Raw genomic sequence first — 144,179 nt, 5'->3', positions numbered from 1 at the left:
GTCAATTGACTGGTAAAATCTCCTCATGTGTTGTTGTTTTTTTTCTCCTAGTCAAGTTCACAGCAGAATATCAATGAGGCTTGTTGAAATGGAAACTTTTCACTGTGCATAATTAGAGTAAATGGAACGTGCATCCATTCTCAATGTGATTCTTTTATTTCCTGTAAAATTTAATTTTTCAAATAAAGGATGCAGGAAAAAATGGGGTAAATGTCAATTTGACAGAGAAGGAATTGGAATTCAAGACCAAGTGGTGTAATAAGAATAGGTTTGAATAACTAAGGGATGCAAACACTTCTTTTGTTCTGCCCTACTTATTTCTCAGTTGTGTTTCTGAAGGGCTCAAAGCACTAACTAGAAAGAGACCGTGCACAGCCACCAAGGACAGCATATTTCCCTTTACAGGTCTGCGAGTGTAACCTGATCTGAAAATCTTTTACTGTGCTAGGAATTTTCTAAGCACCAAGTACCATTAATACAACTACACTAGAATCTCAGATTTATGAACACCTTATGAATGGAGATGATTCATAACTCTGAATGCTCATAACGCTGAATAAAATATTGTTGTCCTTTCAAAAGCTTGTAAGTGAGCATTGACTTAACACAACTTTGAAACTTTTCACGTTGAGGAAAAAGGCAGCTTCTCTCTTTTAAAAAGTAATTTATGTTTAACACCATAATGCAGTGAGTGTGGGGTGTTGATTGGTTGGTTTGATCTCTGCTGCTTCCTGATCATACACTTCTGGTTTGAAGTAAGATTGACTCCTCAGTTAATGGCTCAGTTCATAGCGCTGCTGCTTGTAAACCTGACACTGTACTGTAGTGGCAAACTTATGTCCTCCCACGGACTTCATGAGCTGGGAAACATGTCCAGGAGGAATTAGATGGGGATGACCGAAATTCCTTCACTTGTCACCTGTATCAGACTTGAAAAGTGACCATCCTTGATCACCAGTCATGTTTTACTTGATAGTCCAGTTTTCTAAATCAGTCTAAATTATAAGTGGCAAATTTTAGTTATGGGAGCATTCTGAAGCTAACCCTGCAAACTGATGAGGAGTTGAATTAAAAAGAATGGAGATTGTTATTATTTCTGTGATAGTAAAGCCCTGTTCTGCTAGATGCTGGTTATACAGTCCCTGCCTAAGAGCCTATGATTTAAACAGGGAAACGCAAACAAAGATTGGAGGAAAGAAATACTGATGTTCCTCTTTTACAGCTGGTGAATACTGAGCAACTTGTGCAAGGATACACAAGAAATCTGTGGGAGACTTGGAGTAGTACCATGAGCCCTAGCCTACCCTTTAATAGACTCACTTGCACAAGAATTTGGAGCAGATGCAATTTTTAACATACACACACATTTTTGACACATTAAAGTATTCCCACCAGAGGTTTTTTTCCCCCTTTTAAGCAGCTCACAGTATCCCATTTGCTGTGTCTAGAAGCACTGCCCTTTTGCCACCATCCCTAAGGGTAGGTCTACACAGCAAAGTTATTTTGAAATAACAGCTATTATTCTCATTTTGAAATACTTTGAAATCATGGTTGTCTTATTTTGAAATTGGTAAACCTCATTCTTTGAGGAACCGTGCCTATTTTGACATTGATATTTCAAAACAGGTTAAGACAGAAAATAGAGCCTATTTTGAAATAAGCCATAGTGTGTCCAATGGCTCTATTTCTCAATAGGCTCTATGTTTGTAGAGGCTGTATTTCAAAAGAGCTACGTGCTATTTCGAAATGCATTTTTGTGTGTAGCAGCATTATTTCGAAATAAACAATTCCGGAATAGCTCTTCTGAACAGCTAATTTCAAAATAAGGCTGCTCTGTAGACATACCCTACAACAGGGATGTGCAATGTGGGGGGTGCACCCCCCGGAGGTGTGACATTTGGGGGGCGGACAGCATGATTGAGCCCCCCGCCCCCAGCATCCGCTGCCTCACCCAGCAGCTTCTAACACTTCCCTTGTCAAGGGAACAGCCCCTGCTGCTGGGCCAATCGGGATATTCAGAGGCCCTGAGTCAAGCGGCGAGGTCTCATGGTGTCAGCATAGCTGGGGAGGTGGTGGAGACTGCAGCAGGAGTGACTGCTGAGCATATGCAGAGCTGGCCGTTGCCCGTGCAGTGGTGCCCCCTTCCTGAGCTCCCCCACATTCTTTCCAGTGGCCCTCCCACAGTGGGGACCAGCTAATTGAAAGGCCATGAAGGGGTGGTGTGACATAAAAGGTTAGCTCACCCCTGCCCTAAGATGCCCTCAGGATCAAGAGGAGAATGAGTACAAGAGAGGTTATGAAAACCTGATGGCACCTGATTGTGACACAGTGATTCCTGCAGATAATAAACCAAAACAGAGGGCCAAGTGTCTCTCCTAGGGTGCAGGTTTTTCTAGCTGTTTGTGGCAGGATTTCTGTATTATACATGTCACACATAAAGCCATAGATCCCTATTCCAGCTTTTTTACAAGCCTAGTCAATCCACCAGATCAGTTGCGTAACTTAAAATTTGCCCACCAGCCATTGTTTAGTGGTGGTACAGTATCACCCATAGGCGACAAAGGAAGTCAGGACCCTGTTGGCCTAGGCATTGAATAAACACACAAAAAAGCTGGTTGTGAAAGGCTTACAGTCTAAAGAGACAAGACAAGCAAAGAGCAGACGCAGTGTAATACTATAGTCTCATTTTGTGCATGGAAACCTGAGGAATAGAGATGAAGTGACTCACCCAGCAGCACCCAGGAAGTCTGTCGCAGTCCTCAGACCCCAACTCAGCTGTCCGAGGCTGCCTTACCCACAAAACCAATTTCCTTTCCACTTCAGCAACGAATTTCCTTTCCACTTCAGCATCAGCACGATTCCATTTTTGTTTCAAAGCAGATGATAATTTGCTGTTTCCTTTTGCAGGGTGGTTCCCAGCAACTCTTGCCCTGCTCCCTAGCATTCCCATCTCACCTCACAATGAACAGCATTGCTTTCTAAATGAAAAACAGTCACCTTTGAAAGTGCGAAAAGCGCTACTCTTGCACTTTTCTTTTTTCCCCTCAGGGGTGGGGGAACAGGTATAAGCTGTGTCTACACGTGCACGCTACTTCGAAGTAGCGGCACTAACTTCGAAATAGCACCCGTCGCGGCTACACGCGTCGGGCGCTATTTCGAAGTTAACTTCGACATTAGGCAGCAAGACGTCGAAGTCGCTAACCTCATGAGGGGATCGGAATAGCGCCCGAAGTAGGGACCGTGTAGACGATCCGCGTCCCGCAATGTCGAAATTGTGGGGTCCTCCATGGCAGCCATCAGCTGGGGGGTTGAGAGACGCTGTCTCTCCAGCCCGTGCAGGGCTCTATGGTCACCGTGTGCAGCAGCCCTTAGCCCAGGGCTTCTGGCTGCTGCTGCTGCAGCAGGGGATTCATGCTGCATGCACAGGGTCTGCAACTCGTTGTCGGCTCTGTGTATCTTGTGCTGTTTAGTGCAAGTGTGTCTGGGAGGGGCCCTTTAAGGGAGCGGCTGGCTGTTGAGTCCGCCCTGTGACCCTGTCTGCAGCTGTGCCTGGCACCCTTATTTCGATGTGTGCTACTGTGGCGTGTAGACGTTCCCTCGCAGCGCCTATTTCGATGTGGTGCTGCGCAACGTCGATGTTGAACATCGACGTTGCCAGCCCTGGAGGACGTGTAGACGTTATTCATCGAAATAGCCTATTTCGATGTCGCCACATCGAAATAGGCTACTTCGATGTAGGCTTCACGTGTAGACGTAGCCATAGTGTGAAGAGCTACATATGACAGTCAGAACTGTAAATGTAAAATGCATCTTCTTATTAATTTGTGTCCACATTAACCTTCGTTTATCACAGAAAACAGATCAACAATTTTTAGATTACATTCACTCTGTTCTTTGGTCTTCCAAGCATTTCCAATCTTAACCTCATAGGAAAAGCAATCTGTTATGCTCAGACTTCTGCATGATGAAAGCAATGGACAGATCCCATAGCAAACAAGTGGGCTTTCTCTATTTTATTTTCATATGCCTCCAGAACATCTTTTGTTCACCTTCCTTACCCTGAACACTTCATGTGATGGCTATATCATAGACAAAAACGTAAGTGCATAGCTGACTTGTCTGTGCTTAAGGGTAAGTCGTTGTGCATTAATTTCGTTATCATTCCTCTGTCAGCCTTTTTTGCCCTGCTGCCCCTGAGCAGATTCATGAGAGCAAGATGGTCATCTAGTTTTACAGGTTAGGATTGTGTAGTAAACATAAGACTAAAAAGTGAAAGCAAACACTGAAGTAAAAATAGCAAAATATCAGGAGCAAAATTTAACTGGAGGAAGAATATTCACCGCTAGTGCAAACTGAGACACATGATTGCCATTTAAGTTCACACTGTCAAGGTGCTCATCTATGACTGATGCACTGGAATTCATGTCAGCTACCCACATTGAACCATTGCCTGTCTGTCTGTGTTTTATTTTTCACAAAATTAGAATATGAATGACCAGTTGGATTACGAGAAAGAGAGGGATAAAATACAATTGCATTTATACCCCCAAAACACCTGTTCAAGGAAGGTTTCTACAACAGCATAAGCAAGTGCGGGATGTGTTAGGGCACCTTATACAGAAGTGCAGTTGTGTAAGTTTATCCATTTGGTCATGGGCAAGACATCCAAAAAATTAGGCTAAATAGTTCTGGCACTTAAAACTGTGAAGGAAAAGATACCTTTAGATGGAAATAAATTATTCTCAGCGGCACGCTGACACTGCTCGGCATGTCGGTCAACGCTGATGCATTTGATCACAAGGTGTTAAGGCTCTGTCCACGTGTTCTGATAGGAGTTGACATAAATGTGGAAAAACAGCTAACTTCATTCCTTCCTATCCATTCCAATTAGTGATGATAGGCAGCAGATTCTTTTTTCCAAGAAGGCTGAGGAGCAGGGGCCCTGACCTCCCATCACTCTCATTTAACGTCTTGGGACAACCATTCAGGGGGAATCTTGGGTCCTACTTGTCTACACGTCCAGGTTCTATATCCGTTGGAATTGCTGAGATAAAAGACCTGGCTGTTATTGGCATAGAGACCTCAGTGAGTCAGAAAAGCAACCCAAATACTAGGTTGCATAGTGAATGGGATAGAAAATAAAAATAGTATCAATTAATAGCTTCCCTGGGAACAATACATTCAGGTCTTATCACAGAAGAGCTAGGAGAAATGGAGGGGATCTAAAAATGGATGTGGAACACCTTCCACGGGGGCAGGAATGAAGCAAGGCCATGCACCTGCCTCCAAGTGCCAGCAGCAGAGTGAGTGGGGGAGTGTCCTGCCTCCCCTGAGGATGAGATGCAGCACTGAGTATTTTCTTTTTGCAAACTGGAGAGAGCTAGGAAGAATAGTTTGCTTCTTTGGGCAAGAATTCTTCCAGGAGCTCTCCCTGAGGCGGTTGGAGCTCTGCGTTGTTTCTAATCAGAATCTGCATTTAGCTGGCACAAGAAAGCCCTAACAGAGGGAAAACAACCTTCCTTGATGGATATTTCTATTTCAGCCACAACATTAGAAATGCTGCCTGGCATGCTACAGTATATTTTTATTCGAATCATAAAAGTATATGACTGTAATCAGAGAGTTTTGCCAGCTAGGTGCTTTGCTGAGAAAACAAGTGTTCTGGGCAGTTGGAGTGTGGATATCTTCATTTGCCATTGTTAGGACAATGCAACCTCATTACATTTGTTAGCCCTTAGACAAGGGGTCAGCCACCTGCAGCAAGGGTGCCAAGAGTGGTATGCAAGCCAATTTTCATTAGCACGCGAGGAGGGAGCTCAGAGCTCAGCCCTGCCCCTCCTCCGTCATGCAGCCAGGAGCTTGCCCAAAGCCATGCCACTTGTGGATTAACGAAAGCCCAGCTAATGCTACCAGCCACCACCGAATTGGTAAAGCTCTGCATCTTCATTTATTTATTAATGAAGCTGTTGTAAGTAGGACTGTTAGTGACTTTAAAAAGTATCACCGGCACTCGGACTATACATAGAAGTCAAATTTTGGCACTATGCCTCAGAAGGGTTGCTGACCCTGCTGTAGAACATTGTAATCTGTCTGAGGAACTGTAGCAAGCAGGAGATTCGTGGAACATTGTCAGCTGGACAGTTTTTGGAGATGTTCTTTTGGTCTGTGTATAAATACAGAAACTGTTTATTAAAGCAACCCTGGGTAACAATGTCAAGAACATGGCATTAGGAGGAGCTGAAGTAAGTGTCATATAAAAAGAAAGAGTACATGAGGTTCATGGATGATTTGTTTGCTCATATGCTGTACACAGCTGCATCCTCCTGAAGGCTTTGACTTATATCCACTACCCAAAAGCATACTGGAGGAATATGAATCCTAACCCTATTGTCTCTTCTCTTTTAATCTCAGTTGTCTTCTTCCCCTGATGCACAAGGGCATAAATCAACCTCAGACTGACAGAGATGGCACATGCTATTGGGTGGTTATACCACAGCAGGCCATTACAGGACTTTCTTGCATCTTCAGCTGAAACATTTAGTCCCGGTTTCTGTGAAAAACAGGTTACTGGAAAAAATAGATCAGAGCTCTGATAAGGTATGGCAAGTCATGTGACTCTGCTCTGTCTTCTGTTATGTTTGTCCCTGTCTTGTCTCTTCTCATGTTTTCCTCTCCATTGCTTAAGTTCTTGTGTCACTCTTCTCAAATTTGTTTCTTTCCTTTTCCTTCTCATATGTCCCATCTTCAATCTAAGCACCGTTACATGTTTGTTCTTACTGTTACCAAGAGCCTATGGTCATTCATTTGGCTCCATCAACCTCTCTAGAGGCAGCTCCCTCTGTACAATGGCAACCAGTGGTCTACTCTTAAGAATCGTGAATGCAAGAAGATGATTTTTCTAAAGTGTTGTACATCACTGAACAAGCACTGGTTCATGGTATTCAAAGAGCAAATGAAGGTAGTGAGATACCAAACACTTCACTTTATTTGCTGGATAAATCTACAGCTTGAAGCAATCAGCAAGCTTCAGGGAACTTGCCATGTTTTCCTCTTTCCTTATGTACTGTCACATCAGTATGTTTTGTTATCAAAGGGTTGTTGACTCAAGAGACCAGCTTCTGTATTGGTTTGAGAAAGCCCATGTTTGTTAACTTTCAATGCCTGGTGCATAGCACAGTCCCTCACATTTAACTGAGTGAAGATGGTGCATATTTTTATTTAAAGGACTAACAGCTTATCTTTAGTGAATTTACTTTTATTTGGTTACCATTAGGTAAATGCTAATGGCATTCTTATTTTTTGAGTCACCTACATATCTCGTGGCTGTCTCCTAATACTATCACCACTTCGTTAAGTGTTTGGGTATTTGGTATGTCTTCTGGTGGAAAATTAATAGGCCTCTAATACTGTTTCCTAACAGTGTAAAGTAGAGACAAACAACTGAGAATTCCAACGAATGAACTCATTGCAACTAACGATTTGTTGGACACCAACGAGTTAACAACTACTTAGCTTTTAATAAGTAAAGGTAGAAATTTGCATCAATGTAAAATGGATACTTGCAAAGGCACAAGTATTGTTTCTTTCAGCCAAAGGCTGGTGCTAACTCACAACACAGGAAGAGCTAGGGATCTGGTTGTCCCATTGTGCAAAACAGTTTTAACAGTGCACCAAAATTATGCCAAAAGTAAGTTACACTACCTGCACGTTCTTGTGCCCTGGGGTCCATAGTCAATGGCTAGTGCACAGAGGCAGGTGAATAGGGTCCATCTGATGCAAGAATAAGGCCAACAGACCCAGGTTGTTGGCAAGAGGAAATGAACCTGTGGCCTTAGTAGCTAAAGCTCTGAGCTCCGCCACACGAGCTAAGAGCCAGCTGCCCCTCAGCTAAGGCTGCAGAGCAGAATCTGCACTCTCCCTTGTCAGTGGTCCAGGGCCTTTGGAGTTACATAAGGAATATTGCTACTCAGCCGTGGCCAATCTCAGTGAACCTCAACAGAGTTGTAACAGTCAGCACAGAGACAGCCTCCAGAGGAATTTGCATAAGGGGAAAAGATGTTGGCGTAGAAGAGACAATGTCACTGGAAATGTTCATTGCATCAGGTGACTGAAGAGATAAGAAGGAGCCATGTCACAGGCACAGGAGCAAAATCTGCAGCCATGACATTCTGGAGAATGGTGCTTGTGTCCGGTTGTTCATGGCACAGCACATACAACACGATCAAATGAGAAGACAATCCACGTAAGGAGATAGAACAAAGGAATGATCTGTTAGGACACAGCCCATCAGCAATGGGAATGCCAGATATGAGCCACACACAGCCCCATGCATGAAGCATTGCACATGGACGCATGAGCAGTCATCTCTTTTTCTCTCACTTGGCGGTCATAATGAGTGGGACATCTTCATGTCACCCTCCTATTTGTCAATCTGTTGGTGACTGATCAGCCCAATTCTAGAGCCGCAGATCTTATCACAGAAGAGGCAGGTGTTAGTAGCTGCTGGAGGGGCATGGGGCAGTTTTTGATGCTGTTTACTTCTTCTCTGTCTCTCCTCATCTGCACTGCTGCAGGACCTCTCAAATTGTGCCACCCCCTCATAGATTACTGTTCTCCACTGGGGACGGTCCCGGTGTGTTTCATGTGTGCCTTCAGCATGTCTTTATGTCGCTTCTGCTGTCCCCCCAATGCTCCTCTGTCCTTCCTCCAATTCAGAAAACAGAATCTGTTTTGGGAGGTGCTGATCAGACATGCAAACCACGTGGCCAGTCCAACAAAGTTATTGATGACAATGGCTTCAATGCTGGTCATGACCTCCTGAGGTCCCTTCCAGCCCTATGGTTCTATGATTCCATGTTCGACTATGTTCGACTCTTCTAGGATGCTAGTGTGTGTGCCCCTATCCTCCCAAGATATATTTAGGATTCTCCTGAGGCAGCATTGATATCGTTCAAGTGCCTTCAGATGATGCTTGTATGTTGTCCAGGTTTCACATGAGTATAGTAGTGTTGGAACAACCACTGCATGGTAGACAAGGAGCTTTGTCTTGGGATAGATGTCCCAGTTCTTGAAGACCCTTTGTCTCAGGTAGGTGAAAGCTGAGCTTGCACGGCTTGGACTATTCTGGATTTCTGCATCAATGTCGACTTTAGCAGAAAGATGACTTTCAAGGCATGTGAAGCGCTCCCCATTTTCCAGCAGTTCTCCACTGACTTCAGTAGAAGGAGATTGTCCTGTTGGTGAAGGTTGGTGCAGCACCTTGGTCTTTTTGATGTTCAGTGTGAGGCCGAAATTCTTGTACGCTCCAGGGATCCCAGACACGGATGCTGACATGTCTATGAGGTGCCAGTACTTCAATCAAGGACGTTGCCACGAGGTCTTAACTTTGTTTTCTGGTGGAACAGGTGTTTGTGATGACTAGCTCATGATCCACACGTTTTGTAAGGAGGAGCACTCCTTTGGAGTTGCTGTTGCTGACTCCTTCTTTCCCCGTGGTGGTCTGCCAGACATCCACATCTGTTCAGACCCTGGGGGACCCTGCTGGAGCATGAGACTCCGTGCGGCACGACTCTTGGGTTCATTGGAACACGCAAGCCCCACCCACCACTACAAGGTGACAATCCAGAGAGTGGGATGAGCCGTCAACAGAGCTGCCAAAACCCAAACCTGCAACAGGGCCATATGACACTCCAGCAATCCATTTATCAACTACGCTTCAGTTCTGTATCCACATCATCGCCATCGATCTGACAAACAGCCATTACCTATGTTCTTTTTGCTGCATGCCATTTTAGGGAGCTGGGCCCTTTTGCTGGGCCTCTCGCCATGCTGCTTTTATTGGTGCTGCACAGCCTGGGAGCTGATGCTACATTGTGCTGCAGAAACACCAGACTGTTCTGGTACAATGAGTTGTGGAAGGGAAATATAAGTGGCAGCCTGACTTCAGCATAGTCGTTTTAAGGGTTTAACTGAGAACTCCCACACAAATTGCTTCTAGTAGAGTGGGCTCTAAACATTGAATTTGGATGGGAATATCTTTCGTTGCCAGAGAAGAGCTGTCCTTGTGTCTTTCTAATAAATATGCAAGCGAAAGAAGCTTCAGATGGTAAATGAGTAGATGTGGTTACTAAAAAAAAAGTCCAGGCTTCTGGTATCTGAACTTTCTTTAATTGGGTATACAGCAACTGTGCATAAAGACCTGGCATAGCTTTTATCAGTGGCAATGGGGAAGAAAAACCACAGTAATACAGAACAGCAGTGCCCAGAGCTGCAAACATGTTACCATGGTGCGTAACATTGGCAGGGGGCCCAAGGCTTGAGCTGCTGGAAGCAAAGCAAGCCCTGGTGCACGAGCTGGCCCAATGGCAATGGTGAGGAGTAGTGGTACTGGCTGCTTTGCCGTGTAGCACTGACACTCCTCTACCATTGAAGATGGGGTGGGGGTGAAATGTATGAGAGGCACTGCGACCTGACACACAGGGGCGGCAGCGCTAGTTTTGTGTGGACCCATGGCCTCTCCCTGAGCTGGGCTGCATTCCATGTACATCCTGTTGCAACACCAGTCACTCATCCAGTTTTGGCCCCCCTTCTCTTTCTGTCATGACAGAGACACTGCAGGGCCAAGTGGTGTGACACCGCAATCCCTGTTAGTGTGATTGCAATGCCACTCTCTGAATTTTGGCCCTGCTACCCCCTGTCAGGAGACAGAGGGCTGCGAAGTCAAACTTGAGTGGGCTGTGGGGTGCTCCCCATTTCTGCTGCCTTGGGGCCAGCTCCTCTTGCTCCAGGCTCCCATCCAGAGTCCTGCCTATCCTTGCCCTGCTTCCAGAAGCCCTGGTCCTTCTGCTCTGCTCACAGGACTTGCTTAGTGACAGCCCCCAGCCCTGCAAGAAGTCCAGGGAGCTGAGATACCTGTCCACATGGGAAGCCAGCCAGGAGAGGGAAGGCTGAAAGTAGACACAAGGACAATCAGTTGAGTGTTGCATATAGAAAATTTCTGGGTTGCCACTGATACAGAAAACTGTCATGTGGTTACCTATTCAACTGTTTCACAGCACTAGTGGGATAATTCTATGGGTTCTTTTTTGTTTTTTTTTAATACAAGGATTAAATAACACAAGGATTTCTGAGTATGTAGTTTTTCAAAAGGGCTGTCAACTCACCATATTCAGTAGCTTAGTTTACACAACATACATCTATCATTTTTTAAAGTGTAAAGCCTTACCTTGTAGCAATTTCCCTCATCAAACCTAAAAATAACTCATGTGGAGTTCTCCTGCCATGACCCTGGTAACTAAAAATAACCATTTTTTCTTCTCTCAATATTAAGTATGCACTTAATGTTTTAACTAGATGGGGATAAAGTTATAAGGCTGAAATGAGGCATCATTTTAGCTAATTATTCCTCGTGAAAGATCATTCCTTACACTTCTAGGTCATAAAGTGCATTATTACCAGTGACCGAAAAATGATAATGTTAAAATGCAGATTGATTTAGATTTTCAAAATTGATTAGCAGTTTAAGACCATGATAGCATTTTGTGTGGTTGGTGTGTTCAGTCTAGTAGGAGCTAAAACTGATTAGTGCTTTTTGAAAAGTATAGCAAATTGCTATGCTAATCAGGGTAAATTAAGTCATGAAATTACTTGATTACGAGAATATTTGCACTTGGAGGGGAATCTTTAAATAAAACTAGTTTGGGAAACATTTCCTAGCAGGAAATCTGCTACCACTATTATTAAATTGATCATTTTCCTTTCCTGCTTTTCCTCCTGTATTTTCTCATATCTTTTCCAAAGATAAACAAAGAGATATCCTGGAGTACATATTCCAATCCACATTGCTCTACCTACTTTTTTTCTTTTTATTTATCTCTTCTAGACCTAGTTCTGTTCATTCTGGCTAATAATTCTATATGTTATCACCCTCCCAGCTACCCTTCTAAGGTACAGTTGTATAATTTGTGAGCTACAGTCTGGCAATCTGATTCTGCCTCCTCCATTAGAACAGAGTTCCAGCAGAACAGATATTCTGGCAAGTGATTCTTTGAACTCCTTTCTTATAAATGGTATTTACAACTATAACATTTTCTGCCATTGGCATATTTACATAGTTTAGTGGGGGTAAGACATGTACTTTTGTTTCATCTGAGGTTGAAATCTGCATATAAACAAAATCTGCATTAACCCAAAGTTAAATGGATCTTGCATGAGGCACTCCACAGGGGTCAACAGAAATAATGGCAAATCACCTCACGCTATAAGGGAGTTTTTCAATAATGGAATCTTGGGTCCAGGATTTCCATGTAAGCACTATATCAGTGGACTCCCCCGCTCCTGCATTTCCAGCTTTTCTACACAGCTCCCTCCAAGCTCATCTACTCTGGTTTGATGCAAACACAAGGAGTACTCCAGCTGAAGGAGGAGTGACTATGTGACCCTTGGGGGTGAAATTTGCTTTCTCTTTGCTTGCATGTTCATTATCGTGTGCAGTCATGTGCAGGCCTGATTGAAGTTTGTAGTGTGGTGTGTGCTGAACGTGGAGCCTGGAGGTCTGGTAGGCAAGGCTGGAGAGCTTCCTAATGAGGCCCTCCTCTGATCCCTAATCACACTAGAATCCTTTCATGTGGGCAGGGCTAACACAGGGAGAACAAGGGTTTAAAAAGCCAGCTTCCAACGCAAGCAGGGCAGCTAGTGGACAGGAGCAGCACACAGGGGATCTTAAATAGGGAGAGCAAGAATAAGATATATCTAACAAATATTTGCTAAATTTAGCACAATAAGAACCTTCTACCTCCTCCCCTGCGCAAAAAATAAAAGTAAACAAAGAACTGTTTCCTAAGGCCCGTTATGCTTAAGGAGCAGCTCTGGGAACAACAGTAAACTCTTTCATTCTGTCATCCAGAACTGTCAAATAACCGGCCTTTTAACCATAAGTAAATCTGAGTTATGTTTCCCCTAAGTACTGTATAGTGAAAGTAAACACAAATAAATACAGCAAATACAGTATAAGTTTACAGTATACAACACTACTGTTGGTAAATGAAGTACTCTGCATACATCTTTGTTTGTTTTTTAATACCTAATCTTGGTTTTGTTTTTTTTTAGCATTATGCATTGTTAGGTATGCCTCTCTGTTATCCAGAATATTTGCATATCCAGCAATCTCCCAGTCCCGGGGCTCCTGCATATGGAAGAGCTTATTGTACAAGTGATGGATTACAAACTGTGGCATGCTGGGAGAATTTCCTGGTTCCTGCAAGGATGTCCCCACCACACTACCACCCATAGAGTCTCAGCACTGACTGAGCTGGGAGCGTGTAGGCTGCAAGCAGAGAGGAAGCTGCTGAACTGTAATCCTGGTCTATGTTCTCTACAGGCAGGACCAAAAAGGGCGCATAGAGCACCCATACGCAGGACCAGTTATATAGGCAGAACTGCTGGGTCTCTAGTTGTGGATGACACTACATTGTGAAGAGAAGGGGTTGACGTTTTGTTAGGAATTTGGGAACTTTTGGAAAAGGAGATGCTTATGCAGGAAGGATGAACTCATCTAAGCCAAAATGGGCCCAAACTGCTGGCATGTAAAATTAAAAAGATTGTGAAGGAGTTTTTAAATTAAGGCCTGGGGGAAGGTTGATAGATGTGGAGGAGCATCCTTTAGAGGAGGGTTTATTAAAGAGGTACTATATACCCTAGTGAAGAGGAGTGGACAGAAGTACAGGAAAGAATTGAATGGAAACAGTCAAATAAATAAATAAATAAATAAGACTCCCATTCAGTTATATCGCTGGAAGGCAGATAACTAAATAATAGCAAATTTTATACATGCTTGTGTACAAAAAGCATAAAGTTAAAGACAGTGAGTATGGATAAACTTGAGTACTGGCACTAAATCAAGATATCGGTATAATAGACATCACAGAAACTTGATGATATAATGGTAATCAGTGGAGCATATAACACCAGGGTGCAAAAAAAAAAGGTCATGCTAGTGAAATAGTAGCAATATGCATAAAAAGCAAAACAAAACAACAGAGACAAGTAATAATCTATGGCTAGAAATTCCATATTTGAATAATAGGAGTATAGCAGTAGGTATTTACTATCAACCACTTGACCCGGACGGTGACAGTGACTATGAAATGTTCATGTTGATTATAAAGGCTGTAAAAACTGAAAACACAATAATGGGGATTATCCCCATGTTGACTGGGTATATGTCACCTCAGGACAGGATGCAAAGCTATAATCTCTAGGATACTATTAAAGACTGCTTCTTTGAGCAGCTAGTTCTGGAACCCACAAGGGGAGCGGTAATTGTTGATTTTTCCCAAGATTTGCACAATATCTGTTCCAAGATGAACACTCAATAACAACAATGCCAATGTAAATAAATTTAACATCCTTGGAGGGAGAAATAGAAAAGAACCTACCACACTAACCTTGAAGTTCAACAATGGGAATTGCACGAAAATGAAGAGACTAGTTTAAAAGACTTTAAAGGGAATAGCCAGGCGAGTGAAATGCTTGCAAGTTTCCAAAGCAGAGGCTCAAAATAAATGAGTACCCTAAATGTGTGTATGAGGGGTGAAGGACCAAAATGCTGCCTTAGCTAAACAACAGAGTAAAAAGTGGTTAGAGACAAAAAGACACTATTTAAAATTAGAAGTCATATCCTAATGAGAAAAATATAAGGAGCATAAACTCTGGTAAGTCAAGTGTAAAAGAGTAATGAGGCAGACCAGAAAAGAATTTGAAGAACACCTAGCAAAAGACACAAAAGCTAACAATAAAATTGGCTTAAAGTACATCAGAAGCAGGAAGTCTGCCAAACAGTCAGTGGGGCCACTAGATGATCAAGGCACTAAAGGAGCACTCACAAATGACAAGGCCATTTCAGAGAAGCTAAATGAATTTTCTGCATTGGTCTTCACTGCACAGAATGTGAGGGAGATTCCCACACCTGACCTATACTTTTTAGGTGACATCTGAGGAACTGTTCCAGATTGCGGTGTCAGTCAAAGAGGTTTTGAACAAACTGATGAATTAAAGAGTAATATGTGCCTGGGACCAGATGGTATTCACCCTGCGAGGTGCATGAACTCATATATGAAATTGCAGCTCTACTAGCTGCGGTATGTAATCTATTGCTTCAATCAGCCTCTGTACCAGATGTAATGCCGATGTTTTAAAAAAGCTCCAAAGGCAATTCTGCGTTTATATGCAGTAAATCTAACTTCAGCACCTGACAAATTAATTGAAGCTATAGTACCAGAATGATCAGATAAACAGATGAACACAGTTAACATGCAATTTGTGAAGGAAAATCTTGCCTCATCAATCAATTATAATTTTGAGGGGGGGTCAACAGGCATGTGGATAAAGGTGATCCAATGGATATAATGCATTTGGGCTGCCAGAATGCCTTTCACAAGTTCCCTCAGCAAAGCTCTTAAGCAAAGTAAGCAGTCAAGAGGGAACATCTTCACATGGATCAGTAACTCATTAAACAATAGAAAACAAAGAGTAGAAATAAATAGCTACTTTTCACAATGGAGTCAGGTAAATAGCAAAGTCTCCTAAGGATCTGAAGTGAGACCTGTGCCTTTTGATATTTTCATAAGTGTTCTAGAAAACTGAGGTAAACTGAGACATGGCAAAATTTGTTGATTATACAACATTATTCAACAAAGTGAATTCCAAAGCAAACTGCAATAAATGACAGGGATCTCATAAAACTGGGAGATTGGGCAACAAAATGGGTGATGAAATTCAGTGTTGATAGACACAAAGTAATGCACATTGGAAAACATAATCCCAACAACAGATAAAAATATGATGGTATCTCAATTAACTGTTATCACTCAAGAAAGAGATCTTGGAGTTATTGTGGGTAGTTAGCTGAAAACATCTGCTTACTGTGCAGCAGCAGTCAAAAAAGCTAACAGAATTACAGGACTCATTAAGCAGGGGAGAGAAAATAAGAGTGAAAATGAGGTCTGTATAATCATGAGTGAGGTGGAGAAAGTGAATAAGGAAGTGTTATTTACCCGTGCACATAACACGAGAAGCTGGGGTCACCTAATGAACTCAAGAGGCAGTGGATGTAAAGCAAACAAAAGGAAGTATTTCTCCACACATCACTCAGCGAAGCTGTGCAACTCATTGCCATGGAATGTTGAGAAGGTCAGAAGGATAACAGGGTTAAAAATTTCAGAGATGTTCGTGGAGGATAGGTACACCAATGGCTGTTAGCCAGGATGGTCAGAGATACAACCCTATGCTCTGGGTGTCCCTAAACCTCTGGGTTGCAGAAGTTGGGGCCGGACAACAGAATAGATCGTCCATTAATTTCCAGTCTCTGTCCATTCTCTCAGAAGTATTTGGCACCAGCTACTTTCAGGAGACAGGCTTCTGGGCTACTTGGGTCATTGGCTTGGTCCAGCATGGCTGTTCTTATGGCCTTTTGACCATCTCTGAAAAGAGAACAAGCTTGGAAGCCTTCCCTGGTGTGTCAGCTCCCTGTGTGTGCATACACAAATGCACACATCATTGGTAGGTCCTTGCCTGAGTCCTTTGTGCCTGGGAGAATTTCCCCCAAAGTGACTAAAGATGTGCAGTGGTATGTCTCTACATCCCAGTGTCTGCAAATTCAAGGGTCTCCTTATATGACAGCACAAATCCCCACCTGCCATCTGCAGCACCTGAAAGGCCAAGGACAACCATGGCTCCCAAGATCCTTTTGGTGATCCTGGCAGCACTGGATCATACCTCCCGACATTGCACGTGATCCAACCAGGATGCAAGGAGTCACCCAGCAAGAGAAGAGCAGTCCCCAAGTGCTGCAGTTGCCAAGCCCAGCAGTTAGGGACCAGTGGAGATGCCAGATGTCACTGCCAACCCCTGTGGAACCATTCCCCAGGTATCTGCTGGCCTCAGTGTTTTGCCTGCCAAGTTCGTACATAAGAACATAAGAACATAAGAATGGCCATACTGGGTCAGACCAAAGGTCCATCAAGCCCAGCATCCCATCTGCTGACGGTGGCCAATGCCAGGTGCCCCAGAGAAGGAGAACAGAAGACAAGTGATTTATCTCCTGCCATCCATCTCCTGCCCTTGTTATGAAGGCTAGGGCACCATACTTTATCCCTGGCTAATAGCCATTTATGGACCTGACCTGCAAAAATTTATCAAGCTCTTTTTTAAACCCTAATAGAGTCCTGGCCTTCACAGCCTCCTCGGGCAAGGAGTTCCACAGGTTGACTGTGCGCTGTGTGAAGAAAAATTTCCTTTTATTAGTTTTGAACCTACTACCCATCAATTTCATTTGGTGTCCCCTAGTTCTTGTATTATGGGAAAAGGTAAATAATTTTTCTATATTCACTTTCTCCACACCATTCATGATTTTATATACCTCTATCATATCGCCCCTCAATCGCCTTTTTTCCAAACTGAAAAGTCCCAGTCTCTCTAGCCTCTCCCCATATGGGACCCTTTCCAAGCCCCTAATCATCTTAGTCGCCCTTTTCTGAACCTTTTCTAATGCCAATATATCTTTTTTGAGGTGAGGAGACCACATCTGCACGCAGTACTCGAGATGTGGGCGTACCATAGTTTTATATAGGGGAAGTATGATATCTTTTGTCTTATTATTGATCCCTTTTTTAATAATTCCTAACATCCTATTTGCCTTACTAACTGCCGCTGCACACTGCGTGGATGTCTTCAGAGAACTATCCACTATAACTCCAAGATCCCTTTCCTGATCTGTCGTAGCTAAATTTGACCCCATCATGTAGTACGTGTAATTTGGGTTATTTTTTCCAACATGCATTACCTTACACTTACCCACATTAAATTTCATTTGCCATTTTGCTGCCCAATCACTCAGTTTGCTGAGATCTTTTTGTAGTTCTTCACAATCCCTTTTGCTTTTGACTGTCCTGAACAACTTGGTGTCATCTGCAAACTTTGCCACCTCACTGCTTACCTCATTTTCTAGATCATTGATGAACAAGTTGAACAGGATCGGTCCCAGGACTGAGCCCTGGGGAACACCACTAGTTACCCCCCTCCATTGTGAAAATTTACCATTTATTCCAACCTTTTGTTTTCTGTCTTTTAACCAATTCCCGATCCATGAAAGGACCTTTCCTCCTATCCCATGACCACCTAATTTACATAAAAGCCTTTGGTGTGGGACCATGTCAAAGGCTTTCTGGAAATCTAGGTATATTATGTCCACTGGGTGCCCCTTGTCCGCATGTTTATTAACCCCTTCAAAGAATTCTAATAGATTAGACAGACACGACTTCCCTCTGCAGAAACCATGCTGACTTTTGCCCAACAATTCGTGCTCTTCTATGTGCCTTGCAATTTTACTCTTTACTAGTGTTTCTACTAATTTACCTGGTACTGATGTTAAACTTATCGGTCTATAATTGCCAGGATCTCCTCTAGAACCTTTTTTAAATATTGGTGTTATATTGGCCGTCTTCCAGTCATTTGGTACCAAAGTGGATTTAAAGGATAGGTTACAAACCACTGTTAATAACTCCGCAATTTCACATTTGAGTTCTTTCAGAACCCTTGGGTGAATGCCATCTGGTCCTGGAGACTTGTTACTATTCAGCTTATCAATTAATTCCAAAACCTCCTCTAATGTCACTTCAATCTGAGTGAGTTCCTCAGATTTGTCGCCTAAAAAGGCTGGCTCAGATTTAGGAACCTCTGTAACATCTTCAGCCGTGAAGACTGAAGCAAAGAAATCATTTAATCGCTCCGCAATGGCACTGTCTTCCTTGATTGCTCCTTTTATATCTTTATCATCCAAGGGCCCCACTGCTTTTTTAGCAGGCTTCCTGCTTCTAATGTATTTAAAAAACATTTTACTATTGTTTTTTGAATTTTTGGCTAGCTGTTCCTCAAACTCTTTTTTGGCTTTTCTTACTACATTATGACAGTTAATTTGGGAGTGTTTATGTTCCTTTCTATTTTCCTCACTAGGATTTGACTTCCACTTTTTAAAAGCTGCCCTTTTCTCTCTCACTGCCTTTTTAACATGGCTGTTTAGCCATGGTGGTTCTTTGTTAGGTCTCTTACTGTGTTTTTTTATTTGGGGTATACATTTAAGTTGGGCCTCTAGTATGGTGTCTTTAAACAGTTTCCATGCAGCTTCCAGGGATTTTAGTTTAATTACTCTACCTTTTAGTTTCTGTTTAACTAGCTTCCTCATTTTAGTGTAATTCCCCTTTTTGAAATTAAATGCCAGAGTGTTTGACCGCTGCGGTGTTCTTCCCAACACAGGAATATTAAAAGTTATTATATTGTGGTCACTATTTCCAAGCGGTCCAGTAACAGTTACCTCTTGGACCAGATCCTGCGTTCCAGTCAAGACTAGATCGAGAATCGACTCTCCCCTTGTGGGTTCCTGTACTAGCTGCTCCAAGAAGCAGTCATTTAAGGCATCAAGAAATTTAATCTCTGAATCCCGTCCTGAGGTGACATGCACCCAATCAATATGGGGATAATTGAAATCTCCTATTATTACTGTGTTTTTTATTTTGATAGCCTCTCTAATCTCCCTCATCATTTCAGCATCACTATCACTGTCCTGGTTAGGTGGTCGGTAATATATTCCTAATGCCATATTCATATTAGAGGAATGAATTGTTATCCATAATGATTCTATGGAACATTTTGATTCCTTTAGGATTTTTACTTCATTTACTTCATAAGTACCTTCATAAGTCCCCACTCTCCAGCCTGGGGAAGTGTCACACTCTGCCCTGAGTTCCCGCGCAGCCGCTGAGCATGCCCAAGGAGGCTGAGGATGCCCACAAGAAGCAGAAGTTGGTCCCATCCCTAGCACTGCACCAGTGAATGACACAACAGTGCATGAGACCTCTATGTCTGCAGGTGCCATGGGATATGGGAAATCTTTTGTTTCAAGTGGACAGGGTGGTGCAGTGTGCAAAGGAGGGCATGTGCCTGGGTCTGTCAGGAGATCTGCCGCTTAGCTGTATTTAAATTGAATGCTCGTTGTTAAAGAAAATGACTGGAAAGAGATGTAACTAGGAACTCATGGACAGCATCAAGTCTCTTCTAGGCAATGACCGTACACAGCTCACTAGAACAGGAGCTCCCAACTGACAGGGTCTTCCCAAAGATGGCAGGTTTTGTCTTACCCACTTGCAAGGAAAAGGTATGGAGAAATTCCCCACTCGTTGGCTACCTTTCCCAGTAGCTAGGATAACATCAAAGGCAGCCCATTGGAGATGCTGAAAGTGATGACACTGGCCTTATTCCTGACCACTTGCAACAGGCAGAGCTGCTTCCCACTCTACGTATAGGGCTGGAATGGTACAAGGCCATCCCTGAGCACTCTGAGTTCGGCAGGGCTTGGAGGGAAGAAAGTAGAGGGGAACTGCGTTCCCTTTTGGCCACAGTGCTCCCTTCTGGCCAGGCTGTTTGCTTCCATGCATGGGGGCAGGGTGTAGAAATTCCACTTCCATGAGGGTCTTTATCTTCCTTCTGCTGCTGTCCGCCCCCCCCCCCCAGAATGAGGAGGGGGACACCTTTCCCCTGTGGTGACTCTTTCCCTGGCACATAAAGGTCAGGTAAGGGCAATAATACTTCTGGGGTTTGGGAATTTGGAGTGAAATTGATTTGGGGAGAGGCAAGGGGGCTTGACTGTTTTGGGTGGGGGGACACAGGGAGAGAGGTCATACAGGAATTTCTTTTTGTAGGCAGGGTTGGGATGTGTATGCCTTTGGAGTGATATTGTGTGGATATTTAGCAGATTAAATTAGTTTCTAGGCATTGGATAAGCTCTTGGAAGGCAAGGCTGATGCCAAGCCAAGGCCAGAAGAATGAAACACTCGGGCAGAAGGAAGAGAAGAGAATGACCACGCTCTCTTGCTGTCCTCATTTCTCTAGCTGAATGTCCAGCTACGTCTCTGCAAACTCATTTCAATCTGTTCAAGTTATGCAGATGCACTGTACTCTGATGCCTTCTGTTTTAAAGGTGTTGCCGGCTATGTAGGTCCCTTCATTACAAAAGTGAAAGCGGGTATAATAACTTCACGTATTCCATAGCTGCAGATCTTTCTTTTCTCTTTCTTTCTCTCTTCCCTTGTTCATTCAAACTATTCTGAGCCCCAACATTCTACTGGGTTGGCTGGTTACCTCCAAGATAATAGTTCTTTCTATGTTCCCAAACTCGTTTCTTCTCTGGCCCCTTCCCGTCCCTGGAGGAGTCTACCAGTATAGCAAATGTGTAATATCTTCCTAGGAATATTATAGTTACGACGATAAGAATACATAGAAAATTATACTGATTAAGCAGAGATTTCAGGCTGGATACTTTGATTATGTTCATGTTGATGTTTGTTAGGAAATCTCTTTCCAATTAATTCCTTATAAATTACACAGCCTTACACATTATACCAACAGATTTTTTCTGAAATGTGCACTGGTGACCACTGGCAGAAATTAATGCAACAGTGGCAGCTGGTGCTTCATTTCTACTGAGGGCAAGACAGGGTAGACAGGGAGAATCCCACACAGTGCGTGCAGTGCATTCAGCCATTAACATAACCACATCTAACTGCTTTTTTTTTTTCCTAAGCTCAAAAGCTTGAGTAACATTTTTCAGCATTAAATTTCATTCTTTTTCACTGAAAAACGTAATTTATTATCAGGAAGTGGCTCCCCTTGCCACTTCCCCCATGTGAAATTATTATGGGTTTTTGTTTTGCTGGTTTGTGTTTTGGCTTTCTCCAAAGCCAGATATTGGCCTCTGCTGTTACAAACGTCAGAAATGATTTACGCCTTCTCTCCAAAAGAAAAAAAAAAACAACCTAGCATCTTTCTCTTACCTAATAATGGCAATAAGCAGCAGCTGTTAGTTGAAAATAGCACAGACAAGGAAAATAAAACAAAACCCAAAACCAGGGCCTGAGGCAGTATGCTAGCTCATGCCAACAGTGTTACTGACTTCAGGAAGGCGACTCACATGAGTAACAAATATTCAAGGGTTGCAAGCTAGATCCTCATTCCTCATACATTTCCATTGCACAGAGGAATTGCAGCATTAGAGCCCTAAAATTTACATTGTAAAAGCGAGCTAGGTGTAAAATCAGAGGCCAAGTTTTTCAAAACCTCCTAAATCCATAGATAGTGCTCAGCATTTTTGAAAACCAGATTGCTTATTTAGTTGCTGAAATATGCATATAGTAACCTATTTTGAACCCCTGGGCTGTAAAAGTTATTTTCACTGTGCAGCTAAAACTGTCTTACTGTCTTCTTTTCACTGCGTAAAATCAAAAATGGCACTCTTGTAAATATACAGTAAATCATACTGAATAACTCCTTCAAACAATTCATATCCCATGAAAAAGGGCAATCCTGGGTTAGAAAAATGAGAGCACTGTAATAAATTAGAGGGTTGAAATATCTGAACCTTGATTCCTATATCTGTATTTGACATGCCTCTGACAAAGTGGGACTTTGCCCACAAAAGCTTATGCTCCAAAAAATCTGTTAGTCTATAAGGTGCCACAGGACTTCTTATTGTTTTTATCTCTACTAACTCCGTAAGTTTCCAGATAAGTCTTTGTTATTCTTACATGCATCTTCCTAGTGTAGCACCCAGAGGCACTGAGACCTCATACTCAGGTGAGTGAAGTCTCTGCTCTACAGCCTTGGTTGAGCGCCAGCTGGCCTTTTGCTCATGTGGTAGAGCACTGGGCTTCAGACCCTATGATTGAAGCTTCAATCCCTGGTGCTGGTGACCTGGGTCTGTCAGTGTTACACTAGCAATAAAAACATCTAACCTGAAAGTGCAAATTCTGCAAAAAGTAGTGCTAATGCTACCATTTTCTGAACCTACTTTGTGGCGAATGGTACAGCAACCCAATTTTCCACAGAAGTATGAACAAGGCAGCATCCTTGACAAACTTGCTGTCACTGACAGCTGAAGCCCCACTTTTAAGACTGCATCAATCTTCTCACTGAGGTCACAGATGACGTTGTCAGGTGCAAATCTCACAATGTGCTTTTCCTTGCCAAATCTAAGATAATTGATTTTTCATTGACTATAGGGATGCAAAGTCCCCAGGCTCAAACTGATAGCCCCATATGGGCTTTTTATAGCTCCTGATCCCAGTGGGATAACATCTTGATATGCATCCTGATACTTCAGAATGTGGAGGGCATTGAGGTTCTAGAGTTCCCATCCATTTGGCTTTACTATGTATAACATTGCTTTCAAAAACCTGGTTTCTGATTCTGATGCTATCTCATTACCGCCTTAGCTTTCAAACATTGTACAGGACCAAGTGTACCCTACTTAGAGCCATAATGAAAACAGCAGTTTAAATTTTGGTTGTTCTTTCTTAGTTAACTGTAAAAAGCTGTAATTAATTAATTCCATCCCTGTATATCTGCTTGCTTCTGCAGTTCATAAAGAAAGCTCATAATTTGCTCAGGGTGAACAGAAGAAAAATCTCTCTCTTTTTTTTTTTTCTTTTTTTGCGCAGATCGTTGATTAGGACCTTGCTGTTTTCCCGGCATACACAATGTTCCTGTAGCATTTCTGTTCCATTGAGCTGCAGCTGTTGTGGGCTTAAATAGTGATCATTTCACAGTGTGTGTAAATTCTTATGCTTGGAGTATGGCATCACCAGTGTGGGCAGCAAGCTCAAAATGGATGGAAGATGAAGAGATGTATGTCCCCCTCCTTTCCATATGGTGGTGGTGGTTTAGTACTGGACTTAGTGCATTCTGCATCTTCAGGAGGAAAGTCTGAAAGCTTCTTCTCTCTCTGCTCACCTAGGGCCTGGGTCAAGTCCCATTAAAGTCAATGGGAGACTCATGTTAATGTTGCTTGCCTTGGGATCAGGCCACAAGCACTCAAAAGACATGGCACCCCTGCTCTTCTCATCAGCAAGCAGGATGCCTCCCAGAGCTGCCAGTTGTGTGGTACCTTCCTGCACCTTTCCTGAAACAGGTTTAGCTTTAACGGCTACAATACAGTTCAGTAGGTTTAAATTACAATGTAGAGGCCTTGAGTACTTGACAGTCTGTTTGGTTCTGCTGAGGCTGTGTAAATCACGCCTGACCTTGCCAGGTGCAAATATGCCCAAGGAACAAATAACTCCTTCACTCTCGTACATAGCTTTGCTGAAACACTGGTCACCTTACAAGCTCCAGCATTTCCCCCTCATCCTAACTGAATTAAAGATGAACAGTAAAGGCATCCAGTGCTATTCAGTCAGTGATACTAAGACAGCCCCTCAAGAAATTATGAATATTCGGTTAACAGTGCACTGTCACACACAGGCTGTCTGTGGAGTGTACACAGCAGCTACCCACAGAAGCACCTGTTCCCAATGGACAAGAAGGGACGCAGGGGTGGGATGCATGCTTATCCAAAGTTCTCTGAAAGGCGCACTACACCAGGGCTCAGCAACCTTTCTGAGGTGGAGTGCCAAAATTTGACTGACTTCTGTGTACAGTCCGAGTGCCAGTGATGCTTTTTACAGTCACTAATAGCCCTACTTACATCAGCTTCATTGATAAATGAAGATGAGGAGCTTTACCATTTAGGTGGTGGTTGGTTGCATTAACTGCTCTTGGCTACATCTACACGTGCCCCAAACTTTGAAATGGCCACGCAAATGGCCATTTCGAAGTTTACTAATGAAGCGCTGAAATGCATATTCAGCGCTTCATTAGCATGCGGGCGGCAGCGGCACTTCAAAATTGATGCACCTCGCCGACGCGCGTCTCGTCCAGACGGGGCTCCTTTTTGAAAGGACCCTGCCTACTTCGAAGTCCCCTTATTCCCATGAGCTGATGGGAATAAGGGGACTTCGAAGTAGGCGGGGTCCTTTCGAAAAGGAGCCCCGTCGGGACGAGCCGTGCAGCGGCGAGCTGCGTCAATTTTGAAGTGCCGTGGCCGCCCTCATGCTAATGAAGCGCTGAATATGCATTTCAGCGCTTCATTAGTAAACTTCGACATGGCCATTTGCGTAGCCATTTCGAAGTTTGGGGCACATGTAGACACGGCCCTTGTGTTAATTCATAGGCTTTGAGCAAGCTCCCAGTTGCATGGGGGAGGAGGGGTGGGGCTGAGCTCCCCCCTCACTTGCCAATGAATATCGGCTTACGTGCCAGTCTTAGTATGTGTGCAGAGGGCTGCTAACCGCTGCATTAAGTTGTTTCCATTGGCTCAATTAGCTTTCTTAACAAGGGAGAACAAAGGGGAATTAAAGGGGAGAACAGGGGTAGCAGAAACAACTAGTCCCACTCATCATTTCCTATAAAATGGGAGGGATCCATACATGAGTCTGTAACCCCCCTTTATCACCATGAAACTTTTGTTTCAACAGATTCTCTTGCCTGATCTGGATCTGCATATCTTCACATGCCTGAGAAATAATGTTTTTATCCGTTTGCAGTCTTTTCTGGGTACTGCTAACACATCCGTTCCAGAGATTAATTCTGGGACTCATAAAAAGACCTTCTAAAGAGCATTTCCACCCCCTTTGACTTTTATAATGGGCCATATTATACCTTGTGTCAGGTATTTCAATACTAGTTCCAAAGGAAGACACTTCTACAGCTTCCTCTTGTTGCAGTTACACAAAAAGAAAGCTGCTTTTAATGCTAGTTTATCTACGACTCTCTCTCTCCAAGACAGACATCCTTAAAAAGAACATTATTAAGACTGCAGAGTCAAGCACTCACAAGTTAGAAAATGGCAGAACTAACTCTCCCACTTGTCCAGCCAGCCCTAGTCCTCCCTTCTCCCACTCTCCTTGTTCAGCTGTTTCAAGTTCTTCCCAGCTAGTCCCATTTGCATCACTCACAGCTCCTCATCTGATCTACTTCCCACCCTGAAATTCTAATCTCTAGTTGCCCCTCCTTCTACCCTTTCCCCACTGACCACCAGTTACAATCTCCCTGCCCGGACTCCTCATCCAATTGCAGTGTCTCCTCACAACCTAACTCCAGTTCCTTGTGCCAGTCTGTACCCGTCCAGTTCCAAGTTCATCCCCTATACACCAGGCCTGAACAGATCTGTCCCACTTACCCACCGTCACCCCCTTCCGCATTCAGGGTCTGACAAAAGGAAGGACTGGACAATGATAATAATAAGCAATATATCCAGCTCCAATAATGACATTCAGAGTGTGAGCAATTCAGGGCAGGGGCTTTGTCTTTAGCCTTGTCTGCCAGGCACCACAAGTGTATCTACAAGGCGTTTACTAGCCAAGCAGTTCTGTCTCCCACCTCGGCTGTGGCAAGGAGAAAGTGTTTTTGTTTATTAAAACAAGTTGTTTTGTTTTGATCCTTCTTCCATTGACGTCAACAGCAAAACTTCTCTTGATTTCAGTGGGACAATATCAGGCCACTAGTGAACAACTTTCTACGTCTCTCACTCATCTTTGCATCACACGCCACCCTGCCCAAGGAGTTTCTCACAGGCTAAGGAAGAGAATGCTTGTAGGAGCTCCTTGTTAAAACCCTGGCAGCAAATTTGTGCTGCCAGGCAGAGTCAGGCAGTGGAGACTTCTCTGCTGAGGTCCAGCAGAAAAAGTTTATCTCTGGAAGCTCCTCCAGTCATTCTGCTGGGCTGTCTTGGCTACGCCTGCTTGGTCCAAAGAAGCTGCTTGTGTAAATGGGCCTGACAAGGAAATTTTCTTATTTTGTCACATGAGGCCAATTCATCAAACCTGAAATTTCTTGCAGAAGTGAGGTGAGTTTGGTAAATTGTCACTAAATCACAGAAAGGAGCCCTGCTGCAACCCCGCAAGATCTCCAGCAGAAGCCTAGCTAGTTCTTTACCAGTTCACCTGGTTGGTCATCTGATGAGGTGCCATTCCATGAGTACCACCCCTCTGCCATGGACTTGGGCTTCCAGGATCTCTGGCTCTGGGGCAGCCCCACCATGCAGACTACCACTGGACTAGGGATACAGGGCTTTTAAGCTCCAGGGCTAGCTGATTCCATGGGTTACTCCACTCCTGAACAGGGAACTCTGGGCAGCCACAAACTGAAAGTGACATTCTTGTCAGTGTCATACGACTACAAAGTAACAGCAGCTGCGAAACTGACAAAAATGCCACTTCCAGGCCACGCCTGCTGGTCTGCCACTGAAGTCAGTAGCAAAACTTCCATTAATTTCAGTGCATTTCCACAGGATCAGGCCCCTAGTGAACAGCTGCCTATGGCTGTATCTACACTATCAAGGTCATTTGAAAAAAAAACAAACCTGGCCTTTTTCAAAAGAATCCATGGAGCGTCTGCACACAAGATGCACTCTTTTGATCTGAAATCGAAAGAATGCAGCACTTTTTCCGGCAGCCCTATTCCTCTCCCAGATGTGTGTGTGTGTGTAGATGCCACAGGGGTCCTGTTTTTGGAAGAGTTGTCTTCCTAGCGCTGGATTTTTCTATCCCTGGCCTGCTCTTTCAAAAGACTGGGGTCTGTGTGTCCGCTCTCTAGCAAAAGAGCAGAAAGATTTTTTGATCCGCTTTTTGGTGTGTGGACACGCTCTTTCAAAATATTTTTTTTCAGAAGAGATCTTCTGGAAGAACTTTTTTTGAAAGATCACTGTAGCCTATGTCTTCCACTCCTTAAATCAAAGACCATATACTGATGTTTCCAAAAGGAAGGGTTTTTGTCTTCATGGTTTGTGAAAAATTGCAAGGTATCAAAAATTGTTGCAAAAGCAGAAAACCTAAATTTCATCCTGCTTTAATTCCCCCCCCCCCCAACACACACACACTTTTCAGGTCTTGGAGTGTGGTGTGTTAATCTGTAGTCCTATATATATTCCATCCCTGGAGGTTTTTAAATCCCAGCTTGACAAGGTCCTGGCTGTGATGACTTATTTGGGATTGATCCTGCTTGAAGCAGGGGCTGGACTTGATGACCTCCTGAGGTCCCTTCCAGGCCTAGGATTCTATAATTCTATGATAATGAAACAAAAATGAGAAGCATGAAGTATTAGTTGTTGTGTTAATAGCCATTGTTATTTGTCCTGTAAATATGAAAGATGGGAGTTGTTATCATAGTAGTATTTTTCTTGTGAAATCATTGTTAAAAATCACAGCTGCTTCTAACTGTGCAGGATACTGGGGTTGGTGGACCATTGATTATGCTCACATGGCACCACTTATTCCACTAGTGTATTTAAAATATTTGTATGGTAATATTTAAGATAGGGTGGAAGGAATGGTACATTTTGGATGCAAATATGTCATTTTTCGTGCCAAGTGATTGCTATGTTAAAGCCAAAGGGACTATGAGAAAATAAAAATTTCACTGGTACCAGAAGAAATTGAGGCCCCCATAAGCTGTTGTTGTTCTATACCATTTTTTTTTTTGGTTTAACTGGAAATAATGAGCTAATGATGATTTTCACCCCTCTATGCCCACTCTTTAATGAATCTCCCACTCCTCCACGTAACTGCAAAGACCTAGTTTGGGTTGATAATCCAGATAGGAGATTATTGATTCCACAGACCTTAAATAAGAGAGACAATAAATGCAGCTTAATTATTTAAATCACTGTACTCAACAACAACAACAAAAATCTGTATTATGTGACACATGTATCTCCTTATGCCAGCAGTTACTCTCTTACTATGTCAGGCCCAAATGCCTTTAATAGCAGTAGATCTGAAAGGAAAGGACTCCTGTAAATAGTGTTTTGATTTAGTCTGACTTTAGTGGAATGAAAACTTAGGACAAAGTAACTGAAGATGTGATTGCCCTTAAATGCGTCCTTGGAGCATTGCTCAGACTTCAGAAGATGGCTTGTGCAGTTCTGTGAGCTGGAGCCATTTACGCTGATATGCTTTTCTTGCATTGAAAAAATGGCAGCACTGGAATCAGACGCCGGTGTTCTGAGTTTGCGTGAGAATTGCTGTGGGATGCAACTGACAATGGGTACTTACAGAGATAGCTTCATGGGGTTCTTACGAGGAAACTCTTAAACCCAACACACTGACACCGAACATCCCCAACTTTGGGTAAGATCAGCTCCGGACTACAATTTGGCAATTCTGTCTCATCTCTATTAGCCAACATACAAATCACACACATGTGGTTGAGATGTAAAGGCCTTTACTCAGAAGAATACATTTATCTGGGTAGGAGAGTCACTTGTTAGGAAAAAGTAATGCCCCCAGTAGCTCAGTCCTCTGTAGCCTATGCCATGAATGGAGCTACTGGGGGCATAAGGAAATCTTAAGTGTAGCTTATCTGACTCATGCTTGTGGGACACAGATTTTCTAACACATAAATAGGCAATCCTTATCTGCAAGCACCGACATTCCAAAAATTGTACCGGTAGTAAAAGACTGATGACTTTTTAAAAAGTCAGTCCAGCATGAAATAGAACTGAGGTGCTATGGGCAACAATTAAATGAACGGGTAAGTCCCACACCCCCACTGTTCCCAGCAGCAGATCTCAGTTTTATAGAGTTCCAACCCTTACACAATGGAATCAAATCTCAGGAAAACATATGATTCTCCTTATTTTTGTCTTTGAGTTTGCTTTCATTACAAACCACCTCAGGGAATGTCAGACTTAAAAGGTGGCAGTTAGTTGAAGGAGAAGAGCGCTGTGGTCCTGCATCAGAAATGTACAACAGCAGGCTATTCAACTTGAAAAAATGTGCCCAACAGGATCGCAAGGAGCTCTGTAATGAGAGTGAGGCTGTAATTCACATCTGTGGCACTGTCTGGAGTTGCCTTAGAAGTGTAATACAATGGGGCTTTCCAGTGAACAAAGCAGAGTGTGAATGCTTGTCTGCCTTGCATGCTGTTCTCATACAGAAATCAGTTTTTCATTTTTAAATGTAAAATTGGACCCCTTTGCAAATTCTCAGGCTCAGCACTGTTGTTTGGTGACATGAGGAACAGATTCTGTAAACTTTACATCAGAAACTGCAGGCACTGGCTACAGGGAATGCGGTTAATAAGTTCTCCCTTCATTGCTGAGAAATTTAATCACTAAATAACTATATCATTCTCTAAAGGTGGCTAACTGTATTCTGTCAATTTTTTTGGAGGGAAAAGGAGGGCCACTTGAATCTGAAGGCCCTGACAATAGAGAAGCAACCAGTATAACTATTTCCCTGGAGATCTGTCAGAGGGTTTGTGGGCAACCATAGGCATACGGCTCTGTCTGCAAGTGCATAATCTGTACAAAGATTGAAGAGCAGCAAGCAAAGCATTTGCGCTCTGTGACGGAGTGGATAGACATATCTGCTCCACCTTTGACTTCTGACTCACATCTGCTTAGTTAACTGTCAAAAACAAGGTTTTACTATTGTCACTTCTGCAGCGCAAATACAACTGTAGATCTGTATTCCTCAGGCGCCAGCAGCACAATTGTGGCATACATTTCCAGATACTCTGATTCCAGAATTGCTATTATTGTTCTTTACTTGTGTGTGTGTGTGTGTGCATGTGTGTGAGAGAGAGAGCGAGAGAGCATTTTATTACTTGTAAAAGGTGACAAATAAATAGATATGGGGACTGAATCTGTCTCTGACCACTGAACGGCTAGAGCATGAACAATAACACCGGTCACACATATGTTCCTTGGCTCAGAGCCAGGAAGAGCCACTTCTGAGGTTATTTGGCATAATTCAGTCCTTGACTGAGCCAGCCTCCAAGGACGTCCATAACTGCTATATTATCATAGGTGCGCCACCCCACTCTCCACCCCAGGACCCACCTCCATTCCTCAGCTTTCCACAGCTCTTCCTCTTCCTGCCCTGCTCCGCTCCTTCCCCCAAATCTCACCCTGGAGCCCCCACAGAGTAGGCAACTATGCTTGTTATTTCTATTATCGTAGCACCTGCAGGTGTCTCAACCAAGATCAGAGCTGGACTAGGTTAGGTAATAAGCATGCATATAGGAAATAATCTCTCTCCAGAAGAGTTGGCAGTATAAAAAGCCAACACAGATCAGGGTGGGACGAGAGAAATACTACCTCTGTTGTGCAGATGGGGGATAGTATTATGTTTTTTTTGTTTTTAAATGTTGTGAACACTAGGATCTGCACCTGCAGGGTCAGACTCCAATAAAAGGAATTGTTTCCCAGTGTTTTACATTTGCAAGCAATATTTTAAGAGACTCACAAAAAAGATGGTAATGGCTTTCCTCGGTATCAGCTCCCTAAGTTCTATGGCACTGCATTAAAACATATTGCAGCTGACTGTTTGTCAAGTATGATATGAAAGTGGATAATGCTACACTCAAATGCATTTTTCCAAGGCAACAGCAGATTTCTTATTACATTTACCAAATATATCTACATGGAATGATATTTTGTAAGACATGAATCAACACAGCATATGCTACCATGCTTTCACTTTTTTTCATAATTGAAGGAAGCTGCTTTACAAGCAGCTGGTCTAGTCTGGGAGATGTATTTTGCCAGAGTTTCTCCCTGAAAATTCCAACTGGAGTCACTTAGATTTTTCTGGATTAAAAAAGGATTGCCAAGGCTTTTGGAGCTGGCTATGCTCACTGAAACTGAATCATGCATCTTATTCCTCTTCTAATTTATCTTGAAGTAAGTGAGCTGTGTAAAGCTGTGAATTCAATGCTTTGGAGACCCAGGGTGTTTTTTTCTGGTGTAGGTCTCATTTTGTGGTTCTATATTTTTGAGCAAGGGTGTCTTGTTGTCTGGGATAATGAGTGTACCCCTCTACCCCCAATGCCATGTCTGTGGTCAAAAATGTCCCCCATGTATCTTCTCTGTGCTTTATTTGTACCAAACAAGGTTCCAGGGCTCAACAGATTTTTGCTTAGCGACTGATGCAGATAGCGCAAAGGAGACTGACCTATGAACTGCCAAGCCTAGAGGTGCCAGGGCTCAACTCTGGCAAACCCTGGCATAGATTACGTACTGAGTACACACTCTTTGCAGAACATGTCAAGTGAAAATATGTAGGAAGTAAAACCCTGAAAACTGTTTCTAATCCAATATAGCCTGTGCACTTATGATACATCCATCAGGGTGGACACAACACACAAAAGTTACTCTACACCACGAATACCTTTTGAAACCATATGCTTGTCATGGAATCATAGCATTCAAGATCAGAAAGGAACACCATATTATCTCACCTGGCTCCCTCTAAATCACAGGCCATTAACACCTGCCAGCCACCACTAACTAAACCCAACAACTGGAATTAGACAGCGGTTTTACAATCCTCAGGGAGCCAAAATCTTATGTGCCACATGCAGAGAACAGGAGAAATGAGATGCAAAAATGCCTGAGGCTCCTGCAAAGGGAGGGAGTTAATTAAGTGCCCAGATAATCCCAGCAAGTGACCCACACCTCCTGCTACAGAGAAAAGTGAAAACCTTACACTCCAAATAAAATAAAATAAATAAATAATTTTGTTAGTCTTTAAAGTGCTACATGACTGCTTTTTTGTTTTGGTACCGTAAACTCCAGGAAGTCCTTCCTGACACCATACATGGCAATCAGTTAACATGCAAGCAAGACAAGTTTGTGGAGGGGGCAGCATAATGAAGTTGTCCACAATGGCATATTGCCAACCTGCACAGCTAGTAGCAAATATCTCTAACAGACAAATATGGGACACTAGATGGGGAAGGCCCTGAGTTACTACAGAGAACTCTTACCTAGGGTGGGTCTCACACATATTCTCCAGCCTCAATGACCAGTGTACCTGAGGTTGGGAGGAAAGTTTCACCCATGTCAGATTGACAGAGACTCATGGGTGGGGTGGGTTTCCACCTTCCTCTGCCTCATAGGGCATTGTGACAGGATTCCTGGGGTACAACCTGAACATGGAGTTCCAATCCCCCCTCAAATCCCTAGCCTAGGTTGTCTCTCAGAATGCTTTGCTAGTAACAACCAGCAAACCCCTCCAGGTGCTGTTATCACTTAGTACAATCACATGTGGAGCCCCAAACACATGGATGTTCCCTGAGCCACTCACAAATCACAGGCTATGACTAAACTGCATTGGGAGACCAAAGGTCTTTCAGCAGAAGTCCGCCGTTTTGGGAGCGTTCTGCTGACATCTGTGTCTTCCTGATTCCACGAAGAAGAAGGGATGTCTCAGCAGAGGGGGTTTTCCTGATATTTGGCCCCGTGTGGATGGGCCAAATGTCGGGAAAGCTTCTCCTGACACTACTGCCTGCAAGAGATATGTAAATGAGTTGCACAATTTGCCTGTCTTTTGCCCACAGTTCTCGGCAATCTAGACACAGCCACAGAGAAAGGCATCAATAAATCTCCAAACCCCTATCCCTGTACCCCTAGTATGGACAGTCTTGCCCTTGTCAGAAGCCTGACTAATGTATATTTATTACTTACTCTGCCCCTCCCTTCTTGCAGAGATGACACACACTGGCCTTTAAAATTGAATTGAGATTTCCCAAGCACTTACACACACACACGGCAAATATTAAAGAAATTTATTAACTCCAGTAAAATAGATTTTAAGTGATTACAAATGGTAAGCACAAAAGGTCAGACAGAGTTACCAAAGAAAATAAAAGTCCAGCACAAAGTCTAAACCTTAAACCTTTTTAGGATTGGCAGTATGTGAGTATGTGGTCAAGCAAATTTTCTCACCCCATCAGATGCTGAAGCTAAGTTATAGTTCTTATAACATGGGTTTCCCCTTTATGCCCTGTGCTAGTCTCAGTTCAAGACTTTGTCATGGGGAAGGAGAAAAGCAAAAAGCAGGACATTCCCTATTTTATATCTCAGTCCAGATGCCAAGAAAGCACTAGCCCACATGACTGGATAAGTTTTGCTAAAACACAGAGTTGAGCAACCACCCATTGTATGATGCTTTTGCAGCCCTCTTACAGCATGGTAAATCCCTTGTTTACATCTGCCCACTGATTAATAGTCACTTAACATGATCCTGGGAGTGGTTCACCTCCTTAGTTGTCACTGGGGAACGGTCGAGACTTGCAAATATACAACATATTTTAGTAACTACCATACAATAAAATCTTATAACTTTATGTCATGTGATGTTATTGGATTGTGCTATGAACATACAAATCATTGTTGGAACCAATGTTACATGTTTGCACCAAATCTTCTGCAAACTGTGCAAATGAGATATCTATAGAAAGCTTATGATTAGCTGATTCTCTTTATACTATTTATACGTGGGTATTATTTTTGTATTTGAAGTTATAAGTATTGTCTATGTACTTGTATTTCAAATGTTTGCTTCTGGGAAACATCAATAAGAGGCTTGACCGTCCTGTTGTGAAAGGACTACTAGTTCTGTGATCAGTTGTACTTGACTAACAATGGATCTTGGATCTTTTCTGTGATTGTTCAGACCAGCATGAGAACAATGGCTTCAACCTCAGATAAGTGAGTCATGCGTGCGCAGATGACAAACTTCATTTTGTGGCTGTACTTTTCCATGGGAGAATAATGAAATTCCCTCCATAAGGCTGAGGATAGAACAAGGACCCTGGAGGTTCCTGCATTTGATCTTCAACTCAACTTCTCACCTCTAGAGCATCTTTGCTATGGACTGAAGCTTGATGACCCATCCTAACAGCAGATGTATTCCAGAGATTTGATTTAAAGCAGCAGATTATTCCATCTCTGCTACAAGCCTGCACCAAGAACTTTGCAACTGGCATATATATTTAATTCCTTTAACAATTTTAACTTTCTTTCTTTCTTTCTTTTTCTTTCTTTAGTATTTTAGATTAAAGGACTGACTAGCAGCAGTGTTCCCTTTAAGATGAGAGCTTGGTGGCCACCCAGGAGACAGTCAGGTGCGGCTCTGCTGATTAGCAGAGCATTCACAGTGGACAGCATGTGTTTCTATTTGGGGTAAACCTCTACACCCATGGATGACAAAAATTAGCAGGAACACTGACTGGCAGTCTGTTTTTTGAAGTAAGATATGAGTTATCAATTAACTTGAGAACGTGTCTGGTCTTTTGTGATCAGAACCTTTTTTCATTTTCAATCCCTGGCCCATTCTTTTGCAAGAGCAGGGGCTGTGTGGATGCTCTCTTTCAAAAGAGAACCTCGTTCTTTTGCTCCACTTTTGTGTGTGTGGACATACCCTTTCAAAAGAAGTACTTTCAGAAGAGATCTTCCAGAAGGGCCTCTTTCACAAGATCTCTATAGTGTAGATGTAGCCTGGGTGAGATTGGTTTTCTGTATACGGTGTGATACTGGTGGCGGCACAAAGGAACTGCAGCATCTAAGGAAATTGCTTGTATGACTTTTTACTAGCCAGTGTGGCGAATAAAAGTGCTCTTGGTGACTGGTTTGGGGAGCCTCACAGTGGAGGACCCCCAGTCTTGGGCAGGAAGTAGCCCTGTCTCTAAGCAATTTGCCCTGAATCAGTGCCCTCAGAACTCTCCTGTGTTACAACACACTAAACAATATACACGTTTGGACAATGGGTTTGGAAACAATGGGTTTCAGCAAATCAAGGTCTTTCCTCTAGTATTTTACCTGGCTTGCTTTGTATGAACTATATCATCATGACATGACAGGGTGAATATGGGGTTCCAGTGTGCTGATTCAGGTTACAGAGGGGTCCATAGACATGGGTCACTTTCTGATGTGAACTAGAGTAAAAGTTGGGATCTCTGTAGCGTGAAGTCTTTACATCAAGATTTTGAGGACTTAAGTAACTCAGACAGACCAACTTATAGAATTATTGCAGGAGTGAGTAGGTAAGGTTCTGTGGCCTGCCATGTGCAGGCGGTCAGACAATAGGATCATGGTGGTCTTAAAGTCTGCAAGAAAATGCCCACCTCAGAGCACTGGTTGTCTCCATCCATTGTCCCATCTCAAATGATGGCCATCTCTGCTGCTTCAGAAGAGCAAATCAGCAGTCATGTAGCACCGTTTTGTTAGTCTTTAAAGTGCTACATGACTGCTGGTTTGTTTGGTTACAATACAGACTAAAATGGAGACCTCTCCGTTACTATTCAACGTACTTCAGAAAAGGGAAGAAAAAAGAAAACCAAAAAACAAACAGTCCCCCCCAAGAAAGCCATGGGGAAAACATGCCCTTTCTGATGCCTGCAGGTGATCGCTGAAGCCCTGCGGCATGTGATTGTAGCCATGAGCTGGAGGGGACCCTACAGGGCAAGTGAGCAATGCCTCCTCCCCACGTGCCACCCCACTGTACATCCCATTCATAAATTTGTCAAGCTCTGGCTAAAAACTAATTAAGTTGTCCACTCCGTGTAGTGATGAGCGCCCTTCTCACAGCTCAGGGATGGGTACCAAAATGCTTTGATAGATTCAATCTATAAGAACAGAGAGGAGTAATGAAAATCTGTCATATAAATGTGTGAAAAACTAGAAACAATTTAGAGGAGTCTTTTCTGCTAGTGCTTGTGCATCTGGCATTTTCTGCTTCACGAATTGTAATCTTTGATGTGGATGAGAGGGAGGAGGAGCACTGCAAGTTGAAGAAGCAGAGGAAATGGGTGATGAAAACCTGGGTCGGCTTGAAGGCATGTTTAGCTCTCGGTGGCTACATTTTATGCTGGCTGTGTCTGAAGATTTTGTATAGCATTAAACTTTATAGAACAAACGCCCATATTAGAAACCTAGGTGGTACTCGGCCTTCAGAGTGACCCAGGTCTGAACTCCTGTAAGCCACAAGCAATGCAACATCCCCAAAATAATTCCTAGCATGGATCTTTTTAGGAAAAAAAAAAATCCCATCGTGAACATTAGTAGGGAATAACATTGTTCTAGGGTCAGTGGATGGAATTCCCTAGGATGGAATTCATGTTTACTTTGTGTTAGGACAAAGTTTTTGATAACTTCACCACAAAACTTGATTTTTGACTGAACCCACAAATGCTTTAGAGGTGGTTGACCATCTCTTATCATAGCTTTTCTCATTCTGGGGTCCACAGGCCTCTGGAGGTCCATGGGGTGTACTCCAAGGGTCCCTGAGCCATATCTACCTTCAGGCAGTCCGTAAGTTATGTCAGGGGCCCCGGGCCTTGCAGATCAATTCTTCCCCCATCCTGCCAGCACTTCCTGCTTGCTGCAGAACAGCTGTTCTGTGGTGTGCAGGAGGCACTGGGAGGGAGCGGCAGGAGCAGGGATGGGACACGTTTGGGGGATGGGGTGGGAAGGAGTGAAGTTTTCTAGCTGTTTGCATTTAATGCTGAAAACAAAAGAACAGTCGTTTACCCAGATGTATATATGTATCTCCATCAAATAGTAAATAATAATGAAATAAATAATAGAGCTAGTGGTACAATACCATCCAAATAAAAGTAATAATAGAACTCTTCATGAGCATGGCATTTTTTTCTTCAAATGTAAACAAACAGCCACAGGCTGGCAGGGGGCATGGAAAAATGAAAATCCAAATGGGGGTCCTCTGGTTGCTGAAGTTTGCAAATCTCTTCCTTGTATCATTCAGGCAAAATGTGAGAACAGACACAGCCCTGCATTAGAGGCGGTGTGTGTGTGATCCGTCCCTTCCCTAAGTTACCTCTAGACAGGTGGGTGGGTACAGAGGCTGTACCAAACTCCAGGATGGCTAAACCAGTTTTAGCCCACGCACCAGTCCACTGCATGGAAACACATGATACCATAACTCCACTTCCTGGCTGACTCTTCCCACTCGCTTTTGAGCAATGTAAAATACTAAGTTACATAGTGGGAGCATCACTTGTACAGAGCTGGAGCTCAGCTAAGTCTCCCTGAGCACTTCTGCAAGGGTGAACCACTATGTAGCCTGAAAAGACGCATTCCAATGAGAAATAGGGAACTTCTGTATCATCCAATGTCCATTTCTACTATCCTTACCAGTACAGAATCCACTGAAAGCACTGGAAACTGCAGAGTCTGAGGCTGCTCATCTGACATAAAGATATTCAAATCTGGCCCTAGCAAATGAAAAGGTATTTTTTCCCCACAAGCCTGTTTTCTATTAGGTTAATCTGAGATTTGTGCTCATTGCTACATGGCAAAAGGATAAGAGCAAAATCACCTGGTTAACAGGAACAAGCTTAAGTATGAATTCAATACTCAGGACCAGATGTACCAATAGTTAGGGTTCCCTGGATCTCTACTATTCCTAATTCCCTTTGTGCTGAAATTGTTTATCATTACAGTAATTTTACTCTTATAGATGTAGATAAAGGTGGCCCACAAAAGATAAAAAAAAACCTTACAAAACACACTGCATAATTGTATTCAGCAATAATAGAAGTTAGACATAAATGCGAGAAGAAATGTACTCTGCTTCCAGTTTTTTTATCCTATCTGTTGCTCCCCATAATATCTTTAATGCACTAAATGTCCTAGGCAATGATGCAATTTTAGCAACAATTTAGTTTGCTATTGACAGAGTAATGCTGGATCTCAAAGCCTGGAACACATGGCACATAAGTATTCCTATTTATAAATTCTATAGCGACTAGTTATACAAGCTCACTTATCAATTCCGCAGCTCAATCTGTCAGCGTGTACCCTTCACAATGATTCCACTATCAATCTCATGTGAAATTACTGAGCTTCAGGAAGCAGCACTTATTTTGTACTTTGCCAGTGAGCTGAAATATGTACTTATAGTAGCTTATAAAAGTTGCTCCTTAAACACTACAGATAAAGTCAACTGGAAAGAAAAATCAATATGGTCCCTTTTCCTTGGACAGCGAAAGTAAATATACTCTCAGTGACTTGAAAGTAACCATTGGAGACCAAAACCTAATCCTTAGATCTATGGTGTTTGTTCAGGGACAGAGAAAGTGATGACTAGGTCAATGAAACAGGAATCTAAAATTATCACTGTATATTTTCTAGCTATAAGGAACAATCCTCCTGACAGTTATAAATACAGCTGTGTCATCTATATGATCCAATGCACAGCTGTACCCCACAGAGGTCTGGACAGGAGTGACAATAACTAATGAGTCCACAGAACTGTGTCCTGACACTGAAGCATTTGGATTGGATTTATTTGTAAGGGAAGTCGATGTGGATTCAGGTGGGGCCAATCATTTTGTTATTTCCTGTATTTAACCAACAACCTCTAGCTCATCACCTGTGCATCTTCTTAATATCTTTGGAATCAAGATGTTCAAGGCTTGAACTTACAGGAAACCTGTAACACTTGCACAATTCAAATCCACCATTCAAATTAGCCTTGTTCTGCGAAGGCAGGAGAGCTACAACCTGACCTCCCGGCTAGGTGCTATCAGTTCTTGAGTCTAACGAACTGGATGCATGGTGACAAGGTAAATAAACATGCATGTCTGTGAGGGTGTGTGTTAATATATATGGAGTGAACTTTTGGACACCACTGCTTATCAGCCAGATGACTAATAAAACATGTGACAAGTATAATTAACAAACATACACATCAGTATCTTGAGCAGTAGAGGCGCATTCCTTAGTTCTCTAGACTTCTCTTGAGCATAGTTACGTCTGCATGGTAAACAACAGAAACAGGTAAAATCACGTGCATGCAAATACCACCTACCACCACCACCTCCCGTTTCTCTTCTATCTCATTAGCTGTGGTGCCTGTTGTGTTAAAAGTTCTGCACTTCCAAGGCCAGCCATCAACAAGACAGCTACTTGTGTTATTCTGAGCTTTCCAACACGTCCAGTATAATACACAGAAAAAAGTGAAGGGTAAAAGAATCATCTTGCAAGTCTAAGAAGCATTACCAGCCTCATCTCTAGTAATTCTTTCAGCTCTGTTTTAAGCACTCCTGAATTTATTTAACGTTGTTCTTGTGCACAGAAAACATTCCACACAGTTTTCTGTACCTCAACCATACAGAAAAGATCTAACTCATTAAAAAAAAATCTTTGAACTCTAATTTATCTCATGCCGCACACAAGCTCTGCCCCCACCCTTTTCCTCTGCTGAGTTAATCTGCTGCTCTGACAGCATAGGACACTTACCAGGGGATTTTCACAGGAAGAATGCAGTTAGGCTCTCTTACAGAGTGGAATTGTTGCTACCCAGTAATGAACCTGGCGCTGAGATGTCTCACTCTTTCAATAGCTATTCAGGTAGTGAAGCCAGCTTTCTCTAGCCCTCCGCATATACACACACAGGCGCAGAGAGAGAGAGAGAAAGAGGGAGAGAGAGAGATGCAATAAACTGAGCATAATTAAGAGAGCGCCTTTCTACAAATTACAGAAGCAAGCGTTCCCTATAGCAGGATGGTATCTTTAAAAAGCAGTCTCTTCCCAGAAAGCCTGCACTGTTTTAACATTTTTGTTTGTTTTGTAAAAATACATCTTTCTTGGAAACAAAGTCACTGATGTGTTACAGTGAGATTATTTTTCTTTTGTTCATGATGAAAGTTTCATTGTGAAATTCAGTCTAGTTTGCAGTCAAATGAGAACCATGGAAGCAGCCTCTTAGCAAAGGAGCTTAGATCAATGGTCTCATGCATTTAATGAGAGTATTTATGCAAGAAAGCATCTGGTCTAATAAATTCACCAGTTAGGGAGGTAGATAGAATGCCGTTTTCAACATATGGACCATGGAGAAAAAAACCATATGACCTGTAAAACACCAATACAACATGTAAATTAACATGAAGATTTATAATAGATCTGGTGCACTTAAAATAATTTGGAAGAAGGAATAAATAATGTGCAGGTAGGTTTAATAACCTCTAATATGTCTGATATGGGTGCTGGTTACTTGTCCCTCATATATGTTAAGTAAAATGTGTCAAGTGATTTTAGAATGTTATTGTATTTGACAGGGAGTTTTGAGAGATTAAAGAAAGTTAAATCTCCTACATAGATCCCTTTTTTTTAATTCAATAATTCACTTTCTTTGGAGCTTTAAAAACTAGTCTTTGTTATTTGTTGTGTCATCTTAGATAGAAAGAGGATAAAACTGTCCTGTCCATAAGTAAAATAAGAAAGCAGCTACCTGTCACACACATGAAAATCATCAACTTCCTTTAATTTAGCAATATCCATTCTTTAGTAATTCCTTTTGGTACCTTTAGCACCTGTAAGATAATGTCATTGTTGGGATAGGTGCCACCTCGTGATTAAAAAAAAAAATCAAATAGGACACATTAATGCAGCTTTCCTCCTTTGAGTTCCCAAAGCAGGCAACACTAGATTTCGGGACCCTTGAGTGAGGCTGCCTTCAAGGACTGGTGCTTGGCATAAATGGATGATGCTATTGTTAGAAGAAACTTTATATTAAAGATGGACATAGGAAGAAAGGGAGAAAGAAAATAATTAACAAAAACCTGTTGAAATAAGTCACTACAGAGAGACTCTGATATTGATACTTCTATCTAAAGCGGTTTTAAGTCTTATTTCTGAGAATCTCACTTTTATTCAGCTAGCTAATCATGTCAGAGTGGATTCTTTTCCCCACACAGAACTGTACAGCTCATGTTAATCTCTAAAGCATTAATTTGGTATTTAATTACTTACACAAAGGACAAGTACTTCAGCAGCTTCACTGGCTTTCCTGGGAGGTCGTTAAAGGTAACTCAGGCAGCAAGACGATATATCAGTGTTTTAACCCTACTTCATATTTTCAAAAGGGCCGGTAATAAGGGGCTGGTTAGAGTAGACACCCAAAATTAGGTGATAAGGTTGAAAGTATAGACTTTCACTTCCATGCCTCAGTTTCTCTCCAACTACAAAATGGAGATAACAACACCAAGGCTGTGTCTACACTTGCTCCCAACTTCGAAGGGGGCATGGTAATCAGGGCCACAGGAGATTACTAATGAAATGCCGTGGTGAATACACAGCACTTCATTAGGCTAATTTTCCCCCCCCAGCAACTTCGAAGTGCCGGCACATGTTTAGCCACAGGCACTTCAAAGTGCCCGCACTACATCACAGTGCCTTTACCCCTCAACATTTTGATGCTTCGAAGTTGCCGTGGAGGAAAATTAGCCTAATGAAGTGCTGTGTATTCACTGTGGCACTTCATTAGTAATCTCCCAGGGTCCTGATTACCAAGCCCCCTTCGAAGCTGGGAGCAAGTGTAGACACAGCCCTAGAGCACTTAAATCTGACAGAGCTCTCTTTATATGATTTGCAGCATGGAAACTGAGTCATACCCCACATTCCATCAGGCTCAGTGCTTAGTCTCATAGGCCAGCCCAAAGGCTGAGGGTTTGAAGGGTCAGCAGCACTGCCCATGTCAAAGATCTTCAAGGAAAGTTCCCAGCAACTTCTACGCATCCGTGGCCCCCGCAACAAGCATGCAGACTGAATGGTACTAGGTGGTACACCTCACAATGCTCAGACAGAATGCCTGGATCCTGAACACATTATCACACTGGAGGGGCCTGGTGGGCCACAGCTAGGCAAAGAACAGTGGATGGCTGTCTCAGTAAGATTCACTCTGCATGGAACTTGCAAGCAGCATCATGAGGAAGAAAGCCAATGCCAGGTACCCAAATTACTTATTTCTAGGGCTGTCAAGTGATTTAAAAAAAATCACAATTAATCGTGCAATTAAAAAAATTAATCATGATTAATCATTTGATTAATCACACTGTTAAACAATAATAGGATATGCTTGCCTCTATTTCCTGATACAGGTTGAAACTCCCTCATCTGTCACCCTCTCGTCTAGCAACATCTCTCCTCTGGCAGGACAAAGGATGTTGCTGGACCACAGAACACCTGGACCACAGAGCTCCTGTTGTGTGGAGCAGAGCGGAGCCTGGCTGTGTGGCAGGGAGCCCCACTGGCAGCCCACTCTGGGGAGCCCCAAGAGCAGCCCTGGCACAGGGAGTCAGATCAGGGAGCCCTACTACAGGGAGTTGGCTGGGGTTGGGAAGCTCCACTGTGGGGATCCCAGCCTCAGTCAGAGCTCTGCTGGTGGGGTTGTTTGTGGTAGCTGGACCATGACACCCAGCCCAGCCTGAAGTAAAGCAGCCTCCTGTGGAGTATTTTTTTAACACATTAATTTTTTAGTGCATTAATTCTGCCCTACGTTAATTTCAGGTGTTAACATGGATTGGCAGCCCCATTTGTTTCTAAAATTAAATTAGACCAGGATGAACAGTCAACACAACATCTTTTTGTGTTTGAAAGTAAACTTCCCAACCCTCCAGCTACTTCTCCATCTTGAGGTATGGATGCAGTGCCTCATGGGAGGAAAAGAAAACAAACAGGAAGAAGAAACTTCCATTGTCTAGCTAGAAAGAGCATAGGGCTTTGGTTCTTTTGGGACTGTATGAACTCACTCATCAGTGGGATAGCACACGAGAAAATGCAGCTAACACTGAAACAGCTGCATGTGGTATAAGTGAAGAGGCTGCAGAGAGCTCGCTCCTAAATTCTGGCTCAACACTGAGAGAACAAAAAAAAAAATCTTCTGTGAGCCGTGAATCTAATTTTACTGTGCAAAATCTTTATAGAGCTGTTTTCCTGATCTGTGTATTCAATTGACCTTACTTCTCTGATATCAAATGTCTTTTGCTTTCCTGTTAATATCTAAAATTTATAATACAGGTTAAACCTCTCTTGTTTGGAACTCACTCATCTGGTAAACTCCGTAATCTGGCATGATTTTCGTTAGCTGGATGACCACTTATCATGGGTGTGGCCAAGTTTCGCATGGTCCCATACATTTTGTTTCTGGTCACCAGCCCTGGCTCTCAGAGTTCTGTACTGTTATTTAGCTGTAATTTACCCCTAAATGTGTTCTAAGAGCCCAGTAAGCAGTGGAAGTGTTGGTAATGTTGATAAACAATACGACCTCCTGTGATCTGGCAAATTCTGTCTTCCGGCAGTGGTCAGGTGTTATTGGTGCTGGATTAGAGAGGTTCAACCTTTATTAATATGTATTATTAAAGCCACTGATATCCTGTATATGCAGGCTCTTGAAGATGATTACCACTTTATCCAGGATATGCAAAGAAGTGTTTACAGAACTTACTAAAATTAGAAGCATATTTAATATAGTACAGGATGTCATTGCTAGATCATTTTTTCCCTAGTGAAGCTGCAGAGAGGTTGTATGTAGTGCATTATTTAGCTATCTTTCGAAGTTAAGCAAATAAAAATGCCTCACAATTATGAATGGTGAATTTCATAGCATATGATGTTGTCAAATGAATATTCACGGCCTGGAAATGAAAAGAGGTAGCAAGTCTTAAAGCTTTTATAACTGGTATGAAAGGCATATGGAGATATTTACAGTGTTGTGGTACCTCCAAACAAGAAAGCCTCCAATTGTTTGTGTTGAGAGCAGATGACTATCAACCCCAGTGGAACCTGTGTCTTGCAATTTTCATACTTATTAGTACCAGCACTCACTAATTCTCTTTATCTCTATCCCTGTGCATGCTTCTCCTCAAACCCAAACACTGTGCAGGTGATTAATTAGCAGGAGAGGTTATCCCAAGAAATAAATTATTTATTGCTACTTCAATATTATTTCTTTAAAAAAAAACCCACCAACGATCATTAACATGGAGTTAAGGTTGAGAGTACATTTTGATAATGTTACACCTCAGAGGGACGTTGTAATTATCTCAACACCAAAAATTCAGAGTTAAGGTTACAAGGAAAAATACCAAAATATGTTAAGATATGGAAAGGCAGAGTCAAGGTACACAACCTTAATTCTGCCCTGCAGTGATAGTATACAATACAGTTACAGCATGTAGTCCCACATTAGCCTAAGTCGATTTTTAAAGACATAATGTAAGAAACTACAGCCCCAGAACCCATTCCTATAGACGTGCCAGCATCTCCAGGATCCCGCACAGCAGCAACTGTCACTAGCTAGCTGTCTGTGGCTCCAAATGGGCTGTGGGCATGGACCATAGGAAGTTCCACCTCAAGGGATTTGACAGGTAGCAGTTTCATGGTTCCTGGGTTGGCTCCCCAACCTATATAAATCCGAGGGGCGTTTGGGAAGCATTCAGGCAGCAATCTGGATCATCTATATCTGTCATGACCCTTTCTGCTCCCAAACTCTTGGTTTTGATCTTGCCTTTGCCTACTGACCTGTACCCTGAAACCTGACTGGAACTCAACCTTTGGCATCAACCTGGGTTTGGAATCTGGCTATGAACTCATCACTACCTTCAGTAGCAGGTTTCCCCTGGCTCTGACTCCTGGTCTTGACTGCCCTTGTTATGATCCTGACACACGTTTTCCCCCAGACTCTCTCCAACCTTGCACAGCTTGGAAAGGGTCTGGACACAGCCTGGTCTTTAATGTTTTTTCATTGCTATGCATATAAAAAAAAGCAAGTGGCTTTGAACATTAAACATGGAAAGTTTTATATAACTGATTTACGGCAAAGTACTCTTCTTTGCACTACATTTAAAAGGACCATAGTCAGACTGTGTTCTCATTTACACATATACTCCTGAGAGCAGAGTGTTTCCAGTAATACACCTATGGCAATAAGAACAGAATCCCGCCCACAGTGCAAAACTAATTATGCTAGAGTTGTCAAACGTACAGCAGCATGCTAAAGAATACCTCTGACACACAGAGTCCTCTGTCTGTACACGTGGATTTGTGGCTTTTTTGTAACGTCAAGACTGAGCATGCCATGCTGTCAGGCTTTGAAAATATCAGAGCTTTTGTGCCCCCAAGGCCAATCTGTATCATTCTCCAGGTTTTCAAGGTCACATTTCAGTGCATTGGCATTTTGCAGCTGGTGTCCAACAAGACTGTTTCCCACAGCACCAGTGGAGTCTCTGGTAATTGAGAGTTTTTGAGTTATGTCAGCACTCAAGCACGGCTAGTGACAAAACAGCATAGCGGAACCTGAGCCTGCCCTCTTCTCTGAGTTCCGGCACAGGGGCCCTACAACCAGCTGCTATGGTCTTCACTGTCCCACTCCTTCCTGTTCTTTCCTATACTGTATCTATCAGAGTCCTTCTCCACTCTCCTCAGGCACACCCCTTTCCGAGGGGGCCAGATCTCCTTTCCTCTCAAGCGTAAATAGTATGACTGCACATCTCCTCTCTGAAGCCTTTCTGTCTCAGCTACCTTCAGCTAGCTATCATTATAAAACCCCTGCCTGGTCCTTTTCAGTACAGCTTCTATCTTTAATCAGTCCTCATTGTTCCCTGGCTCCTTCTCAGCACAGCCTAGGCAGGTTAATTGACCCGCCTAGCACCCTAACCCCTTCAGAGGCTGGTATGGTGCAAACATCCCATCACAAGGATGGTGTACTGTTTCTGAGATTGGTTTAGAAAGAGGTAATTGAAGACATTGGTGAGAACAGTATCAGTAGAGAGCATGGGGCAGAAGCTGGACTGGAGAGGTCCTAGGATGGAATTTGAGGAGAAGAATTCCAGACATTGAGTGTGTTCAATTGTCTTAGGCTACATCTTCAGTACATCAGAAAGTTGGCTTAAGCGACAAAACTCCGGCTACGTGAATAACACACCTGGAGTTAAGGTTTCTTAAGTTGAGTTACAATGGGCTGTACACTGTGGGGGGAGGTGGAGGGGGCCAAATGGGGGTTGTGGACAGGAGAGTTTCTCTTGTCTTGCCTTCCTCTTCTCATCCAGCATAAATTAGCAGGGTCACTGTGAGAGCAATCTGTGGTCGATTTACTGGGTCTGTGCTCTCCACTAGACCTACTAAATCAATCTTCAGTGGACTGATCTCAGAGCATTGATGTAGGCTGTAGTGTAGATTTAGTCTCAGTGGTGAAAGTGAGAAGGTATGAGGGAGAAGTTGGGGAGGTAAGCATGACATAGGGTGGAGGTTTTGAAGATGGAAGAGACTATCACATGCTTTTATTGTAAAGGGGAAGAACTAGAAGAGAGTAAGAGACTAGGGAGAAGAATAAGAGGTATGTCCATATTTACTGGGGGATCGACTCAGTTAGGGTAGATCTTCTGGGGTTCAATTTTGCATGCCTAGTGGAGACGCACACAATCAAACTATCAGGGCTCAACAGTCAATCCCTGTATTCTTCATTATTGTGAGTATTAAGGGAGGTTGATGGGAAAGTTTCTCCCATCGTCTGCCCTCTGTGAGCATGGCCAGGCAAGTCGATCCTAGATAAATCGATTCCAGCTACGCAATTGCTGTAGCTGGACTGCATATCTAGGATCTACTTTCAGGCCTAGTGTAGAGCTGGCTTAAGGAAGTCTTTCTCTTGCCTCATAAAGCATGCACTTTGCCATGGTTTATAAATGAAGGATTGTTGTTGTTGTTGGATGAGACTACGTAAACATAGAAGGGGAAGCTAAAGAAATGAGGTTTACAATTTAAGCTGAAGGTATTGAAGTACATAGTTATTGTAGTTTCTTTGAGACATGAGCTGTATACTTGTATGCCCCTTGCTGAGAAGGCTTGGGTGGGCCTGAGACAAAGCTGTGTAACATAGTGAATTGCAGATGTCAGAATTTGTTGGTGCTTAAGCCTTCAAGCCATGCTTTACTTAAAAACATGTGTCTATATAAAGTTTTACAAACAGTGAACAATATGCGAGCCCACCAGGAAATTGGACACCTTTGAAACAAACAAGTCACAGTCAATCCAAGGGGCTGTTAATTTAAAATACTGGAAAAGCTTTTTTCCTAAACTATTTTCATGGGGTAAGCCTTAGTGTTACTTTGTTTCAGAAAGGGTGGAACGAAAAAGATTTCTCCATTTTCATATCCCCGAATTTTTATAATGTATGGCAGGGTCTAGCCAAAGGGGCAAGGAGATCAGAGACATGCTACATCTGAGCCTTTCTTGGTCTTAAGCTTGTGCTCGTGTGTACAGTTGCACAAGAAAATTGGTTTGGTTTAGTAGTCCTGACCACCATCACCACCACACACAATTGGAAGCAAGCTCTGCCAGTGCTCCAAGTGTTAGCATCACACGGGGATCTAACTTAATTCAATGGGTTCATGTAGGAAGGAGACCCACATGCTCCGATCACAAAATAAAGGAGAAGCTTTACTGCCAGCCTGGAAGATATGAAGTCAGATCTGGGTCAGAGCAGGGCTTAAACTCAGCTGGAGGCAATTGGAGTGGAGTTCCAGTAAATATTTTCAGACTCATGGAAGCCCCGGAGCATCCTGTAAGGCTGAAGCCTTGAGCCCTCAGACTCAGGGAAATACTCGGTGAGAATTTAAGCCATGGGTCAGAGGAAATGCAGGGTAATCCAGTTAGAGGAACCACACTGAAAATCTCAGACACTCTCCACATGCAGGCTGGAGTTCTGCACTGGTACCTATTACAGGTCTGAGTCTGAGTGGTTCCACCTGAGGCCCACTGTGTCTTGCTGAGCCCTAGCTTAGCCCCCTGTCTATCTTCTGGCCATTAACTGGGTGACCAGAGGCTTTCTTGCAATACTGTACAACTCCTTTTTCAGACTGTTTTTCCCAACTCTTCCCTTTCTGGCTTTTTACTATATCCTAGTTTACTCCTTGCGCTATCCTGTTCCCCAGGTTGGATCCTGGAGCTTCCTCACCTCCCATTCAGCTAGAAGTTGACTCTCATATGAGAAGTTTCTTACTCTAACTACACCCTGAAGCTTTCCCTGCTCCCTTCAGCATCAGAGATGCTGGCTCAGCATCTTCCAAGCTGTTTCCCATCTCTAGTTCCACCTTCATCATGAGCTAATTGACTATAGGGAAGGGATTTAGCTATCCATCAAAACATCAGTTTCTGACTAGTCCCCAAGCTAAGCAGCTCTGCCTGCTTCTGGAGAGGACAGCTGCATTTCTTTCAAAGCCCATTACAATATCCTTCCTTCCATGTTTATCGTACTGTATCGAATACATCTGAAAAGTCAATACCTTGCAGAATAGGGAGAGACAAAACATCTGTGTTGTATGTTACCTGTTCTTGCCTCCATAACCTTAATAACTTCTTTTCTTCCTGCTTCACTCTCTATGGTGAATTGCAAGAGAGACCTGAGATGAAAGAACAGGGGAAGAAGTCAAAGTAACAGCTGCTGTATGATGCATGTTTCTCTTCCTGTCCTTCAGAAACCACTTCAAAGTGTTATGATGCTGAAAAGTAACTCCAGTAACTCCAGTTTCATGAGCTCCCATGTTTATCACCTGATGATTTTTTTCTGTTTCTGCCACTTCCACCTCCTCCCCATCCCACTCAATCTTCCTTTGAATAGAACTGCCTCAGACTCATCTCTCTTTTCCCACTCCATGTTGCTGGCATCTACTATCTACCTAATCCCCCCCTTGCTTCAACAGCTTTTCTCTTTGATTGTTCACCCTGGCACGTGGTCTCTCCCTGCCTCCCTTTCCTTACAGTCTCCCACACATCTTTGCTGACTTCAAATTTGATCACTTATCCAACCCCTTAGCTGCACATTTCCTAACTTCCTTCCTTTTCAGTCAACCTGCATGTTGGGTAGAAATCTCCCATTTGAGAAAAGGGCCATTCACTTGAGTTGTCCTTCACCAAGCACTGTTCTCTCTCTCTCTGTCACACACACACACTGAGTTTTCCCTCACATCATCACCTGTCTCTTTTGACATTGTCCATGGGCTGCCCTTCCCCATGGCCTGTCACTCAGCCATTTCATGATATGCTGATGACTTCTCCCACTTTCTGCCTTCTTCTCCTTGACCTCTTGTCTTTCTTCCACTGATATGGTTGTTTATACTTTATGTTTCTCACTTCTCTGCCTTGGACTCTTTCCCTTGTCTCTCTTGCAAGGTTTGTCCTGCCAGCACCCAGCTCTGGGTCATTCCCCACCATTTGATTTCTCCATTCCTGCTTTCACACTGTGAAGAGTCTTGGGTAAAAGTCCCATGAATGGGCCAACTTCCTTTAGTACAGATTTGTCCTCTCCTCCTTCAGTTTGCCCATCTTCCTAACTCGATAGTTTTACCTCTCAAAATACTGAAATTCCATGATGTTCCTAGCAACCTTTTCCACACCTTTGTCCCTGTCTTTAAACCCTTCCATTCTCCCTCTTCTACTGTCTCTGAGAAGGATCTTGCCAATTTCTATCAAGAAAAAAGAAACGATAAAAACGATGTGACTTTCCCCCTCCCTTCAGTTCAGTTCTTTCCCCTGCCACAACTGTTTTCTCCTTCTCTTCTGTCACAGTTGCAGAAGTGTCTTGTCTGCTCTCCACTAATCCCATGACTTGCCCCAGTGACCCCATTCCATTCCATCTCCTGAATATGCCTGTTCCCATTCTCATCTGCTTCCTTACTCTTGTCCTTGTTGTATCACTTGCCTCTGTCTCTTCCACTGACAATGCAAGTATGCTTTAGTCCAGGGGTCAATGACCCCTGGCATGAGTGCCAAGAGTGGTATGAGAGCCAAATTTCATGGGCACAAGAGGCAGGAGCTCAGCCCCATCCCTCATTTCCTATACAGCCAGGAGCTTGCTCAAAGCCATGCCACCTGTGGATTAACAAAAGACCAGCCAATGTTACCAACCACCATCTAAACAGTAAAGCTCTGCATCTTCATGTATTTATTAATAAAGCAGTAATAAGTAGGACTATTAGTGACTGTAAAAAAGTACCACTGGCATTCACACCGTACATAGAGATCAAAAGGTCAAATTTCAGCACTCTGCTTCAGAAAGGTTGCTGACCCCTGCTTCAGTCTTTCACATCTTAAAAATAACAGTCCACTAGCTTTAAACTCTATTTTTCTCCAGCAGCCACCCCAAATCCCTTTCATCTCCAAACTCACTGAACATGCCCTTAAGAATCAATGTCTGAAGTTAGTCTTCTAATTCATCCCACACCTCTCCAACCCAAAACAAAAAAGCAGTCAAGTGGCACTTTAAAGCCCCAAAAAATAATTTATTTGGTAACGAGCTTTTGTGGGGCAGATCCACTTCTTCAGAGCTGAAGGTATGTAGAGGGAGTAGACAAGCATATCAAGGATAAAGCCCTGCGGAACGCTTCTTCAGATCTGAAGAAGTGGATCTGTCCCACTAAAGCTCATCACTTAATAAATTATTTTGTTAGTCTTTAAAGTGCTACTTGACTGCTTTTTTGTTTAGAATACAGACTAACACGCCTACCTCTCCATCACACTCCAACCCAGTTTCCTTCCCTTGTACTCAACCGAAACCATTCTTGCCAAAGTCTTTGCCTAGCTATACCTCAAAACCAGTGCTCCAGCCTCATTCTCCTTGCCCAGTCAGCCATCTTTGATACTGTAGGTCATGCCCTTTATCTCCATTGGCTTCCATGAGTCTGTCCTCTCTTGGTTATCGTAGTACCACTGTAATTTCCCCATCCAAGCATCCGTCAGAGGAACCTCTTCCTCACCCTTCCAGCTGAATGTGATGGTTCCACAGGGTAATCTCATTCATAAACAACAATTAAGCTATTGATGACACACAGATCTACCTCTCTATGACAGACTCGTCTCCTTCTGTTGAAATTAAAATCTCTGCCTGTTTTACTGTAAGCTCATGGATGTCCACCTCTCAGCTTTGTCTCAGCATAGCTAAATCAGAACTCTGATCTTCCACCCTCCTGTTTATTCACCACCAGTACTTCCTTTCATGGTCACTGTGGAAGCCAGCACAGTCCTTCCAGCCACTCAGGACCAGAACCTGAGCATCCTCTCCTATGGGCTCTGTCTAGATCTTATGGATTTTTTTCTGCATAATCTCTAAAATGCAACTTTTCTGATCCATCCATCCAGCTAAAACTTTTGCCCATGCTCTCAGCTCATTTACTGCACACCTTTCCCTCTGGCCTTGATAAATGCAGTCGTACCCTGCTTGTGTCCATGCAGGTCTCTCGTTGACCTCCTTTACTGCTTGTGCGATTGAGGAGTCCAGGGGTTGACTGTCAACTCCTACAGTTTGATTTCATTCGTCCCCACTAGGCGTGTGAAATAGAACCCCAGAAGATCAATGCCAAGTGAGCAATTCCGTAAAGCTAGAATTAGGGCCATGGGAAGCATGCCACACAGAAGGTCTGGCCTCCATCGATACTGGCTTTGCAAACTGACTGACTACCTACCTCAGCAGTCAGCACCACACTTTTGGACATTCTGCCTTCTGGATTTTTCCATCTGTGGAAAGTAGGATTGTTCAGAAAAAAAAAAAGAGACAATTCCCCGGAAACAGAAAGAGAGGAAGACCTTTTGGACAGAAAAAGATTTCCACTTTAGAAAGTAGATGGAGCCTTGAAGAAAACAAGCTAACAATAAGAAATAGAGCCTAGGGACACAACTCTCAGAAATCTACTTATTATTTGCTGTTTTTATTTATTAAATAGCAACCAAAGGACCCATTTGGGGGACTGAGGCCCCATTGTGCTAGGTAGTATGAAAATCAGAGTAAGATGTGATCTTTGCCTGAGGAGCTTAAAGTTCAATGCTCCCACTCATTCTTGAAGTTTAGCAGATGTGTTTGCGTTTGCAGGATCAGAGCCTACAGCTGCAAAATAGGAACTGATTCTTTCAGGACACAGGGAACCACATTCATGGAGCCCACTGAAGGCTTGCAATCTAATTTAAGACAAGGTGCATGTTCATTACCACAAACAATCAGGGGAGGGAGTATATCTGGTGTAGTAAACAACTGGGGGTGGGCATTAAGCAGGATTGGAAAGTTGAAGGTCAAATGATAAAATAAGGGAGCAGCATAAACTAGCTAGTGCACAACTTGACTTCAATGTCTGACTATTTAAATTACATTTTTCCTAAACATATAAAAATGTCTCCTGCTGCATTTTTCTGTAGAACTTCCTGTTTCTTTCAAAACAAAACAGTTCATCATCTACCTATTTCCATAGTTGCAATTTATAATAATATATTTTTTAATTCAGGAACTCAAAACAGAACTGTATTTACATTGAATACAATTTTCCAGAGCATGTAAGTGACTTCATGGAACAACTGATGTGCCCAATCTCTTTTAGACTACTGAGTGACTGGTGACTAACTGTGTCACCTTCCCTCTAATCTGGGGGACCATTTACACAGCTTTACTATTGTTGCCACTGCTCTAGGACTGCTCACAATCAGCCTCAGGCATGTAAGTTGCTCCCAGCTATGAATGTGTGTACTTGCATGCTGTCATTCACACCTCAGCTTTTATCAGCCAGAACTGTATAGCACATCCCCCATTCCCAGAAATATATGTCTTGTACAGCCCATCCCTCCCATATAATGTCCGTTATTTATTAAATGAAGATGATAGGCACGAATCTTGTTAGTCCAAAGGGAGTTTCCCAAAACTTCAAATCAAGCACAATGGTTTAGCTAAAATAATAAAACAAGTTTATTAAGTATAAAGAAATTTGAAGGGAATATAAGTAGTGAGGTATGAAAGTCAGAAATGGTTAAAAGAGAAGCAAAGTTAAGTGCAGCTACTGCCTAACTTAAACCGTGTTACAGTCAAAGCAAAGTTTCTCTCATGACATGTTCTCAGAGGTCTCACAGGTCAAACTTACAGGCCCACATCCCTTCCTCTGTGTAATGGCTACTTCCTTTGTTCCTTCTGGTGCAGAAAATTGATGGACAGAGCATGAGAGAGGAAGAGGGGAGGTTCCCTGCAGTATATATCCCCCCATTATAATGTCAGTCTCTCCATGGGAAAATATTTCCAGCTGAGATTCAGGAGACAGCAAATTTGTAGGAGATTATTCCTGATATTTTTTCCTCACCTGTTTCAGATTTCTTTGTCTACCTTTCTTACTTGATGATTCTGTTTACTGCGTGAACGCAAATCAAGTAGATCCCACATTCTATTGTGTAACACAGACCTGTTTACCAACTTCTGTTTGGACAGGAGCCAGGCTGTGGTTTTGAATATATATCACTAACACCATTCAGTGGAATCTTCTGTCTTTATGTACAATATTGCCACACAAATTTTATCAGGACAATATTGACCAGCAAATTGTGAGTTTTTAAATGGAACCTCACAAGGCATACAGTGTAAAAATATTGTTACATGTCAGGTGTGAAGTCTGTCACACACAATCCAACTAACTTGCAAGGTTTTGAAAATCCCTTACTTTAATTTTTATGCCATCAAATGTAAATCAAGCTGTTTATTTAAATGGGCTTAAATGTTTTCTGGTTAAATGAAGTTCTGAAGATATTTTACTTACTATGTAAAACATTTTCACAAAAGTTCTCAAGAGCTGTGTCTACACGTGCACGCTACTTCGAAGTAGCGGCACTAACTTCGAAATAGCGCCCGTCGCGGCTACACGTGTCAGGCGCTATTTCGAAGTTAAGTTCGACGTTAGGCGGCGAGACGTCGAAGTCGCTAACCTCATGAGGGGATCGGAATAGCGCCCTACTTCGACGTTCAACGTCGAAGTAGGGACCGTGTAGACGATCCGCATACCGCAACGTCGAAATTGCCGGGTCCTCCATGGCGGCCATCAGCTGGGGGGTTGAGAGATGCTCTCTCTCCAGCCCCTGCGGGGCTCTATGGTCACCGTGGGCAGCAGCCCTTAGCCCAGGGCTTCTGGCTGCTGCTGCGGCAGCTGGGGATCCATGCTGCAGGCACAGGGTCTGCAACCAGTTGTCGGCTCTGTGTATCTTGTGTTGTTTAGTGCAACTGTGTCTGGGAGGGGCCCTTTAAGGGAGCGGCTTGCTGTTGAGTCTGCCCTGTGACCCTGTCTGCAGCTGTGCCTGGCACCCTTATTTCGATGTGTGCTACTTTGGCGTGTAGACGTACCCTCGCAGCACCTATTTTGATGTGGTGCCGCACAACGTCAAAGTTGAACATCGACGTTGCCAGCCCTGGAGGATGTGCAGACATTATTCATCAAAATAGCCTATTTCGATGTTGCTACATTGAAATAAGCTATTTCGATGTTGGGTTCACGTGTAGACGTAGCCAAGCTGTCATAAAACTTCAAACTTCTCCAAACTACACTAACAGAAGATCCTAGGAAAAGTAACTCTTTATTTATTATTTGATAACAGTTCAAACACTCTCTTACATGGTTCAATCACCTTCTCCTGGGTGCTCAGAACAGGGCTGGATTTAGGAACAGGCAACCCAGCTGACTGCCTGAGATGTCTTGTTTAGGGTGTCCTTTTTGCTGGTAGTGACAAAAGGAAAAATAGAATCTTTGAATTAAAATGTAATATTCCAGGACTGTCGCCTGCCACAACACCATTTAATATTGGTGCAAAGTTGGTGCACAGTTCTATTTCTTAATACCATGTTTCAGTTGTTGTTAAATTTTAAAAGTTTCTATATTCTTACGGGAAACAAAGTATTTTTACTTCCTTAAACAAGGTGTGAATAAACACAAATTTACATGTTCTAGCACACAAATTTCTTCTCATGTGACAGAGATAAATCAATCATCAAACGTATGAAATGGGTTACAAGTGCAAGGCATTCAAAAGTTTTAAAAATGGAAGGTGGGGTCCCTGATGCTTCTTCTGTGGGGTACCATTTAGTCTAGGTCTAGCCTTAGCTCTAAAGGTTAGTTCTTCCCAGGTTCAATGATCCTGTCCATCATTTTTTTTGTTACTACGGGGCCTCTCATTCTGTGGGACTCAGAATGTCCACTCTTCAGGGCTTGGTATTCCGTTAGTGTGGTTTGGCATGTTTGCCAGGTCTCTACATGTGTTTCCTCTTCTCAGGCTATCAAAAACTCTCTAGAAAGATAAACAGTGCAATCGTCTTTCCAGACTGTCCTCTAATTCAGGTTTATGCAACTTTCTTCAATGGTGGGCAGGGGAATATGGATCCCTCATCACTTGGGGCGATCCAGCACAGGAAATCTCTACGCAGCAGCCATGGCCTGCTTACCCTTTCAGGTGAGGTGTGGGCTGGGATGCTGAAACAATTTGTGTGATGGGTGTGCCAAGAGCCACTGAATCAAACTGTGAAACCCTACACATGAAGGAAACCATTCTAAGTCACTACACCCCACCACCTCTAGTTCCATTACCTATGGCTGTGGAGTGAACACCAATCAAACACTGATGGGGGAAAATAAGGGAAAAAAATCAGCCAGAATATTTGGGCCACCTCCTCAGCTGGTGGAAATCCACCTTATGGCAGGAGCTAATATAATTTATCCCAACAGCCCACACCTCGCCTGAAAGGGTAAGCAGGCCGTGGCTGTTGCATAGAGATTTCTTGTGCTGGATCGCCCCAAGTAATGAGGGAAAGAGGCCAACGTTGCCTGCCTCCTGGCCCCCCTGGCAGCTCCACCCACTGAGCCCTTCCCCTATGCCCCTGCCAAGCCTGCCCCCCCGCCCCCACTGAGCCTGCACCCACTGGGCCCACTCTCTGGCCATACCTGCTGGTGCACCCCGCACCCTCTCCTCCCCACCGGGGACCCCACATCCAGGAAGGCAGGGGCTCCAGGAGCCGACAGGGCTCACGGCCCACCACCTCTGCCTCAGAATGAGTGCCCCACCCCCCTTCCAAGTTAGATTCCCCTCAACCCCTTCCAAGTTAGGGTCCCCACCCCCGTACATAGTTACCGACAATGGTCTTGATAAATGTTTATTTTAATGTTCATCACTCCGTGTTGTGCTCCTTGGGGCATGGTGGGTGGTGGATGTGTGGGTGTGGTGCTGGTGGGGGTGGGAGTGGTGGGGACGGGTGGGTGGCAGATGTGTGGGGGACATGGGTGTGCATGCGGGACAGAGGTGGCCATCAGCGACGGCCTGCCTGATGGCCTTCTTTATGTGGTGGCCATCCCAGTGGGCCTGGTGGATGGGGGCGGTGCCCAGTTGCCCATAGCCAGCGTAGGTCAGAGGGCCCCCCCCCCCCCCGGGGACATAGGCATACCTCTTTCCCTCCACAGCATTGTGGAGGATGCAACAGGCGCCCACCACTGGGAGCATGTTCAGGACCCCCATCTCCAGCCTCCACCACCCCTGTAGGTGCCCGAAGGCCTGCTTCACGACATTGCGGGCATGGTTAAGGCATTGACTGAATGCCTCCCAGATGGGGTCGAGGTGTCCCATGTATAGCCTCATGAGCCATGGCTGCAGGGGGTATGCTGCATCTGCCACCATGCAGAGCGGCATGGCGATGTCCTCCACGACGGGGATCTCCTGCTGGGGGACGAAGGTGCCGGCCCCCATGCGCCGTCAGAGGCTGGAGTTCCGGAAGACCTGGGCATCGTGAGTGCGTCCAGCCCAGCCCACATAGATGTCAGTGAACAGGCCCCTCCTGTCCACCAGGGCCTGGAGCACCACTGAATGGTAGCCCTTCCTGTTGACGTACTGGCCAGTGCTGTGTGGTGGGGTGCGGATGGGGATGTGCGTGCCATCCAAAGCACCGATGCAGTTTGGAAAGCCCAGGTCCAAGAGGCTGGCAACAGTGTTGTCCAGATCCCCCAGGCAGATGACCCTATGGAGCAGCATCGCGTTGATGACTCTGACAACCTGCATGGTGGGGGAGGGGGACGTGCTCTAGTGCAGGTCTGGAGGCTGTCTCCCCCGCCTCAGGCCCATTCTGCCCCCCTCCCATCCGACCCCTGCCCCATGCAGCCCCCACCCTCCTCCCATCCAGCCCCAGCCCCATCCAGCCCCCGGCCCCCCCTCCCATCCAGCCCCAGCCCCAGCCCCATCCCGGCCCCTGCTCCCTCCCATCCGGCCCCTTGCAGCAGTGGGTTCCCCTCGCCCCAGCCCCCCACCCACCCATGGGAGATGTGTGACCCAGCTCTACCTTACCTCCATAAGTACAGCCCCAATGGTGGCCTTGCCCACCCTGAACTGCTGTCCCACGGAGCGATAGGAGTCCAGGGTGGCCAGCTTCCAGATGGCGATCACGACCCATTTCTCCAGGGTGAGGGCTGGCCGCATGCAGGTGTCCTGGTGCTGGAGTGCAGGGGCGAGCCAGTGGCAGATCTCGTCAAAGGTCTGCCTCAAAATGCGGAAGTTCCACAACCACCTTTCCTCGCCCCACTCCCCAGCACCACGCGCTCCCACTAGTCACTGCTGCTGGGGTGGGTCCACAGGTGTAGAGGCACCCAGGGCCCGGCAGTGCCCTGGGTAGGGGAGCCCCACAGCCTCAGGGGGACCAACCAGCCACCTCATAAGATTGGGTGCAGCTGCAGCGATGGTGCACAGCATTGCCAGCAGGGTGTCCATAATGAGAGTGTCCTCCTGCAGGAGCTGTTGCTGTACCTCCATGGTGGGCACGAGTGGGCTCTGCCGAGCTGGGAAAGGCTGGGCAGCACTCAGCTCACGCACAGTGAAGGGAGGGGCCCTTTAAAGAGAGCAGCTGGCTGAGGCCCCAGAAGGGCTTGTCAGCCATGGGATCCCGTCCACGGCGTTTCCTGCCTCCCATCTTTCGAAGGAGGACTTGGAGCTGTGTGGACGTTCTCTTTTGAAAGACCGCGGCAGCACTTCAAAAGAGCAGATCGAAATGCCGATCCGCTCATGGTGCTCCCTTTTGACAGCCGCTATTTTGACTGCTGAATGTAGATTTTCGCCCTTTCGAAAGGGTGCTCACGTGTAGACCCTGCTACTATCACTTGTACTTGGCTTCACTTAGAAGCCTGGTTTCTTGTGTTAATAAACTGTCCATGCTCCAGACATTGTTTGTAAGAAGTTGGGTTTAAATTTACTGCGTTGCTATGCACTTAGCCGGGGTACTTATATCCATTCAAAGAACTCGTGTTCCATTGTTGTTTTTAGCAGATGCTGAGTCTGCTGAGAAATGAAAGGCATGGAAAGGTCAGGTAATACGACCGTCTAGAAAACAATGGCAAATACCAGCTACATAACTGAAAATGTGACAAACTTGACAAATATATAAGTAATTTAGAGCTGATTCTTTCCTCCCTCCCTCCCCATAACAGGACACAGCAGTAAAGGATTTGTAACGCCATGAACTGTAAAAATGATACTTACGACATGAATGTGATTAAATCTCTTGGATTTCCAGCACCTTCAGTAGTGTAGTAAAAATAATGCGAGCCATCAGCTAGAATGCAGCAGAGCCAGGTTGAAGTGGCAGAACTGGGCTGGGACTCAGAGGAGAAGGTAAGTCTGGGTTTTCCTACCATCCTCAGAAACAGCAGTAGGAAATTCTCCCTGAGGAAGAGGGAGCGAGGGGAACACAGCTGAGAAAAATGAGTTTATGAGAATCAGTCAATGCATTGTGCTTCTGCATCTGCCATCCCACGATGACACACAGCAGTGGGCTGGCAGCTATCGGGGCAATGAAGCAAAGGATGGCATCCACAGGGATCTTCTATGTGGATAGCAGCCAAAAGGGACCTTCAGCGTGTGTGTGCATTTGTTGGCTAACACTTGGTTGGTACACAATGCAGCTAGACTATCAGCAGCAAACTCGAGCCACCATTCATGGAGCTCCTGTCTGTGTGCAGTTTCAAAATAGGCCTTATTTCTCCTGCATGAAGGGTTACCAATTTTGGAATAACACACCCACTATCGTGCGTTTTTTTTGACGCTGCCAAACAAAAGTTATTTCAAAATAACTGCAGTTATTTTAAAATAAATTTGCAGTGTAGACAAAGCCAACAGAGTGTGTCTGCATGAGCTTTCTATTTTGAAATCGATTTGAAAAGGGGGCCTAATTACAAAAGAGGCCACAGAGTGTCAACACGCATAACAGCTTCTTTTGAAATTATTTTCAATGCAAAGGGGTGCACATTTCGAAATTGCTTTTCCCACCTGATTTCAGGAAGAGCGGCCCTTTTCAAAACTGAATTTTGAAAGAGGGCATGTGTAGATGCTCCAGGCCTGCTCTTTCAAAAGAGCGGGTCTGCCATGGTGGCAGCCGCAGGGAGCGCAGAGATGCTCTTGCCAGCCCCAGAAGGCCTCTATGGTGTCTGGGTCCAGCCATTCTTAAAGCTGCAAGGACATAGAAAGACCATGCAGGAAGCTGAGAGTGTGTTGGTAGCCTCAGGAGCACAAGCCCCAGCAGCCACACCCTCCAGCTGCTCCCACACACCAGCTACTCAGCCCACCAGCCCGATGGCAAGCAGCCAGGACCCCTGCGACCCCCAGGAACCCCTCTCTTCCCAGCCAGAGGAGTAGCCAGAGGCCAGACAGGGCCAGAAGAGGACGGACGCCTCACAGACAGAGGCCGAGGGGAAAGAACTCCTCCGCCTCTGGGGGGGTGAGGGCGTGCTGCAGCTCAGCACTGGCCAGCCCAGGAACACTGCAGCCTTCGATCACCTATCCCAGGGGTTCTGGGAACATGGCTACCCCCTCCGCACAGCCCATCAGGTACAATCAAAGGTCAAAGAACTGAAGCAGGCCTACAGTTGGGCCAGGAATTCAGCCAGGTACTCGGGGGCAGGGGCCACCATGAGGTGCCCATACTATAAGGAGCTACACCAACTCCTGGGCCCAAAGGACACTCTCGAACTGGTGGCCATCATTGACACTGCCGGCCCTGAGACCAACTCCGAGCCGGAGATGCAGGACAAGCTGGGGCCATCAGGCCGGACCAGAGCAGAAGAGCCAGAGAATACCTTAGAGGAGGAGGGTCCCCTGGTCATTGCCATCACCTCCAGCTTCTCCAGCCAAGCCCCCTCAGCCCACATCTCCCTGGATCTGTTCTCTGAAGTCCCAGGTAGGTAACTGGTGCTTCGGGAACCCCATGCTGGCAGGGAACTGCCCTTCCCTGCATCTCTCGGCCATGTCCCAGGCCCAGGCGTGGCGGCACGCAGAACCCACGCTCATGGACAGCACCACAACCCTGCCAACTGGGAAGGGAAGTGGGGAAGTGGACTGCATCCAGCGGGTGTCACAAAGATGGGGCCATTGGAATCCCTAGGGGGATCAGGCGAGTGGATGACGTGTTGGGAGATGGCTGGGGGGGGCAAGGTGGGGCCCCTGGGGTCAGGTGGCAGCACTGATGGGTTGTCTCTCTCTCCCCTTGTGTCTCCTCAGCGTCATCTTCTGGGGGCCGGGGCAGTCCCATCCCAGAAACCAGGAGTTCTGCCCTGCCCTCTAAGGAAGCCAGGGAACCCCATCCCTGCCACCCAGGCTGGCACTCGCCCAGCCCCAGAGGGCCTGCTGCCAACACCACCACGAACAGGACGAGGCCACAGCAGCCCACACTGCCGCCATCCAGGAGCAAACAGCTGTCTTCCGGCAGTAGCTGCAGAGGGAGCAGGAGGACAGGGCCTGTGGCGGGAGGGCTGGAGCGAGGCAGCTGTGGCACTCCAGCGCCCTGCCCACCCAGAGCCAGAGCATCCTGTCGGTGAAGCAGCCTTTCGCATCCACAAGGGCCTACAGCACCACTGAGCGGTACTCCTGGCAGTTTACATACTATCCCATGCTGTGGTCTGGGACACGGCTTGCTGTATGGGTTCCACTGAGGGCGCTGAAGCCACTGGGGAACCTGATGGCTGTGAATTCTGCCATGGAAGTGTCAAGATCCCTGACCCAGACAGCCCTCTGCAGGGCAACATGGTTGATGACGTGAACCTCCTGTGTGAGGGAGGGCATCGACAATTGGGCCCGCACGGTAGGGTTCCCATGGCCCTCCGTGCCCCAGCCCCTCTCCTGCAGGGTCCCCCAGCCCAAGAGCCCACTCTTCGCTTCCAGGGGTGGGCATCAACCCCAGCCTGACCTGCCTCCAGGAGCAGAGCCCTGACAGTGGCCTTGCCATCCCTGAATTGGTGTCTAACTGAACAGTGGCTGTCTGGGGTGGCCAGCTTCAACAATGTGACTCCCCACTCTTCTCTTGACTGGGAGTATGGGGCGCATGCGGGTGTCCTCGTGCTGCAGGGTGGGTGCAAGCCACTGGCACAGCTCAGTGAATATCTGCCTCGACATCCTACAGTTCTGGAGCCACCTTTTTTCATCCCACTGGCCCATCACCAGCCTCTCCCACCAGTCTCCACTGCTGGGGTACCTCCAGAGGCACCAGAAGGGACGGGGAACAGTGTGTTGTGAGTGCCCTGTGGTAAGAGCCTGCACGACCCCAGTGGGAGGGATCGTGGACTGGAGGGGCTTCCACCAGGGAGACGATGACCATGGCCAGCTGAGCCTTGGGGTCAGGGGAGGTATCGCCCTCAGGCAGCTGCTGGGGCTCCATGAGGTGCAGCCTTTACTTGGAGCACGGTGTCTGTAGTGCAGTCTGCACCTCAGCAGCCCTCTGTGTGTGCAGGGTGGGTGTGTTTGGGAAGGGCCCATTAAGGGGCCAGCTGGCTGCCATGTGACCCCCGTGCACGGCGTTCCCTGCCTTGTTCTTTCGAAAGGACTCGCGTTGCTGTGTGGACGCTCCCTTTTGAAAGAATGGGAAACTCTTTCAAAAGAGCAGATTGGTATTACGATCCGCTTTGTGTACGCAGACACATTCTTTCGAAATCTTTTCTTTTGATTTGCTCTCACCTCAAACTCAGCCACAAAGGAGCTGCCGAGCCTCGCCACAGCCCTGCTGCCTGAGGGGAAGTGCTGGGGGCTCTGCGCCCCAGCCGGCTGGGGGCTCTTCTCCCTCGCGGGCTGTCTGTGGTCCGAGAGCTGCAGGTCAGCGCCTCCAGCCATGGGGCTCTAGGACGGGCTTCCAGACGTGGGCAACTGTCGCAGGTCTGGGCCAGGAAATAATGAAAATGTCTGCCACGGCTCTTGATCAGAGAACTGGAATTTGAGTAGAAGTTGCTAGTCCAGTCTGTACAAAGCAATGCGTGTTTATCTCAATTCACATGTAAATAGTAAACAGGGTCCTCTAGACAGCAGGGGAAGGAGATGACAGGAGACGAAGCAAATGCATCTCAAAACACAGGGAAAGAGAGCAGGCACAGCCCTTCCTGCATCACCAGACTCCAAGTCACTTTCCTCACTGCTTGAAAAAGCTTTACTATAAAGGCTAACCTTCAGAAGAATCTACTTCAAAGGTACACTGGACTATAAAAAACAGGAGAAGACAGCACCAAGTCTCAGTCTTTCACCCAAGACAAAGGCCCCAGAATCTTTGGGCCTCTGGGAGAGATCCTGACCAAGGGAAGGATCAGTCACCATCTTGCTGGAAGTTTGTTGGTGAGAAAAGCCATCTTAAACAAAGCCATGAGCCAAATATCACTAGATTTCATTTTTGACTCTTAAATGTTTTTACTTTGATTTGCTTCTAACCCAGGGATGGGGAACCTCCAGCCTGCAGACCACATACAGTTTGTCAGGATTAGCTGCTTCCCAGAACTCCCATTGGCCAGGAATGGAGATTTGTGCCTGTGGACACTCAGGTAAATAAAGCATCTGGGAACTCACTAGTGGCTGACCCTGACAGGCCACATGCAACCAGTTCACTTGAGGTTCCACACCCCTGTTCTAGCCATTTTTAATTTTGTCTCTTATACTTGTCTCCACTTAGAAGCCTGGTTTCTTGTGTTAATAAAGTGGTTTACTATTTTGACCTAAATCTATCCAATGTGTGTTTAAACAGAACATTTTGTTAGCTCCAGTTAAAGTAGCAAAATACTGACCCCAAACAGGACGATGGCTCTTAAAAGTTGTACTATCTAAGTGAGGGCTGGACAGTACAGAACACACATGTCCTGTGGAAAATTAGGTCTGAATAACAGGTTGGGGCCAACCTGCAAGTGGTAGCCGAGGCTGGTGGATGTTAGCGTGTAATTGGTCTACTGCTGTCAAGCAGTTGGGGGTCAGAACAGCTGGACTAGGGAGAGATAGCTCAATGGTTTCAGCCTTGGCCTGCTAAACCCATGGTTCTGAGCTCAGTCCCTCAGGAGCTCATTTAGGCAGCTGGTGTAAATAGATTAGAACAGGGATGGTGCTTGGCCCTGACAAAAGGGCAGGGGACTGGACTCAATGACCTCCTGAGGTCCCTTCCAGCTCTATGAGATGTGCATATCTGAATGCTCTTTGTGGTCAGTGTAGGTTGGGGCAAATCACTGAGACTCACATAGGGTTGTGGGGCAGGCACTGACTGGTCCGAATTGCACTCCAGCAGGTGGCTCCTCACCTCTAGGTCTTGCAAACCCCACAGTTACTCTTCTGGTTAGTGATAGGCATACTCCAACCCTCACCCCTTCCAAGCCTGTCTTTGGAGTATCAGCCTCCACTCCCTTGGAGCTTCTCAGTATTTACTGACGCACTGCTTCCAAAGAGCAGGTAACCCCAGCTTACCTGTTTTTCTCTCAGATCATTGCTCCACTTAACATCCGGTGCTTATAGGCTTATTAAGTTTGCAGATGACATCAAGCTGGGAGGGGTTGCAACTGCTTTGGAGGAGAGCGTCAGAATTCAAAATTTTATGAACAAACTGGAGAATGGTCTGAGGTAAACGGGATGAAGTTTAATAAGGAAAAATGCAAAGTACTCCACTTAGTAAGGAAAAATCAGCTTCATACATATAAAAAGAGAAGCAACTACCTAGGAAGGAGTACTGCAGAAAGGGATTTAGGGGTCACAGTGGACCCTCAAGCTAAATATGAGTCAACAGTGTGATGCTCTTGCAAAAAAACCAATCATGATTCTGGGATGCATTTCCAAGAGAGTTGAGAGCAAGACCCGGGAAGTCATTCTTCCACTCTATTCAGTGCTCAGTAGGCCTTAATTGGAGTATTGTGTCCAGTTCTGGGCACCATATTTCAAGAAAGGTGTGAAGAAATTGGAGACGGTCCAGAGAAGAGCAACAAAAATGATTAAAGGTCGAGAGAACATGAGCTATGAAGGAAAACTGAAAGGACAGAGCTTGTTTGGTTTAGAAAAGAGGAGACTTAGAGGGGACATGATCATGGTTTTTAAGTACCTAAAAGAGGGTGACAAGGAGGAGGGAGAAAAATTGTTCTCTTTGGCCTCTGAAGATAGGACAAGGAGCAATGGACTAAACGTACAGCAAGGGAGGTTTAGGTTGGACATTAAGAAAATCTTTCTAACCATCAGGGTGGCTATACACTGGAATAAATTGCCTAGGGAGGCTGTGGAATCTCCAACACTGGAGATATTTAAGAGCAGATTGGACAGACACCTATCAGGGATGGTCTAGATGGTGCTTGGTCCTGCTGTGAGAGCAGCGGACTGTACTCGATGAATTCTCAAAGTCCCTTCCAGTTCTTGTGTTCTATGATTCTAAGATTCTATACTGAACTCAAACTATTCAGCAAAGCATAGAGATTCCAAGCAGTATCACATAGAAGTATATACATAGGTACTAATATTTACATGTAAATTGATAATACTCATTCTATAGCCTAAACTTAATTAACAAGATGTTCTTTTTTCTAATAAATTATTGCTCACCCAAAATCCCTTCAGCAGTGTACAGGCAGCCTGGCTGTGATCTGTGTCTCATGAAATAAACACACTGTCTGTTTGAGTCCAAGGTGCAGGACTTAGAGTGCCTCTTTGCACTCCAAGATATACCAGAACCATCCTTTATTCAAACACAGGACACCCACCTGCTCTTTGTTTCATCCTGTAGATTTCTTGTCTTGCAGATTTTGTGATTTCTCAGATTGCACCTGTTTCGGTATCCAATGGGCATACATTGTGAGACATACAGTATATAACTGGCCAGATAAGAAGGTAGCTTTCAGTTACCTCCTGTGTGTGAAGCACATTTCCAAGTTATGTCACCTCTCAGTAACTTTCCCTAACTCCAAGACTTTATTAGCAGAATTTTCAGAATAGATACATAACTCTCTTGCATATATACTTGCAAGTACATACCAAAATGATTGTGATGACTAGTGGGTTACTGGCTCTCAGTAAAGATTTCATGTCACCCTTCAATGAACTATTTTGTAGCTCTGCAACCCAGTAGATCCTTTATAACCCTGTACAACCATTGTTTTCTCTTGCCTTGCCATGGTAGGATGGCGTGTCTACTCGCTACCTGTGAGTTTCCACAAGAGATTTGCCATTATCTTTACTGCAGTGAATTTTCACACACATCCTGCATTTGGCTCCCAGTGAATGGGGAGAAGCTCTGTGTCAGGTACCAACAGTGATTCTAAAACCTTCTTATAATTCATCTGCTTTATGCCTAGAGTAGGGGTGGGGAGTGGGGGATGTCTCTAGTTTATGACGCAGATCACAGTGGGTCAAAACACTAACTCAGAAGAGATCAAGTAGGATTTATCAGATGATCTGATGTGTCTGCTTCTAATCTCAAGTGTTCAAAGAAATCAAAACCCAGAGCTGTATCATGGCCTCATCTTGCATCCAGTAAATCTGACTGCAATTATAAGAGGAATTTTCACAATACAGATTGCTTGAAATTCACTGTTTCCCCTCATTATTTATTGCCTAATAGAATAGTCAGACATGACTCATATGAAAGTAGACAGACAGAGTCCTTAATAAAGGCAAAATGGAAGATAAAATGTAAATATTACTAATTAGTGCTTCTTTAGATATATAACTATAGTAGTTTTAGATGCATTTACCTGTAAAACTGGTATAAGGCATCGAAGAGAACACCAAACCAATATCAATCTCATTAGCCTTAGGGCTTGTCTACACTAGCTCCCTACTTCGAAGGGAGGATGGTAAGTAGGGTGTTGGGAGTTTATTAATGAAGTGCTACAGTGCACATGCAGCATTTCATTAAGCAAAGTCCCCCTCCCTGCCTGCGGCAACTTCAAAGTGTTAAACTTCAAAGTGCCAGCTCGCGTCTAGCCACAGCTCACCTTCCAGTACTTCGAAGTGCCCAGGTTACTTTGAAGTCCCTTTACTTGAGGAGTAAGGGAGGTCCAAGGGAAAAACTCTCCCATCAATCTTCCCCTGTATAGGCATACAAGTTAGCTGAACGCAGATATGACAATTTTAGCTACGCAATTTGCATAGCTAGTATTGCATATCTGCAGTCAACTTCCTTAGTCTAGTATAGACATAGCCTTAGACTCAGGGCTGCTGAGAGACTTTGCTAGGTCCTGGACAATGGGGTGGGAAGCTCAGCTCCCAGCCCTGCAGGAGGGGCAGGGCCTCAGAAGGAAAGGGCAGTTCTAGGGGCAGCCAGTCCTCAGCACTATCTGGACTGCATCCCACAGGTCTTCAGTGGCCCAGGGTTCCAGTTGCCACGGCTGCTGCTGTAGCTATGGCAGTGGCCAAGAGCCCTGGGCCTACTACCCTTTTCCCCAGCCCCTCCTGCCACCCCCTCAGTGGTTTTGCTAAGACTCACTTCAGCAGCCAAGAGGTCTAGATGTAACTCCTTCATGGGAAACCAGGATGTGACTCTCTCTCTCTCTGTCTCGCTCTCTCTCTCTTTGATACCTTTTTGCTAACAATTATTGTATCTATTGTGCCAACAATGAGGCAGACACTTAGCTTATAGTCTAAACAGGGAATTCATAGCTCAGGAAAGACTACAACAGAAAGCCAGGAGCTGCATGGGAATGTTTGCATTTAATCTGGTTGTTCATTGATTGTGTGATGCAAAAATGGAAAGAAAGAAAGCAAGAAAGGAAGCCCCAGTATGGTGATTAGAAAACAGATTGAATAAAGTTCCTTTTGTACTCCATGATTAAGTGTGTGTTTCGCTTGGCTTACATCAGTAAAGTAATAGTTGAACACATTGATTTCCTCCATTGTGCCAGTTGACTTTGGACTCTCTGACTTTTAACTGTCTACTGTTTGTCTACTTAGCTTGTTTATAATTGTGTATCACACTCATGAACCTCATTTAGACCAAGAAACGCAAACTGAATTCTGGGATCCACAAGCACAAACATTGGGCTTTGCACCAGGCAAACCTACCAGTAAGAAAATGTCCACCCACTGCTCTGTTACTCCCAAAAATTCCCTCCGAGGGAGAACTGTGCTACTGTGCTACTACAGAACATTTTCTCCATGGAAGCTAGCCAAAAGCTCTGACAACTCACACAGGAATTCTGTGATGCGCTGGAGAAGTATAACAGAGGGCACACATGGATAGGTCTACACAAAGTTATTTCGCAAAAAACACCGTTATTTCAAAATATATTTGCAAGTGTCTACACAACACAGCCACAAGTTTGAAATAATTTTGAAATAATGGACAGCTTATTTTGAATTTGGTAAACCTCATGATTTGAGGAATACCACCTATTTCAAAAGAGCTACTTCAGAATGGGGCGGTGCAGACAAGAAACAGGAGCTATTTTGAAATGAGTTTATTCCAGAATAATTCTGCAGTGTAAACATAGTATTTTGGATTAGAGCCCCTGGAAGCACAGCTTCCAGGGGCTCTAATCTGAAATAGGCTTTATTATGTGTGGACACACTATTTCAGAAGAAGTTTTGCTTCTTCTGGAGCTTCCATGTACTGTAGCACAGTATTCTGGAATAATTTATTTTGGAATAACAACTCCAGAATGAACTATTCCAAAATAACTTTGCTGTGCAGACATATCCCCTCTGTTTAATCAGCGAGAGCCTGTTCCTTATGGCAGCGGTTTTCCCTGCTGTGAGAACTGTCCAAGAGTGCTGTGAAATTTCGTCTATTTCCCCTCAGTGTGGCTCTTTGCAGAGCCGCTGTGAGGGGAAATGCCAACTCCTCAGGACTCTGTTTGCATTGGGAGGCATCTGTAATGCTGTTTCCCAGCCTGAATGAGATGGTGGGAGGGTGGGAGCCTGTTGGAGCTGGGACATGGTTTAAATGCCACATCCTGGCTCCAGCTGGCTGGTGGGGGGCGGGAGCCTGCTTTTAGTGGTTACTCGTTTGCCCAACATCCCTAGCATGGCATTGAGCAGATATTGAAAATGTGTCTGTGCTCCCTGTCTAAGATGGTGCATTCTGTGGTGGATCTGAAACATTAGTGCATCTGATCCTTGTTTAGCTTGTTGTATGCACTACTATGTTGCAAACCTCTCTGGTAAGTGACCACAGCAAATGTAAGTAAATGCGACTTTCATGAACAGTCGATTCAGCTGAAAAAACTGGGTGTGCCATGGAATTTTTGGTCTCATTGAAGTGAGCTCTGTTACTGAAACGGTTGGGAACCACTGCCTTAGGGGCCCTGGCTGCTTCCCGGGGCTGCTTCTGGTTCTTACTACTGCCTAGCCACAGGTGCTTTTCCCAGGACTCCATCTTCCTATTGTCGCAAGGCCTGTAAGTCTGATTCTTTCGCTGTGTCTAGACTAGCCCCCAACTTCAAATCAGGCATGGTAATTAGGGTGTTGGGAGATTACTAATGAAGTGCTGCCGTGCATATATAGCACTTTATTAGGCTAATTCTCTGCTGTGGCAAAAGGAAGGAGTAAAGGGACTTTGAAGGAGCGCAGGCCCTTTGAAGTACCCGCGGCTGCACACAAGCCAGCACTTTAAAGCTTCACACTTCGAAGTTGCTGCGGGGGAGATTTAGCCTATTGAGGTGCTGCATACACACCACAGCACTTCATTAGTAATCTCCCAACACCCTAATTACCATTCCCCCTTCAAAGCTGGGGGCTAGTCTAGATGCAGCCTTTGTGTAGTTTTTTGCTCATCTGTTGCTGAGGAGCCTCTTCTGGGCAGTTTCTGGCTTCTCTGGCAGCTCTTGGGAAACAATTCTTGCCTGTCACCCTTTCCCCTCAATACTATGCCCTGGGTATAAGATCCTACTGCAGCTCAATCCTCCCTTATTGGCCCTGCAGTCCTCACTTTATAGGAGCCATTTGGGCCAGTTGTCCTCAGCCAAGTCTATCCCTTAAGGTATGTCAGCCCTGCAGCTGGAAGTCTGCCTCCCACGCCCAGTCCTGCTGCACAGACACATGCAAGCTCTGCTCCAGCTAAAAAGACTGCTGTGGACATTGCAGCATAGGCCTGGGTATGAACTAGCCACCTGAGTATGGACTCTGGACTTGCACATGGGCAACTATCCCGTGCTGTGCAACAGGCACAGTGATAGTTGTAACGAGCTAGCACAAGCCCGCTATCCAGGCTGGGAGGCATGCTCTGCATACAGTCGGCATAGGTGCAGGGCACCTTCCTGCTTGCTGCCAATGGGAGCTGTGGGGGCAGTGCCTGCAGGCAGCAGCATGTGGAGGACCCTTCCTCCTGCCCTGTTGCCTAGAAGCTGCTACCAGAGGGGTGTGCCAGTCGCTTTTGGGAGCTGCGTGATGAGAACGCTGCGCCTGACCCTTTTCCACACCCCAACCCTCTTCCCCAGCCCAGAGTCTGCACCCAGACTTCCTCCCAGAGGCTGCATCCCACACTCCATCCCGCACCCAAACTTCCTTCAGCTCCCACACACTGCTGCTCAATGACTGCCCCAGCCCAGCCCAGCCCAGTCCAGAGCCAGCACTCAAGCTCACTTCCTGCACCCCCTTCCACACCCCAGCCCTTCCCCCCAGCCCAGAGCCAGCACCCAAAGTCCCTCCTAGAGCCCTCATCCTCCCCACATTGACACCCCCCCTGTGGTGAAAGTGAGTCGAGGGGGAGAGTGAGGAACAGAGGTAGAGGAGGTGGAGTGAGTGGGACGAGGGGCTTCATAGATGTGGTGGGGTGGGGCTTGGGCTTGGGAAATGAACAGGGCAAGGGTAGTTGGTATTGCACAATTAGAGAGTTGGCAACCCTACAGGGTGAGCATGTAGAAGCCCTGAATATGCTGGAAGAGGGCACCACGCAATGCAGCCAGCTGTTCACTGGGCACCGGCCAGTGCAGACACAGCACTGCAGACCGCATCTGCATGGAAACAACTTGTGTGTGCATTGACTGTTCTTCGCTGGGTCCCAGGATTCTTGTCAGCAGGCCTGGATGCAAACAAAGTTTCCTTCTTCCTCTGTATCATGATGGTGGCATATTTGCAACTCAAACATTGCCTAGGAACATTTCCATCTAAGCAAGAAGCTGTTTTCTTGATATTTGTTTTAAATTCCAGTAGAAAGATTTTAATGGATGGTAGGTTTTCTCTTTGGAAAACCTAATTTTGGGGTTTATGTCAGTCTGACATTTTCTTATTAAGCCAGAGAAAATCCATCTTTTTGACTACAGTAGCACTGATTGAATTCATGTTCACAGATGGGTATTTTTTATGGACTCTTATTCTTTGACGTTTCAGAAGCTATTGGTTGGTTGTATTCCCACTGCTCAAATAAACTGGTGGCAACCCGAGAGAACTGTGACATTTACTATAACACCAGACACAAATTACCATTCCTTTTGCTATCTTATTTCTTTTTCCTCTTCCAAAAAAGTGTTAGCTTTCTAAAGACAGCCATCTCAGGAGAAGTGAACACCACTTCTTACAGAGAAAAATGACAGAACAAAGGCTGAGCCAAGTGTGTGGCTATTTCTGGTGATTGTGAAACTTTTTATTCCCCCACAGTGAAAGATTGTTGACAAGTATCCAAAGTCCATGAGGACTGAATATTACGTAAGGGCTAGTCATGCAAGCCCTCACTCAACTGAGGAATTCTTACTCAGATTAGCAGTCTGTGGAGGCCGGTAGGATGTGAGTATGGACTACTTAGCTTGAGGAATGACTTGCAGGATCAGGACTTGAAATACCAAGTGCTCCCTTGACTTCACTGGCATGCGTAAGGATCCAACCAAGTGGGGCAATATGAAGGATCAGGGCCTTGGTTATTTTGCAGGTGCCATGTGTTGTGTATTTGAAATGCTGTATAATGCCAACAACTTGGGTAACATAATTATCTTCTGTTGGGCCGGTTTCTGTTGGTGAAAGAGAGACTACCTTTCAAGCTACACAGAGCTCTTCTTCAGGTCTAGACTCTGTGTAGTTTAACGTTTTTCTCTCTCATCAAAAAACTTAGTTCAGTAAAAGATATGACTTTCACCCACCTTGCCGCTTTAATATACTTGGCCCAGCCTGGCTACAACCCTGCCAAGTTATAATGCAGCACATGCTTTGGAATGTGCTTATTTTAGTAAGTAACATAGAATAAGAAGATTGAATTATATATAAGCAGATCAAATACAGTGTTTGGCTAATTTCAACATCCTCCATTTTGGAAAAATATCCTTATCCTTTCTTCTTTGAAGGTAAATTGCTCTGCAATTACCTATGCCTCTGACTATCTTGGGGGCTTTTCTGAGGAAAGAAAAAGGAACCAAACTGCAGGAAAAGAAGAATATATTGTACCGTTAAAGGTTTGGTTAAACCTCATTGAAACCAGTGAATATAGCAGCCACCCTTCATCTTGTTAAAAGTAAATAAAAATAGCAGCCTTCAAATCCAAGCACAGGCACACATTTCTTCCCAGAATCCAAGCACATCCCAGGCCACACAAGAATTTGAACTCTGAGAAAGGGCAGGGTGGGGTAAAAGTGCATGGGCTGGGGAAGAGGGGTTGAATCAAGAGAGTCAGGACAGCAGTGGAAGTGAAGATTCTGGCTGTGTCTACACTTACATTCCTCTTTTGAAAGAGGTATGCGAGTGAGGGAAACTGAAAATGCAAATGAGGTACACCTTTGCATATCTGACACCTCATTTGCATATTCTTATTTCAAAATAGCTTATTTCGAAAGAAGAAAACCAGTATAGACACTGCTCTTTCAAAAGTAAACCCCATCTTTGAAAGACTCCTTCCCATAAAAAAGGGAAGAAGCCTTCTTTCGAAGGTGGGGTTTACTTTTGAAAGAGCAGTGTCTACACTGGTTTTCTTCTTTTGAAAGATGCTATTTTGAAATAAGAATATGCAAACGAGGTGTCAGACATGCAAATGTGTGCCTCAATTGCATTTTCAATTTGACTAATTTGCATGCCTCTTTCAAAAGAGGAATGCAAGTGTAGACACAGCCGCTGAGTGTTCTTGACAAGCACTGACATCAGATGGAGATGCAGGTATTCAGTGTCTTACAGGACTGGGCTGAAACAGAATAAGGGCTCATTCCTGTTCTGATCCACACTAGTGGCAAAATCCTTGGTCACAGGGTACAGCCCTCAGTGTCAGACTGGTTGCCTCCTCCTGGTTGCTCTGGGGATCAGCTCAAGGGAGATGCCTCCATCCATGGATTGCTCAAGGCCGACTCCCACATTTGCATGCAGTCACTCCACCAACACTTTTGCCTATGTCCCTGTCTCAGCGTCTAGAACTGCAGCAGCCTTTCCACAACTCAACCCTCTGGCTAGCTCACCATCCATGTTTCCCCTTTCCAGAGGTGTGTTTCATGGTTCTATTGTCCAACCACTTTGCTAGTGGACCTGCCCACTATTGTGCGTTACAACTCAGAGACCCATAAATAGTACCTTGTGCCGTGTCTCTTTAACTTCTGTCAATTCTGCTATGTTTGCTTGGGGCCCTTCCCTGTGGTCCCTTCACCTTCCTTGCGCTTAACTCAGGGCACTCAGCTGCTCAGTCCCACAGCCAACCAGGAGCTCCTCTTGCTCCTCTGGTCCCTGTCAGAAGTTTCTCTATTGAAGGTTTTCCCAGCCTTCTGGTATCACAGTCCTCCTTCCCTGGGCTCCCAGCAGCAACTGGTTCTACTCTGACCTGCAACTCCCTTTTATCAGTGTGCTGGACTCGGATTGGGTGTTCCCTGCAATTCCTCCCTGATTAGCTGTGCTTCACACAGCTTTTCTGGGTCACTCAGAGTGCTCACTTCCATTTCTCCTTACAGGACAGGGCATGGCTACCTCCCTTCTCTGCCTCTGTGGGTTAGGTACCCCATCACGTCTTACAGATGGTAGTAGTAGTAAGAGCCAATCCAGTGCACAGACAAGTATTACAAATGCACAATTACTCCTTCAGAGACCAGACTTTAGGTACTTTTAACACCACAGTATAATATCATGAACAGCCAGCAAAATGTAAGGCCAGCAGTTCCCGTGTCTATTTTAGAGTATTAGTCATGTCAACAAGAGTTGGGATGAAAACACAACAACCCAAACTCAGGTCTTGAGTGATATAAAGTCTTGTGCTATAAAGCTCAGAACCAGATTCAGAGATTTCCGAGACTGTTCAGAATATTTTCAGTGTTGCTCAGAGCTGTGGCTATGGTTCAGCCCCCATCTTCAGTCTTGACAAATTAAGTGCTTGTTGGCTCATTTCTGTTAAAGTTCACAAAGCAAAAATGCATAAAGCTATGACAGTTTATTGTGAACAAAGTTAAAATAGATCGAGGTTCACTGTTTCGTTGGGTGGGTTATAATGCAGTTGGACAGGGGGAGGGAGAAAAGACTAATGTTAATGTAGTAATAATACAGCTGTAGCATAATTGGTTATTCCAGGTAAAGGTATATTCTTTTCTTGTGTGTAACACCTGCCCTCAATTTTTAAAACTACTGGACCGGCATATTATTTTGACAAACTCATCAGCAGGTGTCAGATACCCAGCAGTGCATATGAGCAATGAGACATGTGCAAAGGGAACATGGATTAATATGAGTAATAACACAACAGCATTTCCCAGAATGGTCAGGCCATCAGATCCAAAAGCAAGGGGAAAAAAGATTTGGTCCTGACTGTATTTGCATACATAACAGTGGCAAACAGCTTTTGGTTCTTTTCCGTATTGTTGATGTAATGTGAATCTCCTCAAATCCTGGAGATAGGGTTTAAGACTCCCATGCAAAAGTACTCAGAGGGTTCAAATTAAAGCAAAGTTAGGGTTGAGGGGATACATCTGGGGGATGTCAATATCAGTGAAATAATTCTTACTAGGCAGTGGACTGCATGACAATGGTAACTCCCAAGAAGCCTACAGGCCTCCTCACTCACCCACCTGGCTGGAGTTAAAATGGGTGTGCTGGCTTCCTTTGCTGTTTAAACCATAATGGAGAAAATGTGGGACATCAATTACCAAGGTAAAAAGCTCTCCTTACAAAGGAGTGACATGAATTTGAAAAACTTTGTAGCACATTTCAGGTGGAAATGAAGAATTTGATCTTGGTCTGTAGCTCTGAGGTGCAATGAAATATTATACCTGGTTAGGAGAGCTGCTGTTCTCAGTTCAAGTGGTGCTTTCTTCCAGTGGGAATGTCTCTTGCTTGTTCACATCATCAGGTCCTGTCCAGCAGGCTTTCCCACTTCTTTCTCTTTTCTCCTCCCCTGGAATGCTGTAACATTCTGGTGGGAAGTAATTATTCCTTCTTATTGTGGGCTACATAGTTTCATGCCATGTTATCCAGCTTTATATTTAGTATTCAATATAGTATAAGACCTAAAATTTGATGTCTGATGAATCCAGAAAAAATGCAGTCACCTCAACCTTATAATTAGGGTAAAATCAGATGAATTGAAAACCCCGACCAGCTCTATAAGTGATCAGAAGCCTCAAAAGTCGATTCCCTCAGTCCTCAGTCCACAGCTACCCTCGTTGCCCCAACTTGTCTGACTCCCCTCTCCCTCCCCCTCCCCAAGGGTATACAGCTGATAATGTTCTAGCGCCAAAGGGGCTCTACCCATGAAATTGTGATGGGAGAGATGACCAGCCCACTAATTATTTGAGATGCACCACTTAAACCAATAATAAGCACAGGAAGCTCTTTGATTATCTGGGTGACTCTGGCTGGCTGCTGCTACGGCCCCTGTCTACTCCTAGCCTGTTCCTGCCTCTTGCTCCCAACCCTCATATATTCCCGGATTCTGCTTTCTTGTCATGCTCTAAGTTCCTGCTCATTACTTGACTGGTATTTCTGCTTATCACCTTTGGTTTAGTGTAACTGCACACAGGCAGGCTCAAACCTGGGACCTCTGTGCAGGTGCCTCAACCACTTGAGCTAAAGACCAGCTGACTCTTAGCTTAGGCTGTAGAGGACACTTATTCTGTCTCTGTGAAGTGGTGTAGGCACCACTACCTCGGACAGTGAACTACACATAGGTGTATGGGTTACATTAGCACCTGACTCTAACACTGATTCTGGTTCCAGGCCCCTGACTCTAACCATTATACCTAACTTTCCTCACCTTGGGGTGATGCTTTCTTTTTCTCTCACTTCTTCCATATCATTCTTTTACTCTCTAATTATCCCATTCCATGGTTTCATTTCTATTTCTTGTATCTTCAATACGTATCCATCTTTCTCTCTCTCCCCTTCCTTTTAAGATTTCTCTTTGACTTTTGCTTGTTCTTTCCTTCCCTCTGTCTCCTTTTCTGTTCCAGTACACTTCCCAAATACTCGTATCTTTTTCTATACAGTCTTTTCTGACTCCTTGTTCCCAGTCTCTCTTCCACAACCACTTAGCTAAGTTCCTTTCTCCTTCCTCTGGCTTTGCCTTGCCAGCAGCGTACTAAAATGCAGACAGGCATTTGCTGTCTGCCTTATTCACACTCCTGGACCTCACCAAATCCAAGATCTGCAAGCCTCCTTCATTAGTGTTGGCCATGCTGTAACACATTTCTTACCTACCCAGCATGCATGCTGGGGAACCACAGCTTGAGAACTTTGGTGCTGGTGCTTTACTGGCATTAAGAGACAATTGCCTTTATTTCTTGTACAAAATGTTCTGATCTATTTTCATTGAACATCTTGCTTCCAGTGTTTCCTTCACAGAATCATGTTGGTGTATAGAGAAAATAGGTCAACAGCTGGGCTATTTGAACTGCTCTCTTGCCATCATCATAAAAAAATATTGTATTAAGCTCTTTTCCAATTGATTTCTTTCTACAATATGTTAATTTCTTTCCCTGGGTTTTAAGATGCCATTGACTTTAACAAGCAAACAGATGCTTCTAATTTATTAGCCCGGGCATAATTAGCATACTTTTTGCTTTTCCTTGCTGAGTCAAGATATCTCAATGACTGATAGCACTTACCATACCTTTGTTTTAGTTGATAACTAAAACACTTCCTTAGGGCTGATGCCCTGAGATGTCATGTGTCTTGTCCCACTTAAACAGAAGAATGCATTTTAATGCATTGCATAACTGGAGAAACCCATTGTGACTGTTTGACTAAAGATTCATAACTAAGTAGGACATTTCCTGGATGAATTTAGTTTGATTACAATTGAACTGAATCTCTTAATTGGACATTATTTGTTAAACATTTATGAATACAATTGTCTGATAACAATATCCCTTCTTCCAGCTCCCCACCCCCTTCTTAATTGTGTACCAGTTTGTCTGTACATATAAAGATTAAGAGCTTGCCACTAAACATATTGATTTATTTTGAGGTATTGTAGTGTTACCACTGTAATCTAAGTTTCCTTACACAGATCCGCTGATGACCTCAACCCTGTTTTCTAGGTCTGAGATGTAATTTAGTTTCTCTGCCAGATAAAAGCTTCAGGCTTTTCACCAGACTACTGTAGGTGCTGTTTGTAGTGGGATTGTTGTATTATTTTCTACTGTAGCTTGGACTGTAACAGCAAATCTTTGTAACCTTCGTCTCTGATAAAATGCAATATAGGTCTAGATGTGAAAGTCCACTGACTTGTACCTCCCCAAAACCTCAGATTACAATTTTAACAGCCACAGCTTTGCTCTGTTGCGGCAAAGAGGGTGGTTAACATGTTAGCAGCTGGCGTTCTGAAATAAGCTCATCAGGAGAGTGTGGAACAGGGAGAGAGAGGAGAGAGAGACCAGCAAGCACAATTCATTATTTATAATACACTCCTTAGAAAATGGATTTCAGTGAAAAAAATGTTTTACATTAGGGTTGTTTTGGTACTTTATAGCGACACATCTCTGTCAGGTGAAAGCTCTGAAAACTGAAGCTTGCATGTCCCAGTAGGACAACACAGGCCTAGTGAAAATAAATATGCAGCAGAACACGGTCCCTAAAGGAGAGGTGCTTTCAGCAAACAAAGATCTGCTGTTGGCTCCACCGTAACTGGATGTTTATTTTTAGTGAATTTCACATCTACCTTGAGATGTTCCCTCTTCTTTTTTTTTGCTGTGTTTTTGTGGCATTTTTGTTCCCACTTGCCCCAATTTGGGAAGATTCCAGGATCCCATATTGAATCTTCAATGTCTATTATTTAGTTAGTTGCTGCTAATGGAGTAATGTTTCAGCTGTCAAGAAAACCTGATCTTTAGTTTTTCTCCAACTTCCTTTTAATTTACATGAGAACTATGTTGTACCTAATGGATATTTTAAATAAATAAAAGTTAAACCATGACTTGTTGAACAGCTTTGCAGATCTATCAGAGGAAGACCCAGGCTTCAGTGTCCGAACAATCTAATTTCTACAGTGTGAAGAGCAGTGTCTTATAGACATTGTAATTTCCTCCCTTTAAGCCTTTTTAGTTGGAAACATAAGAGGACTTAGTGGCCGGAATGTAGCCAAGAATGGGCCAAAGCGGTCCACAGCCCACCCACCTAGCACTGAGGCCTACTCAAATCAGAGCCTGTGTAAACCTGCACTGGGGCCACTCTCATGACCACTGATTCCTTCCAGAAGTCACTGCCTCCACTGCTGCTTCCGCTTAGGCTCTGGAAGAAAACCTGTGGCCCACTCATCCCTACTGTTTCACAGCTTTAAAGGGAGAAAGGGACCCGAGGATGGAGCTGCCACAGGGCATCAACTCTGGAGCAGCCTCACCTTTGCTGAATGTTGAGCTGCTATGTGTTGAGCACTGCAAGGGCCTGGCTGGGAAAATACCTGTGCAGATACACCAAGTCTGGTCAGTTTACTTCCTGTGAAGCCGAGTCACATGCTGCCACTCAGGCTAAGGTTGCTAACCTTCCCAGTTTTGCCAGAAGTCTCCCAGCATGATCTCCCACAGGGACTAAGGGAGATCACTGGTCCTGCCTGCACCCAAACTTCTCCCAGAGGTGGCCATCACATCCCTGCAGCCCCTAGGCAGAGGTGGGGGCAGGAGTGTCTGGATGCTGCCCCTGCCATGAGCACCATCTCTACAGATTCCATTGGCTAGAAACTAGGAACTGTGGAAAATGGGAGCCACGGGGGCAGTGCCTGCATCCAGGAACAGTGCACAGAGCCACGTGCTTCCTCCCCTTCTCCAGGAGCTTCAGGGATGTGCTGGCCACTTCCAGGTGTGGTCTGTGGCTAGGGCAGTCAGGGAGCCTATCTTAGCCCTCCTGTACTGATAACTGGGAGCAGCCCAAGGTAAGAGCTGCCTCACCACCTCCTGTACCCTAGCCTCAAAAATGAAGGAGGGTGGGGGAGAAAAAGTTGGAGGGGGTGGAGTGAGTGGGGCAGGACAGGGGAGCAGGGAAGTAGGGCCTTGGGGCAGGGGCATGGCAGGAGACTCGATGTTCCCTCTAATCTTTTCCAACCAGGTGTGGAACAGATATTTTTATGTGCACCAAGGGCAGCAGGCAGGGTGGGAATATCCAGCAAACTGTTTTGGCTTGGGCTGAAAAACCAAAAGCACCCTGGAGAAGGAACCAGGGGAGCGGATGAGATTTGGGCACTGCATCTATTAGTCCTTGCCATGAGAGGTCCTCGTTTTCTGTGCCTTCCTTTGCAGACCTTCTGTGCCTACAAAGAGCAGGCAGCTGCATGGATAGGTGCATTGATCATTGCATGGATCCTCCATGATGGACAGGGCTGGTGTGATCCTACCTCTGTGGGCATGCACGCCATCAGGCGTCTGTAGGGGCCCTCATTCGCCTGTGATACCTCAGACAATAACTCCAGACAATGTGACTGCGATGTATCCACCATCTATTGGGGCCTATTCAGATTTTCTCTCCTAGCTAGACTACTGCAGGGTATTAGTGATATGTTGGTAGCACTAATTTAGGTGTTCCATAAACAGAAAAGCTCCTGCTGTCCAAACCCTGCAAATGGGCTCTCTGTCTTTTAAAGTCATGAACTAGAAGGCTCTTATCCTGCTCTGTTTGATGTCAATGACAAAACTCTCACTGAACAACAAGAAGTCTTGTGGCACCTTATAAACTAACAGATCTTTTGGAGCATAAGCTTTCGTGGGCAAAGACCCGCTTCACCAGAAACATCTTTGCCCACGAAAGCTTATGCTCCAAAATATCTGTTAGTTTATAAGATGCCACAAGACTTCTTGTTGTTCTCAAAGCTACAGACTAACATGGCTCCCTGTCTGATACCTGAAAACTCTCATGGATTTCCAGAGGGCAGATTCAGATCCCAAGTTATAATTGAAATGGTCAGTGAACAATGAGGACATCAGATTCTTTTTTACACGACAATTGTTTGACCTAGTAAAGCTGATACCTCTCCCCTGCTCCTCCTAGTCCCAAGTGTACTCCAGTTCCAGCCCAGTCCATTGTTCAGCCAGTGATTACCCTTGGGAGGGTGCAATGAAAAAATTGAACTAGTGCAGTGGCTCATACTGCTTTTCAAATAGCCCGGTCCTGATTCTTGAGTGTGTCAGTATATGACAGTCTGTGGACAGTTCACTGTTCTTCGAGACAGTCAAAGGAAGTTGACCTCTCCACTGTGTCACTCTTCAGGATTTAGCCATTTGGGGACAAAACTTCTTCTGTCACTTCACTATCTGAAGGAATATCACTACTAAATAGGTCACGATAGCCTTTTTATTGACCAAATTAGAGCATTCTGCAAACTTTTTTAGTGTGATACCATATAGCAGATTATGTATTCAACAGGCCCCTGGGGTTCTCAGGCAAACTTTTCCTCCCCAGCTTTAAGTATCATCTGTCTGGGTGCTGGAATGCTTTCTCTGTGTGGAAAAGTGGGAGAACTTCAAGAAAGGCAAGATACCTAGCTGACACATTCAAAGATGAGACATTTATCCACAGAATATACAATGGCTGGGCCTAATTAAAATGGCTCTGATTTTTACAGTTTTCTCAACAGTCATTCCCATACGCCCTCTTTATACCAGTGAAGGTTAGTGACCTAATGAACACGGCTCCCTTTGTCTATATATCACTGATTTGTTACTTTATTCATAGTGGATGGTTTCAAGATGACCACTTCATGAAGGGTTAAATGATAGGCACAGTTTTTGTAATTAGTTAAATATCAGTACATATCTTAGGTTAACATTCCCAAATGCCCCTTATTATTTATTAGGGTTTTATTAGAGTTGAGAGATTCATTTGCAGTTAATAATTTCTTTGAATGTTGCCTCTTTTTCTGTGTGCAGTAGCTGCCTTGAACATACTTATTATTCATGCATTTTCTGGGGCATGAGAGGATCATGAAATTTGCCAGCAAATCCATGGATTTGCAGGTCCACTGGCCTATTGCTTTGTACAGGCATTCGCGAGCTAGTTGAGGTCCCAGATACTGGGTTACGGAAGCTGGAGCAGCAGGTGCAGAAAAGTCCACCAAGGATCTGTATGCTGGAAGAGTATTTCTGTTCTGCATTCCCATAACTCATTGCTTCTGGCTGTGCTTCAGGATCAGGATTTGACTTACAGGGTCTGGGGTGGGGGGGAAGTAATATAATTTATATGCACAATTCATCAATTTATTTACTTTCATTTTCAAGGACAATATTTTCCAATAATCCCCAATCCCCCCAACAAAACATTTTCACCTGGGAGAGGGTACATCTGCATTCCATTTTCTCCTCCCTCTGCTGCCTTAGATGTACATCTCTTTGGAAGGTATGAAAGGCCACGCTTCCTGTCTGGATTTTTCCCGCTTCTGTAGATTTACCACCTTTTCTGCAGAAATGTTTGAAGTTGCCTTAAAAGCAATAACATAACCCACTGCCTACTGATTAGCGCTAGAAAGTCTCATACTTGAAAGAATGCCTGACTAGCTGCTGTTCTTATGGGACCTAATTAAGAAAATGTAAATTTCATTCTTATTCAAACCCAGGTTTTAAAGCAGTGGTAAATAATACTATTGCAGCAAATGCAAGCTGGCTGTAAGAACAGGAACTGTGTTATAGATAGACCTGTACATGTTGAACGTACTTTTTCATGCTCACACAATTGTATTTATTATTCAATTTGGAATCAACAGGTTTATAAATAATTTTCCTAGGTAACGCGGAGAAAGCCAGCCCCAGTCAATCTTATTGGCCTAATGCTTAAGCATTAAAAGAGACAATGTATTTCTGTTATATTTTCCTGGGACTGCACTATGCAAATTCCAGCTATACATTTAAAAATAGTTTTCCAAGTGGTTGCTAGAATAGAGTTTGGAATAAATGAAGCCATAAATTCATATGTAATAGAATCAGAGGCCTCTCCTGCATTTCTTTGTCATCATCCTCCTCAAACTAAACCAACAAATTGCCAGCTTGAGAGGCAATGTAGGACAATCCACTCTGAACATTACATTACTGATGCTGTCAAAGTGTGACCCTACAGAAGCGCTATCTTTTTTTCAATCTGAAGCACAGTCTTGAGGGTACGTGGCCACAATATTTACCTCTTAGCTTCAGAAATTAACGATTTCCCGTCTTCTATCTTGCTGTGAGTTGGGATTCATCAGGAATGTGAAAGGCTGCTCAACTGACTCTTAAGCCCACTTTGCTGGGATTTGTGATGTATTTCTTATCTGGAGGGATTGATGACAAAGGTACAGAAATATTTTACAACATTTCCCTTCTGGTCCTCAAGAACCCTCCAACTGAAAATTCCTTCCCACATGTAATTTATCTGCTATTCTCAAACTTATCCACAGGTCTATTCTAATATCTAACTCCCCTCCCCATCTTTATCTTCCAAATCCACCATGAAATGACTTCTTTGAAGAGGCCAGTGAAGATGGACACAGAATTAGACTGAACCAGGTAGTCCCAAATATATGATAATATCACAGACCAAAGCAAAACAGCACCAAAGACAGCCATCCAGACAAAAATGAGAAAGGAGGCAACAGCTCCTTTTACCTAGCCTCATTATGTCCCCACTCTCAGTGATCAAACCCACTGCAGCATGATTAGCCTACTTTCAACAAACACCCTGATGGACTCAAGGAATTCTTAGGTCTAACTCAGCTCTGCAAATTGTAGCTATTGGAAAAGGGAGAAGGTGTTTCTTGATGGCAATCACTCGTTGCTGAGTTGGATCACCTTCCATGGGAGTTGTGGATCTTCAGGTGACTGATAAATCCTCTCCTTGAAGCACAAAGTTTTTCCTATTGCCCAACTGAACATCCTAATCACTGGGTTATAGATTGGTCCTCTCTGTTGCTTTCCCTTTGTCCCAGAGCACATTTCACATGAAGTGGGAGAACTTCAACAGGACAGATTGAGCACCTCTGACCACAGACTATCCATAGCGCAGTGTTTCAAGCACCTTTTTTCTGGTATGGCTATGATCCGAAGAAGTGGGTCTGTGCCACGAAAGCTCATCACCTAATAAATTATTTTGTTAGTCTTTAAAGTGCTACTGGACTGCTTTTTTGTCCTTGAGTGAACTACCCAACTTCAAATTTCTCCCCCATCTCAGACAGTGGGGGAGATTGAACCTGGGTCACCCTCATCCTCACTGAGTGCTCTAACCACTGGGATACAAAGTCATGTAGGGGCACCACTGCTTCTTATGGCAGTTTTGTACAAGGATAGGAATGTTTGGCAAAGGCCCACTTTATTGGGTCCCCACAGGAAAGCAAAGCAGTGGAAAGCCTAGTTTAAGGATTCCACAGAAACTCAGGTGCAAGGTAAGTTCTTGGGTACTGAGACTGAGGATTTGTGCTTGCCAGCTGACAGGAAAACGAGAACCTCAGTGACTTTAGTGGTTGAGATTTAGGCACTCATGGGACTGGGCAGTAGGTGAGCACGGCTTGTGGGATCTTAGTGGTGCCACCATGTTTCTCCTTGAGTACTTCAACTGGTCGTTTAGATGCCCAAATCCTTTGATCTAACACCTATGTTTATTGGGTGCATCTGTACTGGGATCCTTTGAAAATTCAGCCAGTACTTTATAAAGGCAGACATTTCTCAAAAAAACTCAAAGAGCCACTCAAGCATATCAGGATTAACCTCATCAGGGGAGAAGAAAAGGGGAATTGATATGGCAGATTCCCTTGCTATTGCTAACTGCTAATATTTAACTCTAGTCTTTCTCTTTTTTCTTTCTTTCTTTCTTTCTTTTTTTTTAATGTAGCTGACCAAATTGTTGAAATAAAGTTGGATGACTTTGAGTTCCATTCAGCAAACAATCTCGTTGTTTTGTTCTGAGTCAAGACTAGGAAGGCACAAAATATGTGAAGAACTATTGACCCTCTTGATGTATGAGCTATTTCTTTTCTTCATTGTGAATGTTGTGCAGCCAGGGGGGGCAGAGGGCAGAAAAGTGAAACCTATATTTCTGATCTCACTGGAACAGTACAGTCACAGCACCTCGGATATTTGCCTGCAGAGAAAATATACCGCTGTTCCTCATGAAAGAAATGAAGATTTATACGTTGTGTCTTCGTACTGTGCACATTAATTCCAGCTCCTGGCTTCAATGAGCTACACGAGTTAGAACACTTTGAAATGGTCATCTGGAGGCAACAGATGATTCCTGAATTCAATCAAAAAAGAGCCAATCAGAAGCACTCCAAAGTCAGTGTGGTTTCTCAGCTCAGTGCTGTCCTGTTAAGGCAATTCATTTGTCAGCTGGAGATAGGTGATCCTCTCTGCTTCCAAACTACGTCTGGCTTTCTTCAGTCCAGCAATCAGGAAACTCACATCTAACCACTCAGATAATTTGCAAATGGACACAGAGTCTCAAGTGCAGTGTCAGTGCGGCCAGCTAATTCTGATCAAACTGTGTTTTTTTGAAAGGCAAGAAGTAACAATTTATTTAGCTGAAAGCAAATTCTTAGCTGGAGACTTCATCATCTCCATTCAGGTTTTTATGTCACTGGTTTGATAATCAGGCCTTTTTGTTCTAAGCGGCTTTCTCATGTTAAAATGGTCAATCAGTCATTTTTCTTCTTTTTTTCCAACTGACATTTATTGATACTTTGCATATGTGGTTTTTATGAACAGCCCTATGCCCAGACAAAGAATAGCTGAATTGAGTTTCTGGGTCACCAACTACTCACAGATTAGTGCTGTCAGCACCTGATGGATGAAGAGGGAGACTTACCAGAATGGATGTGAGTGGTTTTGCTTATGCTTTGTAAATCAGGCAGGAAATCCCAGTGTAAACTAAGCTCCTGCCTGATACAACGGGTAAAATATCCCATGAAGAGCAGCACTCTGAAGCCACATTGACCTTTTCTTGTTGATGATCAGATTTCACATGATCTTTCTACTTGTTTGTCTGACATTATACCCGCGATGGGAGATCCCAGCGTTCACTCATTAAAAACCCCAAACCCTAGAAGCCCAGGGAATACAGTTGCAAGAAAGGCTGAATTGCTGTTTCCATGTGAAATGCTTAGTAATCACACAACTCTCATGGAAGTCATTTAGAGTTGGAGGTGTTCAGTGCCTGTCCAGTTCAGGCCTTCTCCTTGGTAACTTGCCACCCACAGACTGAAAAGTCATACAACCCTCTGTGGAGATTTTCCACAGCAAAAAGTGGCATCCATGAATTTGAAATGAGCTGTGAGAATTTCACTATTCCCCTTTCTCCAGTCAGGCCCCACCTGCCTCCCTAAAAAAAAGCTGCCGTTTTATATTTTGACACAGTGACAATAATTCTGACCAAAGCTGACGGGTGTGGAGATTCCAGGGAGGGCATTGGACACATGCCCCTAACGCACCCATCTCCCTCCCGGTCCCAGCCTCAGTTCACCCATATCCCACTCCTTCTCCAGCCATGCCCCTCCCACTCCTGCCTCTGCTCTACCCATGTCCCACCACTTACGTGTGAGTGTGGGGTAGTCCCCCCTCTCCTGGAATGGTACAGCCTGAGAGTAGCATGAACTAGGAAGCTCACGCTGCTTTCAGGCTGCTCCAGGGGAGGGGCAAGAATGCCTCTGCACTCAGAAGCGATGGGGCACAGGGGTTATATGTGACCCCCCATACGCGTCCCACAACACACGTCACCTATGATTCTGATATTGAATGATATAGTGTCAGTGCCTCCTACGTAAAACTGGACTTATGTCGAGAAAGCGTCCGGGTAGCCCGGCTGCTCTCTGTCCACAGAGTGGATTACTCTTTCCATCTGCTTGGCAGTCTGAGTGCGATCTGTCGACGGAAGCTTTGCCAGAAGATATATTTTGAGAAAAACTTCTGCCAACAGATCGCTCTAGTGCAGACATAGCCTGAGATGACAAGGAGATTTACTGGATTCATTCAAGCATTTTTGGTCTCTCCCTGCTCCAGTCACAGGCTCAGAAAAAAGCCCGCAGACTGCAGTTCTCAGTTTAAAAGAATCTCTCTTCGTCCCATTGGCTTACCTGACTGTCCCGCAAAGAGAGGGCCCTCTAAGGGTTAACCGAAGCGGGTCTTTGCCCACGAAAGCTTATGCTCCATAATATCTGTTAGTCTATAAGGTGCCACAGGACTTGTTGTTGTGCTCAAAGATACACGCCAACATGGCTACCTCTCTGGTACTTTTCCCTGCATTCACTCATGACACTGCTGCTGCAGCTGCCTGCCCCCTACCTCAAGTAATCTCCAGACAGGCTGGCTGGGAAAGGGATCGGGGCCAGGGTGGGGCACAGCAGGAAAGGGGCAGGCATGTGGTGGCAGGGGTGTGTTCCTGGAGACTCAGCAGGTTGCCCCAGGCCTTGCTCCACCCTCAGGACAGCCATGGTGTTAGCAGCAGAAGAGTAGCCCAGGTGGGGTGAGTTGTGGTTCAGCCTAGACATTGAGGTATGTATCTAGCTCCTCAGACAGGTTTAGTTTCAGTAGTCTCACCCAGGCTTCTGTGGCCATGCTGCTATTTGGGGCATGCTAGCTCCATCAAGGTTAACATGTGTACATCTGCCTGAGCTGGAAATTACGCTTCCAGCAGCCGTGTAGTCAGACTGTAAATCACAGTGTCACTTTTGCCAGGCTTTTTTGTTTATGAATAACCTAAGAGGTATTTCTGTTTACTTGGCTCTCTCAAGTTTTTCAATTGTTATGATTCTCCATCTCCATCAGTAGCTACCAATATATATTGTCCATTTAGGCACAATGTTCCAATTACTCTCTGTGGAACAAATGTGACTACCTAAAGGGCAGAGGATGGGAGAGAGATAGAGCGAGAGAGAGACAGAGCTCTATGCTGCATATTGACCCTGCAGTATAATTAGTTTGGGATTTGGAACATATATTTGTGGTAATGTATGAGAGTTTTGCCTTTTACATTCTTCCGAACTCTCTATGGATTGTACTCTGGAGCTAACAAAGAAAAATAAAAATTGATTAACTAACTCAAGTGTCTGTTAAAAAAAATAGCAGTCTTACAGCAAATGTTTATAACTGAAGCTTTGAAAGTTAGATCATCTGTAATTCTACTTTTGATCGTACAGTATCCAACAACAATGAAAACCTTTCTCTGGTTTTTAAGCCTAATTCTTCACAGACGGAAAAGGGATCCAAAAGTCTGGTGCACAAAGATATTTGATGAATAGTGACAGGTGCTGGGGGAAAAGATCAGATTCAGAGTATGGAGGGTTTTATAAATGGTATGTAGCGTGTGAAGTTAAGACTTAAATCATTGTTCTGTCAAATCAGTTCCCAACCATTATGGAACTCTCCTGGCGTATTTTAGCTGTTGTTAAATTGCTCCTTCTATGATTGGTAGCAAACTATATAGACTATAGAAATGCAGGACTAGAAGGGAACTTGAGATGACATCTATTTCAGCCATTTTTGCAGAAGAGGAAGAAAGTAAATCTAGGGCTTGTCTATACCAAGCAGAAGATCGACCCTGTCAGGGTCAATATTCCGGAGATCGATTTTGCATGTCTGCTGATGGTTCAGTAAAACCAATCTCTCTGGGGTCAGCAGTCAATCTCTGTACTTCACGCTATCGTGTGGAGTAAGGGAGGTCAACATGAGAGTATAGATACTAGGTATTCACTAGGGAAATAAGTCAATTCTGATACATCGATTCTAGCCATGAAAATGCCGTAGGTACAATTGCTTATCTGAAATCAACTTATTTCCCAAAGCTATACTTACCCCCAGGCTATCCCCCACTAGTGTTTGTCCAACTTGTTCTTAAAAACCTCCAATGATGGGGATTCCACAACCTTACTTGGAAGCCTATTCTAGTGTGTTTAAGTATCCTTTAAATTAGAAAGTTAGCTGCAGATTAAGCTGATTACTTTTAGTTCAAATTCACACGCTGGCTATTTATTTTATTTCACACTGGCCAAGCATTTTATTTATTTATCTTGAGTGAGTCTTGCAAGTTTTTCAGGATCGGTTTGAATAATATCTCCAAACCTGGTTGCTTGGTAAAACTGAGATATGAATGGGATAAACATGCTGTAAATAAATTCTGTACATTTATATTACCATAACTTGCTATTTCCTGTAATTGTTTCCAGGTTTTTTAAAAAACACCTTATCATTTCTATGCCCCACTACAACACAATGTATGATAGTTTTTGGTATCTCAAGCTGTTTTACTCCAGCCAAGCATATAATACATATCACCATGGTAACTGTAAGGCTAAGTAGCGAGGATTTATTGTTTGGGTTTTTTTTTTGTGAGCATTACATTTCTCCCTTTTTCTTCTTTTTAGAACTGATTATGATCTTTCATGGGTTTTACAACATGGTAACGTCACTGACTTTTATTATTATTATTAGTAGTAGTAGTAGTAGTAGTAGTATTACAATACTGTGAGAGGAAAATAGGGCATTAACTGTCTGCACTGTGTTACCTTGGCTGTGTCTACACTTGGGCAAAACTTCAGAATGGCCATGCTAATGGCCAAATCGGAGAATACTAATGAAGCGCTGAAATGAATATTCAGTGCCTCATTAGCATGCTGCCGGCCATGGCACTTCGAAAGTGCCGTGTTTCACTCAAGCGCAGCTCATCTACATGAGGGTAGGATAAAAATAAGGGGATTTCAATGTTTGCAGGGTCCTTTCGAAAAGGACCCCCATGTAGACGAGCCGTGCGTGAGCGAAATGCAGCCAGCAGCATGGTACTGAGGCACTGAATATTCATTTCAGCACCTCATTAGTATTCTTCGATTTGGCCATTAGCATGGCCATTTCGAAGTTTTGCCTAAGTGTATACACGGGCCCTGCCTGGGGAGGAAATATTTAAAATATACTGATGGACAAACCTCAAAAGTTTTGAAGTTCCCAGTTGCATTCAGACAAAGATCCAGACTTCTGGATGTTTAACCAAACCATCTGTACCTCTCAGGTTAGCAGAAGTGGACTCAAAAAAAAAAATTCTTCCAAGAGCATTCTTGTTCATAAGATTTCCACTATTTTTACTTCTCTTGTTTTGATTTACTTACTGCCAGGTAATCCTAATGAACCCTCCTGGGTTGCCAAGGTGTAACCAAGGGGTGAATTTCAGCCATAGGTTTTGGTCTGAAAATGGAAGTTAAATCAAATTCTATTTTAAAATATCAGAAACTTGCAAAGGATTTGGTTTGAGTTTAGTTCAAGAAATGGCAAGATAGGCCCAATTCTCTTCTCACAAGCTACATCTACACTACAGAGATATTTAAAAAAAAAAACCCCTTCTGGAAGATCTCTTCTGAGATAACTTCTTTAGAAAGAGTACATCTGCACACAAAGAAGGATCAAAAGAGTGATCAGCTCTTTTTGAAAGACAGCATCCACACAGCCCCTGCTCTTTCAAAAGGATGGGCCAGATATTAAAAAAGCAGGTGCCATGAAGACTTCTCTTTCAAAAGAAGGGCCCTGAGGAGTGTCCACATGTGTTTTCTTTGAAAAGAAGCTTTTGATAGAAGGAGTTCTTCCTGATATGGGAGTGAAAAAGTGCTTTCGAAAGGAGTGCCACATTCATTCAATTTACTTTTGAAAGAACGTTTTTTGTGCGTAGACCATGCGGGATCTTTCAGAAGAGCCCCCTTCTTTTGAAAAATCTTTCAAAAGAACTTGCTAGTGTAGATGCAGCCACAGTGTAATTCTGTTGACGTTCAGATAGCACTGTGGTGAGTTGATGGGAAAACCTACCCAGTTAAACACGTGGCTATATAATAAGATGTCAGTAGCATTATTCCTGTTTTGCACAAGAGTAAGAGGAGAATCCAGGGAAGAGAGAGGAGATCATGTGTTTGTAAACTGTTTCACCTTCCTTAGAAATGCCATATTGAGAGTCTGTGTACATTTCCAGTTCCTGCCCATGTTTCTATTGAAAGGAACATTAACCAGCGTTCACGCTTCTCCCAGATTACTTCCTGGAGCTCTAGGTTTCATGCTTTGGGAGGCCTCAACCCTTTCTGACAATGATGGCAGCCAATCAAATGCTGCCAATATGTTTCTCATCTATCAGACCTTCTTGGTTCTAGTGTCAAGATAATGCAGTATTATATTTCTCCCCACTCTCTCACAAGCAATGTCTTTGAAAAGATAATCCATTTTGTAGTCTTCATATGATGCCAATGAATTATGTTCTGTTTTTAATGCATTCGGATTGAAATGCTTGAGATGATTGAATTAAAGATGCAAGTCATGCCAATTGCACAGAATTTTCTTTAGGAAACTGGACCACAGCCAAAATAATGTAGAGACATGTCTGTGATATCGTTTCCCTTGCCGGGGGTTGGGGGGGAACCACAACAGGACATGTGTAGAACATTAGAGGCCACCCAGGAATACAAAGTCTTAAGTAATGAAATAGTACTTTAAAAAGAGACCTGTGCAGGGCACATCCACTGTCTCATTAGTTAAGCAAGGGTTTCAGGGCCACATTATTTGCTTCTTCATTGCAAGACTTAGCCACTAGTCAATACTTGTTTATACCACAGGAGCTGTGTCTACACATGCACGCTACTTCGAAGTAGCGGCACTAACTTCGAAATAGCGCCCGTCGCGGCTACACGCGTTGGGCGCTATTTCGAAGTTAACTTCGACGTTAGGCGGCGAGACGTCGAAGTCGCTAACCCCATGAGGAGATAGGAATAGCGCCCTACTTTGACGTTCAATGTCGAAGTAGGGACAGTGTAGACGATCCGCGTCCCGCAATGTCGAAATTGCCGGGTCCTCCATGGTGGCCATCAGCTGGGGGGTTGAGAGACGCTCTCTCCAGGCCCTCAGCTCACTGGTGGCCGCGTGGAGCGGCCCCTTAAAGGTCCCCTCCCCCGCCCTGCCTCTGCAGGAAGCTGAGGCAACGTGCAGGCTGCAGCCTGCACACGCGGGCAGCTTGCAGCACCCTCAGCTCCTGAGAGCGGTGATGGCGAGCCAGCAGCCCCCCCAGTACCCCCAGGGGACCCCCCCCAAGGGGAGCCAGGGCAGCCAGGCCAGCCAGAAGACCTGCCAGTCTGGAAAGCGGCAGCGGGGCCCCTCCTGGACGGAGGCCGAGCTGCGGGACCTGCTGGGGCTCTGGAGCGAGGAGGAGGTGCTCCAGGTAATGGGGAGCAAAAGGCGGAACGCGGATGCGTTCGCTCGGCTGGCCGACGACCTGGCTGCCCGGGGTCACCATGCACGCACTCCGGACCATGTCCGGAGTAAGGTGAAGGAGCTGCGGCAGGGTTATGCCCGGGCCCGGGATGCAGCCGGCTGATCTGGGGCCGCCCCTGTCACTTGCCCCTTTTACAGGGAGCTCAGGGACATCCTGGGCTCCCGGCACACCTCCTCCTCTCCGGCCACCCTTGACACCTCGGCTGACGAGCCCCAGCAGGCCCTGCAGCCGGAGTCCGACCCGGAGGCAAGCCCCGCACCCCAGGGGCCCCCCCCGGAGGCCATCCCCGGGACATCGTGGCAGGAGGAGGAGGAGGGGGGGGAGGGCTCCTCCTCTGCAGAATCCAGCCTGCAGATCCTCCTCCTGCCATCCCAGAGCAGCAGCAGGGCCTCCGACCCCCGGGGATCTCCGGACCATGGGAGCGGACCCACAGGTAGGTACCCCTCTCTGGTGGACACCCCGGGGCTTGAGGGGCGGGGGTAACAGAGTTGTGTCCAGGGCCCCCCACACGCTCACATGGCCATGGCCCCAAGGACACCAGGGCCATGGCCCTCACAGCACTGCAGCCGTCAGCCCGTGCCCCCCCCACCCTGCATGACAGTGCCATGCCCCATCCCCGGGCCAGGGGGGAGCGGAACCTCGAGGGGCCCCCCGGGCGGAGGGGGTGGGACACCCCGCAGCAGCAGCATGTGATGGAGTCGGGGGAGTGCCAAAGGGAGACTCAGGTTACATATGAGCCACAAGAGCTGAGGAGCTCCCAGGGGCAAAGGAGGATTCTGGCGCTACAGCTGGCAGGTGACACCTCTGCCCTGAGCAAACAGGAGGGAGGAGCCGAGCTGGCTTGGAATTGGGGGGCGAGGGCGGGGGCCACAGGTAGAGGCTAGGGGAAGGGAGAGCTGGTAGGCAGCCAGCCAGAGGAGGGGGAAAGCTGCATCCCAGAGGGGCCCCCCTTGGGGTCTTCTCCCCACAACGGGTTGGAAGGACTGTCTCTTCCAACAGCTGGTGCTGTCACTCCTGCCAGAAACTGGCCATCTGTGGCGTAAGAAAGCTCTCCTGTTCTCAGACCCTGCGGGGTGAAGTGAGAGTCGCTCCCACCAGGGTACGGGGTGCAGGGCAGGGGGACCCCTGAACCGCATCCATCACAGCAGCATCTCCCGGGGATGGGGAACCTGCAGCACAGGGCGGGGGGGACAAAGGCCACGGCTCGGGGCCCACACTAACGCCTGTCTCCATTTTTCTTTCCTCCCTCCTCTCCTGTGTCCTGCACCTGCACCTGCACCATCCGAAGGACCGGAAGAGAGCGCCGGCGAGGCCTCGGTTGTCCCGGAGAGCCCTCCGGGACTCTCGCTCCAGGGCAGCCCCTCGGCTGAGGAACGACCGGCCCCGCGGAGGGCAAGACGGCGGACCCCGCGCCTACTACCGGCGGCGGCAACGGACCCTCAGCTGCTGGCCATCCTCCGCCGGCAGCTGGAGGTGTCGGAGCAGCACCTCCAGCTGCAGGAGCGGGCGCTGGCCTGGCGCCAGGAGGCATGGGGGGCCTATATGCAGACATTCAACCGGCTGGTTGATTACCTGGCCCCCCATGCCGTGCCGGCCAAGCCATCGCCCGCCCTGCCCGCTCCTGCAGCCCCACCACCAGCTGCTCCAGCCGTCGCCAGGCCGTCCGCCGTCGCCCCACCACCCACCCGCGAGGGCCACAGCGCCGAGGGACCCCTGGAGCCACCCGAGACTCGCCGGCACCGATACCTTCCGGTGCAGCCCTCTCCCACCCAGCCGCGGACCAGACTGAAGGCACGGCGGGGCTCCTGGCCGGGCACGCCCAGTGCTGGGCTCTAGGGGCGAGGGGCCCAGGACGTGGCCCCCCCCTTGTTGTACATAGTTGGACTGTTTGTTTTTGGTGCTGCCGTTTGCCCCGTCCCCCCCATGTAAATAGTTCTCCCCGTTCTCCTCCCTGCTTTTCTTTTTTGTTGATGGTGCACACTTCTTTGCTTTCTGGTTGTATTGTTTTATTTGTGCCCTTCTTGCTTTGGTTGAACGTTTGTCCCTCCTTTTTGGTTTGTGTTTCACATATTTATTTATTTACATACAAAAAAAAAAGTTTCGTTAAGACAAAAAAAACGTTTACGTTCACCCACAAGTTCATGCTGTCATTTCTCCAGGACAAGTGGGGGGGGGCGGTGGGGTGCTCCATGGTGTGGGCGTTGGGGCAGGAGTGTGGGGGAGGAAGGGGCGGGCAGTAGGGGGCCTGGGCAGAGTTCACCCCGCGGCCTGTTGGTCGAAGTGGGCCCGCAGGGCCTCCCGGACCCGGGTCCCCTCTGGGTCCACCTGCCGACTGGGGGCAGCAGGTGGCTGCACATGTGCCCTGCCGGCCTCCACGGCCCAGCCCTGCAGAAAGGTCTCCCCCTTGCTCTCCACGAGGTTGTGCAGGGCGCAGCAGGCACCCACAATCTGGGGGATGTTGTTGGGGCCGGCATCCAGGTGGGTCAGGAGACATCGCCAGCGTCCCTTTAGGCGGCCAAATGAGCGCTCCACCACCTGGCGCGCACGGTTCAGGCGCTCGTTGAAGCGCTCCTGGCTAGCGGAGAGATGGCCCGTGTAGGGATGCATGAGCCATGGCCGGAGGGGGTATGCCACATCTGCGATGACGCAGAAGGGCATGGTGGTGTCCCCCAGAGGGATCTCCTGCTGGGGGATGTAGGTCCCCGCCTCCAGCCAGCGGCACAGGCCCGAGTTCCGAAAAACCCGGGCGTCGTGGGTGCTGCCAGGCCAGCCCACGTAAATGTCCTGGAAACGTCCCCGGCTGTCCACCAAGGCCTGCAGGACGACTGAATGGTAGTCCTTCCGACTGAGGTATCGTCCTCCACTGTGGTGCGAGGCGCGGATGGGGATGTGAGTCCCATCCAGAGCCCCGAAGCAGTTGGGGAAGCCCAGGGTGGCAAAGGCGGCGACAGTGGCATGTGGGTCCCCCAGCCTCACGAGCCTGTGCAGGAGCATGGCGTTGATGGCACGCACGACCTGCAGAGAAAGCACATGGGACAGCCCCAATGAGGGGTGAGCAGGGTGTGCGTGGCCCTGCCCTGCCCTGGCCCCCCTGCCCTGCCCTGCCCTGCCTTGCCCTGGCCCCCCTGCCCTGCCCTGGCCCCCGTGCCCTGCCCTGGCCTCCCCCTGTGGGTTCTCTTACCTCCATGAAGACAGCCCCGACGGTGGCCTTTCCGACACCAAACTGCTGCCCCACGGATCGGTAGCTGTCCAGAGTGGCCAGCTTCCAGACAGCGATGCCGACCCGTTTCTCCACAGGGAGGGCACGCCGCATGGCAGTGTCCCGGTGCCTGAGTGCGGGGGTGAGCCACTGGCAGAGCTCCAGGAATGTCTGGCGGGTCATCCTGAAGTTCCAGAGCCAGTGGTCGTCGTCCCACTCCCCAAGCACCAGCCGCTCCCACCAGTCGGTGCTGGTGGGGTAGCTCCACAGCCGCCGGCGTGTGAGGCAGGGGGTGGAGCGGCGTGCTGCAGGGGTAGGGGTTGAGCCCTGCTGCCCTGGGGGCATCTCCTCCCCTGAGGCAAGAAGGTACTCAGCTGCCTCCCACATGGCATGAGCCAGGGCAAGCCCTGCTCCTGCCGGGAGGGCTGGGTGGACCTCTAGCTGCTGCTGCTGCTGCTGCTGCTGCTGCTGCTGCTGGGGGTCCATGACTGCGGCGCTCGGGGTCTCTGTTCCTATGGCTCCTCAGACCGCGTGCTGTGCAGGCTGAGTGTATGTGGGAGGGGCCCTTTAAGGGAGCGGCTAGCTGTTGCCCCGGAAGCACTAGTCCGCCCGTTGACCCTGACTGCAGCTGTGCCTGGCATCCCTATTTCGATGTGTGCTACTTTGACGTGTAGACATTCCCTCGCTGTGCCTATTTCGATGTTGGGCTGAGCAACGTCAAAGTTGAACATCGACGTTGCCGGCCCTGGAGGACGTGTAGACGTTATTCATCGAAATAAGCTACTTCGATGTAGGCTTCACGTGTAGACGTAGCCAGGAAGTGTTAAACTACCAAACTGTGATCTGTATTTAAAAGGGTGGGTAAATTCCACAATCACTGCTGTAGCTTAATCTACACAATCTGAGTTTCTTGTAACATCTGGATGATATCATAAGACATCTTTTTCAGACACAAAGCATTCATAGTTTTCTATAACTTGAATAACATACTGGCTACGTCTACACGTGCACCCAACTTCGAAATAGCTTATTTCGATGTTGCGACATCGAAATAGGCTATTTCGATGAATAACGTCTACACGTCCTCCAGGGCTGGCAACGTCGATGTTCAACTTCGACGTTGCTCAGCCCAACATCGAAATAGGCGCAGCAAGGGAACGTCTACACGCCAAAGTAGCACACATCGAAATAAGGGAGCCAGGCACAGCTGCAGACAGCGTCACGGGGCGGACTCAACAGCAAGTCGCTCCCTTAAAGGGCCCCTCCCAGACACACTTTCATTAAACAGTGCAAGATACACAGAGCCAACAACTAGTTGCAGACCCTGTATATGCAGCACGGACCCCCAGCTGCAGCAGCAGCAGCCAGAAGCCCTGGGCTAAGGGCTGCTGCCCACGGTTACCACAGAGCCCCACAAGGGCTGGAGAGAGAGTATCTGTCAACCCCCCAGCTGATGGCCGCCATGGAGGACCCCGCTATTTCGATGTTGCGGGACGCGGATCGTCTACACGTCCCTACTTCGATGTTGAACGTCGAAGTAGGGCGCTATTCCCATCCGCTCATGGGGTTAGCGACTTCGACGTCTCGCCGCCTAACGTCGATTTCAACTTCGAAATAGCGCCCAACACGTGTAGACGTGACGGGCGCTATTTCGAAGTTACTGCCGCTACTTCGAAGTAGCGTGCACGTGTAGACGCAGCCACTGTGTGTCAGGTGATGCTGTTTAACAAAAGAAGCCCTTTACCCCATATTGCATCCATTATTAATATACGGTGGAAATAACTACAGGCTGCTGCAGCTATTTAAAATGTGCCTGACAGAAAAGTACAATATAGCAATAACTAAGATTTCAGGAAACATTTTCAACTCAGTTGAAAGATTCTGATAAAGTTTTACAAACTGTTGTTGTGGGTAAAATAGAGTACCTTAAAGTAAAACTCCATGTTTTGAATTTCAAGCTTGTCCCTCTCAACACTAATTCTTCTTGTTTAAATTAAAACAGCTGCCTTGGAGTCATTGAATTTATTCCTGCAAGGTAACCCTGACTCCTGTCAGGTGACTGGCATCAGGGTATAAAAACTACTCTCGTTAGCATAGCTTTGTATCACATCTTTATTACACCAACCAGGTATTTAATTTCTGTACCCTGTTCAGAAGAATGTGCCAATAGAGAGCATAGGTTGGTCTCTAGAAATCGCTCCCAAGTACGTATGTGATAAATATTCTATTTGTTTTCAATCATTACAGGATTGGTGGAATTTTTGAAGCACTCTGCAGTACACTCCAGTTAACTGAGATATATTTAAAAATTGTGTAGTAGGGCCATTGATCAGGAATCCATGTTAGGCCCAGGGACCAAAGTAATATGTGCTGATTGATGGAGCTAATTCTGCTCATTGGGGCTCTCTCCAATGAGCTAGGTGCACTGAGGTCTTCTGTACCCTTGTCTTAACAATGATTTTTTTTCTGTTTGGTTGTCAAAAATGGGTTTTCTTCTTTGCTTAATGGTGGCACATGCAGACAGAACATCAATTGCTTCACCACTGCCTGCCCCTGCCTGGTGGTTTGCTCTTTCTACAGTGACTACAACAGCTGGACTGTAGTGCTTTACCTTTTTCCTTACCACTGACACTGGGTAAATATGAAGCCTTGCTTCTCCCCTAGCCCTGATAATACTGATTCTGAACTCTGTGGGTTCACCAAATTACATAATATGTTTGCTCTAGCTGTCTGGAAAGCATTTGCATTGTTGAAAGGCTGTCTTATTTTAGCTGGGGGCTCCTCTTAATGGCATTCGAAGGTCTAGTGTAAATTACAGACTTATATTGGTATAATTATATCACTCAGCAGTGTGAAAAATCCACACCCTTGAGCAACACATTGATATTGACCTAATCCTTGCTGTCGACAGTGTTATGCTAGTTAGAGAGCTTCTCTTGCTGATATAGTTACTGCCTTTTGAAAGGAGAATTAGCTATGCTGACAGGAGAGCTCACTCCTATCAAATTAGAGCATATTCAGAAAAGTTTTGGTATTGTTTTGGTATTCAGAAAAGTGTTACAATAGGGCAGCTCTATCTCAGTGGACTTGGCACAAGCCTGTCCACAGGGGATATCACTTGTGTAATCTACTCTATTTCTCTTTTATAGTAATGGTAGTCCATCGATCCAATGATGACAAATCTGTGCAGATCATCTGTTATTGGTCTCATGGTGTGCCCTCTGGTGACTATATAAGCCAATTCTAGAGGTGCACATTTTGCCGCAGATGATGCATGGGAAGTTCACAATCAGTGGGTTGTGAATTGCTGATGCTCTGTGATGTCGTTCGCGTGCCTCTTGTGGATGCCGGCAGCAGTCTTCCTCAAAAGCAATGCAGATATTTCTGACTGTTGCACGCCACTGTGTTCTGTCACTGGCAGCGTCCTCAAGGTCCCTAGGTTTGATACTGCTGTACTGCAGATTGGCTTTGATGGTATCCTTGTAGTGTTTCCGTGGACGACCTATACCCCGGATGACCTGGGAGAGTTCGCCATACAGAAGCTGGTGAGGGATCTGTTGGCATCCATGCGGCTGACATGACCGGTCCAACGTAGTTGTGACTTCATAATCATCATTTCGATGCTTGTCATCTGGGCTCTCTCGAGGACCTCAAGATTGGGCACTTTGTCTTGCCAGCGGATCTTCATGATGTTATGGAGACAGCGCGTGTGGAATGCTTCGAGCTGCTTGATGTGACACCTATATAGTGTCCATGTTTCGCACCCATACAAAAGAGATGAGAGAACAGCAGCTCTGTACACAAGCAGTTTTGTTGACATCTGGATGTTGTGGTGGTTTAGAACTTTGACACGCAGACAGCCAAGTGCCGGGCTCGCTTTGGATATTCACACGTTGATCTCATTATCCAGGGATCCATCACTGGATATGACACTACCCAGGTATTTAAAGTTCTCCATTACTTTAAGATGAGTGCCATCAATGGAGATACTCGGGACAGGACCATTTGATCCAGGTGCAGGTTGATGGAGAGCTATCTTTCCAAGGCTGATAGTTAGTCTGAAAAGTTGTGAGGCCTCAGCAAACTTGTTGACAATGGGCTGAAGATGTTTTCAGTGTGAGCCATAAGGGCACAGTAGTCAGCAAAGAGTGCCTCAGAAAGGAGTTTCTGCACTATCTTAGTCTTTGCATTCAGGCAATGGAGGTCAAAAAGTGAACCATCATGCCGGTATTTCAAGTATATACCTCAGTCCAGATCTTTCATTGCTTGGTTAAGGATGCATGCAAAGAACAGCTTAAATAGGACAGGAGCGAGAACACATCCTTGTTTCATGCTGTTGGTGATGTTGAAGGGGGCTGATGTGGCTCCATCAGACAGTACTTTGCCTGTCATGCCGTCATGGAAAAGTCGTATAATCTGGACAAATTTTCTTGGGCAGCCAAATCGTATGAGAATAGTCCAAAGGGCTTCCCTGTTGAAGGTATCGAACATCTTTGTCAGATCTATGAAGACAGCATACAGGTGCATGTTCTGTTCAATGCACTTCTCTTGTATTTGTCTGACAGCAAACACCATGTCGACTGTGCTCCAGCCAGGTCGAAAACCGTATTGACATTCAGGTAGATTTGCCTTGGAAATACTGGCTGTTAGGCGGTTCAAGATAATGCGGGCGATGATCTTCCCTCCAATGGAGAGGAGTGATGTGCCTCTGTAGTTCCACATTCTGCTTTGCTGCCTTTATTCTTGAAAAGGGAGAAAATAATAGCATCGCGCAGGTCCTGTGGTATGTTTTCATCCTCCCAGATGCTGATGATCATGCTATGGAACGCTGCTAGTGCTGCTGGACCTGCCGCTTTATATATCTCTGCTGGTATCCCATCTTTTCCAGGAGATTTTCCAGAACTCATCTGGCTAACAGCTTTCTTAATCTCATCTATAGTGGGTGGAAAGTCAAGATCTGTCAGGACGGGTGGTTGTGGAATTTCATTGAGGACGTTATTATTTACGGTTGATGGTCTGTTAAGGAGGTTGCTAAAGTGTTTTTGACATCTTTCATTGGTGCCCTCTTTGTCTTGATCAGCGTTGTGTTGTCTGATGAGAGCAATTGGGTAGTCCTTGGTTTAAAAGGTCCATAGACAGTCTTAATAGCACTAAAGAATATCTTTGAGTTGTGGGTCTCAACATAGTACTCAATTTCTTTGGCTTTGCTCTCCCACCAGCTGTCTTGTATCTGATGGAGGTCTTTCTGTGTTTTGCTCTGAAGGTGCTTGAAATGGTCCCGTTTGGAGACTCAGGAGGGGTCATTCTGCCATTTAATAAAGGCTTTTCTCTTTACTTCCAGTGCTGAACATATTTCTTCTTGGTTCTCATCGAACCAATCCTGATGTATTCTTTTCTTTGGTCCAAGTGATGTTACTGCTGTGTCAGTCACTATCTGCTTGAACTGATCCCACTTTCCGGTTACAGTACCAATCATTTCACCATGGGATGTTAATTTGTCATCAAGACTCTTCTGAAACTTGTTGAAACATTGAGCATCCTTCAGTTTGGCTATGTTAAAAGCAGGTCGCACATGCTTAAGGCATTTATGCCGAGAGGGAGAGATGTAAAGTTGAAGAGGCATCCTGACTAATCTGTGATCTGTCCAGCACTCTGCGCCTTGCATTACTCTGGTGATCAGTACATCTCAGATCTCTCGCCTTCTGACAATGGCATAATCTATCAGATGCCACTGTTTGGACCTAGGGTTGTTGTACGTTGTTTTGTATTTATCCGCTTGTCAGAACAGAGTGTTGGTAATAGTCAGGTCGTTTTCAGAACAAAGGCTCAAAAGGAGTAGTCCATTGCTGTTCATTTTGCCTACACCATGTGGCCTGGTTATTCCTTTCCAGTTCTCATTGTCAGCCCTGACTCAGGCATTGAAATCTCCACATAGGAGTAGTTTATCTGTTGCAGGTGTGGCCTTGATCAGTCTGTTGAGATCTTCATAGAATTGTTCCTTTGAGTTGTCAAGGCATGTTAGAGTGGGTGCATATGCACTGATGATGGTGGCATGACATCTGGCATTTAGTGGGAACCGTAGCTTCAGCAATCTTACATTGATACCCACTGGAAGGTCTGGGAGTTGACACATCAATGAGGTTTTTATTGCCAAACCGACTCCATGTATTCTAGCCTCTGTCTCAGTCTTGCCCTTCCAGAAGAAGGTATAACCACTTCCTGGTTCACTCAAGAAACCTTCCCCAGCCAATCTTATTTCACTTAATGCTGCTATATTGATGTTATAGAGGTCTAGTTCACAAACAATGAGAGCTGTCCCTCTCTCAGGTCTTGCAACAGCTTCTCAATCCATGAGAGTACGAACATTCCATACACCAAAGTTAAGTTTTCTCAAATTTTTCTTTTGGTTTCAACTGCAAGTAGGGTTGAACTGCCAGCTGTGGCTTGCTGGCCAGTTGTTGTTGTTGTTGTAGGGTTGGCAATTTTTAGGCCACCTTTTCTAGGCCCTTCCCTTACTAGGGTGAGCAGTGCTGTCCTAAACAGGACTGCTCAGATGCCTGGGATGCTGCTGGGCAACTCTGCTGCCCCAGGTACAGAGCTGGACCACCACTTGTCCCCAGGCCGCTTACGTGTAGGATTGAGACCACGACTCCCAGTGGTGACTGCCACCTGTCGCTTCACCCCTCCCCCATCGCTGCAGGACTTGGGTGATATGATATGATGATTCGCACAGGACCTGTGCGTGAAAGCTTTCTAAGTGGTAGAGCTGTTGCACGGGAGCAATCCCACTCTCTCAACCTTGGAAGCCAGGCACCAGTGGTACGTAGAATCGTCACGACTGGTAACTTCTTTGGTTGCAGTGGATGGGCTTGACAAGGCTGGATGGCCTTGATGTCTTTCGTGCCTTGTCAAGCCCTTCACTTTCCACAGAGCATTGCAGAACCACCTTCTTGGCCGTTGGAGCTAAATGATCTCTTCTGCCCAGTCCGCCAGAACTGACTTCGCATGCTGGGTAGGCACATCCCTAAATTCACCGAAAATTCACCGAGGGTTTGAGCCCCATCGGTTACACTCACCTGGTTTGGCCGGCCTGTCGAAGCCGTTGCTTGGGGTGTGGTCACTGCGCATGCTCCAGCCACCTGGAGCCACAAGTGAGAGCTGAGTGACAGGTGGGGACCAAAGTGGACAGACTACCCCCAAAGAGGTACGACAAGTCCCTCCAACAGAGGTACTACCGCTCCCTGTACACCCCAGACACACCTCTGTTTTGTAGTGATATGTGGGAAAAGACCAATGAACTGTCATCCGATTGCTAGTCCACACTTTCCCTTTTTTATGTGTCATTATATCAGAGCAATAATGATCACGCTAGTACATGGATCCACAATCTGCAGCTCTGGAGCCCCTTGCAGATCTTTAAGGATGTCTTTGTGGCTCCCAACACTATAATTGCAAAGTGAATAAAACACCTCCTGATTATTTTCCATATTTTGGGGAACATCTAAAAGCCCAGCAGTGAACAACACCTATCTAAATAGCAAATGATGTGTGATCTCGAAACGTTGGATAACTCGCCCTTTAATGTATGCAGTGCATTGTGGGATATGTGTGTGCACTGTTCTTAAAATAGGGGTTACAAAAAGTATGGTTTGCTATTATTTATTAAGGACCATCTCATACTCACATGCATCATCACTCTTGAATCATTGAGTTTTTTACTGGATTTGAAAAAAAAAATGACTCTTGCTTTTTTGGTTGCTGACCCCTCTGTGAGCATTTGTCAGTCTCTCCCTCTGGAGGCTGCAATGGAGAGTCAGCATTCAAGTGCTGCTGGTGATACAGCATTAGACTACAATTCTTCACTTTAAATTTGAAAGGAAATGAACATGAAAAACAGAATGTTACCTGGGAATTTTTACCATGTGCAAAGATCTGCTCACAGCTCTAAATGAGATTCTGGCACTACACTAGTCTACTTGGAGCACAATGGTTTTTCTGACAATGCCAAGTATTCTTCAAACATTTTATAAAACTTCATACAAGTTTCTAGCTTAATCAAGCACTGCTGATATCTGTGGAGGAAAAATGAGTTAAAAATGAGTTCTAGTTATTAATGTTGTTAAAAGCTATATTGATTCACTTTATGGCTAAATATTTGTCAGCAGTGCCCAGCATGTCACATGGGCAACCTTTGGCAGTTTATAAATCAGAATAAATAGGCTAGCTTCTCTCTCCACTGTGCAGCAGTGACGTGTTCCCAAAGTCGCATACCGTGAGATCGAAAAGAAAAAGCCTGGAGCTGAGATTTCAGAGATCATGAACTCTAACTCCAACTCTGCTATTGACTCACTGCCTGACTTTTGGCATGTCATTTTCCAACTCAGTTTCCCCCTCTGCCAAATAATAAACATATCAGGTTGTGAACATACAAAGACCTATACACACGCCAAATAAAATTAACCTAATCTGTCCTCAACATAGTTTCACAGTGACTCTTTGAGGAGTACAATAGCAGTGCAATTCTGTGCTGAGGAGCGGGTGCTCCAGTTTCTGTGTAAATGTCTAGCTAGAATAAAGCTGTCATTCCTTTGTTCCCTTGATTGGCTTCCCCTGTGTGACTCACAGGAGGAGGGTCTGACCCAGGCCAGGAACCTTTAAAAGCCAGGGGCAAGGGCGACCAGGGGAATGAAGCAGACAGGGGAGTTTAAGAGGGAGTTTGACAGAGGGAGGCCTACGATGGTTAGGAAGACCCGCAACACCTGTGTCACCACTACTGCTGTCTCCTCCACCTGTGTCTGTAGCCAGACAGACTGCCTGACCGTGGATGCCTCTACCCAGATCCTGGTGTGGCTTTGCAGGGACTGTAGCTTGCAATTCCCACTCACTGATATCCAGGCTGTGGGGACCATCCAGTGTGAAAGGTGTCTGCTGGTGGAATCTCTCAGGTGACAGGTGAAGGAGCTACAGGAGGAGGTAGCCAGGTTGAGGAGTATCCGACTCCATGAGCAGTTCCTGGACAGTATTCATGTGGAGACAGCTGAGGTGACTGTCCCAGTATGCAGGACAGCTGATAAATCACTGGTGGAGGAGGAGATAGATCAGGGTGGACACTGGCAGCTTGTTACTTCTGGCAGCAGGCAGTGTTCCACCCCTGCTCAGAACACTCCCACTGTGGTACTAGGAAACCATTACGCTGTACTTGATACAGGAGACGAAGAATCACCCTGTACAGCAGAGGAGAAGCCTCATACCCCCAAGGCTGGGAAGTCTGCTGCCAGCACTGCGAGGAGGAAACGTAGAGTAGTGGTCATTGGGGACTCTCTTCTGAGGGGGACGGAGGCGCCCATCTGTCGCCCTGACATTTCATCTCGGGAGGTGTGCTGCCTTCCTGGGGCCCGTATCCAAGATGTTACGGAGGCGTTGTCGAGGATTATGAGGCCCTCTAACTACTATCCCATGCTTCTCATCCATGTGGGCACTAATGATACTGTGGGGTATGATGCTGAGCAGGTCAAGAGTGACTTCAGGGCTCTGGGGGCACGGGTGAAGGAGCTTGGGGCACAGGTGGTATTCTCCTCAATCCTGCCTGTCAGTGGTAGGGGCCCAGGCAGAGACAGGTGCATCCTAGAGGTGAATGCCTGGCTTCAAAGATGGTGTCGCCAGGAAGGCTTTGGCTTCCCTGACCATGGGATGCTATTCCAGGAAGGACTGCTGGGCAGAGATGGTGTTCACCTTTCGAGTAGGGGAAAGACCGTATTTGGACACAGACTGGCTAATCTAGTGAGGAGGGCTTTAAACTAGGTTCGACGGGGGCAGGGGAGCAAAGCCCACACGTAAGTGGAGAACATGGAAACCTGGGAGATGAGTCAGAAACGGAAGGCAGCATGGGCAACAATGTCAGAGTAAAAAGAGGGTCAGGGCAAAGCAGGGAGGCAAGATCAAATCAATATCTTAGATGCCTATATACAAATGCAAGAAGTATGGGTACTAAGCAGGAAGAACTGGAAGTGCTAATAAATAAATGTAACTATGACATCGTTGGCATCACAGAAACTTGGTGGGATAATACACATGATTGGAATGTTGGTATTGAAGGGTACAGCCTGCTTAGGAAGGATAGACAGGGAAGAAAGCAGGGAGGTGTTGCCTTATATATTAAAAATGCACACACTTGGACTGAGGTGGAGATGGTTGTAGGAGATGGACATGTTGAGAGTCTCTGGGTTAGACTAAGAGGGGTAAAAAACAAGGGTGACATCCTGCTAGGCATCTACTACAGGCTGCCTAGCCAGGTGGAAGAGGTGGATGAGGCTTTTTTTAAACAACTAACAAAGTCAAGCAGGGCCCCAGGTTTGGTGGTGATGGGGGACTTCAGCTACCCAGATATATGTTGGGAAACTAATACAGCAGGGCACAGACTATCCAGCAAGTTCGTGGATTGTATTGTATTTTTTATTCCAAAAGGTTGAAAAGGCTACCGGAGGGAAGCTGTTTTAAATTTGATTTTAACAAATAGGGAGGAATTGGTAGAGAACTTGAAGGTGGAAGGCAGCTTGGGTGAAAGTGATCATGAAATCACAGAGTTCACAATCCTGAGGAAGGGTAGAACAGAAAACAGCAAAATAGAGATAATGGATTTCAGGAGGGCAGATTTTGGTAAACTCAGAGAGCTGGTAGGTAAGGTCCCATGGGAAGCAAAACTGAGGGAAAAAACAGCTGAGGAGAGTTGGCAGTTTTTCAAAGGGACATTATTAAGGGCCCAAAAGCAAGCTATCCCGCTGTGTAGGAAAGATAGAAAATATGGAAAAAGACCGCCTTGGCTTAACCAGGAGATCTTGCATGACCTCAAAATAAAAAAGGAATTGTATAAAAAATGGAAACAAGGCAAAATTACAAAGGATAAATATAGGTAAACAACACAAGAATGCAGGAGAAAGATTAGAAAGGCTAAGGCACAAAATGAGCTCAAACTAGCTACAGGCATAAAGGGAAATAAGAAGGCTTTTTATAAATATATTAGAAACAAGAGGAAGACCAGGGACAGGGTAGGGCCATTGCTCTGTGAGGAGGGAGAAACAGTAACAGGGAACTTGGAAATGGCAGAGATGCTTAATGACTTCTTTGTTTCGGTCTTCACTGAGAAGTCTGATGAAGGAATGCCCAACATAGTGAATGCTAGTGGGAAAGGGGTAGGGTTAGAAGTTGAAGTAAAAAAAGAACAAGTTAAAAATCACTTAGGAAAATTAGATGTCTGCAAGTCACCAGGGCCTGACGAAATGCACCCTAGAATACTCAAGGAGCTGATAGAGGAGGCATCTGAGCCTTTATCATCTTTGGAAAATCATGGGAGAGATTCCAGAAGACTGGAAAAGGGCAAATATAGTGCCCGTCTATAAAAAGGGGAATGAGAATAACCCAGGAAACTACAGGCCAGTCAGCTTAACTTCAGTGCTAGGAAAGATAATGGAGCAGGTAATTAAAGAAATCATCTGCAAGCACTTGGAAGGTGGTAAGGCAATAGGAAACAGCCAGCATGGGTTTGTAAAGAATAAATTTTGTCAAACTAATCTGATAGCTTTCTTTGATAGGGTAACGAGCCTTGTGGATAGGAGAGAAGAGGTAGATGTGGTATACCTAGACTTTAGTAAAGCATTTGATACAGTCTCTCATGATATTCTCATCAAAAAACTAGGCACATACAATTTAGATGAGGCTGCTATAAGGTGGGTGCATATATGGTTTTAGCTAAGGGCCAATGACCAACAGTGACATCTCTGGTTTATTTTATTGTGTATAAAAGGCCAGGTGTTTAGGGGTTTCTTTGTCAGAGCTGTTACTTACGCATCAGGAGGTTGCCATGATGGTAACTCATCTGTGTTTGATCCCATTCTCAGTGTGTGTATGTTTGTTGTTCTTTTTTGGATGTAATCACCCTTGTAGGCTTTGAACTAATGAGGGAATACGTGTGTGGAAGCCCAGTTACAGTAAACCGTGGGTAAATTTACTAGGAATGTTATCTCCAACAGAGAACCCAAGCTAGAGATTTCAGAGTATGGAGCACAGACTGTTAGAAAAGTGACCTTATATTTATGATGCTTGTTTTTTTTTATTCTGTTGTTAAATGTGATAGTTCTAAGCAGCTTCTCATCACCCATGTTAAATATTTATTGTATGGTTTCAAAATTTCACAGTACACAATAAAAACTGAGGCTACTGCTCAACCTACTGAAAATATGCAAACTTTGAGCGTGCACATCTTAGAGAATCCAACTGTTCTGCCGCAGACACATTCCCACTGGAATATTGTTGAATTGAACTTACGCTCTTAGAAATGAATGGAAATTAGCACCGACTGCACCTACGGAGTATCACCATTGTTTCGTCACTGAGCATAACATGAAAATGCATTCCTGACAAGCACTATAAAAACAGAAATATTGTCCATGACAAGTCAGTTACGTTGAATCAGACCTGACTATCCAGTTGCTTATGTTCTGGATCCATGATCAAGTCATTGTGCCTCTTTTCAATTCATGTGCCATCTGTTGTTATGCCGTGGCAGCCCCTCCAAACCTTGCCGAAGGAGGCCAGTAAACATTGGCTGCAAAACAAGTCCCCCAACTGAAGCCAATGATACACAGACACCTGCCTAGAAATGGAGAAGGCACAAAGAATGTGGCCCAGATCTCAGCAAGTGATGCACAGTGCAGCTCAAGGGTCTTTGTGCCCCCCCTAACTCTGGACCTACAACACACAGGGACCAAGCCCAAGTGTGATATTCATCTGGTTTGAGGCTGCTATAAGCTGCTTTGGCTGCTGGTAGCTATAAGAGAGTGAAAGAGCAGCTGAGGTTTGGTGAGGTGTCCAGAAGCTCTGACTGTAGTCACTTTGGCCTGGCCAACAGCCAGTGCTGTCAGGAGGGAGGAGTTAATAGCACTGGAGCAGCCATCCTCACTCTAAGTCACTAGAACCACAGAATCCTAGAACTGTAGGGCTGGAAGGGACCTCAAGAGGTCACCAAGCCCAATCCCCTGCACTCATGGCAGGATCAAGCACCCTCTAAACCATCCCTGGTGGGTGTTAGTCTAGCCTGCTCTTAAAAATCTCCTATGATGGAGATTCTACAACCTCCCATGGGAAGCCTATGCCAGTCCTATTGATATGGAGAGTAAGATAACCTATGTGGCAGTGAGCAGAATGCCAGTGTTGCACTGCACCCCAAGATCTGGTTCTGTGCGTCACTGGAGGTGTTAGCACTAGAGCTGGATGACAAATTTTTCAGCTAATAATTTTTCCCCCAAATTCATTTTTCAGGGCTCCAGAATTATTCATGAATTTGGCTAATATTCGTGGCTGGAAACAATAAAGTTTTATTTATTTTTTTTTTTTAAAAAAACCTTAAGGGGTTTGGTCTGAAACGATATTTCCAAAACAAAATAGCTTGAAATGACATTTCCTTTCAGAAGTGTTCCCTTTTCATTCCCACATTCAGAATGTTCTGTTTGATCTGAAGAATTTCTTCCCTTTTGCATGGAACAGAAGCTGAAAAAATGCATTTCAGTTTGAAATGAAACATTTTTGGAAGGAGTGGAGTGAGCACGAGGGGTAGGGAATGGAGGGTTTGCCACCAAAAGAATTGCTGTTCACACAGCAGTAAGCAGGACAATATTTTTTGATTTGTACACCAACTACTCTCAGCTGCCGCCGAGACAGAGCTGTCAGTCTCATTCTTCATTCCATGTTCTGTTGACTTTTTAGTCTGAGTAGCACAGTATTGTTAGGCTTCCAGCTCATGCTAGAATCACAATACTGTCCTATTTTCTGAAGCTCCTTCATGCATTGATTCCTCCCAGAAATGGTTCAGTTTTCCTGAGGAGATCTGTGTTGACCATAACTGCTGAGTTCTGGAGAAAGCAATGTGAATGTTTATTTTCTAATGAAATATATCAGTGTAAGTAATAGTCATTGAGAAGTTTTAGTATCCTGTTGCTAAATTTTTGGGTTACATTCTGACCTTATAGTCTCAGAAAGGTAACCATGTTAATCTGCAGCTTCACAAAAACAAACAAACAAATAAATAAATAAAAGGGTGCTATAGAACTGCATGGGGTTTTTTTGTGATTCTGACCCTAGTTAAGTGAATGGAGGTTTTGACACTCGTTTAATCTTTTATTCATCTGAGAGAGAGATGCATAGAGTGTGCCTGGGCTAGGTGTGTTTCTGGATGCCCTTCCTTGAATTTACAGAAAAAGGGAAATTGTAACTAAACTAACTTAATAGATTGACTAAGTTTGACTATACATGAGGCTTTTGGTCTAACACTCTCATTTTGTATGTTTAACCAACTAGATATATTTCAGTTGCTTTGTTTTATATTATGCTTAGAACCTATTTATTTCATAACCTGTAAATTGGTATGCAAAATAAATTATATATTTTAATTTTATTTTTTGAAAAATGAGTACTTGTGAAAATCAAAATAGAATAGACTATTAATCTGTCTTGTATTAATGTGTGAATTCATATTTAACTACAGTTAGCTTTATTTCATTTGAATTTCTGACCTAAGAGTAATAATGATAGGCCAAATTTACTCCCCATGTCATGCTACTTGAAGACATGGGTATGCTACAAAATATTTTATCCTAAAATTGCTTTTTCAAAATACATTTTGTAAGGTAGGGTTACCGTATTTGAACTTTCAGAAAAGAGGGCACCCCAATACCACTCATTGTATTGATGTGTTATAGTATGGGTAGTACATTAATAAAAAGTAAGTTGGTAGATACTGAGACAAATACACTCCCACCCAGGGAGGCCCTCTCTTTTGAAAGGTCAAATACGGTAACCCTACATAAGGTGTTAAAACTTGTGTCCATCTTAATTATTTTATTTGCTTTGCTATTAATCCATATTGGCTGTATCTACACTAGATAAATAACTTTGAAGTTGCTTACTTAGAAGTAAGCAGCTTCAAAGTAGAGCATCTACACACACCGTACTTTGAAGTTAAACTTCGATACTACTCCATCCCTGGGAATGGAGTAAGGACTTCGAAGAAAGGGCAAATGTGTGGAGACTCTCTGCTGGCTACGTCAATGTAGTGCTTAACTTCGAAGTTAACTTGGAAGTTAGTTCCTAGTGTAGACGCACCCATTAACTATTTGGTTAAATAGTGCAAAAATTTTTCTCTGTCACTTTCTTATTCCTGATTGGAGAACATTATTTTGTGGTTCTAAGAATAAGTTTTAAGTGAAATATTATTCTTATAAACAGATTAGCAGGTCAAAATGTCTTCATCTGGTTTCAAGTTAGGGCTGCAATGTTGACAACTAGTACGGGTTTTGTCGCTCTATGTAGTTCAGTTTACTGACTCTTTGGGCCTGATTCTCATCTTACAAGTGTCACAGAGAGGCTGATGTAATTACACTGAGCTTTATAGAATTATTTTTTATTTCCAAGGGCATAAATGACAGGTGAATTGGGTGACTTGTTTCTGATTTCAAATGGGAGAAGTCAAGACAAGCACTCAATGGCAAGACTCCGTTCCAGAAAATATACACACAATAAACTTACTGTCAGTTTCCTCCAACGATCCAGAGCAGTCAAATTATTTTTAGTAAAGAAACAATAAATCTGTGTTGAAGATAGAAGAGCAAGATAAAATACCTGATATTTAATACATTTACATTAACAACTTCATAGTTTTCAGAGTTAGTCATCAGTTTAATTCAGTTTTGCAAAGTCTTGCAATGGGGTTATGTATTCAACACTTAACAAATGGGAAGGGATTATTTTTAAAATCACCTTCACATAATGTGACAAATTCTAAATGCAGTGTAGATTCAGATGATTGACAGAGAATAGAGGGAGCAAAGAGAACTTGTTTCACAGTTCTGCCAGAGTCTCTCACAAACACAAAGGCAGGAAAAAAAAGAGTTTTAAAAGACTTTTTTAAATATTCTTGGAAGCTTCTTTTGTTTCTGAAAGCTGTCAGAACTGCTACAATTACAGGTCTGGTGGAACAACCCATAAAAGAATTGAGCTTTATATACTTTTTAAATGAGACCTGTAAAATTTCTTTTTCAAATTTTATTCAGTTCCACCCACCATCCTGGTCCTCTAGGAGGAAAGCCTAGGAAGAAAGATCATCTGAAGGTTGCCTTGCCCTGATCCAGGGCTAGCTCCTGCTCATTGTCTTACGAAGGAAGGGTATGAAGGGAAAGCGCAGTGCCCAGAATCCATGAGTCTGTCTCACTCAGACTGAATGCATCTTGTCGTCTCACTTTAAAGGAAGCACGGAGAGGTGTGGCATGATGACAGAACCTCTGCCATCCCCCACCCTGAGCTGGCTGATCCCTTTGACTCCCATTGATTTCAATGGTTGTGTACAAGGCCCAGAGACATTAGGAGAGTATTAAAAGCTGAGAAGCTCTCTGAGCTTGAGGGAAGGTTAGAAAACTCACCTGGAGGAACTACACTGAGGACACAGCTTGGGTTAAGATTCATGTTTATATGCACAGTCCTGCCTCAGAGCTTTGTTGTGCACATTAAAAATAGAGGCAAATATTAGCCTTTTATTATAGCCCAATGGCTGTGTCTACTCTACAAAAATAACTTTGAAGTTGCTTCGCCTACATGCAAAAACTTCGAAGCAGGGCACTACTCCATTCCTGGGAATGGAGTAAGGACTTTGAAGTTTGGCTCCTTACTTTGAATTTAACTTCAAAGTTAGTTCTTAGTGTAGACCCACCCAAGGCGTATGTTCCCAGTGGGGAGATCTCACATGTTCACATACAGGCTTATTACTTAAGGGATTTTCTGCTTCATGTAGTGTTGACCTTGGAAATATGATTTACTTCATGTTATATTTTCACACTCTTTTTTCTGGGAGAGGGTTGGAGGGGGTCAGGCCATCAAGACAGTCTGCACCCCAGAGGGTTTGTAATCAAGACACAATAAAAGGAGAAAAGTGTACAATAAAAAAACTTGTTTGTTTCATTGCTGCGTTATAGAGTTTAAGACCAGAAGGGATCACCAGATCATCTAGTCTGCCTACCTGTCCAACACAAGCCACGACACTCCAACATTTGCCTCTGTATTGAACCCAATAGTCTAAGCTAAAGTGCTCTATTTCTTAGCAGACTGAATTATTGTGTGTCACAGGAGGAGACCAAAAGGGACTGAGATGCACTAGTGACCAGGAACTATGGTAAGATATACTCAGCTGTGAAGCTCATCACCATTGTTAGAAGCCTTGCAGCACTCTAACCTTGAGCTGACATGGACATGGAACTGTAATGAGGTCCCCAATAGAAATATTATACCCTAATTTCTTGTGTAAAACTGATTGAAGAAAGCTTTCCTGACTGTCTAATCCTCTGATAGCAGATGAGGCTCTGTATCATCTCAAATTTCAAATCTGAGCAGTAAGCAGTGGGCAAACTACATCTGTCTCCAACATTTTCTCTGGAATCTTCCACAAAACTGTGTCTCACCTGGGCTGTGCCTCAAATACCTGGTGCTCATCCAAGACACACCATGAGTCAGACAGCAAGGCTACGTCTACACGTGCACCCAACTTCGAAATAGCTTATTTCGATGTTGCGACATCGAAATAGTCTATTTCGATGAATAACGTCTACACGTCCTCCAGGGCTGGCAACGTCGATGTTCAACTTCGACGTTGCTCAGCCCAACATCGAAATAGGCACAGCGAGGGAACGTCTACACGCCAAAGTAGCACACATCGAAATAAGGGAGCCAGGCACAGCTGCAGACAGGGTCACGGGGCGGACTCAACAGCAAGTCGCTCCCTTAAAGGGCCCCTCCCAGACACACTTTCATTAAACAGTGCAAGATACACAGAGCCAACAACTAGTTGCAGACCCTGTATATGCAGCACGGACCCCCAGCTGCAGCAGCAGCAGCCAGAAGCCCTGGGCTAAGGGCTGCTGCCCACGGTGACCACAGAGCCCCGCAAGGGCTGGAGAGAGAGTATCTCTCAACCCCCCAGCTGATGGCCGCCATGGAGGACCCCGCTATTTCGATGTTGCGGGACGCGGATCGTCTACACGTCCCTACTTCGATGTTGAACGTCGAAGTAGGGCGCTATTCCCATCCCCTCATGGGGTTAGCGACTTCGACGTCTCGCCGCCTAACGTCGATTTCAACTTCGAAATAGCGCCCAACACGTGTAGACGTGACGGGCGCTATTTCGAAGTTACTGCCGCTACTTCGAAGTAGCGTGCACGTGTAGACGCAGCCCAAGTAAGTCATTGGACATCAGTGCAACAGATACAAGGAGGACCAACCAATGAATCAGAGAAAGAAAACTGAGGAGGACTGGCTGTTCAGAGCCATGAGAGGCTAAAGGTCACAGGAGCATTCTTCATGGCTGAAGAAAGATGAGGATGGGCCTCGTATGACCATCACACAGTAGATGACCATCAGGAATTTCACACAGCTAATAATCTCCAAATGATAACCTAGTCTTCAAGGCGGAATGTGTGGGAGATATGTCTCAAAATCCAACTGGTTCAAGGGACCAGAGAGATATATGGAACACATCTGCTGATGGCAGCTTGACCCAATCAGAAAAAAAATCAAGCCTGCCTCTTCTCCCGTTGACCAAGGAAGAGAGACAATCCTTCTTGGAGAGAGGAGAACTGAAAGAATGGGACAGGCAGACACAGGATTGTCTTCTGCCTTGCAGAAGCTAAATATAAGACATCACTCAAAGTCCAGACAATCTTTTGAAGCAGACAGAAAAGTATCCGTTGGGGTAGTTCATAATGGCATTAATGACACTGCATTAAGGGATATCTGGCAGATAATAGATGACTTCAGGGACCTCAGATGCATGTTGAAGAAAGAAGAATTATAAAATGATCTTCTCTGAGATCCTTCATGTTCCAGGAGCGAAGGAACAGGCAAGACAGAGCGTCTGGAAGTGAACTGTTGGATAGATAGGTGGTGTAAATTCAGTTTCTATGGGAACAAAAGACTGTAAAGTTTTGATGGCCTCCATCTTAGTAGAAGGGCTACCAATCTTCTTGGAGACAGACTACCTAGAGTACTCAGGAGTTTGTTAAACTAATAGCAAAAGAGGAAGGTAAAAAGAAGAACAATATGAGTACTCAAAATAACATCAGGATATTGAGAATAATGCTAATTAAGGAATTTAATAATACGAAGAGATGAAATTGCTTAATTGGCCATACCCCATTCCTATATCAGAGGGGTAGCCGTGTTAGTCTGGATCTGTAGTAGCAACGAAGGGTCCTGTTGCACCTTATAGACTAACAGAAAAGTTTAGAGCATGAGGTTTTGTGAGCACAGACTCACTTCATCAGATGCTGGTCATGGAAATCTGCAAGGCCAGGTATAAATAGGCCAGAGCAAGGCTGGGGATAACAAGGTTACAACAAGGTTACAACAGCCTTGCTCTGGCCTATTTATACCTGGCCTTGCAGATTTCCAGGACCAGCATCTGAAGAAGTGAGTCTGCGCTCACGAAAGCTCATGCTCTAAACTTTTCTGTTAGTCTATAAGGTGCCACAGGACCCTTCGTTGCTACCCCATTCCTAGGAGCCCAAATAACAAACAAAGGAATTTGAATTACTATTTTATGCATATGAGTTTGATCCATTTTGTATTTCTGAAACCGGGTAGGATGATTTTCACAGCTGAAATGTTAAAAATAATGGTTATAAGATATTTGGGATGAAATAAGTGAGCAAAGGGAAGGGGAGTATCACTTTATGTCAAAAATGGTATTACCTATTTCTGAGTCACTGATAACTTGGAAAAAATTATCTTGAATCCTTATGGATTAATGTCCTAATAAATAAAGCACAAGATGGAGAACTGGTTGGTGTCTTCTACAAACCACCGCATTATACCACTCAGCAGGATGACCAGCTCCTTATGCACCCATCTGTCGTGTAGGGATGGAGCATCTGTGTGAGCAGGGGGGACTTTGCTGTCAGGCTAAAACATCCTAGCTACGTCTACACATGTATGCTACATTGAAATATCTTATTTCGATGTAGGGACATCGAAATAAGCTATTTTGATGAATAACAGCTACACGTCCTCCAGGACTGGTGCCGTCGATGTTCAACGTCGACGTTGGGCAGCATCACATCGAAGTAGGCGCTGCAGGGGAGCGTCTACATGCCAAAGTGGCACACATCGAAATAAGGGTGCCAGGAACAGCTGCAGACAGGGTCACAGGGCAGACTAGCACTTCCGGGGCAACAGCTAGCAGCTCCTTTAAAGGGCCCCTCCCAGACACATTCAGCCTGCACAGCACGTGGTTTGCAGAGCCATAGGCACGCACACCTCAGCGAAGCAGTTATGGACCCTCAGCAGCAGCAGCAGCAGCAGCCAGAGGTCCACCCAGCCGCCCCTGTAGGAGCAGTGCTCGCCCTGCTCAATGCCATATAGGAGGCAGCTGATCACCTTTTAGTCACAGAAGAGGAGCTGCCCCCAGGGAAGGAGGAAGCAACCCCAGACCCCGCTGCCCTCCGCCTCCAACCCCCTCCCCCACCGCACACGCCACCAGCTGTGGAGCTACCCCACGAGCACCGACTGGTGGGAGCAGCTGGTGCTTGGCAAGTGGGACAACGACCGCTGGCTCCAGAACTTTCATATGAGCCTGCAGACATTTCTGGAGCTCTGCCAGTGGCTCACCCCTGCACTCAGGCACCAGGACACTGCCATGCGGCGTGCCCTCAGCATGGAGAAACGGGTCGGCATCGCTGTCTGGAAGCTGGCCACTCCAGACAGCTACCGATCAGTGGGCCAGCAGTTTGGCGTCAGCAAGGCCACCATCGGGGCTGTCCTCATGGAGGTAAGAGGACCCATGGGAAGAAGGAGGCAGCCCTGGGGGTGGAGGGGAGCCCTGGGAGGGGAGGGGAGCCCTGGGGGTGGAGGGCCAGACACACCCTGCACACCCCTCATTGGTGCTCTCCCGTGTCCTTCCCCTGCAGGTTGTCCACACCAGCAACGCCCTGCTCCTCCACAGGCTCGTGCAGCTTGGGGACCCGGATGCCGCCATCGTGGGGTTTGCCACCCTGGGATTCCCAAATTGCTTCGGGGCTCTGGATGGGACCCATATCCCCATCCGAGCTCCAGAGCACAGTGGAGGATGCTTCCTGAACATGAAGGGCTACCATTCAGTGGTCCTCCAGGCCTTGGTGGACAGCTGGGGCCGCTTCCTGGACATTTATGTTGGGTGGCCTGACAGCACCCACGACGCCCGGGTATTCAGGAATTCGGGCCTGTGCCGCCGGCTGGAGGCAGAGACCTACATCCCCCAGTGGGAGATCCCTGTGGGGGACACCACCATGCCCCTCTGCGTCATCGCAGAAGCGGCGTACCCCCTCCGGCCCTGGCTCATGCACCCTTACACGGGCCATCTCACAGCCAGCCAGGAGTGCTTCAACCAGCGCCTGAACCACACACGCCAGGTGGTTGAGCGCACATTTGGCCACCTCAAAGGGCGCTGGAGGTGTCTCCTCACCCGCCTTGATGCGGGCCCCACCAACATCCCCCAGATTGTGGGCGCATGCAGCGCCCTCCACAACCTGGTCGAAAGCAAGGATGTGGCATTCTTTCAGGGCTGGGCTGTGGAGGCTGGCAGGGCTGATGGGCATCCACCCGCTGCCCCCAGTTGCCAGGTGGACCCCGAGGGGATCCGGGTCCAGAAGGCCCTGCAGGCCCATTTTGACCAGACCGCGGGGTGAATGCTGGCAGGCCCCCCACTGCACCCCCCCTTTCCTCCACAACACTCCCTGCCCCTATGCCCACACCACAGAGCACCCAAGAGCACACCCCCCGCACTTTTCTTGCAAATAAAAATAGACCTGTTGTTCGTGAAACCACAAAAAGGTGAATTCTCTTATTATATTATTACTACAAATATATTATATGTTATTATATGATAAACAAACAGTGGAACACAAGGAAGGGGAGAACTATTTACATGGGGGGCAGGTATCATAAAATAACAGGGGTCTAATACAAACTATATACAACATAAAGGGGATATGTACAAAGGGGGGGCACGTCCTGGGTCCCGCACCCCCTAATGTCCAGCGCTGGGGGTTGGCAGGCACGACCATCGCCTCGGCCTCAGCCCTGGCCGAGGCTGGCTGGGGGCCGGGTGAACCGGCAGATACGGCCAGCGGGTGTCAGCAGGCCCCAGGTCCCCCTCGGCAGAAGGCCCCTCGGTGGCAGATGGTGGTGGGATGGCGGGTGGAGCGGCGGGTGGTGCAGAGGGTGGAGCAACGGGTGGAGCAGGCAGGGCGGGCAGAGCAGTGGCCGGTGCAGCATGGGGGGCCAGGTAGTCCGCGATGCGCTCAAAAGTGCGCATAAAGGCCCCCATGCCTCCTGGCGCCAGGCCAGCGCCCGCTCCTGCAGTTGGAGGCGTCACTCGTCCACCTGCAGGCACTGCTCCGAGACCTCCAGCTGCCGCCGGAGGATTGCCAGCAGCTGGGGGTCCGTCGCCGTCCGGTGGTGGTGCTGGGTCCGCCGTCGGCCCCGCCCTGGGGCTGGTCAGTGCTCCGCCGAGGGGCTGGCCTGCAGCGATGGCCCTGGTGGGCTCTCTGGGACCACTGACACCTCGTCGGAGCTCTCCGGGCCCTCCGATGGTGCAGCTGCGGAACACGGGGGGGAAGAAGAGTGGAGACAGCCATTAGTGTGGCCCCCGAGCCATGGCCCTTGTCCCCCCCACCCCTCTGCTGCTGTTTCCCCATCCCCGTCCCCGGGAGATGCTGCTGATGATGATGGGTGTCCCACTCCCTCCCCCTGGGGGACCCTAGGTTCCGCTCCCCCCATCCCCAGAGATGGGGCATGGCACTGTCCTGCTGGGGGGGCAGGGGCTGATGCACTCTTCTGAGGGACATGCCACTGCTGTCCTTGGGGCCATGGTCATCTGGGGATGTGGAGGGCCCTGGTCATGTCTCTTGTCCCCGCCCCTCAACCCCGGGGGTGTGCACCGGGAGGGATACATACCTGACGGTCCACTCCCACGGCTGGGGGACACCCTCTGGGCGGACACCCTGCTGGAGCTCCGGGAAGCCATGATGATCTGCAGCCCCCCGTCGCTGGAGGAGGAGTCCCCCTCCTCCTCCTCCGGCATCCCAGGAGTGGGCTCCTGGGGGGGCCCCTGGGGTGTGGGGCTTGCCTCCGGGGGGGACTCCGCCTCTGGGGCCTGCTGGGGCTCGTCGGCCGAGGTGTCAAGAGTGGCCTGTGGGGAGGAGGTGTGCCGGGGGCCCAGGATTTCCCTGAGCTCCCTGTAAAAGGGGAAAGTGGCGGGGGCAGCCCCAGATTGGCTGGCTGCATCCCGGGCCCAGGCGTAACCCTGCCGCAGCTCCTTCACCTTACTCCTGACGTGGTCAGGAGTGCAGACAGGGTGACCCCGGGCGGCCAGGCCCTCGGCCAGCCGAGCAAACACATCCGTGTTCCGCCTCTTGCTCCCCATTACCTGGAGCAGCTCCTCCTTGCTCCAGAGCCCCAGCAAGTCCCAGATCTCAGCCTCTGTCCAGGAGGGGCCCCGCTGCCTCTTCCCCAGCTGGCTGCCAGCCTGGAAGCCCTGGCTCCCCTTGGGGGGGGGTGCCCTGGGGGCGCTTGGGGGGCTGGCGGGCGGCCATCGCAGCGGGGGGCATGTCTCTGGGCTGCAGGGAGGCATGCAGGCTGGCCGTCTGGCTGTGCTGCCGCCTGCATGCTCTCTCAGCTTCCTGCACAGGAAGGCAGGGGGCAGGGAGCTTTAAGGGGCCGCTGCACGCGGCGACCATAGAGCTCAGGGGCTGGAGACAGTGTCTCTCAACCCCTCAGCTGATGGCCGCCAGGGCGGACCCCACTATTTCGATGTTGCAAGACGCGGTTCAGCTACACGTGCCCTACTTCGACGTTCAACGTCGAAGTAGGGCGCTATTCCCATCTCCTCATGAGGACAGTGACTTCGATGTCTCGCAGCCTTACGTCGATGTCAGCTTCGAAATAGCACTCACCACGTGTAGATGTGGCGGGCGCTATTTCGAAGTTGGCATGGCTACTTCGAAGAAGCCGGCACGTATAGACGCTGCTCCTGAGACAGAAGATTGGATTCAAGAAGGGGAAAGTCTGTATTAGATTTTGTCTTAACAGATAAAGATAAACTGATCATCAAGCTAAAAATTACTGTCAGCTTAGGTAAAAGTGATCACAACTTGATCACCTTTATAACGTGCAAACCTTGAATAAACTTCAAACTGGTAATATACATATGCTTTAAAGGGTCAGTTTGATAGAGCTGTAAATTATTAAGAGCCATACTAGCTGGAAAGACTATAATCAGAAAAAAATAATGTTAATTGCGATAAGTTTAAGACCCGATATTACAAGCCCAAAACTCTACAAATACCTGAGGGTGAAAGCTGTAAAGCAACCTAGTTTAGAGTGAAAGAGATAGCAGCACACTCTCTCTCTGTCTCTCTCTAATTGTAAAAGGGGAATTTGATAGTAATGAATATAAATTAGAAACTAGGAACTGTAGAAAAAATATGAGACAAGCAAAGAACACAACAAGAAACATTATGAGATGAAACTAGTAGCATTGTCAATAAGAATGCAGAAAAGTCAGAGAAGTGTTCAATAAATATTTCCTTTCTGTCAAAACAAAAAGCAGTCAAGTAGCACTTTAAAGACTAGCAAAATAGTTTATTAGGCGAGCTTTCATGGGACAGACCCACTTCCTCAGACCATAGCCAGACCAGAACAGACTCAATATTGAAGACACAGAGAACCAAAAACGGTAAGCAAAGAGGACAAATCAGAAAAAGATAATCAAGGTGAGCAAATCAGAGAGTGGAGGGGTCTGGGGGAAGGTCAAGAATTAGATTGAGCCAAGTATGCAGATGAGCCCCTATAGTGACTCAGAAAGTTCCCATCACGATTTAAACCATGTGTTAATGTGCCGAATTTGAATATAAAAGCCAGCTCAGATGTTTCTCTTTCCAGAACGGTGCCATAATTCCTCTTCAGTAACACACATACTTTTAGGTCATTTAGGTCATTGAAGAGGAATTATCGCACTGTTCTGGAAAGAGAAGCAGACAAGTTGGCTTTTACATTCAAATTCGGCACATTAACACATGGTTTAAATCGTGATGGGAACTTTCTGAGTCATTATAGGGGCTCGTCTGCATACTTGGCTCAATCCAATTCTTGACCTTCCCCCCCACCCTTCCACTCTCTGATTTGCTCACCTTGATTATCTTTTTCTGATTTGTCCTCCTTGCTTACTGTTTTTGGTTCTCTGTGCCTTAAATATTGAGTCTGTTCTGGTCTGGCTATGGTCTGAAGAAGTGGGTCTGTCCCACGAAAGCTCACCTAATAAATTATTTTGCTAGTCTTTAAAGTGCTACTTGACTGCTTTTTGTTTTGATAGTGTATAGACTAGCACGGCGTCCTCTCTGTTACTATTTCCTTTCTGTGTTTTAGAGGAAAACCCAATGATATAGTCATAGGACAACACTCTTTCTACTACATTAGTATCTCAGAAGGAGGTTAAGCCAAAGTTGGACATTTATTCAGTTAACCAGTTCTGAATAATTTGCATGCAGAGAAAAACAACAAGTAGTCCTGTGGCACTTTGGAGACTTACAGGTTTATTTGAGCATAAGCTCTCTTGGGCCAAAGCTCACTGGGTCAGTGAGCTATTCAGTGGTGTGTTAGAAATATTCGTTGAGTCAGAGACAGTGAAAGTAGGCCCAGATCACCAGAGAACTTTATCATGGGGTAGGGGGCGGGGGGCAGAAAGAGAGTCCCCAGATGGAACAGTCTTCTCTCAGGCTAACTGTGCAGTGGGGTGAGTTAAAGGTACAATTCTTGTGTTCTCCTGTGTTTAAATAGTTTACTCTCCTTTTTCCTCTGTAAAGAAGTAAAGTGTGCATTGCAAACAGCTTGTGTTGTTTTTGTAAAGTCCAGCCATCTGAAAGTTTGTGTGGAAGGCTGGTTTACATGAGAATCTCCAGTTTTAAGAGCTCATTCTTGACCTCCCATTTGCTGTACAGGATGCTGATCAGTTGGTTCCTCAGCTTCTTTGATAGTGGGTGGCACAATCTCTCAAGATAGTCTGCAGCATGTTGAATGCATTGGCTTTGTACGTTGACTGCATCCAAATGTTTCTAAAATGATGCCTGAGAAGTTCACAGGACAGTTAATGTTGATTTTCAATGAGATTTGGAATAGAAAGTGAATTCCAGAAGAATACATTTGTGCTAGTATGTATAAAGGGTAGATGGGATGACCCAGGTAATTACTGTATAGACCTGTCAGTCTTAAATGTATCTTGAGCAAGGTAAGAGTGCAGCTGATGCCAGATTCAAATAATAATTTCAATTGAATTGAAGGAGGGTAATATAATTAATGCCAGTCAACATGATCTTATGGAAAATAGATCATGTCAATCTAACCTGAAAACTTTCTGATGTGATTACAAGTTTGGTTGACAAACGTAAGAGTCTTAAAATAAGGTATTTAGACTTCACTAAAGAATTTGTCTTGGTATTACACAAGGTTTTGCAAAAAAAACTTGAACATTATAAAATGAATGCAGAACACATTAAATGCATTAACAACTAGCTAACTGGTAGGTCTAAAAATGTTAACTGTAAACTGAATCACCATGTTTCAGGTAGAGTTCTACAGGAACTGGTTCTATGACCCATGCTAACCCGTGATTTTATCGATGACCAAAAGGAAAACAAAATCACCACAGACTAAGTTTGCAGATGACATAGCAATTGGAGTGGGGAGGGTGGTGGTAAACGCTTAAAGAGAGCTGGTCACTCTATTCAGGGAAGCAGTGACTGTGGAAAAGATTTGAAAGGTGATGTAGACAGTTAGCTAAACATGAGATCCCAGAACAATGCTATGGCCTAAAGGGCTCCTCAGGCACAGGATAGCTGGCAGCAGGGCCCCAGCCTCTGTGGGGCAGAAGTCCAGGCTGCCCCAGGAGACTGGGGAAGTTATGCTGAAGGAGGGACTGGGAGTGGAGTGTGGGTGAAGCCACCCTGGCAGTTTGAGAAGGCCTTGCCCTCTTCTGCCTCATATACCCAGTGCCCATGGTGATAGACTCAAGAAGCTAAATCTATATAGCTTAACAAAGAGAAAGTTAAGGGGTGACTTGATTACAGTCTGCAAGTAACTACATGGGAAATAAATATATAAAAATAGTTCTTCAGTCTAGTAAACAAAGATAATGTTGAGAAGTTGAAGCTAGGCAAATGTAGACTGGAAGTAAGGTGTAAATTTTAACTAGGAGAGTAACTGATCTTTGGAACAATTTATAAAGTCTCATGGTGGCTTCTCTATCACTGTTCAATTTTAAAATCAAAATGGTGTGTTTTTTCTAGAAGATATGCTCTAGAAATTCTATGGGGGAAGTTCTATGTCCTGTGATACCTAGGAGGTCAGACTAGATGATCATAATGGACCCTTCTGGCCTCAGAATCGCCGGAACGTCACCATTCAGGCAAGATGGCATACCAGTCTGGGAGCCAAATGCAATGTAGCCCACTCTTCCCATGCTTCCTAGGGGCCTTACATATAAAGAGAACGGCAGGGGTTCTAAGAGAGGTTTCAGGCCAGGCCAAGTACCAATGAATGCCTGCAGCCACTCAGAACACCAAGATCAACGTAGCAGAGTTCCTTGCTGCTTTTGACTCTGAGGCTTTTGATGATGATGGAGATTAGGAAGAAAATCAAAACCTAAATGAGTACATTTCTTCTCTCCCTTCTGAAACACTGACTATATCAGTGCAGTAATTTGCCTGTTTCTGTAACTAAACTGTTCCATAAAAATTTGTTAATTTATTCCCTTTGCATGTTTGGCTTAATGTATGGCACAGTTTACATTTTCCTGGCTCACAGTCAAGAATAGCAAAGCAATGGAGGAGTGACTAGAAAAAGCCGAATTGGATTTCAAAATTTCTCGTGTGTGTTTGAAAACAAGTCAGATTTTCCCAAGCTAGAGCCAAGTGGAAAGGGCAGAAGGTGGGAGCAGAGCCAAGCCATGGGAGGGGGCAGGTTGCTAGAAAAACCATGTGGGCTGCTCTGTTTTCTCTAGAAACCTTTAGAATTGTCCCAGCTTCCCACAAGGGCTAATTGCATTCTGTGGTGAAGGCGTGTGCCGTCCTGCAAGTTGTGCTCTATTCTGTGTTTCCTAGAAAACAAAGGCTCTCTGCCTCCAAGAGCCCAACGTTCACAACTCAACTCTGAGACTAGCAAAAGCTACATATGTTTTTGCAGGAATTGATTTACCAAGTCAAATGTCAACATTTGAACTATTTCATTGCTGACCAAAGCAGGTAAGAAAGGAGAGAGAGGATCATGCTATTGAGATCTGCAAAAACTGTTGTCAGGAGTATCACCACTTATTTTGCTGTGGTAACCAGTCAAATAGAAACAAAGACCAAGGAGACTACCAGTGTGCAGGGCATCCGAGCTTCAGTAAAAAGAAGTTGGCTCCAAGAAAAGTAGCCCAGTCCCACAGCAGAGTGGCCAACACTTAGCAACTCAGCAGAACATGTGTGGGTATATTCTGAACAAGAGCACAAGTTGTAAGTAGTATTTCACTTTGGTGCTTCAAGGGGATGAAGCATTCAAGGAAGTGAGGCTGAAAGAGTATCACTCCTTTTTCCCATCATGGTCCTTGTTTGGTTAATATATTTTGCACGTGCCAAAGCTCAACGCACTGCACCAGGACTCACTGATGACTGTCATCCTTATTAATACCTTTACCATGGTCCTCCAATGGTACATTAAATTGCACACTGATGCTATAAGACTTAGGGTGAATAGAAAGAGAGTGTGAATTTTAATATATAGGAGGCCAGAAAGCTTTTCCCTCTCTGTCACCTCCCAAAGGTGTTAATGGAGTATTTAAAAAAAAAACTTTAAATTGACTGAAACTGGAATAGAAATATGGGTCTCATTCACTGCACTCCTGCAGGATGTGTATGAACATGAAGTTAATCTGAGTATGAGGAGGAATTCAGGAAGATTTTTGAAGAGACAGTTTTAGAGGAATGTTTAGAGGTAGTTGCTCAGTTTGGGACTCCTTGGAGTCCAGAAGCATGAGAGAAGAGAAGGTCATGCATGTATAGTACCCAGAGACACTGAGACCTCATACTAGGGTGAGTGAAGTCTCTGCTCTACAGCCTTGGCTAAGAGCCTGTTGACTTTTTGCTCATGTGGTAGAGCACAGGGCTTTAGCCCCTATGATTACAGGTTCAATCCCTGGTGCTAGGAACCTGGGTTTGCCAGCATTTTGCATGGATAAGGGGAAAAATTATGGAGGTGAGGGAGAAGAGATTCTGCCCCAGGGAACACCAGGGCCAAAAGCTGGTAGAGGTACCGAGGGAGATCTAGAGTAGCAATAAGAGAGAAATCAGTCAAGCACAGAATGGTGAAAATGAAGGGAGACTAGCTAAATCATAACACAGCACTCTGAAACTGATTTAACAGTGCCTCATAGTAGTGTGTGGCCATCCTTCCCTATCAGTCTCAGAGGGAAGCCCCCCACCTCCCTCTTGGGTCATAAATAAAGTAAGGGTTATTAGGGGATTAGCAGTCTCCACAGCCCTGACCCTATGAGCAGTGGCAGGTAGTTCATGGTCCTGACTGCAGCCAGGGCAAGGCAATAAAGAGTTTATGTGCCCGGGCTATCGCACCCAGCTGAGCACCAAACAATCTAAGGTCTCAGATCCTTAACCAGTGTGAAGCATAAAGTCTATAGGCTCCAGCCTTTGAGAAGGGCCAAGCACAAGCACCTTACAGGCTCAGTCCTTTGGATGGGGCAGAGCCCCAAGCACCCTATGATCTCAGAACCTTAGTTAACAGCAGACAAACAGTGTGATGTCTTGGCATTGGAGGAGGACAGACAAATGACGGCCTCTGGGCCCAGAGTCAGGAGGCTGCTGCCTCAGGAATGCAGTTGGTACCAGGGGAGTGGAGGGACCCATGTTCACCCTACTCCACCAGGTCCTAATCCAGGTCCCTAAAAGTGGTGGAGTGTTTCTTTCGCTGCTGGGTGAGCAGGGATCCAGACACAGCATACTCACCTGTATTCAGGCAACACCACGTCCAGACAATAGTCTTGTGTCCCTAGGCTACTTCCTGCAGCTCAAAGTCATCCTCCTTCTCCCTGGAGTATACTACTAAGGGCAGTCCCAGCAGCTTCTGCAAGCCCTTGGTGGCAAAAAACTGTGGCAGCTCTTCCAGATGCTCAGCATTGTAATGGTCCTTATCCAGCTCAAACCCCAACAGTAGGCAAGAGGAATCCATTTCTGGCGGCTCCAGCTCCAATGAGCCGCAGGGTATACTTTTATACTTCCTTTTATACTTCCTCTCCTACCCCTCACTTTTGGTAGAGCTGGTGTGGGTCTCCTGGCTCTGCCCATCAGAAGTGGGTGAGAGCTCTTCCCTATCAATCTCAGTTAAGTTAATTGCTTTACCAATTTTGTTAAATTACAACTTCAATGTGTAGCCAGGGCCTTTGGCATGATACTGTTTAAAAGGCAAATAAAGGCAGTTAAACTGGGATTACCAAAGACAATTATGTGGCCTACTCTTACTAAATCTTATAGGAATTTGAATTCCTAACTCTCTTTGGCTCCTTTGAAAATCCCAGCCTCAATTTATTGTGCCAGGCTCCATCTCGGTGGTGTAGTGCACCATTCTAGCAGAAGACATGTTAAAAGGAAAATTTTGTACAATGGGTGTTTGTATGAAATATACAAATGTATTCATTTTTAATGAGAGCACTTAATGGGGAAAGTTGTGGGCAATCTTAGTGCTTCAAAAGCCTTTGAAAAGAAACTTCAGTAATTAAAAGTGGCAGGACCCTAAAAGCCGGGGATGGGGATGGGGGACATGCCAAAAAATAAAACTCTAAGTGACAAAATGCAGATCACATTTGTGTATTACTGAATGTTGTGTTGAGCAAAGACAGTAGGAAAAATCTACTTTAGCTACTTACAGCTACCAACAACTATGCTGTATGTTCTGTGGGTGTTTTAATTCACAAGCCACTGATAAAAACACACTTTTAAAATAAAATTAAACCCAGGTTTAACCAAGACAGAAATGTTTGAATGTAAACAACAACCATATTAAATTAAATTAGAGAAATCATGAGGGTTTTTCAAGATACACAGGCAAAGTGATTAAATCAATAGGTGTAATTACAGTGATCATAGAACACTATGGTTTTAGGTATTCATTGCAAATGTGAGTCTTTTAGAAAACAGAGGTTCATTATAGGTTAGGGACTACTTGAGTAGCGTAGAATTAGACCAATTGTGTCTATGAGCATGTTAAAACATAATGGTTTGCATATGCCGTGTGGATAAACTAAAGCAACTGATGGACTAAGACTTAGGTCTGCCTGTGCATCTGGGCACATTGGGCAACAAGTGCTCTCCAGAGATTTCGGTCTGATGCCTCTGTTTCCGCTTCTTCCCACGTTATACCAATGTTCTTAAAGTCTTCTTTAACCGTGCTTCGCCAAGTTTTCAGTGGTCTTCCCCTCTTTCTCTTTCCTTTAGCTGGTGTCCATGGCATTGCTACCTTTGGATGAAGATTATCTGAAAGATGCAAGATGTGTCCAGCAAGACGCAATCTACACTCTGCCACAACATCCTGCAGTCTCCACAGACCACGTCTTCGTAGAATCTCTTTGTTAGTAATGCAATCGATGTAGGTAACACCAAGGATCTTACACAGACATGGTTGGTGGAACGCATTCAGCTTATGTGATATTCTTGCAGTGTTTTTCCATGTTTCACTGGCGTAGATTGCAGTGGACATGACAACAGCGCTATAGAGTCGAAGCTTTGTGGCAAGGCCAATTGTTGATGCAGACCAAATTGGGCATAGTCTTTGGAACACTGCCGAGGCTTTCCCGATTCTGTAGTTGACGTCTGCCTCGACATCCCCATCATTGGACAGAGTGCTGCCAAGACAGGTGAACCGCCGGACATCTTCTAAGGACTGACTTTCGACAGCTATTGGCGTGTGCGCCTGAGCTTTTCCGATCTGCATCACCTTTGTTTTATTGCTGTTTATCCTCAACCCAACTTTACCTGCTTCTTTTTCTAAACTTCTTGTCATGTCCTGCAAGCATTCGCCTGTTTCTGCAAGCAGCGCAATATCGTCGGCAAAGTCCAGATCCGTGAGCACTGGTTTTCCCAAGAGATACCAAAATTCATCCTGCACATTGCTTTCCTCATAATGAAGTCCACAGCCAAAAGGAACAAGAATGGTGATAGAACACACCCTTGCCGCACACCAGAGTCAATATTGAAGAAATCAGTCATACCACTATCGGTCCTCATGCAGCAACTGGAGTTTAGGTGGAGATTTTGGAAGCTGTTGATGAAGCGTTGCGGGATACCATAACTATGTACTATGTTCCACTATGACTCTCTATGTACACTGTCAAACGCCTTTTTGAAATCGATAACGTTTATTGACAACGGCCATTGAAATTCAATACTCTGTTCAATCATGTTGCACAACATGAAAATTTACTTCCTGCATGAGTGCCTGCGCCGAAATCCAGCCTGCTCCTCCCACAGTGTATTATCCACTGTGGCCAGAAGCCTCCTGAGCAGGACAATACAGTACAAAACACTTTGCCCGGGACTGATAAGAGCGTAATGTCTCTCCAGTTACTACAATCGGTGACGTTCCCCTTTTTTGGTAACTTAACAATCACTCCCTTCCTCCAATCACCTGGGACACACTCTGCTCGCCAGCATGCTTTCAACATCCCCATTAGTTCTTGCACGACACTGTTGCCCCAATATCTTAGTAATTCAGCCGTGATTTGGTCAAGACCAGCGGCTTTGTTATTCTTCAGCAATCTAATGGCTTTATCAGTTTCTTCAAATTTGACCACACCTAGGTCTACTCCTAGTTTGTCAGAAGCATTGGAATTACTAAAATCGTAGGTTGTGGCTGGAGCTGGCTGGTGTAATATCTCTTTGAAGTGCTCTATCCAGTGTGCATCTTGCTCTTCTTTATTAAGTAAGAGCTTCCCGTTCTTATCCTTGATAGGAGCATTGGAATTGCATCTTGCACCCGTTAATTCTAGGACAATACGATACAGTATCTTGGTGTCACATTTCTTAGCTGCTGCTTCTGCTTCAGCACCCTTACATTCCAACCATTCTTTTTTGTCAGCCCAGCAGCTTTTCTTAACTTGATGATCCAGCGATTGATACTTTGCAATAGCCTCTGCTATCTCGTTTGGCGATTTTGCCTGGTCTCTATGCTGTTTCGCGATTTTATGCTCATCTATCAGTTTCCAGGTTCTGTCTTGTACCCAGCGTTCTCTTTCTGTTCCTCTTCTCCATCCAATAGTCTCTTCCGCGCTCTTAGTCACTGCTTGTTTGAACCGCGTCCACTGGTCTTTGAGTTCATTTTCACAATGCATTTGTTGGAACTGATTCTTGAGTTCGAGCTTGTACTGTTCAGTCATGACCTGATCTCTCAGCTTTTCAACTGCAAAGGACCGGAGTGGTTGCCTTTCTCTTTTTCTTTTTAAGTGAAGGCAAAGCTATGCCATCAGAAGATGATGGTCCAATCCAATATCGGCTCCACGATGCACTCTTGCATCTAACAGCACTGATCGCCAGCATTTGCTGATACAGAGATAGCTGATTTCATTGTTAGTGATGCCATCAGGAGACCGCCATGTTTTCTTATGAATATTTTTGTGCGCAAAATAGGTGTTTCCAATACACAAATTATTCATACTACAGAACAGCAGTAGGTGCTCTCCATTATCGCTCTTTTGTGTTGCTGATCCATATGGGCCAATCACAAGTTCCCATTCTTGTCTTTTGCTATCTATTCATGCATTCATGTGGCCCACAAGTAGGCTTATGTCGTGATTGGGGACACCATTGATAGTGTCTTGCAGCAGATTGTAAAATGCATCTTTTTCTGTTTCGTTGGCATCCTCAGTTGCTGCATATACTTGAATCATGGTAGTCTTTGCATGCCTCGACTGGAACCTTGCTGTGATAATGCTCTCACTCACAGGCTTCCATACAACTAATGCCTGTGTTGCATCCTTGCTGAGTACCAGACCTACACTGTGCACATGTTGGTCATCATTTCCAGAGTATAGAATGGTCTTTCCATCACTGAGTATCCTGTCACTTCCTAACCACCTCATCTCGCTAACGCCTAGAATGTCCATTCAGTAGCTGTCAAATTTGCAAAGTAACTGCATGAGCTTTCTACACTGGTATAATGTTTGTACGTTCCAGGTTCCAACTTTCATCGTGGTTTTGGCACTTAGGATCGAGCTCTGCATCAGGCACTGAATTTCCTTTTGGCTTTCATTTAGCACCATCATAGAGAAAGAGCTGATACCTTCATGCCGAATTAGGTTTTGTTTATTTTGTTTGGTTGCACTTGTTGTTTCTGTAGCGTCTGATAGGTTTTACAGGATCAGGTTGCTAGCCCAATGCTCAACCTTCCTCCTTTTTCATCCGGGCTTAGGACCAGCAATGGTGGAGTTGATGGACTAGTACTGGAAAATTTTTACTGATGAATAATATATTATGGAAAGGGGTAGAATGGAATCATTAGTGAAGGAGGATGATATGTGGAAGTTGTGCAAGCCAGATGCATATGCATTACAGTCAGACATAAATGGCAGGATAATTCTCTACAGTGACTAAACTGCATTTAAGCATAATGATATACTATGGTGGAGAGTTACTCTGAATTCTCTGCAACGTTTAAATCAATATGTCAAAAGAAAACAAACACATACTCCAGTTTCTAAACAGGAAAAAAGCACACCCAGATTAGTTTGGCATGTGTTTATTAGCATCTGAAAAACAAAAGGGACCCATACAAATATATTACTGTTAATGCTATCAGAAGTATGTGACAGGTTCTTCATGTGCAAAATATGAGATATTTAAAAGATCCCCAAACAGAGTGCTACTTCGTAGTGCACTAGCAGGAAAATGATTCATGAATGCTAAAACATTGGTCTGTACTGCAGAGCTGGGGACAAGGGATTCCCACATCCAAATACACTAACGCTACACCTGCACTTCTCACCACTTTCAGCAGCATATAAAGTATATATAGTGTGGCAGGCTTATGACCAACGTGTCTGAGCCAGAGATTTTTGTCATGGCGACCCCTTCAAAAAGGGTAATGAGAGCTGACTGAGCAAGCCCAGGCCTGACTGAGTGAGCGAGCAAGCGAGTGAGCAAGCAAGCAAGCCACAGTGTGGAAGTCTGCTCCTCTGTAGCTGGAGGGTTTGGCTGTAGAAGCTAGGAGTCCTTGAGTGTGGAAGGAGGACAAGCTGGCTTGGGCAATCAGAGGGGTTTCTATGACCAAGAATTGTAACACAGAAAGTGATGGGACTTGTTACATACAATAAAAGCATGGGTGCCTGCCTGCAACCAGAGTGATCTGCACCTGGTTTGTGGACTGAACAAGGGTCTGGGGCCCAGAAGCCTGAAGGCCCCTTTACAGTAGCTACACACCACAGTGAAAGCAGGCTGCATCCATAGTGTGTAGCTATGCATCAGTGAAAGGCTCTGGGTGTAAGGAGGCAGTGGAAAAAGGCTTCAGCAGCTCTCCTCTGCTGGAGCCTTTCACTATCTTTCTCCTGCCAGAGCTTTTCACCATCTTTCTCCTGCCAGAGCCTTTCACCACTGATGGAATCTCTGCCTGTAGCAAGGAAGGTCTCCAGCAATTAATAGTTGCTAGAGCTTTTCTCCTCAGCCAGAGCCTTTCCCCACTTACTCCACTATGCTCCACCAGAGCATTTCCCTGTGGCTAGACCCTCCAGCCACTGAGTGTCAGTACACGATTGGCCTGCTAAACCTAGTGTTATGAGCTCATGTATACAGTGTTTGCTTTATATTTATTTTCATTATGAATATTTGCACCGTGAGAAACAAAATAAATAGTATTTTTCAATTCTCCCATTACAAATACCGCCATGCAACACCATATAATGAAAGATGAATTTCCAAATATATGCAAATTTACAAAAATATGTAAATATATGTAAATCAAACCTATATTCAAAAATAAAACAATTAAACTTTAGCTCCTATAAGTCCACTTAGTCCTACTTCTTGTTCAACTAATAGCTCAGACAAGCATGCTTGGTTACATTGCAGCAGAGAATGCCTGCTTCATGTTTACAATGTCACCTGAAAGTGAGAAGGCATTCATATGGCATTTTTGTAGCTCGTGTCTTTATGTGCCAGAAGCACTCAAGTGTAATTTGTCCCTTCATGTTTGATCACCATCCCAGAGGAAATGCAGCTATGCTGATGACAGGTTCTTCTTGATAGTGATCCAGAGTAGTGTGGGCTGATGCAAGTTCATTTTTTTCATCTTAGTCAGATGCCAGCAGCAAAGTTTGGTGTTCTTTTCTAGTATTTTGCGTTCTGTAGTTTCCATCTTGGAGTGTTAGTCTTTAAAGGCTTCTGAAAACATGTTCATTCCACTCAGATGTTGGAAGGCACTTCAGATTCTTAAACCTTGAGTTGAGTAACGTCGCTAGCTTTAGAAATCTCATACTGTTACCTCCTTTGCGTTTTTCCAAATTTTCAGTGAAAGTGTTTTTAAGATGGACATGTGCTGGGAGATCATCTCAGATTACTATAACAATAAATACATGGCAGAATGTGGGTAACACACAGACCAGGAGGCCTACAATTCTCCCCCAAGAAGTTCAGTCATAAATTTAAATAATGATCTTTTTAATGAGTATCATCAGCATTTTCTCACAAATTGCAGATCATTCTCAACAGTGACTACAATATCTGAGGGTAGTCTACTCAGCAGCATTATTCCAAAATAAACTATTCAAGAAGAGAGATTTTGGAATATCTTATTTTGAAATAAACTGCTACACACAAAATGCATTTCGAAATAAAATTTAGCTCTTTTGAAATACAGCATCTATGCGCAATAGAACCTATTGGCTACGTCTACACGTGAAGCCTACATCGAAATAGCTTATTTTGATGTAGCAACATCAAAATAGGCTATTTGAATGAATAACGTCTACACGTCCTCCAGGGCTGGCAACGTCGATGTTCAACTTCGACGTTGCGCAGCACCACATCGAAATAGGCGCAGTGAGGGAACGTCTACACGCCAAAGTAGCACACATCGAAATAGGGATGCCAGGCACAGCCGCAGACAGGGTCACAGGGCAGACTAGCGCTTCCAGGGCAACAGCTAGCCGCTCCCTTAAAGGGCCCCTCCCAGACACACTCAGCCTGCACAGCACGCGGTCTGAGGAGCCATAGGCACACAGACCCCAGGCGACGAAGGCATGGACCCCCAGCAGCAGCAGCAGCAGCAGCCAGAGGTCCACCCAGCCCTCCCGGCAGAAGCAGGGCTTGCCCTGATCCATGCCATGCGGGAGGCAGCTGAACACCTCCTTGCTACACCAGAGGAGGAGCTGCCCCCAGGGCAGCAGGGCTCAACCCCCAACCCTGCAGCACCCCGCCCCCACCCCCGCCTCACACGCCGGCGGCTGTGGAGCTACCCCACCAGCACCGACTGGTGGGAGCGGCTGGTGCTTGAGGAGTGGGTCGACGACCGCTGGCTCAGGAACTTCAGGATGAGCTGGCAGACATTTATGGAGCTGTGCCAGTGGCTCACCCCCGCACTCAGGCACCAGGACACCGCCATGCGGTGTGCCCTCACAGTGGAGGAACGGGTCGGCATCGCTGTCTGGAAGCTGGCCACTCCAGACAGCTACCGATCCGTGGGCCAGCAGTTTGGTGTCGGCAAGGCCACCGTCGGGGCTGTCCTCATGGAGGTAAGAGAACCCATGGGGGGAGGGCAGAGCAGGGGAGGGGGGCCCGGGCAGAGGAGGGCAGGGCAGGGGAGGGGAGGGGAGGACAGAGGAGGGCAGGGCAGGGCAGAGGAGGGCAGGGCAGGGGAGGGGAGGGGTGGGCAGGGCAGGGCCACGCACACCCTGCTCACCCCTCATTGGTGCTGTCCCATGTGCTTTCCCTGCAGGTTGTGCGTGCCATCAACGCCATGCTCCTGCACAGGCTCGTGAGGCTGGGGGACCCACATGCCACCATCGCGGCCTTTGCCACCCTGGGCTTCCCCAATTGCTTCGGGGCTCTGGATGGGACTCACATCCCCATCCGCACCCCGCATCACAGTGGAGGATGCTACATGAATCGCAAGGGCTATCATTCTGTGGTCCTCCAGGCCTTGGTGGACAGCTGGGGCCGTTTCCAGGACATTTACGTGGGCTGGCCTGGCAGCACCCACGACGCCCGGGTTTTCCAGAACTCGGGCCTGTGCCGCCGGCTGGAGGCGGGGACCTACATCCCCCAGCGGGAGATCCCTGTTGGGGACACCACCATGCCCTTCTGCGTCATCGCAGATGCGGCCTACCCCCTCCGGCCCTGGCTCATGCACCCGTACACGGGCCATCTCTCCGCTAGCCAGGAGTGCTTCAACCAGCGCCTGAACCACGCGCGCCAGGTGGTGGAGCGCTCATTTGGCCACCTGAAAGGATGCTGGAGATGTCTCCTGACCCGCCTGGATGCGGGCCCCAACAACATCCCCCTGATTGTGGGTGCCTGCTGCACCCTGCACAATTTGGTGGAGAGCAAGGGGGACACCTTTCTCCAGGGCTGGGCTGTGGAGGCTGGCAGGGCCAATGTGCAGCCACCCGCTGCCCCCAGTCGGCAAGTGGACCCCGAAGGGACCCCAGGTCCGGGAGGCCCTGCGGGCCCACTTCGATGATGAGGCCGTGGGGTGAACTCTGCCAGGCCCCCCACTGCCCACCCCTTCCTCCACCACACTCCCTGCCCCAACGCCCACACCATGGAGCACCCAACCGCACCCCCCTCCCACTTTTCCTGGACAAATGACAGCACGCACTTGTGGGTGAACTTAAACTGCTTTTTCTTTCAGAACTTTTTTTTTTTAACTATAAATAAAACAAGAACAAACTATATACAACGTGTGGAACCAAAGTAGTATGTACAAATAAAACAATAGTAATAAAAAAGTGTGTTCAGTAATAAAAAGAAAACCAGGGGGTGATAAAGGGGAGAACTATTTACATGGGGGGGACGGAGCAAACGGGGGGCACAAAATAATAAGTCCCAACTATATACAAGGGGGGGGGCCATGTCCCAGGCCCCTCGCTCCTAAAGTCCGGCACTGGGCATGGGCGGCCAGGACCCCACCGCAGCCGCAGCCCTGTCCGGGGCTGGCTGGGGGCGGGGCGGACCGGAAGATATGCCCGGCGAGTCTCAGCTGGCTCCAGGGGTCCCTCGGAGCTCTGGCCCTCGGCGGTGGGTAGCGGGGCGACGGCGGACGGGACTGCAACATGTGGAGCAGCGGGTGGAGCAGGCAGGGCGGATGCTGCGGCGGCCGGCGCGGCATGGGGGGCCAGGTAATCCACCAGGCGGTTGAAAGTCTCCATGTAGGCCCCCCATGCCTCTTGGCACCAGGCCAGTGCCCGCTTCTGCAGCTGCAGGTGCTGCTCCGCGACCTCCAGCTGCCAACGGTGGATGGCCAGCAGCTGGGGGTCCGTCACCGTCAGCTGGTGGTGGCACGGGGTCCGCCGTCTAGCCCGCTGTGGGGCCGGTCGGTCCTCGGCCGAGGGGCTTGCCTGGAGCGATGGCCCCGGAGGGGTCTCCGGGACCTCTGATGCCTCGCTGGCGCTCTCTTCCGGTCCTTCTGATGGTGCAGGTGCAGGACACAGGAGAGGAGGGGGGAAGAAGAATGGAGACAGGCGTTAGTGTGGGCCCCGAGCCGTGGCCTTTGTCCCCCCAGCCCTGTGCTGCAGGTTCCCCATCCCCATCCCCGGGAGATGCTGCTGTGATGGATGGGGTTCAGGGGTCCCCCTGCCCTGCACCCCGTCCCCTGGTGGGAGCGACTCTCACTTCACCCCACAGGGTCTGACAGTAGGAGAGGTTTCTTAGGCCACAGATGCCCAGTTTCTCCCAGGAGTGACAGCACCAGCTGTCGGAAGAGACAGTCCTTCCAACCCATCGTGGGGAGAAGACCCCAAGGGGTACCCCTCTGGGATGCAGCTTTCCCCCTCCTCAGGCTGGCTGCCTTCCAGCTCTCCCTTCCCCTAGCCTCTACCTGTGGCCCCCGCCCTCCCTCCCAATTCCAAGCCAGCTCGGCTCGTCCCTCCTGTTTGTTCAGGGCAGAGGTGTCACCTGCCAGCTGTAGCCCCACAATCATCCTTTGCCCCTGGGAGCTATTCGGCTCTTGTTGCTCATATCTAGCCTGTCTCCCTTTTGCACTCCCCCCACTCCATCACATGCTGCTGCTGCTGCTGTTGCTGCTGCTGCTGCTGCTGCTGCTGCAGGGTGTCCCACCCCCTCCTCCTGGGGGCCCCTCGAGGTTCTGCTCCCCCCTGCCCCAGGGATGGGGCATGGCACTGTCGTGCGGGGTGGTGGGGGGCAGGAGCTGATGCACTGCTGTGAGGGACATGGCCCTGCTGTCCTTGGGGCCATGGCCATGTGAGCATGTGGGGGGCCCTGGACACATATCTATTATCCCCCACCCCTCAAGCCCAGGGGTGTCCACCAGAGGGGGGTACCTACCTGTCGGTCCACTCCCACGGTCCAGAGATCCCCGGGGGGCGGAGGCCCTGCTGCTGCTCCAAGATGGCAGGAGGAGGATCTGCAGCCCGGATTCTGCGGAGGAGGAGACCCCCTTCTCCTCCTCCTCCTCCTCCTGCCGCGATGTCCCAGGGGTGGACTCCGGGGGGGGCCCCAGGGGTGCGGGGCTTACCTCCGGGGTGGACTCTGGCTGAAGGGCCTGCTGGGGCTCGTCGGCCGAAGTATCAAGGGTGGCCGGAGGGGAGGAGGTGTGCCGGGGGCTCAGGATGTCCCTGAGCTCCCTGTAAAAGGGGCAAGTGACGGGGGCGGCCCCAGATCAGCCGGACGCATCCTGGGCCTGGGAGTAACCCTGCTGCAGCTCCTTCACCTTACTCCTGACGTGGTCAGGAGTGCAGGCAGGGTGACCCCGGGCAGCCAGGCCGTCGGCCAGCCGAGCGAACGCATCCGCATTCCGCCTCTTGCTCCCCATTACCTGGAGCACCTCCTCCTCGCTCCAGAGCCCCAGCAGGTCCCGCAGCTCGGCCTCCGTCCAGGTGGGGCCCCGCTGCCGCTTGCCAGCCCGGCTGCCCGCCTGGCTGGGCTGGCTGCCCTGGCTCCCCTTGGAGGGGGTCCCCTGGGGGCGCTGGGGGGGGGCTGCCGGGCAGCCATGGCAGGTGATGGCCCTGTTCTGGGTGGCTGAGGGACGTGCAGGCTGGCCACGTGTGTGGGCTGCTGCCTGCACGTTCCCTCAGCTTCCTGCACAGGAAGGGAGGGGGAGGGGACCTTTAAGGGGCCGCTCCACGCGGCCACCAGTGAGCTGAGGGGCTGCAGAGAGCGTCTCTCAACCCCTCAGCTGATGGCCGCCACGGAGGACCCCGCAATTTCGACGTTGCGGGATGCACAACGCCTACACGGTCCCTACTACAACGTTGAACGTTGAAGTAGGGCGCTATTCCTATCCCCTCATGGGGTTAGCGACTTCGACGTCTCGCCGCCTAACGTCGAAGTTAACTTCGAAATAGCGCCCGATGCGTGTAGCCATGACGGGCGCTATTTCGAAGTTAGTGCTGCTACTTCGAAGTAGCGTGCACGTGTAGACACGGCTATTGTGAAATAGAGCAACTGGATGCACCATGACTTATTTTGAAATAGGTTTCATTACCCATTTAGGCTATGTCTACACTAGCCCAAAACTTCAAAATGGCCATGCAAATGCCATTAGAAATGCTGAAATGTGTAGACATAGCCTAGATGGGGAATGAAGCCTATTTTGAAATAAGCCATAGTGTATCCAATTGCTGTATTTCGCAATAGGCTCTATTGTGCATCAGCAGATAGGAATAAGGGGATTTCGATGCTGCTGGGGTTCTTTCGAAAAGAAGCCCCGTCTGGACAAGCCGCGTGGCGGTGAGTCATGTCAATTTTGAAGTGCAGCGGCTGCCAGCATTCTAATGAGGCGCTGAATATGTATTTCAGTGCTTCATTAGTAAACTTCAAAATGGCCATTTTGAAATTTTGGGCTCATGTAGACACAGCCCTAAAGAGCCCTTATTTCAAAATATCTATTTTGAAATAGGTGCTGTTCCTCATGCAATGGGCTGTGTCTACACTAGCTTTCCTCTTTTGAACGAGGCATGCAAATAAGGGAAATAAAAATGCAAATGAGGCACATATTTACATATCTGGCACCTCATTTGCATGTTCTTCTTTAGAAAGAGCTTCTTTGAGAAGAAGATAAGCCGTGCAGACACAGCTCTTTCAAAAGCAATCCCCATCTACGAAAGAACTCTTCTTCCTGAAAAAAAATAGGAGGAAGGGTTCTTTTGAAGATTGGGATCACTTTTGAAAGAGCTGTATCTACTCTGCTTCTCTTCGTCTGAAAGAAGTTGTTTTGAAAGAAGAATATTGTAGCCAAATAGGCTCGGGTTCCCCAGAGACGAGGCTGCTCCCAGAAGGCAAGTGCTATATTTGGTTTATTGAAAGTGTGTGACACTCGCGGCGGGAGCCCCGAAAACGCTGCAGTCACCAGTGGGGCAAAACCCGATGCATCGGAGCTTCGCTCGGGGAGAAGCTCAGTAACAGGCCTCCTAACACTAGCTGATAAAGCTGAACTCATTAACATAAGATTGCCTAAAATTGCCTATGCATTTCTTATCACTGTCTCTTGTGGCCTACTGCCAGCGTAGCCTTGAAATCTTGGCAAGTGTGGCTTGTTCTGCAGCTGTTCCCATGGCAGTTAGTTTGCAGCTTTCACCTTGCACAGACTGGTCTGTTTAGATTCTCCTGAGGATTCACAGAGGGGTCGATCTGCTCTCATGAGACCGTCACAATCTCTTCTTGCACCCTATAAATATGCAAATGAGGTGTCAGATAAGCAAATCTGTGCCTCATTTGCATTTTTGATTTCTATCATTTGCATGCTAGTGTAGATGTAGCCATGAAGTTTACTTACTTTGAAATAAGCCAGCCATGATTCTGAAATTATTTTGAAATAACAGTTGCTTTGCATGGGTGCTAAGAAAGTTATTTCGAAATAACAGCTGTTATTTTGAAATAGCTATGATGTGTAGAATTACCCTGAAGGAACTGTAGAGGAGAAAGGCACAATTCTCTGGTGCAGTGTGGCTCCTTTGTGTTGTACAACTGAAAGAGTTTCCTCATAAAATTCATGAATCTGTCCCCAGGAAATTTACCCAAGTGCAAGGTTATCATTTAGCAGCATAAATATGTCATAAATGCCCTTCTATGATCCTCCTTCTCTTTGCTACAGGCAGAGGGGCTATGCCCAAAGAAAAAGGGGCTGGTTTAAATGTTTTTTTTCATTGTGGCAAACTCCCATCTGTAAACAACAGAAGCATTTTAAACCTAGCACCATTATTACTGTTAGTAAAGCAATGTTCATGGCTGCATAGGAACTTTTTGTGTTAAATGGTAAACTGGTGCTTTCACACACACACACACACACACACACACACACACACATACAGAATAGGGTAGGGTACAACAAGACAAAGGAGCCACACTGCACCAGAGAATTGGGCCTTTCTCCTCTACAGCACCTTCAGGGTAATTCTACACATCATAGTTATTTCAAAATAACAGCTGTTATTTCAAAATAACATTCTTGGCACCTAGGCAATGCAACTGCTATTTCACAATAATTTCAGAATCATGGCTGGCTTATTTCAAAGTAAGTAAACTCCATGGCTACATCTACGTGAGCATGCAAATGGCTAATTTGAGTTAGAGCAGCTTTAAAGCCTCTTACCCTAACCCAGAGTCTTGACTTAAAGGCAGTGTCTACACTAGCCAAAAACTTTGAAATAGCCATGCAAATGGCCATTTCAAAGTTTACTAATGAAGTGCTGAAATACATATTCAGTGCCTCATTAGCATGCGGGCAGCCACGGCACTTCAAAATTGACGCTCCTCGCCATCGTGTGGCTCGTCCAGACGGGGCTCCTTTTCGAAAGGACCCTGCCTACTTCCAAGTCCCCTTATTCCCATCTGCTCATAAGAATAAGGGGACTTTGAAGTAGCCAGAGTCCTTTAGAAAAGGAGCCCTGTCTGGACGAGCCACGCGATGGCAAGCCGCGTCAATTTCGAAGAGCCGTGGCCGCCCGCGTGCTAATGAGGTGCTTAATATGTATTTCAGTACTTCATTAGTAAACTTTGAAATGGCCATTTGCATGGCTATTTCAAAGTTTTTGGCTAGTGTAGACACGGCCAAAAATATTTATCCAGTCCCAGGATAGTTGCAAAGGTGAGGTTTATGACTATTATTTACCCCCTGCCCTACCCTATTCTGTGTGTGTGTGTGTGTGTGTGTGTGTAAAAGCACCAATTTAAGATTTAACACAAAAAGTTCTTATGGAGCCATGAACATTGCTTTACTAACAATAATAATGGTGCTAGGTTTAAAATGCTTCTGTTGTTTACAGATGGACTGGCAAGACTGCCACATGAATTGGCTGCTTTTAATAGGGGCTTAAACAATTAAATTGACTACACATGTTCAAAAGTGTCACAAGGCACAATATCAAACGACTCTTACAGGAGTCATTCAATGACAGCCAAAATAAAATCAAGGATATGTTATGTGTCACATAGACACTATTCCTTCATCATGACATGAATCTGTATTTGATGAACTGTACACTACACAATGAGACATGTTGACAATTTATGGCTGTTGACACAGCTGGAACTGGTGATGACAGTGAAAATTTAGTGACCAGTAAAAATATGTCAACTGTAACTTCATCTGTCACACCCAGTTTTTTGGTGGTAGTGGTAGAAAACTCTGGGAGAAAGAAAATATTTTAGTTTTCCTAGACCATCTGTCATGGGTTTTTTTTAATAGCTATAAAAATCGCCAGAAACCTATGTCATGCATTTATGAGCAGGCAGCCAACAAAAAGACCACACGGTTATTTCACCATTTGGATAACCAGAAAATGTTATGATGCCTGAACACTTTTCATCGAGATTATGTGAGACTATTGAGATTGTTATTGAGTATTCAAATCCCCATACACTACTGTTACACAATTTCTACAAAATGTGAAGTATCATTTGAAAACTAATAACTTGCTGGTCAATAATCTCATGTTGAAACACATGTAGGCTATGTCTACTCTAGCACACTACATCAAAGTAGCCTATTTCAACATAAGAACATTGAAATAGGCTACTTCAATGTGTATCGTGTACACATCCTCCAGGGCTGGTGCCATCGACGTTCAACATCGAAGTAGCAATGGAGAACGTCGAAAGGAGCCGCCCCGGAAGGAAATGCGGAGTGTCCACACACACAAGCGCTCCCCGTCGAAATAAGGGGCCCCCAAAGCCCCAAGCCGCTCCCTTAAAGGGCACCTCCCAGACACACTCGGACTACACAGCATGAGGTCCACAGAGCCGACAACCGGTTGCAGACCCCGGGCACACAGCATGGAGCCCCAGCTTCAGCAGCAGCTGCAGCAGCAGCTAGAAGCCCTGGGCTAAGGGCTTCTGCACGCAGTGACCATAGAGCCTCCCAGGGGCTGGGCAGAGCATCTCTCAACCCCTCAGCTGATGGCCGCCATGGAGGACCCCACTACTTCGACGTAGCAGGAAGCGGATCGTCTACACATGCCCTAATTCGACGTTGAATGTCAAAGTAGGACGCTATTCCCATCTTTGGACAGGAATAGCGATTTTGACATCTCGCCACCTAATTTCGATTTCAACATCAAAATAGCTCACGGAACGTGTAGACACGACACGTACTATTTTGACATTGTGCCAGCTACTTTGAAGTAGCCAGCTAGTGTGGATGCACCCGTAGTGACATTACATGCAGAGTTATGAACATAAAATGGAGTTAGGTTGGAAGTGTGTTTACCTGGCAATTCTCAGTAAACCAATTTCTCAAAGACAAAGGATAATGCCTCTAGCCAGGTGATGTCAAAACTAATATGCAGTCACCTGTCAAGTGGCCATTCTTTGGCAAGTAAGGAGAGGGAAGAAACAAATCAATCGGCATTTTTACAAATAATAGCGTGCAACTTCTTTTGCCACCTGACTCCTTGTCTCTGCCATCTCAGTGGGAATGAACTTTATTTAGGGGCCACTCTGAGAATATACATTTCAAAGGGTGCCTGAACTAAAAAATGTGAGGGGCAAAACACCCCCATGTTTCTCTCCAAAGAAATAGGCCCTGGACTGTTGGAGTGGATCCTAGCATAAGAATGTGATCAGCAGTGTGACTGGGAACATGTAGTGAGGCAATTCTCCTTGAAAGAATTCTATTTTGTCGAGTTTTAGTACAGGGAAGCACTTTATTTTTATTGTAACCATGTGTGACTTTAATGTCTTATACTGTGCTCACGACATCTCTCCTCGGAGTTACATAAATGTGTTTAGTTCTTTCATTAAAATCTATCCAACATTGTAGTTAAACTGAACTGTGGGGGCAACTTCATCTAAAGTAATAAACTGTTGTATATTGAGCCATTAAAGGGGCAATTGACCAAATGTATCTGGACCACTCAAGAGAGGTCTGGACTGTGCAGAACACTTGTTTTAGGGGGCACATCCATAAGTGGGTGTGTGCTGGGGTCACTCTAAAAGTTACAAGCAAGTGGTGATGGACGCCAGCTTGTGACTGGAGTGTGCTGCCAGGCTTCTGGGGTTTGAGTTGCTGGATCAGAGCTATGGTTATAACTAAACACTGGGGTTATGCCTACATGGCATGCTGCTGCCGGCATGGTCATGCAAATGAGGACACTCAGCAATGCAAATGAGGCACTCATTTACAAATTCCACACCTCATTTGCATACTCTAATGTGAACACTGTCATAGCAAAGGCTTCTGTTGCCACAAAACAAGCTGTGTAGATGGGGTTCTGTAGGCCAAAACCCATCTGGCCAACAGCCACTTATCCCTGACAAAAATGAGGGCTTGTTTTGTGGTGACCAAAACCTCTGCCAGGACAGTGATCACATGAAAGTATGCAAATCAGGCATGCGACTTGTAAATGAGCACTCCATTTGCATTGTCGAGTGCCCTCAATGACATGACCTTGCCGGCAGCAGCATGCCACATAGATATAGCCTGAGGATGTGCCATACATGCTGGCATCTTGACTATGAGTGACCCAAGCTGGAAGCTACCACAACAAAGCAATGGAAAACACCCAAGATTGCAGGTAAGGAGTGATACAGCCACTGATTGGTTTGGCTTGCACCCTGGAATGTCACAGATTCCTAATACACAAGCAAACCAAATTTAATCGAGGAAAATTCATTTTTTTCTTCAGAATCATATGTCAATTTTGTTTATCTTCATTTGCTCCATGCAAGTGGGATATTTTACTGTAATTGAAGTAGGCCATATGATACTTCTACACACACATTGCTGTTATATCTGGTAACCCTGTCCACAATTTTGGTTATTACAGTGAAGCCCATTTCACAAGATTTTTATTAACCAAAACTCCCAGTTAATCAAAGTTTAGCTATATTCCCAGAATGAATCTTTCTAGAGCTGCAGAGACCTAAGGTCTACATGAACTGAATTTCTATTCAGCGTAGTTCTTGCAGAATTTACGAGCTCTGTAGGAGGTTAAGCTCCAAGCTGAAGCTCCCTGTGGGCTCCCCTCCTTCACTCTTTGTTGAACTGGTGCCCCTGGGGAAGCCAGCCAGTTCTTTGCATTATAACTGGGTGAGCCGTGATTACCCAAACAGATTTTTTATAAAAACCTTAGAGCAAATAATTCATAACAAATAGTTTATTCAAAAGATTTTCCATCTATTGAATCACAATAATGATTTTTCTTGACTGCGTTAGATATCCAAACTTAGCTGAGCAATTTTGACCAATCATTTTAGTTACTGTTGATCATTTCTGAATACTTTGTGAATAGCGTTTTGCTCAGACATATGCGTCACGAAGTCTCATTTGTCTCTTCGCAAAAAAGCAGCAGTCCAGCAGCACCATAAAGACTAACAAATTATTACCTAATAACTAAATTTGTTTGTCTTTAAAGTACTACAGGACAGCTTGTTATCTGTATCACATTGTATTTCTCTGCTCTCTGATTTGGACAAGTACAACTCTTGGAAGCAGATTGTGACAGTACTTCTGAAGATGAAATAAAAAGTTTTTTTTCCACTACTATATTACAAGAGTTACTCAGAATTCACTGTTCCAGGGGCATTTCTATCAGTATATTAATTCATTAGAGTATTTGAAGCAAGGGAACACGAAAGGGGTGTAAATGTAATGGAACTCAATTCATCTAGAAATATGTACAAATATTCTTAGAAATTCATTTGTCGTATGTGCCCGACGTTATCCTCTGGTATATTCTGTAAGAACCAGCATTCTTCTGGGCAAGATGTCCCCCCAACTGGGGTAAACATCTTCCACATATCTGTGCAGAAATCAAATCACCCAGAAAGGGCCATGACAAGGGGATTAGCAAGGTAATGGGTGTCTACACCACAAGAACTACAGTGGCACAACTGCAGCTTAACTACTGTAGCACACACACTATTTACAGTGGCAGAAGGGTTTTCTTCCCCCACCACTGCAGTAAATCCATGCTTCCCTCCTGGACCCAAGAAGTGATAGCTAGATCATTAAAAAGAATTTTTCCATCAACCTAACTACATCTACACTGCAGGTTAGGTCAACTCAATCACATTTCACAGTAGTGAGTGACGAACTAAACTGAACTCAGTTTTCCCTGTAAACCAGGTTCAATTGTTAAGGAGGGTCCGATTCTACAATTAGCAGAGAACGCAAAACTAAGCCTTACATCATGTGGCAGACTGGCAGATCACACTAATAGGATGAATTATTAACTCTGTCAATTCTCTAATTGAATCACCTCTGCCTTATTTACATTGGACCTAAGACAACAAGCTTCTATCCAAGACAGCAGAATAATGGAAGGGAAATTAAGAAAACTTGCTTAATATAGGATAGAGCAATTTTTACTAAAATGCTGCTGAGGTAGAGAAACATAAAACCCAAGAATAATTGTTTAATTGTTCGTAGGCAGCTCAGACTTCATTCCAGACAGGATAATAACTAAATCTTGGAGGCACATGTGAATGCAGCTAGGAGAACATGTCAGATAGGCATATGAGTAATTTCATATGGAACACAATAAGTGAGCAAGCAATTGTGTGGAAGATGAAAAGTAACATTGCATAAAAGTGCTCAGCAGTACTTTGTGAATTAGCACTGTTATGTGTCATTCAGCTATTGAAAAAGCTTCACATTGACACATTCTTCATATGGCATTACTGAAAGTTCTTGAAATTAATTCAGCTGTTTTTCAGTGAGAATGTGCGCTACCAGCCAGCCACTAAGAGACTTTTGGAGACAGACTCATTCAGAAAATTTAACTTTAATATACCAGAGCCTACAGAAAGTCTTTCTATGATAAGCCAAGGTCAAAGAGAAGAAAAAACTTACTTCAGAATCAATTTTAAGGCAAACAATTTAAACATGCCTGCTTTAGAATATAATGAAGGCGTTCAGAGGGGGCGTCGGTGACGTGATGAGGAGAGGAGGGGAGAAGAGCACAATTTCAGACCTCTGGCCACTGGCAAAACTGAATTTGAAGTTCCTAAATACCTGCACCTCTATGAAGAAGATATATGTGAATTTTTTAAAATCTAAATTCTTTAAGTCCCAACCATCAAAAGCACTAAAATATTGCATGTGAATATTCCAAGAATTAGACCTTTTCAAAATATGTAA

General features: G+C 45.6%; 1 pseudogene; it reads right to left on the bottom strand.

Moving 5' to 3' along the window:
• Positions 1-44,092: 44,092 nt before the first annotated feature.
• LOC142008921 (uncharacterized) lies at positions 44,093-128,694 on the bottom strand (annotated as a pseudogene).
• Positions 128,695-144,179: the final 15,485 nt, after the last annotated feature.

The sequence above is a fragment of the Carettochelys insculpta genome, chromosome 1 (genome assembly GCF_033958435.1).
Source record: "Carettochelys insculpta isolate YL-2023 chromosome 1, ASM3395843v1, whole genome shotgun sequence".
Taxonomy (NCBI): Eukaryota; Metazoa; Chordata; order Testudines; family Carettochelyidae; genus Carettochelys; species Carettochelys insculpta.
This window is presented reverse-complemented; position numbering and strand designations above follow the sequence as displayed.